Source organism: Cricetulus griseus, chromosome 2 (assembly GCF_003668045.3).
Source record: "Cricetulus griseus strain 17A/GY chromosome 2, alternate assembly CriGri-PICRH-1.0, whole genome shotgun sequence".
Classification (NCBI taxonomy): Eukaryota; Metazoa; Chordata; class Mammalia; order Rodentia; family Cricetidae; genus Cricetulus; species Cricetulus griseus.
In genome coordinates, this window is record NC_048595.1 from 182,263,927 (window position 1) to 182,390,846 (window position 126,920).

General features: G+C 42.8%; 4 protein-coding genes and 1 long non-coding RNA gene across 6 annotated transcripts; 2 read left to right on the forward strand and 3 right to left on the reverse strand.

The window, feature by feature from the left end:
- Positions 1-36,270: 36,270 nt before the first annotated feature.
- Tex43 (testis expressed 43) lies at positions 36,271-42,240 on the reverse strand. The gene is given in 3 exon segments (XM_027400929.2): positions 36,271-36,581; positions 39,003-39,111; positions 41,636-42,240. Coding segments are annotated over 3 exon segments (432 nt in total). The 5' UTR covers positions 41,749-42,240; the 3' UTR covers positions 36,271-36,371.
- A 617-nt stretch (positions 42,241-42,857) lies between these two features.
- On the reverse strand, positions 42,858-55,911 carry Phax (phosphorylated adaptor for RNA export). The gene is made up of 5 exons (XM_027400928.2): positions 55,757-55,911; positions 53,054-53,637; positions 49,388-49,508; positions 46,742-46,825; positions 42,858-43,714 (listed from the first exon to the last, which is right to left on the reverse strand). Exons 1-5 carry the CDS (start codon positions 55,850-55,852, stop codon positions 43,445-43,447), a joined length of 1,155 nt encoding a protein of 384 aa, XP_027256729.1. The 5' UTR covers positions 55,853-55,911; the 3' UTR covers positions 42,858-43,444.
- A 58-nt stretch (positions 55,912-55,969) lies between these two features.
- On the forward strand, positions 55,970-66,428 carry LOC103161361. 2 transcript variants are annotated; one of them, XR_004768336.1, is made up of 4 exons: positions 55,970-56,442; positions 62,761-62,861; positions 65,740-65,865; positions 66,244-66,428. It is a non-coding gene; the product is annotated as an uncharacterized LOC103161361 (long non-coding RNA). The 2 variants fall into 2 exon arrangements; XR_004768335.1 differs by lacking the exon at positions 62,761-62,861 and having other exon boundaries at positions 55,990-56,221; positions 56,373-56,442.
- A 203-nt stretch (positions 66,429-66,631) lies between these two features.
- On the forward strand, positions 66,632-100,779 carry Aldh7a1 (aldehyde dehydrogenase 7 family member A1). Its single transcript, XM_027400927.1, has 18 exons — positions 66,632-66,882; positions 67,834-67,887; positions 69,277-69,342; positions 77,231-77,311; positions 77,856-77,979; positions 79,669-79,801; positions 81,154-81,198; positions 83,424-83,501; positions 86,313-86,410; positions 90,768-90,809; positions 91,850-91,944; positions 92,240-92,324; positions 94,459-94,565; positions 96,154-96,270; positions 96,433-96,530; positions 96,675-96,748; positions 99,534-99,609; positions 100,529-100,779. Exons 1-18 carry the CDS (start codon positions 66,691-66,693, stop codon positions 100,581-100,583), a joined length of 1,620 nt encoding a protein of 539 aa, XP_027256728.1. The 5' UTR covers positions 66,632-66,690; the 3' UTR covers positions 100,584-100,779.
- Positions 100,780-114,318: 13,539 nt separating this feature from the next.
- On the reverse strand, positions 114,319-114,525 carry LOC100752390 (guanine nucleotide-binding protein G(I)/G(S)/G(O) subunit gamma-5-like). Its single transcript, XM_035439084.1, has one exon. It carries the CDS (start codon positions 114,523-114,525, stop codon positions 114,319-114,321), a length of 207 nt encoding a protein of 68 aa, XP_035294975.1.
- Between the last annotated feature and the right edge of the window lie 12,395 nt (positions 114,526-126,920).

Genomic DNA, 126,920 nt, shown 5'->3' on the forward strand with positions numbered 1-126,920 from the left:
CATAAAGGATTGACTATGTATTTTTTTTCTTTTTCTTGGTTTTCCTAGACAGGGTCTCACTACGTAGCTTTGGCTGTTCTGGATCTGGCTTTGTAGACCAGGCTGGCTTTGAACTCAGAGATCTGCCTGCCTCTGCCTCCCATGTGCTGGGTCTAAAGGCATCACCACTACCCCCTGAGTAACTGGGTATCTTTTAAACATCAGTGAAGATGCCTGATTCAGCAAATACCTGTTGCTGTCTAAATAAAAAAGCAGCACAAGGATTAAGAGCACATTTGGATTTTCACACAAGATTTTTCATTCAATTTCATAGTATCTTTACTGTTCCGGTTCTGAAAAATTAATATTGCAGTTTCTTAGGGGAAAAACAAAAAAACAAAAAAACAGTAGTAGAGCGTTTCATGGGAGTGTGCTGAGTTGAACCCATGGCCTCATGCATGTTAAGCATAATGAATCCTTTACTGAGTTATACCCTGGCCCTGGAGGCTTTTTAAAGCATCCTTTTGGAAGACTTGTCACTGAAATAACTGCATTTCTCACCATCAAGCCAAGGTCCACTCCTGGGAGCCAGTAGTAGTGTTGTATACCTCAAGACTTGGGAGGTGGGAGAAGGATCAGGCTAGTTAGCATGTCTGTGGTGTGTGTGTGTGTGTGTGTGTGTGTGTGTGTGTGTGTAATTCACTGTGAGAAAGAAAAGAATGAATTAAAATAAGTGACTTTTCAAAGCATCTGGCTGTTATTCTTTTGTCTTGGCTCAACTTAGTGGTGTGCTCCAAACCTCTGAAAGCAGCTTTGCACAAGGAAAGTAACACGGCCAAGTTTATAGAGCTTAGAAATGCAGTTCTTAGATACTTGGCACAGAGCAAGGAATCTGTCAGATTCTCAGGAATGTGAGATTCCAGGTTCATGGGTTGGTTTTTTATTTTATTTATCTTTTTCTTGGTTCTGGGGATTGAACCAGCAAGCCTATATTGAACCAGCCCATATTTGGGCCATTTAAAAAAACCTCATAAAAACTCAGCTGTAGCTAACTTAATAGCCCCAAACAAATGACTTCATGCTTCATGGTGTAAGTGACAGCATTTTAGATCACATCTGGACTTCCGCTGCTGTAACCTTACCTAGCACACATTGCTGAAGTGGGAGTGTGAACAATGCTGCCCGCTGCCAGTCTCAGTCCTTGAAATACTTTCCTTTTCCTGTAGGAACTACAGGGGTGCACCAGCAAGGCTGGCTGATATTTCACTCTCTAAAAGTGAAGCAACAAGATGAGTTTTTTAAGAAATAAATACTGAAGAATAGCCAAAAGCCACTGGTATTCATCCCCCTACACACCTCCGAGTATGCATGGACACAACTCCATTTAGGACTGGCCCTTCCTCTCCTTATCAGGAGGCCCATTCCTGGGTGGAATTTCTTCCTACAGGCAGAGTTGGCAGAGAAAGCAGTGTTGTGTGAAATGTGAGCTCAGAGGTTAAATCAGTTCCTCTCCATTGATTCCAGCCCTTCTGCCTACTGCTTGGGTCTAAGATCTGTTATGAATGTAAGGAAGGTGTTTTCCCACTGTTCTATTCCCTGGTGTGTCACACCTGCCTCTGTCTGATACAGTCTTTCTCGGGTGAGGGCTATCAGCCCAGGGAAAGGCCAGCTGAGTACCCAGGTTGAGAGTGGTGGTAGAGGAACAGGCTTTGTTGAGAAAAGGTCTTGTATTCCTCATAGACAAGCAGTGTCTGGTATGTGGACCATTTTGGGTGCTTGATAAGATGAGGACAGGTACCCTCACCAGACCAGGACAACTAGCAAGGCAACCCAGCAGGCTACGGACCACCACACACACTGGATGGCCTCTGCTTGTCGCTGACACTGGCTTCCATGCTCCTCAGAGCATCCAATTTGGTTTTTCCTCTTTCCTTCCTTTGCTCTAGCAGATTTTTTTTAAAAAAAATTGTTTTGTTTGTTTTTATGTGCATGCACGTGTGTGGCTTGCACGAGGTGATGTACTCAATGTGCATACAGTGTCCGAGGAAGCGAGGAGAATACACCAGATCCCTGCAACTGGAGTTACTACTGTTAGGAGCTGCCATATGGGTGCTGGGAACCAAACTCAGTTCCTCTGCAAGAGCAGTAAGTGCTGTTTAACTGCTGAGCCCTCTCAGACCATCTAGTGATTTCTTAATTTGGTCTGGGGGTGGGATAGGGTACTATAAATGTTTACCTGAATTTTTGTCTTTAGCTATGACACTGGGTTTGTAACTCCAGTGTGCAGGGAATGGAATGCTTGGCCTAAAGTCAAGAATGACTCAGATCTAGCTCATTGGCTGAGGCTTTCGAGGTACAAGGAAGATATTCAGTGAGCATGGTGTTGGCAAAGGCCTCTGAAGTATTCTGTAACTAAATGTCCTCAGAGAGAAGGGAACTGATAGCATATAGTTAATTAAAAAAAAAAACTATAAAGAGTTTTAGGAGTAGTGTCTCTAGATTCTATAGAGAAAATTAAGGAAAACTTGGAAAAACAAAGGTACTGCACTTAATGGAAACATGTGATTCCTAGGGGGAATAATAATAGTAGCATTAAAATTCCTGACTGTTTTCTTTTTTTCCAAGAATCATCATTGGGAAGCCAGGCGGTGGTGGCACACACCTTTGGTACCAGCACTCGGGAGGCAGAGGCAGATGGATCTTTGCCAGCCTAGTCTACAAAGCTACACAGAGAAACCCTGTCTCAAAAACAAAATAAAAAAAGAACCGTCACTGGGCCATTTGAGTTCTGTCCTTGAATGCCTCTTGACAACATTCGTTGAACGGGTCTTATAAGCAGTTCACCACAGGTGTTCTTATTCTTTGACAGTTCCACATACTCCTGATGGGGGAAGCCTTTTGTGCATATGTCTCTCTTATTGGTAGATGAGTAAAACACCGTTGGCCCATAGGGAAGCAAGGTAGGTAGGACTAGAAGACAAGGAGGATTCTGGGAAGGGTAATAAGGAGAAGTCACCATGTGATCCCACGAGGAGAGGACAGATGAGTCTGGCTTTCTTGGTAAGATAAGACCTTCTAGAAATACATATATTAGTAGTTATGGGTTAATACTTAAGACAGAGCTAGGCAATATTGGCCAACAGCATTATAACTAATAGAGTCTCTTTGTGTTATTTGGGGCTGATGAGGCACTAGGACCAGGCTGGCGGGAAGAGTTATAGTAACATATGTCTATTCTATATTTTTAAGATTGCTTATGGCTCAGCAGTTAAGGGTGATCTTCCAGAGGACCTGGGTTTGATTCTCAGCATCCACATGGCAGCTCATAACTGTATGTAACTTCAGGGGATCTGACATCCTCATATAGAAATACATGTATGCAAAACACCAATGCATATAAAATAATTTCTCAACAGGTTTTTTTTCTTTGAGACAATATTTCTCTCTGTAGCTTTTGGCTATCCTGGAAATCACTGTAGACCAGGCTGGCCTAGAACTCACAGAGATCCCCCTGTCTCTGCCTTCTGAGGTTTGGTATTAAAAGTGAGTGCCACCACTACCTACCAAAAAAAATCATTCCTTTTTGCACCTTTTTGTGCATTCTGGGGACCAAACCTAGATCTCCAAGCTATGCAAAATGTGCCTTTACCCTCTAAGCCTCCTCATCAGCCCAAGACATTTATAAAATCACTTATTTTCTCACTTTCATGAAATTTCTGGGAGTCAGAGCTTTGGCATATTAATTATAGAGACATATGCATTCAGCATTTAACATAAGCATTAAAAATTGAGATCATGAGGCTGGAGAGATGACTCAGAGGTTAAGAGCATTGGCTGCTCTTCCAAAGGTCCTGAGTTCAGCTCCCAGCAACCACATGGTGGCTCACAACCATTTATAATGGGATCTGGCACCCTCTTCTGGCATGTAGGCAGAACGCTGTATGCATAATAAATAATTCTCTTTTTTTAAAAGTTCATTTTGTGACCAAATACTGATGATGTTGATCATCTTTCTATGTTTACTTACGAATTTTCTTTGGAGAACTATTTATTCAAAACGTTTGGCCCCTTTTACATTAGTGCTTTTGTCTTTCCTTCCTTCCTTCCTTCCTTCCTTCCTTCCTTCCTTCCTTCCTTCCTTCATTCCTGAGACAGGGTTCCTCTCTGTAGCCCTGGCTGTCCTGGAACTCCCTCTGTAGACAGGCTGGCCTCAAACTCAAAGATCACCTGCCTCAACCACCAAGTGTTAGACCCCCTGAAAAACTCAGGTATCCGGGGTCTCAGCCCAGGACCGAGGTCACCCCAATCACCAGGCAGATTCGAGAGCTTAATGCAAACTGCATAAGGCTTTATTGTTTTTTAATGAGCTAACCCCATGTTAGCTAGGGTCTTTCACCCACCAGCCATGGCGGATGGCTAGAAAAGACACCTCGAACCGGCTGCCAAGCGTGTGATCTTGTAGGGCAGTGTAAGGGGAGTGTCTAGGGGTACGCACAGGCTCAGGATTGGTGTGCCTCCAGGCTTGGAGGGTTTGCCCTGTGTTGATTGGCCAATTGGTTGTTGTGGCCCATAGGCCCTCCCAGGGTGGTTGCTATGCTCTGCATGTCATTGCTGTGCACTTGTCTGTAAAGCACACCCAGAGCCATAAAGTATAGCTCCACCAGCTAACTTCTGATTGCTTCCTTGCCACGAAGCAGGCACCTAACCTCTTAGTGACCAAGTCAAGGTCATAGAGAGCACGTGTTACTGTCATGGCTGCCGAAATGGGGGGCCGATCCCTTCGCAAGTACTGGGATTAAAGATGTGTGTCACGACACCTGGTTGCTTTTGTTTTTTCTTACTGAATTGTCATTTATATATAGCAGATACAGTTCCCTTTGAGGAAACTGCCTGACTCCATTTTGAAGGCAGGAGCTATTATGCTGTATTCTTAAAAATAAGTTTCTATTTACTGAATTGCTCTGATTCCTGGAACTTACCTTCCCCAACCCATGCCCTTGACTTGTTTTTGAGAATACCCTCACCTGTCCCGACCCTCTCTGAACCCTCCCTAATCACATGAGCTTTTTGAGATCTTTTTCAGTATTTCTTTATTGCCTCATTGTCTCTCTTCTGTAAAACAACTCATGATTTTACTTCTTAAAGGATGGATTCCAGGATGCTCTCTTTAATCCTACTTAGGAGACAGTTGTTGGCCAGCTCCTGAGTGCACCCCCCAAAAAAATTAAGCTTTCTTCAAATTTGGCTCAAATTATGGTAGTGGTCTTTGTTCAGCTGGAACCTCCAGATCACCCCTGCTTGATCCAGAAAGCCCCATTCCACTCTCTCCAAACCCTGCCCTCCTAGAGAATCTCCAACAAAGAAGAGACACCATGGCAGCTTCTCCCCTGAAGCTGCCAGCAGCTCAAGACCCTGCCTAAAGTGGTTAACTTTTGACCATACTTGGGAACAAACCTAGCTTATGGCAGACACATCATCACCCCTTGCCTACAGGCTATATAAACTCCCTGCTTTAGTTCAGACATGTGACTTCTGTGCCCCAATCTCTGGAGCTGGAGGACTTACCTGGGAGTTGCTTTGCTCAAATAAACCTGTTCTTTTACATTTTCAATTTGGCTTGATCTGGCCTACTGCATCAGCAGAGAAACCTATTAGTCTCATTTTCAACATTGGGATCAACACCTTATCAGATACACAATTTGAGAAAAATACAAATTTTATAAAGAAAGAATTTGGGGGGTCTAGGGTATAGCTTGGTGTGCAGAATTCATGCCTGGTATGCATGAAGCTTTGCGTTTGAACCTCAGCACTACATAAAACTGATGTGGTGGCCCACATCTATAAATAAACACAGGACTTAGGTGGAGGCAGGAGGATGAGACTCAAGGTTACAAACTTCATTCAAGGGCAGCATGGGATACAAGATACCTTGAAAACCAAAACAAAATCGGGAAAGAAAGAAACCACTGGAATTGAATGCAGGGCCTTGCATATGCTGAGTACATGCCATACTTCACATCTGAGCTATACATCACATTCCAGAAAACCATTCTTAATCATAAAATTTACTACAAAGACAGACTTCCACAAATTTTAGAGTTATCAAAAGGACAAAGAAAACAAATTACACTGAAAAATATGAAATTATAAAGACAGGAAATAAAAAGGAAGTAACAGAACCAAGACCAGATGTGACTGTCATATGAGAAAAATGAAAATGTACTTGAAGTTCCATCTGGAAACAAAGAGATCTCCAGACTGGATCACAAAGCAACAATTCAAACTGTAATGTATGTGAAAGAAAAGCACTTTGGGTCACAAAGGGTGAAAATGAAAAGATGGGCAGGAGACATCCTAGTACCAGGCAAAAATGATTCAAGGGGAAAAGTATGAAAAGAGACCAAGGACAGGCACCATCCTTGTTAGTCTTTTGTTAGTTTGTTACAAGCTAGGGTCATCTGGGAAGAGTAACCTCAGTTGAGACAATGCCTCCACCAGCTTGACCTGCAGGCAAATTTGTAGGACATTTTCTTGATTAATGACTGACGTAGAAAGACCAAGCTCACTGTAGGCAGTGTCATCCATAGGCAGATGGTTCTGGGTTGTATAAGGAAACAGGCTGAGGAAGCCACAGAAAGCAAGCTGGTATGTTTCTCTTATTGGTTGATGAATAAAGCTGTTTTAGCCAATGGACAGTCAGGATTTACCCAGGCAGGAAATCCAGACAGAGGTAGAGAAAGGTAGTAGGCAGAGTCAAGAAGATGCCATGTAGCTGCCGAGGAAGCAAGAGGTACTGGCATCACTGGTAAGCCAAGACTGTGGAGAAATATAGATTAATAGAAATGGATTAATAATTAAGAGAGAGCTAGCCAATACGAAGCCTGAGCAATAGGCTAAACAGTTTATAATTAATATAAGCTTCTGTGTGTTTATTTGGGACTAAATGGATGTGGGACTGGGTGGGACAGAATTTCAGTCTACATGCTTGTGAACTTTACATTGTTTTCTAGGGTTTTTCATTTCAAAGCTATTATCAAAACATCTGATTTAACCTTAAGTTATTTTAAAGTTTTGTTTCAGCTAATGATGCACAATGAAACCTGTGACTGCATCTTTCTACATTAAGAGAATTAGAGCCAGCCTGGCTTCTGGGGACTCAATTGCTTTCCTTAACCAATAACTTGAGCTATGTAGGGTCTATACATCTCCTTAGATGAAACTCATAGGCCCTAGCTGTGTCACCTTTCCTTGTATTTATTTTTGTTCGTCAAAACTCTGAATAAGCTAACATTATTATTATCAATTAGATAGTACTGCTTAGGGAGAAATCGTCTTCATAATAATCCACAGGTAAAAATGCCCAGTAGAATGGGATATTTCCAAGAGATAAACACACTATATTACATCTCCCCATACCCATTCACTCCATACCAGATACCACAGAAAGATAGCAGCAGAAGCAAAAGACATTCCAGGGTCTGTGGTCTCTGGGGCCTGTCCGTCCAAAATTGACCCATCAGAGAGTTTCCTCCTGGTGGGCTGACACCTTGTGCTTCAATTGCCACCTGCTGCTCCTCTAACACAGCCAGCTACCAGCAGCTCTTAACCAATGAGATTATTCATTCTCCAGCCAATCTCTCTCTCTCTCTCTCTCTCTCTCTCTCTCCTCTCTCTCTCTCTCCCTTTTTTTTTTTTTGGTTTTTCGAGATAGGGTTTCTCTGTGTAGCATTGGAGCCTAGCTCTGGAGATCAGGCTGGCCTCGAACTCAGAGAGATCTGCCTGCCTCTGCCTCTGGAGTGTTGAGATTAAAGGTGTGCGCCACCAATGCCCTGCCCTCTCCCTTTTCTTTACTCCTCCTCCTCTTCTTTTTCTTTCTCCTCCTCCTTCTTTTCATCCTTCTTCTATTTATTTTGGTGACAGTGAAACTCTGCATGTCAACACGAGATGCTTTTAAAAAAATTACATCTATTCTTCATTCATTCATTCATTCATTCATTGTGTGTGTGTGTGTGTGTGTGTGTGTGTGTGTGTGTGCATGCTACACAGGTGGAGGTTAGAGGACAACTTTTAGAAGTTAGTATTCTTCTTCCACCATGTGGGTTCCAGGGACTGAACTCACATTGGGAAGATTGGCAGCAAGCTCCTCGACCTGATGAGCATATCATTGGTCTTACTTCACTGATTTTTAAGAATCTAAATGACTGTGTGGTACGCAGGCTGAGACCTCAGCCACTTAGAAAGTGAGGTAGCAGGATGGCAAATGCAAGCCTGTTTGTGCAACTAAGTGTGATCTCTCTCAAAGTTGGGGAGGGCTTGAGAAGCATGCCAGGAGTGGAAGTCATCTGCCTGTCATCCCATCACTCCAAAGACAGGCCGCATTACAAGTTCTAGGCCAGCCTGCAATACTCTGACTCAACACTGAACTAACTGAACCCAAACCCCACCCTAACAACAAAGTACCAAGGGTGGGATGTAACTCAATGGTAGAACATTTGCATAAGCATTCCCAAGGCCCCTGGGTTCAGTCTCCCATAACACATACAAAGGTTTGTGAGGTAAGATATACTAGTACAATCTATCTGCACTCAGGATGCATGGAGGGCTCACATGTGAACATGATTATTGTTAGAAGTTATTTAGAAATGAGTGTCAGAAGCAGGTTTGTTTTGATCGTAGGGAAAACAAATAATGAGAGTCCATTTCTCCATCTCCAACCTGAGCAGATGCTCAGTTAATTATAGGGTTATTCATTGGGGGTAAGTTTATATGATAATAAATAAGACTGTGCTACCAAAAAATAAAAAGAATGCACCATGTCCTCACTCTGAAACATACCAAGCTACTCTGAGCTTTCTTTTTCATAGCTGCAGTTAATAGTCTAGCCTGTCATCTATGAAATGCTATGCATGGGGAAATTACAAGGTAAAAGCATCAAATGATGTAATAATAATGTAGCCAATAAAAACATAAGAAAGTTGAGGCCTAGTGTTCCCACCAGTTATATAAATATAGAGGAGAATTGTAATGTGGCAGATGCTCGTTTTGTTTCTTTTTTAAAGATTTTATTTATTTATTATGTATACACATTATGCTTCCATGTATATCTACACACCAGAAGAGGGCACCAGATCTCATAAGGGATGGTTGTGAGCCACCATGTGGTTGCTGGGAATTGAACTCAGGACCTCTGGAAGAGCAGTCAGTGCTCTTAACCTCTGAGCCATCTCTCCAGCCCCAAGTTTTTTTTTTTTTTTTTTTTTTTTTTTTTTTTTGGTTTTGTTTGTTTTGTTTTTTGTGGGGTTTTTTTTTTTGGTTTTTCAAGACAGGGTTTCTCTGTGTAGCTTTGCAGCCTATCCTGGCACTCGCTCTGGAGACCAGGCTGTCCTCAAACTCACAGAGATCCTCCTACCTCTGCCTCCTGAGTGCTGGGATTAAAGGCGTGCACTACCAATGCCTGGCTTTGTTTCTTTCTTTAATTTTTTTTCCAGGATTTATTGTAAGTGTGTGTGTGTGTGTGTGTGTGTGTGTGTGAGAGAGAGAGAGAGAGAGAGAGAGAGAGAGAGAGAGAGAGAGAGAGAGAGACAGAGAGACAGAGAGAGACAGAGAGAGAGACAGATGTTGGATCCCTTGTTGCTGAAGTTACAGGCATTTGTGAGCCTCATGACGTGGGTGCTGGGATCTGAACTCAGGTCCTCTGACAAAGCAGTAAGCAATCTTAACTGCCAAGTCTCTTGTTTTCTAAACAGAATTGTATGGCTTAGGATTCAGTGAGATGGCTTAGCAGATCTTACAGGTGGGTAAATCAAACCGTTCTCATACCTCAGTATCCCAAGGGTCTGGGACCAAGGGTGCACACCACTGTGCCCAGTTTACTGGGGTTTTAAACAATTCCCCAACTTATTATTCCACTGATAAGTATTTTTTTATTTGTTTGTTTGGTTTTTTGTTTTTGTTTGTTTGTTTTTCGAGACAGGGTTTCTCTGTGGCTTTGGAGGCTGTCCTGCAACTAGCTCTGAGACCAGGCTGGCCTCGAACTCACAGAGATCTGCCTGCCTCTGCCTCCCGGGGTGCTGGGATCAAAGGCCTGTGCTACGACTTCCCAGCTTGGTAAGTATTTTAATGTGAGTTGATAGATATGGGTTTAAAATTATATATAATAAGTGGACAGTAATGTTTTGGTATCTGTGTTAATTTAGCTTGTTCTTACTATAACTGTGAGACAAATCAATTCATAAAGAGAACAGAATTATTGTTATTTTATATCTTATTTTATCTTGTTCTGTGTGTATGTGTGTTTTGCCTACATGTGTGTCTGTGGATTACATGTATGCCTGGTGCCTGAGGAAAACAGTAGAAGGTATCTGATCCCCTGGGACTGGGCTTACAGTTTCGAGGTCCCAGGTGGTTGCTGAGAATCAAACCCGGGTCCTCTGAAGAGCAGCCAGTGCTCTTGATTGCTGAGCCATCTTTCCAACCTCTCTAAGAACAGAATAGTTTTTTAAAGATTATTTTATTTGGGGGCTAGAGAGATGGTTCAATGATTAAGAGCACTGACTATTTTTCCAGAGGACCCAGATTTGAGTCCCAGCACCCACAGGGCAACTCACAACTGCAGTTCCAGGGGATATGATACCCCCTTTTCTGATCTCTGAGGGTACCAGGTATGAACATGGTACCCAGACAAAGGCAAAACACCGATACATATAAAATAAAATATAGAAATTTAAAAGGATTAACATTTAAATACACACACACAGACACACACTGGAGGGGACACAAAAAGGATGATACCAAACCCATCTTCCTCTCCCTCTCCCTCTCCCTCTCCCTCTCCCTATCTCATGCATCTTCTGTAGCCCTAGATTGGAACTGAGGGTGACCTTGAGCCTCTGATCTTCCTGACTCTGCCTCCATTGCCCTAGGATTACAGGCATCCACCACCATGGCCCACTCCTGTATTCGATACCATCGCTCTACCAGCTGAGCTACAATGCCATCCCTCAACCTACTTTTAAAATGTGATGGACTCAAATTAAATGTAGCTAAGAATATTCAGTTAAAATTAGATAAAGCAGAGCTTTTAAAATATGATACTGAGTTACTTGCTTAAGGACAGCGACTACACTTATTTATTCTCTTCCCCCCTCTGTGAGGGTGTGGGGGCAGGGGTGCTGAGGGAATTGAAGGATCTGTTAGATGAGACCAACCAGAGCATATGATCCTAAACAAGCACTGAACTCCTCAAAGGGCAGTTCCTAAGTGGGGAGGGGGGAATCCCCAGGGTTCACCTATGATTCCAGAGGAGAGTCCTGGCTCCTTACCCACTCCATCAAAGTTATTCTATTTTGTTATTTTCAACAAATGTAAAGGTACCTGCCCAGATCTTATTGAGGGCTCGGGAACCAATTCTAGGGGGAGTGTTAGTGAGAATTGTCATTTGCTGGGAGCTACAGCCTGCCCAGAGGTAGCCCCAGACCAATGGCTGACAGCCTGCAGGGATTGGGATAGCAAGTTCTACTCCCTTGTCTCAGTGAGGAACAATGCCGAACGGCTATCCTAACTTGAGGAGCACCACAGGACTGCAGAACAGACTGAGTTCTCAGATGCAGTGCCATCATGGATCAGCTTCCCTCCATGCCAAGATTCCCTCTCGCTTGTGTAGGCAAGTCTCCTGAGGTCACTTCTGGAGCTCAGTTTTTGGTTTGCTGAAATTTTCATCTGAAATTTTTGGTTAAAAAGAAAAAAAAAATGAAACGTAAGCTCGTCCCACATTTTTTCTCTAGTGCCCCCACCCCTAGTTTCTCCCTAGTGCCAGTCAGTTACCAGCCTGTGATATGCCCTTACCAAATGAATATAAACAGATGCATATATTCCACCTCTCTTAGTTTTTGCACAAATGATAGCTTGCAAACCATTCTGCATTTTGCTTTTTTCCCTTTGGATCATATACTTATCTCTTAATAATGTATTTCGCAAAGCCCATCTTATTATTTTTAATGGATGTTTACAGTGGTTATATTATGCTCTATCTAGCCATCACTCTATTATTATTGTATATATACATAAGCTGTTTCCATCTTTGGTATTACATACTACGATGCAATACACAGCGTTCTGTGTGTATTTGTCCTTTCAGACATATGTGATTATGTCTCCAGAGTACATATCTAGAAGTTGAATTGCTTGATCAAAGCGTGTGTGTACTATTATAATGGTAGAGGGGCTGGGGGTGGTGTGTGCTTAGAATGCAGGCTAGGACCTGGGTTCAATTTCCGGAGCCCAAATTAGTAATAGTGATGATGACAGATGCTGCCAAATTGCTCTCTATAGAAGGTGAAAAATGAGATTACCTCAGCGACTGCCCTGAGTGACTAATGTTTTTGATTTTTATCAATCCGATAAGGAAGCAGCTGCCTTATCTTAGCTTTAACTTACATTTGGGCAACATTGAATGTTTTATGTTTAAAAAGTATCATAATTGGGTGTTGGTGGCACATGCCTTTAATCCCAGCACTTGGGAGGCAGTGGGAGGCAGAGGCAGGCGAGTGCCAGGATAGGCTCCAAAGCTACACAGAGAAACCCTGTCTCGGAAAAACAAAAAAACAAAACAACAACAACAACAAAAATCTCTCTTTAAACTAGTAAACAAGGAGGACCATAAAAGAGACAAACTTTGTCCCCTGAAGAAGGGGAAAGGGTCACGATCTCCTGAGCAAATTGAGAGCATAGGAAGAGAGGGTTGGGAGCTAGGAGAATGAGAAGGGAAGAAGAGGAAGGATGCAGAGGTCATGAGGGAGCAGAAAGGTTGAGTCAGGTGTAGATTGGAAGAAAGGATATGCGATAGGTAGGGTTTTAGTTGGGGGGGTGATAGGGGAGGAAGGGAGGGAGAAGGGAACTGGGATTGCCATGTAATTCAATCTTGTTTGTAATTCAAATAAAAAATAATAAATAAATACATCTGACATGCAAGGCCAAAAAAAAAAAAAAGCATACACACACATTATTTCATGTATGTGTATGCATGTATGAGCTGTCTCTTCAAATCCATTACCTCTTTTTGCTATTGAGTTGATGCTATTGTTTATTTGTTCATAGTAACTATTTTATTAGAATCCTACATTTTAAACTGCAGTGCTTCTCACAGCTTGTGACCTGTATTTAGACATTGTTTGTGGAGGGTTTTGCTATGATTTATGTTTCTTATAATATGGATATTTTACTGAGAGGCCCACCCAGTGTTATCCAGACTGATCCTAAACTTAAGATCCTTGACCCATCTCTTGAGTAGCTGGGGTTACAAAGCATGTGCCACCATACCCCGAGATTTTGTTTGGTTTTCCTTTTTGAGATGAGGACTCATTGTATAGCTCATTCTGGCCTTGAACTTGAGATTCTCCTAATTCACCCTCTTGTGTAGCTGTAACTACAGGTGTGAGAATCCACAGCAAGCTTGTTACACTGATATTTAAAGTGCAGCTTCTCAATCCTTTGTGATTTCCGGGATTTGAGCTATAATGGTACAAAAGAAAACAGGGTTGAGATAAAATTTGAGATGTACTGGAAAGGACTGTGACAATTAAAATTTGTGGTAAGATCAGAGCTGTCTTATCATTGGCAGCCTAATTGAGGCCTGTCTTCCCTCCACCCCAATTTTTTCGTTTGTTTGTTTATTTTTAAGACTTACTTATTTATTATATATACAATGTTCTGCCTGCATGTATCCCTGCATGCCAGAGGAGGGCACCAGATCTCATTACAGATCATTGTGAGCCACTATGTGGTTGTTGGGAATTGAACTCAGGACCCCTGGAAAAACAGTCAGTGCTCTTAACCTCTCAGCTATCTCTCCAGCCTTCTGTACCGCTGACCGGCCCATTCCATCTTCTAAATCCTCCTCCTTTCCTAGCTTGCTTATGCTCTGCTCACTTTCACCATTCTTATACAGGCCAAGGCCTGGCTGGTGGAATGGTGCCACCCACATTCAGGATGGATCTGCCCCCCTCACAGGCATGCCCACAGTCCAACTCATCTCAGCAATTCCTCACTGAAACTCTCTTACCAAGAGACTCTAGACTGTGTCATGTTAATGATTAAAACAATCACAGTACACATGTATTAGAGCAGGTTTATGAAACTAACTTGAGAAAATTAATACTGGAAATGAAAATTTAGCTTAATTTACAGAGAGTTAAGAGTAATGTTATACTTAAATACATGTGCAATAAAGAAACAGAAGAAATGAGTGGAAATTAATATACTGGCAAATAGGTCTTCAATGGCTGTTGTCTACTATTATGTCAAGATACATGGGAGTTGTCTGCATCAAAGCCTGAGCTAAGTGGTGATGGCTTCAGAAAGGAACGACATGGAAAACCTGGTGTATGCTGAACAGACTCAAACTGGCAAGTGATTGGTTGCAGAAAATGAGAAAGAGAAGATGTTGGGGGTGGAGAGATATTTCAGAGGTTAAGAGCACTGGCTGTTCTCCCAGAGGTCCTGAATACAATTCCCTGCAAACACATGGTGGCTCACAACCATCTATAATGAGATCTGGTGCCCTCTTCTGGCCTGCAGGCAGAACACTGTATACATTACAAAAGAAAGAAAAGAGAGGGGGGGGAGAGGGAGGGAGGGAGGGAGGGAGAACACTGTATACATTACAAAAGAAAGAAAAGAGAGAGGGGGGAGGGAGGGAGGGAGGAAAAGAAGGAAGGAAAATGCTGTATTTAAAATGTGAGCCAAATAAACACATACGTTCCGTATACAGAATCTTATTCCTTAACAGTGTGGTATGGATGCTGTTGGTTCCTTATGGGGCAAATACTTCACCCTTAAAGGTCTCTTGTAGGTGTCTAGATATGTTCTGAGATGGTTCCTCAGCAGTGAAAGCCAGAGATGCCTTAGCTCTATGTTCTTCCCTTTATACTAGTGATAGGAGTATAAGGAAGAAACATCCCTGCAGTGGGGACCCAGGTCTGCAGCAAGTAGAGAAGATGTTTGACCAAGAGGCTGAAGAGGGCTTGAGATGTAGCTCAGTGATAAAGAGCTTGCATAGCGTGCCTGAAGCCCTGGTTTTGATGGACTGACCCACACCTGAGCATGTGTGCTCCGTGCGCACCAAGATTAAAGAAGCATCCGAGTTTTCTGTACCTTTAAGTACTTTATGAGTGGCCACTGCTCATGTGGCACATAACCTCTATAATTTGAGAAGAACTGGCATAGCTATTAAGCAAGGCTTGATTTGATAGCCTAGGCTGAATTCAGTAGCTCTTCACACTGTTGGAGACAGCTCAGCACCCTTCTCTGCGGGAAAGTCATCCCAGAGAAAGTACACATGGTATAGAATGGGTAATGCACAAGCAGCCAGGAAAAGAAAAACCTTTTTCTCATATGCATTTGACCTGTTTCTTATACAAACCACAGGCAACTGAAAGCCTTGCTGTGAACATAAAAAAAAAAAAAAAAAAAAACCTGTGATTCTGAGAAGCAGTTTATCTGTGACAGCGTGCAGGAATTTTTTTTTTTCCTGATTGTACACTTTCCCAAATAGTTTCTTTAGTTTGTTCATTTTTTTTTGGGTGGGGGGAGGCAGGTGATTACTGATACATGCAAATAAGATTTTGTTGGAACACAACCATGCCTGCTTGTTCATAAAGAAAACAAAACCTCACTCAGCTTGTACCTTAATGATGGATCCATTCTCAGCCTGGACTGTATGCTGGTGACATGGTCCTGGCCAGGTGCCTTGGCTGACTTTGGCATTGCCTAACAGCCATCTCCTGATGGGCTTTCTTGTCTCTCATTAAGACTTCTCTGAAGCATAAATCAGTCGCAATTACTACCTTAATTGAACAGAATATTGAAAATCTCAGTCCACTTAGCTTTCCTCTGGCACCAAAATCCATGATCACAGTCTCTTTGGCTCATCTCCTAATTTTAAAGTCCAGTCATAAAAGATACTTAGTGATCAAAAGGTTTATGTATTATAGGGTAAGTCTGTGCGCTATTTAGCATGTGTTCCCCATCCTCCTAGCTGTTGGGAACTGCTGCGACACATGAAAACAACTTTATTTTAATACAACACAGAGAGTCATGAACTACAGGCAAGGGATGGGAGGGGTGGAGAACAAAGCACTAGCCTTGCAAGCCACATGGCCTGAGTTTGATCCTGAACCCATGTACAAAGCCAGATGCAGTAGTGTACATCTTTAACCATAGCTTTCCTGAAGTGAGTGAGAGGCAAAACACAGGAAAACTGGCAAGAAGCTCATGGGTCAGCTAGCTTGGAGTACACAGCACAGGTACAGATGGGACAGCTAGCCTGGAGTGCACAACACAGGTACAGATGTGACAGCTAGCCTGGAGTGCATAGCATAAGCACAGAAACAAGAGACTGCTTCAACATGATTAAAAGCAAAACAGACTCCCAAAAGCTGTTGTTGAACCTACACACAATTTAAATACGTGTATATATGACAGACATTGGTGGTGCACACCTTTAATCCCAGCACCTGGGAGGCAGAGGCAGGTGGATCTCTGTGAGTTCAAGACCAGCCTGGCCTACAAGAGCTAGTTCCAGGACAGTCTCCAAAGCCACAGAGAAACCCTGTCTCAAAAAAACAACAACAAAAAAAGAGTATATACATATACAAACATACACGCACATTTATATTCTAGAAATGTCATATTGTCCCCTTTTACACGTAATTTTGCAACAGATGAGACTGAGGCCAAGCAGAATAATTTTTTAACATTCATTTATTTTGCATATTTCGGTATTTTGTTTGCATGCATGTCTACACACCACTGTGAAACTATGGTTATAAATCGTGATGAGCCACCATGTGAGTGTGGGGAGTTGATCTCAGGACCTCTGGAAAAACAGCCAGTGATTGTAAACACTGAGCCATCTCTCTAGCCCAAAGATAAAATTATTGAGACCAGGGGCTAGAGAGGTGGCTTGGTGGTTAAGAGCACAGACTGTTCTTCCAGAGGACCTGGATTCCATTCCCAGCAACCACATGGTAATTGACAACTATCCTTAACTTCAGTTCCAGGGAATTCAATGTCCTCTTCTGCCCTCCAAGGGTACCAAGTGTGTACATGTGCACATACACACATTCGAACAAAACACCCATACCCATACATTAAAATTATAATTTAAAAATTATTTAAACCAGACCTTATAGCGGGCTGGTAGAGAAACTAAGTTTGGAATCCAGTTCCTCTGACCCAGTGGCCTTTAGCATCTAAAATATATGCTATAGGGGAATAAAGAGACTAACAACGTAGCTTTCAAGCGAAATAACTCCTAAGCCAATCAGTGGCTTCTCAGAGGAAATGTGGCAGAGATTCTGTGTCAGAAGGGACCTAAGGAGCATCAGGCTGATTCCCCAGAACATCACTTCAGAGTTCACAGTGGAGTAGGACCCGCTACCATGACCTGAGCTAGGGGCTAAACTCCACACACGTTTATTTGCTACTGGATTACCAGCATGGATGCTCCTGGCTTATGACAGCCTTCTACATGGTGATTCAGGAACCTGAATCTCCCTCCTCCCGGCTTCCACTCCCTTTGCAGACGGGAAGAGGACAAGGAAAGAATCAGCACAGAAGATTTCTCAGTCCTCTTGACCTTGGGAAAATACAATCCATTTCACACATTACGCTGGTTAACACTCTTTGTGCGGCCTCATCTCACTGGGAGAGTCTGGGGGATACAGACTATAAATGACCACTGACTTTGTATACTTGGGAGCAGCGAGCACAAAAGTTTGGTGAGCCCTCCCAAAAGCAAGGAGTCTGGGCCTACACGCTTGCAAGAGTTACCAATCCCAGGGAATCTATGAGGCGGGGACTGCAGTAACTTTCCGGTTGTACCTGGTACAGACAGCATCCCTCAGCCCAATGCTAGCCCTGTGGAAGGAGTATCACATCCAGCACAAGCCAGTCTCGGGAGATGATTTAGCAGGGCCAAAGCAGCATCTGGAACAGTCAAACATTTGCACCACTCAGCTCCAATCATTTCTCACGGCAATGTCACTCCATCTGGTTTCTAATCGGCCAGGATTCTGACTGGTACAATTTCTGAGCGCTCATGAGAGGAGGGTTAGTGTAATAAACACCCTGAATGGTTTGTTGCAGCTGGCCCTGAGCTGACCATAAATACAATCATCCTTAGGATGAATGCCCACTTGTTGTCCCATGAAAGGCTCTGATGTCATCACTCAGCCTACACAAGTGGCTGGTTGATTTTCTCAAAGGACTGTCCTCCATGGAGGGCCCAGCACTGCTCTTCCTCACAGATGGTTACAAGTGCGGTAGCAGCAGTAACCCTGTCAGCTTTGCTGGGGGTATGTGCTGTTGAACTCATTAATAGCTCTGTTTGCTATTCTGTTCATAACACAACTGTGTAAGAACTGGAGTGGATGAGGCCGAAAGCTAGTTGAAACCTTCTAGGTGATACTCCTATAACTTTAATTTTAAAAATTATTTTATGTGTTTAGGTATTTTGGCTGCCTGTGTGTCTGTACACCAAATGCATGCCTGGTGCCCACGAGGCTGCAAAACAGCATGGGTTGCCTTGGGACTGGAGTTCCATAGAGGTGGTTTTGAGTTGCCATGTATGTTCTGGGGCTCAAACCCAGATCCTCTGGAAGAGCAGCCAGTGCTCTTAACCTCTGACTCTTGCTTATTGACTCTTCTACTGTGGTTTATTTTGGTGTGCATTAGTGATATTCTAAAAAAAATTACATTTATTTGTTTATTGGGGGAGGAGCTTGCCACAGCATGGGTGTGATGGAGGTCAGAGGACAACTTGTCCAACTCAGTCTTCTCTTTCCATTTTTTTTTTTTTTTGAGACAAGGTCTCACTATGTAGCTCTCTGGAACTCACAATGTAGACCAAGCTGGCCTCAAACCTATAGGGACCAACCTGCCTCTGCCTCCTGAGTGCTGGGACTAAAGGCATAAGCCACCATGCCCAGCTGAGGATGGAATTCTGATTGTCCGGTTTGGCAGCAAGCCCTTTTACCTGCCATGCCATCTTGCTGGCTCCATAACACTTGTGGCTCAGAATCACAGATCCTTCACATACTGGTTCTTCCAACCATGCATGATTCCTCCAAAGGTCTTCATGACCCTTTTATTGGAACAGTTTCCTCTCCACTCACAGTGAATAACAGGGAGCCCCCCCTTTCCCAAGTTCTAGCCCCAACACCACTGTCTTCCTTCCCTCTATCTTTTTTCTTTCAGTGTTGGAAGAAAAGTACTCCATCACTGAGCTACACACCTTCCCCCAGCCTTATGCTTTTCCCTTAGTGGCCGGAGAGGAGATGCCCTACCATGGCCCAGAACAATGGAACCTTGGAAACTTTGCCAGTATAGCAGGCTCCTTCATGTATTTTTAGGGGTTATCTTCCATTCGTACTTAGGCCACACAGACCAAAACTTGCTCACGATCACACTGAAATGAACATGCCAGGGCATTGCTGTCTACTGACTGTCTTTCCGCTTTGAACTGTTGCTTTTAAACCCTGAAGTAAGCATGTCTGTGAATGCACCCATCACCTTCAAAAAAACTTTTTATATTATGAATGTATTTTGTCTGCATGTGTATCTGTGTATCACAGTTATGCTGAGTGTACTTGGAGGCCATAAGAGAGAATCCCCTGGAATTACTGATAGTAGTGAGCTACCACGTGGATGCTGGGAACTGAACCCAGGTCCTTTGCAAGAGCAACAAGTGCTCTTAACTGCTGAGCCATCTCTCCTAATCTTTACCATTTAACCTATAATCTCAAATAGGTATCTTAAGTTGAGCATGCTCAGAAAGGTGCCCACCCCTAGCATGCTTTCCTACACCAAAATGTATAAATTCTTCAAATAAACTCCCATTATTCCTAATTTCAGGGAGAGCATTGCTCTGCAAAGAACCCCAACATGACTTAAATACAATAAATACCAATACAACCAAATGAAATAAAGACAACATGACTGCACCCATCAAGATGTGAACCACTGCATTCAGCATTCAGTCACACTGTGACTAAGCAGGGAGGAGAAGGTGTAACACAGTTCCAAGCTGCATTAAAAAACAGACTGAATGAAAAAAAGAACTAAGAGGAAAACACACGACTGCTCCTAGGTATGGTAGAGAAGAAAGTTTATTGTAGATAAAAGGGAGAACATAGTTAAGAGGCAGAGATATCTGGGAGAGTCCTGAGACATGACCCTGAGCCATGTGGGGAGAGAGGAGACCCAGGTGCAGCAGCCAAGAGGGCAAAGGTTCAAAAAGGGGCAGGTAACCAAAATGTCTGGATTATATAGGGAAGAGCTTCTGGGGGAAGGGCAGCCCAGCCCCTGGGCTTGTGGACTGAGAGATGCTGGGAGAACCTGGCAGCCATGTCCGGATTTGATATGCTATCTAGGCACTTCAGCCATTTGTTCCAGGGTTTGATACTTAGCACAGACAAGTATCCATTCCTTGTAAACACAACTATTGTTATCTATTTTTGTCTAACAGGAATGGAAAAGAACACACTTATAACAGAATTATCAGGCTAACGTGATGCATCTCTGTTGTAGTAAAGACGTTGCATCTAGCGCAGGAGCTCCAGTTAGACTGCTAGTCGTTCACTTCTGGTGCTCTGTGCTCTGCCACACTTCTCTTTCACCTTGTAGAAATCAAGGCTGTTTAGCTAAATGCAAATATGTGGGAATCACTGCCTCTATATTCCTTAGGCTTTGAGAGTTATATTAATATCTATCCTTCTACCCAGAGCTCAATACTGTTTTCAGTTGTTGCTATTTAGTTGTTTCTAGTGTCAAGTTTATGTTTGGAAATGAATAGAGATTCACAAGTAGTGGGAAACACCGAGCAAGCTGTCCTGTGGACCCAGCGTCTATAGTTCCCCATGTCTCCAATGCCTCAGCGAATGTACCCTCAAGATTAGATGAAGCTTCTGTCAATCATATTTCATCCCAGGGAACCACAGAGGAATTTGTTGCTTGCCTTGTTGCTGTGACAAAATACTTGAGAAGAACAACCTCATGATGGAAGGACTTACAATGGCTTGCAGTTCCAGGGGATACAGTCCATGACTACTGAAAAATAGTAAGACAGCAGGAGGCAGCTGCTCATGTTTCATCTGCTGTTGTGAAGTAGGGAGGCATGGAAGCTAGTTCTCAGCTCTACCCATTTTGTTTTGTTTTTTGAGACAGGGTTTCCCTGTGTAACAGCCCTGGATGTTCTGGAATGTGCTCTGTAGTCCAGGCTGGCCTTGAACTCACAGAGATCCACCTGCCTCTGCTTTCTAGTGCTGGGATTAAAGGCACTTTTTCCTTTTTATTACAGGGGAATGGTTGAAGTGGGTTTTAAAGTGGGTCTTCTCACCTCAGTCCACCTAATCTACATGGGCCCTCATAGACACGCTCAGAGGTTTATCCCTAGGTGATTATGGATTACCACATTTGACAATTAGCCATCACCAGTGAGCCAGCATCATAGCAATTACAGACTGATAGTTTACCCGCCGCAGATGACGGGGTTCTCATTGCCATCTAGTGGATGAATGATGCAATGTTCAAGAAGCACTTCTATCACCAAGGGTTCTGTGAAGAAGCTGAAGAGATGGCTCAATACTGCAAAGATTCCCAGTAATTACACAGAAACTCACAACCCTCTGTAACTCCAGTTCCAGGGGATGCTCTCTCCCGGCTTCCACAGTACCAAACATGCATGCGGCACACAGATATACATGCACCCAAAACACTGATACATATACAATAAAATAATTTAAATATCAGTAGGATGTGTTGGTGCACGCCTTTAACCCCAGCACTCAGGAGGCAGAGGCAGGTGGATCTCTGTGAATTTGAGGCTAACCAGGTCCACAAAGAGAGTTCCAGAACAGCCAGGGCTGTTACACAGAGCAACCCTGTCTCAAAAAACAAATAAACACAACAACAATAATAACACCCCCCACCCAAAACAAAACAAAAACCTTTACCAAAAAAAGGACTTGTGGTAGGAATTTTTACTGCTGTGATTCCAAAGGAGAAACTTTTCACTGAGGTAAAAGGTGAAGAAATCCAAACTCCTACTAACTAAGCCCAAGTCAATCTCAGAATACGAACTGCACTGAAGTATCCCCTCAAGAGGCTGCTGTCCTCCTTTATCAGTTGGTCTTTGCCGTGATCTCCTCTGGGAGTCAGACATAGCCTTTTAGACATTGTTTCCAGATGCACTTCCACGGAGGAGGCTTCTGTGAAGCAGTGACAGCCCTTCACACAGTGACAGAGGCCTGAGCCCTGGCAGTCATCAGTTCCACAACTGGATGATATGTAGAGTCTGATGAATGGGATATGGATAAAGCAGCCAACAACATCCACCCTGCCTCCCACAGAAGACAAAATGCAATATAAAAACTAAATGATAAGAAAGCAGCTATGTGTGGGGCTCAGGGTAGTGCTGAGATGGGGGACAATGTTAGCGCGTGTGACATCCAAAAAGAAAGACAACATGGGTGGAATGTGAAGGAGGTGGAGCCGGGCAAGGCTGGGCTTGCAAATGCCACAGTGTATGAGGTAAGAGTAGCTGGCTTTCCCTTGGGGCACATTGATAAAGTGATTTAGTTCCTATGTTAATGAATAATTTATACAGGGAACCACTTCTCTTTAATAATTGGAGGAACCAGAGTCATAGTATTAATTTGATGGGCACTAAGACACAGAGAAATTTAAGTTCGTGACCTGGTTGGATTTGTTGTTTCTGCTTTCATTAGAATTACTCGTCCACACATCAGCTCATAGCTCATTCCAAATGTATCAGATCTTAGCTATTGCTGCTCTCATGAATTTTTATGAGATTACAAAGCAAGTCCAGAGCTGACCTTGAGCGCCTTATCTATCTTCTCTTCATTAGGCTGTGCTCGAAGGCTATTCCCGAAAGAGAAAATGTATTAGTCATACTGAAACGCTCCAACACAAAAGGGCCCTGGACTTGTCACTTCTGACATGAACATCGACCTTCCCCTCTGTGTCACTGTCTGCCTTTGTAGTAGAAGCATTTTATTCCCACTTGAAGGATAAAGTGGTTCTCTGGTAGTGCTTTCCTGACCCCATTTATGAAGGTAAATGTCATGAGCAGTTCAGTAATTCTAGTGTGGCCCTCGCCAGTTTCCATATGCACCAGTCCCTGTGGTGTGTGCTTTATTCACACCATCAAACTCTTCTCCTTCCCTCGGCTCTGGTCTTCAGCAGAGACCATTACCTGGATTTTTTTCTATGCGAGCACTCATGTCTCTCACTCTGTAATTCATCCTTTGACCTATTTCCAGATTAATTTTTGTCAAACTAGCTCTGTTAATTAACAATGTCGTGTGGTTCACAGTAATCGGTTACAACCGCTTGTCTGTGAATTTAAATCTTTCTGAGAAGCCAGGCATGGTGGTACACACCAACAATCCTAGCACTTGGGAGGAAACAAGAGGGTCTTGACTTCAGGGCTACATACACATAAAATAAAAATTAAATACAAAAAAGGTGGGTGAAGCCGAGTGGTGGAGGTGAATGCCTTTAATCCCAGCACTCATGAGGCAGAGGCAGGTGGATCTCCATAAGTTAGAGGCCAGCCTGGTCTACAGAGTGAGTTCCAGGACAGTCAGAGCTACACAGAGAAACCCTGTCTTGAAAAGCAAAACAAACAAAAATATGTGGATGAGTCAGTTTAAGAATTATTTTTGCTTTTGGAACATTTTGTACTCCCTAAATTGGCCTTGAGCTGTGCTTGGTGTGTTTTCATGTGTGCATCAGCATGCATGCATGACACACAGAGGCTTTGCCCACCCGAGAGAAGAGCATGAGGAGTGGAGTCAGGAAACTTCCTTGTTAAATGTCTGTTCATCTTTTGTCTGTCTTAAAAGTAAAATTGTTTCTCTTCAGACTATTTCTTCCTTTTTTCTTTCTTTCTTTCTTTTTTCTTTTTTTGTTTTGTTTTGTTTTTCCAGACAGGGTTTCTCTGTGTAACAGTCCTGGCTGTCCTGGAACTCACTTTGTTAACCAGGCTGGTCTTGAACTCACAGAGATCCACCTGCCTCTGCCTCCCAAATGCCACCACCGCCCAGCAGACTGTTTCTTCCAAGTGGAATCTTTGGATTGATTTCTTTCACATGACATCACCTACTCCACAGATTTCTTTCACTTCGTGAGTGAGGTCTGAGGATGAAGATAAATTTTTAACAAAGTCAGAAATTTCAAATTTTTCTCTTATGGTTAGTGCTTTACACACTATGAAAAGGCATGTGGGGATACTGAAGATGTGACTCAGTCATAGGGCGCTTGCATACATGAGGTCCTGGATTCAATCCCCAGCACTGCAAAAAAAAAAGAAAAGCATGCACCATCACACCCATCAGAGAGAGAGAGAGAGAGAGAGAGAGAGAGAGAGAGAGAGAGAGAGAGAGAGAGAGAGAGAGAGAAATGGGTTTTCTGAGCAGCATTTTGAGATGTAGCTTGCACAAAATAGTATGTATGGATGTTTAGACAGTTAAGGGCTTCCTCTCACTTGAGGAGCCCACACACATGCAAGCATGTCTTAAGCTCCCTACTCTCTCTTGGGAAGCACACCCCCCAACCTGGGTGTGCCATGCTTCCTCCTGGGTGCCTTGTTTCTGACCATTGCACTTCCTCCTGTATTAAAACCATCCTAGCCAACTCCCAGTTATGCTCTGTAAGCTAGTCCTGAAATTCTTCTCAGCATTGAAGCCACAAACCCTGGTGTGACCTCAGGCTGGTGTGGGTGGCAGTGTGGAGATGTGTCTGTCCTCTCATCACTGACAAGTACAGGGATTAGGGGTAGCGATGAAAGCATTTGCTCTTGTTGTTTGAGACAGGGTCTCCCTATGTGGCTCCAGCTGTCCTGGAACTCACTGTGTAGACCAGGCTGGCCTCGAACTCACAGATCCTCCTGCCTTTGCCCCTGAGTCCTGGGATTAAAAGCCCACACCACCACTGCATGCACCACCACTATGTGAGGAAAGCTTTTTAACATGGCATCCCTGGTGGTGCTTGTGCAACACTGTAAATACACTAACTACCATTAAACTGTATGAGAAGAATGATCTTTCTTCAGACACGTGTCAATGCAAAAACACAATTCTCACTCCCAAAAAGGCAAGAGATAGCTAGCTTATTCTGGAGCCAACTCATGACCATGGCCAGGAACAGATTTAGGTCACATCAAATTACATGTTCCAACCTGGAAACAGCTTTATGAAGTTTTTATTGTAATGAAACAAAGGAAGTAATAACTCAGGGCACTTTTCAAATAAGTTGGTGGAGACATCAGAGAAGTGGGTTTCAGCTAAGTGGGGACGCATCTTCTGTAATCTCCGAGGCTGTCTGAGGACACTGTCAGCATTTGGGCTCGAGGAAGTCAGTGGTCTAAGTCAATACATTCCAAAGGAAATCTAGTCTCTGTTTGGGCATTCCAAGTGATTACCTACTGGTCACAAAGCTGTTCGGCCAAGAAGAAAGGAGGGCACTATATGGTTGCTAAGAGGGTTAACGATGGGGCTTAGAGAGTTGGCTTGGTGGCTAAGAGCACCGGTTGCTCTTCCAGAGGACCTAGGTTTCAATTCCCAGAACACACGGCAGCTCACAATCATCATCTCCTTGGGCACCAGGCACACACAGTACATGTACAAACATTCAGAGAAAACATAGACACATACAATAAAAATAATAAATAAACAGGAGGGGGACAAATCCACAAAAGATGGAACAAGATAATTAGGCTCTGGTTCTGCAACATTCCAACTCTCTACAACCATTGGCTGTCCTGTCAATTAATCAGGTGGCAGAGTCTCAGGTGAAGCTTCTTCCTGGGAACTTTTGTTTACATTCTTCCTGGTGGCTGAGCATCACATTTTGTGTATGTGGGGAGCCACATACTGATTATTAAATGTGATTAGTGTCCAGTGACACTCGGAAAGGCTTCGGATGTAAATGAGGCTGAGTAGCAGGCAGGAAAGCAGTCTTCAGGAAAGAGAATAGCTGCCAAAGCCATTAAAGAAGAAACCAGGTCACATTAAAATCTACCAGACCATAAGATCTGGATCTGATCTTTTAAAATTACTTAATCTTCTGTACTTGAGGGAACATGACATATATTAAGAGTAATATACCTAAAACTAGAACAATATCACAAACACTGAACAGATGAAAAGAATACACATTTTGTTTGTTTGTTTTTGCTTGTTTTTCCAGACAGGGCTTCTCTGTGGATCCCTGGCTATCCTGGAACTCTTTCCACACTGGACCACACTGGAATTGAACTCACAGAGATCCACCTGCCTCTGCCTCCCAAGTTCTGGGACTAAAGGTGTGTACCACCATCACCTGTCCAGGAATATACATCTTAAACAACCAAAACTTCCACAGTTTTTAAAACTTAGATTGAATATTTATTTGGATCTGAAACACAGGAAATATATGTAAGGTATCATAAGTGTCTAACACTTGTAAATACAAGTAAAACACATTAATAGCCTTGCGTTTTCTTAGCCAATTTAAACGAGTTCATTTGTTAAAAAATTAAGTCATTATATTGGCTACTTTGAAATAGTTTTTATCTTTTAAAAAGGCATTTACTTCTCATTAAAGTTTATGAGGCATTGAAAGTCGAATAAAGTTGGCATATTTTAATTTTATTCTTTTTGAGCTATTTGTTGACATTTGTGGTAAATACATTAACCCTTTAACAAGTGTTTTACCTAAACTATTTTATTTAAAACTAAAAGCACAGAGATGAATAATTGTCCCATGTATGTTATTGTGATTATGATTAATAAGATATGTTAACATGTAAAGCTTTATGTAATATGTAAAAATATGTAAATCTTAATTAAGATGTCTTTGTAAACCTTGATGCAGGTCTTTAAAACTGACATTTTTTTCCTCAGATTTTTTTTTTAATTTGAATTAGAAACAAGATTGTTTTACATGACAATCCCAGTTCCCTTCTCCCTCCTGTCCTCCCCTACCCGCCCCCCCCAACTAAAACCCTACATGTCCTTTCTGCTCCCCCTGGATGGTGAGGCCTTCCATAGGGTGTCATCACAGTCTATCCTATCCTTTGGGATAGGGCCTAGGCCCACCCCTGTGTGTCTTGGCTCAGGGAGTATTCCTCTATGTGGAGTGGGCTCCCAAAGAGCTCCCAAAGTACTAGGGATAAGTACTGAACTACTACAGCAGGTCCCATAGATTTCCGAGGTTTCCTCACTGAAACCCATGTTCCTGGGGTCTGGATCAGTCCCATGCTGGTATCCCAGCTATCAGTCTGGGGAGCAAGAGTTCCCTGATGTTCAGGTCAGCTATTTCTGTGGGTTTTGCAAGCCTGGTATGGACCCCTTTGCTCTTCACTTGTCCTTCTCTGCATCTGGATTCCAGTTCAGTTCAGTGATTAGTTGTGGGTGTCTGCTTCTACTTCCACCAGCTGCTGGATGAGGCTATCAGGTGGCATATAAGTCAGTCATCAATCTCATTATCAGGGGAGGGCATTTAAGGTAGCCTCTCCTCTGTTGCTTAGATTGTTGGCTGGGGTCATCTTTGTAGATCTCCAGACATTTCCCTAGTGTCTGATTTCTCTGTAAACCTAAAATCTCTCTCTCTATTATGGTATCTCCATTCTTGTTATCTTCTATTCTTCCCCTGACTCAAACTTTCTGCTCCCTCATGTCCTCTGCATCCCTCCTCTTCTCCCCTTTTCATTCTCCTAACTCCCTCTCCTCTCTTCCTGTGCTCCCAATTTGTTCAGGAGATCTTGACCCTTTCCCCTTCTCCAGGGGACCATGTATGTCTCTCTTAGGGACCTCCTTGTTTATTAGCTTCTCTGGCAATGTGGGTTGTAGGCTGGTAATCCTTTACACTATGTCTAAAATCTGCATATGAGTGAGTACATATCATGTTTTCTTTTTGTGATTGGGTTACCTTGCTCAGAATGGTTTCTTCTAGTTCCATCCATTTTCCTGCAAATTTCAAGATACCATTGTTGTTGTTGTTGTTGTTTTTCGCTGAGTAGCACTCCATTGTGTAAATGTACCACATTTTCTCTATCCATTCTTTGGTTGAGGGGCATCTAGGCTGCTTCCAGTTTCTGGCTATTACAAATAGTGCTGCTATGAACATCGTTGAACAGATGTCCTTGTTGTATGAATGTGCTTCTTTTGGGTATATGCCTAAGAGTGGAATTACTGGATCCTGTGGTAGACTGATTCCCATTTTCTTGAGGAGTCGCCATACTGATTTCCAAAGTGGCTGTACAAATTGGCACTCCCACCAGCAGTGGAGAAGTGTTCCTCTTTCTCCACATCCTCTCCAGCATAAACTGTCATTAGTGATTTTGATTTTAGCCATTCTGACAGGAGTAAGATGGTATCTCAGAGTTGTTTTGTTTGCATTTCCCTGAAGGCTAAGGATGTTGAACACTTTCTTATGTGTCCTTCAGCCATTTTAGATTCCTCTATTGAGAATTGTCTATTTAGTTCTGTACTCCACTTTTTAATTGGATTGTTTGGTGTTTTGGGGACTAGCTTCTTGAGTTCTTTGTATATTTTGGAGATCAGCCCTCTGCCAGATGTGGGGTTGGTGAATATCTTTTCCCAGTCTGTGGGCTGCCGTTTTGTCTTGCTGACTGTGTCCTTTGCCCTACAGAAGCTTCTCAGTTTCAGGAGGTCCCATTTATCAATTATTGATCTTAGTGTCTGTGCTACTGGTGTAATGCTCAGTCTGGTGTAATGCTCAGTACAGGAAGCGGTCTCCTGTACCAATTAATTCAAGGGTATTTCCCACTTTGTCTTCTAATAGGTTCAGTGTGGCGGGGTTTATGTTGAGGTCTTTGATCCATTTTGACTTAAGTTTTGTGCATGATGATAGGTTTGGGTCTGTCTGTAGTATTCTACATGTCCGCATCCAGTTATGCCAGCACCATTTGTTGAAGATGTTCTCTTTTTTCCATCGTATAAATTTGGATTGTTTGTCAAAAATCAGGTGTTCGTAGGTGTGTGGGTTAATACCAGGGTTTTCAACTCTATTCCATTGGTCTCCCTATCTATTTTTGTGCCAATACCACGCTATTTTCAGGACTATAGCTCTTTAGTAGAGCTTGAAGTCAGGGATGGTGATGCCTCCAGAAGTTCCTTTATTGTACAGGGTTGTTTTGGCTAGACTGAGTCTTTTGTTTTTCCATATAGAGTTGAGAATTGTTCTTTCAAGGTCTGTGAAGAATTGTGTTGGGATTTTGAGGGGAATTGCACTGAATCTGTAGATTGCTTTTGGCAAGATAGCCATTTTTTTTTTAAAGATTTTATTTATTTATTTATTTATTTATTTATTTATTTATTTATTTATTATGTATACAACATTCTGCTTCCATGTATATCTGCACACCAGAAAAGGGCACCAGATCTCATAACGGATGGTTGTGAGCCACCATGTGGTTGCTGGGAACTGAACTCAGGATCTTTGGAAGAGCAGTTGGTACTCTTAACCTCTGAGCCATCTCTCCAGCCCAAGATTGCCATTTTTTACTATGTTGATCCTACCTATCCAAGAGGATGGGAGATCTTTCCATTTTCTGGTATCTTCTTTAATTTCTTTCTTTAGAGACTCAAAATTCTTACAGTACACGTCTTTCACTTTTTTGTTAGTGTTACCCCAAGGTATTTTATGTTGTTTGTGGCAATTGTAAAGGGTGATGTTTCACTGATTTCTTTCTCCACCAATGTGTCATCGATACATAGTAGGGCTACAGATTTTTTTGAGTTAATCTTGTATCCTGCCACTTTGCTGAAGGTTAAAAATGACAATTTTAAAAAGAATATTTAGAGTAGTGTCTTCCCTGGGCTTAGTAAGACAGAATGTTGCAAATCCCATTTTGTTTTAAGATGAAATAGTGGTCAAAAATATGTTTAAATCCCTAAAATGCACACATGTGTATACACACACACACAAAATCTACAAGCACTAAGATCGGTCATATTTTAAAATCATTGGAATGAAGAGTGTAGCATTTTGGAGGAGGGCAAGTATCCCAAAGGAAAAAACTGCTTCTGGAACAGAAGTGATCACCTCTTGGAGCTAATTCATACCTCAAGCAATGGGGACCATGTTGCAGAACCAGAATTGAGGCAAGGATCAAAATAGATAACCTCTGCACCAGAACTCTGTGATGATATATATCTATTCTCTTTTAAAAAGGATTTTTACATTTAAACTTAGGAGTTTATGTTGTCCCAACAAAGTCGGATCTTGGACCATCAGCCACCTCAATTTGTTTCACCGACCTGATCACATTGACTGTCTTCTCTTAGTCCTTTGTTATTCTGCCCCTTCAATTGGCATCCTGGACAGGTGGCCAAACTTACTTAGCCTATCGGGGCAGTTGGAGTTAATACTTTTCCTCTTCAAGTTTTAGTTTCACTCTGACCCAAAAGAAAGCTGAGCCAATTTAACAGCTTCAGTTAGCATGAGCACCCACAAGTCAATTTGGTATTGAGTAAATGATATATGGAGACTGTACATACATAAATAACCCTATATCAGCTCTTTTAGGAAGCTAAATAGCTGGCGGGTGGACAGCTTCCGTTACTGATACAAATATTTTTTCAATGTTACTTTAGACCAAAGTTCTTTTTATTATTATCTTAATTATATTCACCATGCTTGCTTTTGTGTCTACAAGAAAGGGGGAAGGAAAGAAATAAAGGAAGTGTAGATTCTTGGATCAGGAATCATCTACTGGCCTAGATCAGGTGATGTTGGTCTGCCTCTGATCTGGGTCAGACATCACAGACCTGTCTCACACAGCCTTTACCCGGTACAGTGAAAGCAAGCGGGAATACCAAGGGGATTATGGGAAAGCCTCCATCTCAGGAGGAACGAATTATGATATAAAATACAACTGAAGCCAGACCCAGAGGCAGGAAGGATTGTTTCCAACACAAAAAAAGGAAGGCTTGAAGCACAGACTCCAGCTGAACTGGGCTCTGAGTGGTTAGAAGACCAGCAGATGATGGTTAGGCAAGTGGAGAAGAAGAGGAAAAGGCACAAGCTGTACCGGAAGTCTGCAGGGAAGTTGCTTCAGAGAAAGGGGCGAGAATGCATCCACAGTGGGAAGTATGAGAAGAACGTGCAATTAGACAGTCCTTCACTCATCCTTTCAGTGTGCCAGAAGCTGTGTGAATGGAGAATGATTGTGACTGAATGTTGATGGTCTTTCCAGAACACTATTCTGTAGTAAAACAAAGATAACACAGTCATGCGACGGTGGTGTATGAAGCCAGGTGTTAGTGGTGCACGCCTTTAATCCCAGCACTCGGGAGGCAAAGGCAGTCGGATCTCTGTGAGTTCGAGGCCAGCCTGGTCTACAGAGCAAGTTTCAGGACAGCTAGGGCTGTTACACAGAGAAATCCTGTCTCAAAAAACCAAAACTAACTAACTAAATAAAAATAAATAAATTTAAGACATGAATATAGTAGGGACTTTGGGAATAGGGGTTCCAAGGGGAGGGAATAAGAAAGGGTAATGGGGGAAGAATAGGATCAAAAACAGTATAAACGTGTGTAAAATTGCCAAAGAATTTTCTCAAAATGTAAAAACAAATTTCAAATTGCGTTTTTAAAATTTGTTAAAAATTTACATTTACCCAGTACTCAGGAGGCAGAGGCAGCCAGATCTCTGTGAGTTCGAGACCAGCCTGGTCTACAACAGCTAGTTCCAGGACAGCCTCCAAAGCTACAGAGAAACCCTGTCTCGAACTCCCCCCAAAATTTACATTTATTTTTAAATCCTTGATGATTTTATACATGTGTGCAATGCATGTTGGTCATACTCATCACCGCCTTCATCCCTCCATCATCCCTTTCCAACATAGTCCCCATCTTTCTCCAGCTTCATGCCTTTTTATCAATAGCCCGCTAAGTTCAATTAGTGCTGCCCATATAGGCACGGCACATGTGATTGTCCACTGGGACTTGGCCAACCTACCATCGCAAAAAAAATGACCCTCCCTCCCTCAGCAGTCACCAACTGCCATTAGCTTCTCAGGTAGGTAGCTTCTCTTTTCTCCATTATGCAAGGTTTTGTGTTCTTTTCCTTTAAAAGAATTGTTGTTTTTGAAAATAGATTTTTCTCTCATACAATACATCCTGAGCACACTCTCCTCTCCCTTCAGTCCTCCCAGCTACCTCCTCTCTCCCTCAGATCCACTCCCCCTGCATTCTCCCTTCAGAAATCAAATTGCAGTTTACATGATGCAACAGAGCCCTCTTCTGGTCCAGCTGATGAACTAAGAGCACAATGGTGGAACTTTGAGGTACGGAGAGTTGAACGTGGAGTTGAGTACGAAACAGCGGCCCAGAGGAGTTGGCATTTGTGCTGGTTTTGGAACTGTGATAACAAGACAGAGGGAAGAGTATGTCCCACCCAAGGAAGAGCTTCTGTTGGTGAAATACATGTTTGTACTTGCCTATACTCCCAGAACTCCGAGGTTCTAGGCTAGTCTAGTCTACAGAGATCAAAATCATCTTTTTGTGTCAGAAGACCAAAATTATCATCACCATCATCACCAGTGACATCATCACCACACCCAGAATACTAGCATTGGGACCATTTTGGTGTTCTGGCTTCTAGTATTGTTTTTAGTTGTATACATTGTTATTATTCACACATGCCGGAGTGTGCACACACATACACACGTACACTAACAACAACAAAACAGGTAAACTGGCCTCATCCTTCAGTGTTCTGGCACGTATATTCCCCACATTATTTGCAGAATACATGGACTCCCCTCTTGTCAGAGCCCAGAGAATGCAGAGAAGTGCAAACAAAACTATTTCAACTCAAGCCATTGCTCACCTTTCTGCCTACCATCTCCTGCTCTATGGACTATGCCTGCATAGCTGGTTCTCAAGGCCCCCCAGATGGACAGAAACTAGTCATTGCTGGTTAAATACAATCACCAGGGATTTTAGTATAGAAGATGTATACCCACAGGCAGTTTGGATCCCCACCCCCGGACTAAGATTCCTCATGTATTAGGGTTCTATTGGGAGGGAAATCACAAACTCAAACTAACCCATCATGGAGGAGGGAAGCACCAAAAGGAGTTGAGCATAAAATTAAGCAAGGGGCAGTCTGAAAGGGACACTCACTGGAAAATAACTCAGCATTCACAGAAACAGAAGGAAAACCAAGTGGGATGAAGAGTTCGTTACTCTTGTACAATTGTGACTAGACTAACATACCCGAGAGAACAGTTTAATGGACAAAGATGTATTTGGGCTCATGGTTTCAGAGAGTTTGGCCCATGTCTCTTAGCCCAGGAACTCTGGCAGAGCATCGTGGTAGCAAGAGGTGTGGAGGAACTAGAAAAAGAAGAAAGGACCGTGGCCCAGATAAAATTTTCACAGGTACATCCCCAGTGACCTACTTCCTCTAAGTCCTGCTCCTAAGGTTTCCAGAACTTCCAAAAATAGCTCCATCAACTGAGATCAAGTGTTTAAACATTTTTCCTGGGGAGAACTGTCTTAGTTTGGGTTTCTATTGCTGTGAAGAGACACCATGACCATGGCAGTTCTTACAAAGAAAATATTTGATTGGGGTGGCAGCTTATCATTTCAGAGGTTCAGTCCGTTATCAGCAGGATGGGGAGCATGGCATTGTGCAGGCAGGTGTGCTGCTGGAGCTGAGAGGGCTACATCTTGACTCAGGGGCAACAGGAAGTCATCTGATGGTCACACTGAGAGAAACTTGAGAGAGACCTCAAAGCCCGTCTGCCATAGTGACACTTCCTCCAACAAGACCACACCTCCTAATAGTGCCACTCTCTTTGGGGGTCATTTTCTTTCAAACCATAAGGGCATTTCAGATTCAAACCGTAACTGACAGAAAACTCGATGTCATAGAATCACTGTCTCCGAGTCAGACTTCACAGAGAGTAAGTAAGTTATTAGACTCTTCTGGTTACTATAGAGTATGTCTACAGATAGATACATTTATAAAGAAAGGGTTGAATCAGGTGTGATGGCACATACCTTTGATCCTAGCACTGGAGAGGCAGAGCTCTGTGAGAGGCCAGCTTGGTCTGTACAGTGAGACCGTGTCTTGGGGAAAGCAAAGCTTAGGCTGGGGTCATAGCTCAGTGGTTGAGCACTAGCCCAGCATTCCAACACTGAGGAAGAGGGAGAAAGAAAGAACTCTTTGGCGAAACTTGTCATTTGAAGGCTGAAAGTAAGACAGGGTAGACGAACTGGTTCAGCTTCAGGTAAGTGGCTTCATAATCTGAGCATGACCAAGAGTGAGATGATATCCAAAAACAGGCCTACCATGAGGAAGGCCCTAGAGTTTAGCCCTGATAGTGAAAGCAACAGCATCAACAACCAACCAGGGGACTGGAGTGATTCAAGGGTTCTTACCCTCATAAGAAACAGCTAAGGAGTCCCACAAGTGCTATCTTAGTCTCTTCCGAGGGTGCACACCCAACTACCCAAGACTCACATTATGCTTCATCACTTGCCACTGATGCTGTGGGGACCAGACTTCTACACAAACACATGAACCCTTGGGGGGATGAGAGGACCCAAACCACAGTATGTTAATACCTCCAGCTGTGAGCAATGTATTCAGAGGTCTCTGTGTGTCCACTGCTCATTTCAACTCAATAGTTTTTCCTCCCTAGTCCTAGAAATATATGAAGATTCTGACTCACATCGGCTCCCAGACTCAAGGTATCCCTTCACAGAGGTCTTGGGCTCCTTAAGATGTCCTATGGAGTTCCTTCCCATTCCTCACCCCTGTAAAATTATCTGGGCTTCATTTATTTCTGAAGTTTTGAACACTAGTTGAGTGGCATAAATGTAAAGGCTATCTCCAAAGTTGACACTGAGGCTTTGCTTTCCCTATTTCAGCTGAATTTGCTTTTGTAGTCAATGGCAGAGAGTACTGGATTGATTCTCAGCAGGGGCAGGAAAGCTTGCTCTAGAGAAGTGGGTTAATCAGTTCAGATCAGTTTTAAAGGCAAGGTAGTGATTATCAGTGAAAAATTTACTTAAAAAATCTAAACTCAGGGTCACTAACCTCTTCGTTTCTTAATGTAATTTATATAAATGTATAGACAGGCTATCAAGGGGATGTAGAAAGTAAGTCCTCTGTAGGGAATTCCAGATAACTTATTTTTTTCCCAACACAGGGCTTTCCTGTGTAGCCCTGGCCTGGAACTTGCTCTGTAGACCAGGCTGGCCTTGAACTCAAGAGATCTATCTCCCTCTGTCTCCCGAGTGCTGGAATTAAAGATGCACACCACCACCATCCAACTTCTCCAGCTACTTCTTTTTTCTTTTTTCTTTTTTCAGATTTATTTATTTACTATGTACACAGTGTTCTGCCTACATGTATCCCTGCAGGCCAGAAGATGGGACCAGATTTCATTACAGATGGTTGTGAGCCACCATGTGGTTGCTGCGAATTGAACTCAGAACCTTTGGAAGCACAGGCAGTGCTCTTAACCACTGAGCCATCTCTCCAGCCCCTCTCCAGCTATTTCTTAAGTTTTGGACTGAATTATGGGACAGAATGACAGTTATCACGAGTATGATGTTACAAACACAGACATGTCTGTGCTTTCCCACAATGTCAGAATTTATAAAACAACAAACTCTAAAGCCATGTTGGTTTCATCTGCTCTAGCTTGTCAAATAGTCCCAGCTTCCCTTGACAGCAGTGTTGGCAGACACAGGTTCTTTTATTCCAGTCTTAACAGCTAAGGTTAACTCTGGGTCACACAGCAGAAATCACACAGCAGATTCCCCCCTTCTCTCCCTGCCCCTCCCCGCTGTGTGTATGTGCACAAGTGTGTTATGGAATGGCCACAAGGAGTTAGAGGGACTGCAGCAGAATTAAGAGACCCAATGAGAGTCAAGCACAAAGCTGCCTCTGCTTCCCCAGTGCTGGGAGTAACAGAGTGCAGCCATCACCACCCGGACACAGCAATTTAGTTGAACCTATGGACTCACGGTAACTGGGACAGCAGGGCTGGATCTATCTATTGCTCTTTATCCACATATAAGTAGTTTTCTTCCTCTCCCACTCCACCTCAGATAGCCTACACACTGATGCCCTTTCTAAACCTTCAAAGATCTCTGTATTATGCTATTGACTTATAATCATAAAACAAACTTTTAAGCAAAATGCAATGAACTTAAGCACCCGAACTGAGACAGGGCAAGTGACTGAACTACTTTATTGTTTTATTCTTTTTAGTAGTAATGGGATTTTTACCCTAAGTCTGTTGTACATTAGGCAAGCACACCGCTACCCCCCAGGTTGATACATCAAATCAGTCGTCTCCTGAAGCCATGGGAGATCACAGTGCTCTGGTATTTGGAGAGAGGGGAATGCAAAGGAATGTCGGCAATCTTTATGTCCGGCAGGCCTTTCTTCAGGACGGCTTTCCGATCTTCCCCATGGCAAAGCCGCTCGCTGTAACCCCAGAACAGAGAATCTTCCAAGGGGCCAGCATAGATCCCACATGCTTCTGCTTGCTAAGAGAGAAAACACTGCTGAACAGCACCAGATGTCATTTTCATTTTGGGTTTAAAGACTTTTTTCTTTTCTTTTCTTTTCTTTTCTAGATTTATTTATTTACTTAAGCCAGGCAGTGGTGGCACATGCCTTTAATCCCAGCACTTGGGAGGCAGAGACAGGAGGAGCTTCCTGAGCTCCAGGCCAGCCTGAGCTAGTACCAGGAGAGGTTCCAAAGCTACAAAGAGAAACTCTGTCTCAAAAAACAAAACAAAAAACAAAAACAAAAACATTTATTTATTTAATGTACACTGGTGTTTTGCCTGTATATATTCTGTGTGAGGATGTTGGATGCCCTGGAACTGGAGTTACTGACAGTTGTGAGCTGCCATGTGGGTTCCGGGAATTGAACCCAGTTCCTCTAGAAGAGCAGCCAGTGCTCTTATCCTGTTGAGCCATCTCTCTAGCCCCTGCAATGCTATTTATTAAGCCATCAAATTCTATAAAATAGATCCCAATATTAAGATGGAAGAAAAGCTAGTTATGGTGGTACACACATTTAATCCCAGCATTTGGGAGGCAGAGTTAAGAGGATCTGAGTTCGAGGCCAGCCTTGTCTATAAGCAAATTCCAGGACAGCCAGGCATACATATACAATTCTCTCTCATCCTCTCTCTCTCTCTCTCTCTCTCCTCCTCTCTCCCTCTCTCTCTCTCTCTCTCTCTCTCACACACACACACAAAAAAAAAAAAACAAAATCGAAGAAAGTCAATAATAAGTGTATGTAGACTGGTATTTCATACCTGGGTTTTAATTTCTTTAGTGTTTTGTTTTGTATTAAGCAAAAACACATATCCCAGGCTGGGCAGTGGTGGTACATGCCTTTAATTCTAGCACTCAGGAGGCAGAGTTAGGCAGGATGGTTAGGGCTACACAGAGAAATGCTGTCTCAAAAATCAACAAACAAACCAAAGCAAAGCAAACAGCCCCCCAGTTTGTTTTGTTTTTTGAGACTGGTGTCTCTGTAGCTTTGGAGGTTGTCTTGAAATTCTCGAAGTAGACCAGACTGGCCTTGAACTCAGAGATCCACCTGTTTTTGCCTCCTAAGTGCTGGGATTAAAGGCGTGTGCCATCACCGCCCAGCAATTGAGCCATGTTTTAAAATTTATTTTACCCTATGTAAATATTTATAATTTCTAAGACTTCTTTTTGTCATGCCAAAACATTCTTATTCAATAGTAGCTATTTATTCTTTTGAAAATTTCAAATTATTATAATACATTCTAACTCTTCAAAGAAATAACTTACTAGATAGGTATGGTGGCTCCTGTCTTTAATCCTAGCACTGGGGAAACTGAAGCAGAAGGATAGCTGTTGTGATATTTTGTTTGTGTTCTGACAAAGCTTGCCTGGAGATCAGAGGGTGGAGCTAGAGTTAACCATAGAGTTGAGATCTGTACCGACAGACAGGAAATGATATGGCTGAGCAAAGAGAGGAAGTGATAAGGTGGGGCATAGACAGGAGCTTGGCCCTTTTTGGTCTGAGGAGTCGGAAAAGTAAGAGGTGACTGTGGCTGGCCTTTTACCTCTCTGATCTTTCGGCTTCTACCCTGCTATCTGACTCTAGGATTTCATATTAAGACTAACTAGGATCACACTTCAGATAGCCATGAGTTCAAAGCCAGCTTGGGCTATATAGTGAGTTCTAGGAGAATCTGGCTCCAGAGTTGAGAATTTGAGAGGGAGTGGTGAGAAGGAGGAGGAAGAGGAGGAGGGGAAGAGAGAAAGAAAGAGGGAGGGAAGAAAAGAGAGAGGAAAGAAGGAAGGAAAGAAGGAAGGAAGGAAGGAAGGAAGAGAGGGAGGGAGGGAGGGAGGGAGGAGAGGGAGGGGAGGGAGGGAGGGAGGGAGGGGAGGGCAGGGAAAAGAAGAGCCCTATAATGATCAATCTGAATTTGGAAAACGTTTTCAAATTGGCTAACAGCACTGAGTGGAGGAGTCTTACCTGTAGATCCAGCCCAGCTGTTTCCCTGGTTCTCTGAATATTTGTCACAATCTGAAAACGTAGCTCCTGTACTGCAGCTTTGCTAGTCATGACACCTGTGTTGAGTGTATGTGGCCTCAATTGCTATCATGTGGCCATTTTAAGTGGGTTATTTTTATGAGTATATGTGAAAATACATAGTTTTTTTTTTTTGCAGAGTTATATATGCCTTAGAGAGTATACTAAATTGGTTCTATTTTATTATCATGTTTAGATTATTTAGTGAGCATGTGTGGGCACATGTGAGCATGCGTGTGTGAGCAGGCCAAAGGGCCTCTTGCAGGAATCAGGTTTCTCCTTCCAGCCTGTGGGTCACAGGTCAGCCTCAGACTGTCATGAAAACACCTTCCTCTCTACCAGCCACAGGCAGCCTTTAACCTGAATATTTGTGAGAAAATACCTTCAGATTCACATTCCTGAATTTCATGTTTTCTTTCCAAGGCATAACGTAACGTGTTGGGATCATGCCTTGCTTTAGTGAGAACCGTGGTAAGTGAATTTCCTCACACCTGAAGATTAGGAAAGGAGAAAGGAGATTTTGTCAAGTTGTGTCCACATCATTCTACGACAACAGTTCTCAACCTGTGGGCCATGATGCTTTGGGGCGGGGCGGGGTGTGTGTGTGCAAACAACCCTTTCACAGGGGTCACTTACGACCATTGGAAAACACATTTATATCACGATTCGTAACAGTAGCAAAGTTATAGTTATGAAGTAGCAACAAAAATAACGTTATGGTTAGGGGTGACCACAACATGAGGAACTGTATTAAAGGATCGCAGCATTAGGAAGGTTGAGAATCACTGCTCTAAGAAATGGATGCAGTTGTGTTTATCACATCCTACAGCTGCAGGACAGAGAGCTATGCTACTGAGGTTCATCAAACAGCCAGCCAGCCAGCTGGGTGTGGTAGCTCAGGCCTTTAATCCCAGCAGTTGGGGAGCTAGAGGATTGCTGTGGAGACCATCCTACTCTACATATTGAATACTGGGCCAGCTAGGGCTAGGCGGAGACCCTTCCACAAAATAAACAAATCCAAGTATCACCAAGATCAAGTTAGGGCTAGGTATGAGTACTCCAACTACACATGTACATACCACCTGAATTTTTATTTTTATTTGGAGTGTGTGTGTATGTGTGTGCAAGGATGCCTTTCAAAGGCCAGAGTGGGCATTAGAGCCCCCTGGGCTGGAACTAGAGGCAGTTGTGAGCTCTCAATGTGGGTGCTAGGAACTGAACTCTGGTCCTTTGGAAGAACAAGCTGGTGCTCTGAACCACTGAGCTATCCCTCCAGCCCCTAGTCTGGTTTTAAGAGTGAACCTGTGGCTCAACAGTTAAGAGCACTGACTGTTCTTCCAGATGTCCTGAGTTCAATTCCCAGCAACCACATGGTGGCTCACAACCACCTTGAATGAGATCTGGTGCCCTCTGCTGGCGTGCAGGCAAAAGATTGTATACATAATAAATAAAATCTTTAAAAAAAAGTGAACCTGTGCTATGCTCTCCAACATGATCATGGACTAACCCTCTGACACCTTGAGCTTCTTATTAACTTTTCTATATGTTAATTGCCTTGACCATGGTGTCTCTTCACATGTAGCTAAGAAAGTAGCTAAGAAAAGTAGCTAAGACAAAACTCAAATTTACTGTACTCTTCTATGTCCTAGACTGAACAACACATGGGCAACAGAAAACCCAGGACTCACCAAGAGTTTGTGGTGGACATCTGTAATCCCAGCTATTTGGGAGGCAGAGACAGAGGCATCACAAACTCCACACCAGCACGGGGAATTTAAGCATACATACACTATCTCAGAAGCGGGAGGAAAGATTGAGTCAGAGGGCATGGAAAACACCACGTGAACGTGGCCCACCAACTCAACTAAGCAGGGCTCAGACTGAACTGGCAAGCACAAGGCCTACATGGTTCTACACCAGGTACTCTGTATATGTTATGGCTGTTAACTTGGTGTTTTTACGACTGCTAACAGTAAGAGCAGGTGTGTCTCTGACTATTTTGCCTGCTCTTGAGACTCTTTTCCTCCTATTGGGTTGCTTTGTTCAGCCTTGATATGAGAGTTTTGCCTTGTCTTACTGTATCATGTTTTGTCCTCTTAGGCTGTCCTCTCTTGGAGCCTTGCTCTTTTCTTAAGAGTAAATAGAGGAGTAAAAATAAAAAAAATCTGGGGGAGAGGGGAGGAAGGGGGCATTAGAAGTGGAGGGAAAGGAAACTGTGGTCAGAGTGTATTGTATGAGAGAAGAATCTACTTTCAATTTAAAAAAAAAAAAAAAAAAAACTTAGGCTGCAGCAGAGATGGCATGGCTGGGCAGTTAACAGCACTTGAGGACAGTCATGAGGACAGGGGTTCAGTTCCAGCACCCACATGGGGCTGCTCACAACTGCCTGTGGTTCCAGTTCCCTCCAAATCTGATACCCTTTCCTGGCCTCCAAGGACACAAACACACACCACATATATACACTGTGCTTGCCCATAAATCCATGCACACACACACATACATATAAGTAATGATTTTTTTAAATTAAAAAAACAAAAACAAAAACAAAAAACAAAACAGGGCTGGAGAGATGGTTCAGTGGTTAAGAGCACTGGTTGCTCTGCCGGAGGTCCTGAGTTCAATTCCCAGCAACCACACGGTGGCTCACAACCATCTGCATAATATGCATAATAAATACATAATACATATTCTAAAAAACAAACCCAGAAAAGTAACATTATGGGGCTGACAAGGACAGGGGATGCTGTTTAGGTGGTCTCTCTACCTTGCCTAGCATGGGTAAAACTTGGGTCCCATCTCTACCGCTTCTTAGTGGTGCATACCAGTATCCCTAGCACTCTGGAGGTAGCGGCAGATCAAGAGTCCAAGGTCATTCTCCGCTATATAAGTCAAAGCCAGCTTTGATTACATGAGACCATGTCTGGGGGTGTAATGGGGGAGGCTGGTGAAGCTCAATAGTAGATCACTTGCCTAGCTTGTGTGAGGCCCTGTACTGTCTAATACAACACAAGGAACCACTTGCCCAGACCCTGAGATTCTCACTTATTGGCAGGCTTAGATGTGTTCCCTGCTGCGCTGCTGTTGTCCAATTTCGGTAAAGCAGGACAGGCATCTTTTTCCAAAGCCATCACTGGCAGCAATGACAGAATTCTCACCTAGAACCTCATAAAGTCCAATTCTGAAACTGCAGCCGTTGATGTAACAATTGTCCTGCTAACACCACAGCAACCCTTAGAAGCTAAGAGTATGCAGCTCAGAGCTATTTTTAGTGTATGCCTCTGTGAAAAAAATTATCATCGATTAAAAAATGAGAACACGGGAGGGAGAGGGAGAAGGGACTTACATTTGAAACAAGTTTGTTCCCTAACTTGAACTAATAAAAAAAATAATAATAATAATAAAAAAATGAGAACACTTGGAGACATTTCCAATTTGACAAATATTGGACTAGAGCCTAAGGATATAGTTCAGTTGGTGGTATTTGCTTAGCATGACTGAACCTTAAGATTTATTTACTATGTATACAGTGTTCTTCTGACTGCATGTACACCTGCAGGCGGGAAGAGGGCACTAGATCTCATTACAGATGGTTGTGAGCCACCTTGTGGTTGCTGGGAATTAAACTCAGGACCTCTGGAAGAGCAGCAGTGCTCTTAAACTCTGAGCCATCTCTCCAGCCCTTAAATTCAATCTTGAACACTGTATAAACCAAGTGTGGTGGTGTATACCTGTAATCTCAGCATTTGGAAGAGGCTACATAGGGAATTTGAGGCCATCCTGGTCTACATAGTGAGTTCTAGGACAGCCAGAGGTACATATTGAGAATCTATCTCAAAAAAAGAAAAGCTGCTAATATTTGCTTTCAACAAATGGCAAGCAACTTCCATATAGAGTTAAGTTTCCAAGAGTGCTTGAAAGGGCTAGTGAGATATTTCAGCAAACAGAGATGTTTGAGGTGCAGGCCTTATAACCTTAGCCCACTTAAAAGGGGAAAAGATACCTGACTCCACAAAATTGCCCTTTGACCACCACATGCACACTGTGGTCACATGCATGGCCCCCACACCTCCATCCATCTCTCTCTCATGCACACAATAATAAATAGATTTTTAAAAATTGCCAAAAAGGAGTAAAAGCATGGTGGCATAAACTCATAATCTCAGCACTACTCAGGCAAGAGTAAGTCCATACCAAGATCCTGCCCACCCTATAGGAACAATTGGATATAAGAGCTTGAGCAATTTATGCATATTATGGCATATTTTAATGGAATGTGTTAAAACCAAAGCATAGTTCACCACAAAGACAAACCAGAAAATAAAAGCTTCTTAATGGCATGAAACAGTGAGCTGAACAGAGCAGGCGCAAGTAGAACTAGGCGTTAACAGTCACTACATGCAGCAGAATGAGCAATTAAAACTCATACTGGCCGGGCGTTGGTGGTGCACGCCTTTGATCCCAGCACTGGGGAGGCAGAGGCAGACGGATCTCTGTGAGTTCGAGGCCAGCCTGGTCTCCAGAGCGAGTGCCAGGATAGGCTCCAAAACTACACAGAGAAACCCTGTCTCCAAAAACCAAAAACCAAAAAAAAACAAAACAAAACAAAAACAAAACAAAACAAAACAAAAACAAAACCAAAAACCATGCTGTACACCTGTCAGACACTGCTGCCAGTGGCATCTGACTGCCCACATACAATTTTTACTTCAAACAAGAAACAAAAACAGCTTTCCTTTCTCCAGATTCAGTGCATACAGCAACCTCAGTAGAAACGGAAACTATTGTTTTTACAAAGGTCTATTCTTCAAAATGTTCAAAATATGCCTAAAAGATGTCCAAATCCTGAGGATGGTCCACCTCGATGGCTTCCTCAGCATCCAGCTTGGTTTCGCTAGGTCCTTCCTGGGCTTCATCAAGAGAGGCCAGGGCCTCATTAGTGTCACTTGCAAAAGTTTCTCGTGATGTATCATCATCTTCTTGAAAATTCAGACTTTTAATAGCTTGTTTCATTTTTTTCCCCAATAGCTGTGTTCTTCTTTTTCTAGCAGCTTTTTTATTTTCATATTCCTTTTGATTTTCAATGTAGAAAATGTCCTGAAATAAAAAGAACTTTGGCTAAAAATAACAAGCAAAAAAACCATTCCATATTATTTGTTATATAATGAGGGAGGCCTTTTATAATCATCTACTCACACACACACACACAAAAGAAGTACTAGTGATCCCATTACCAGAACAGAGTTCATGATATTAAGTGTCAACTACTATAGTCAAAACAATCTACTGTCAGATAGACCATGCTTATTCTACCCTAACACATCGGCCCACACATCCGTTTGCTAAAAGAGGAACTACCACAGGGAAATTTTGCTTAGAACTTAAACTATAACTGATAACACACACACACACACACACACACACACACACACACACACACACAAAAAAAAAAAAAAAAAAAAAAAAAAACCAGATTAAAGATGTACTAACTTTGAAACATCCTAACTATATATGACTACCTGTGCTACAAAATTAAACTGACCTATGTAAGAACATACCACTTGCAAAATGTAATAATTCCATCTCTTATAAAAAATATTATTGCAGGGGCTGGAAAGATGGCAGTTAAGAGTACTTGCTGCTTTTCTAGAGGACCTGGGTTCAGTTCCCAACACCACTAGTTGGCTTACAACTACCTGTAACTCCAGTTTCAGGAGATCTAACCCTCCCCCTAGGGCTGAGAGCACTGTACACAAATGGTATGTACATACATGCAGGCAAACACTCACACACATATAAAATAAAAACAAAACTGAGGAGCACAGTGCTTCTTAACACTGGCACTACTGAGTTCCTAGGCTGGGTATGTAGCCTTTACCCACTACAGGTAGTATATAGCTACCCCATCCCAAATTGTGAAGGGCCAAAATGATTTTTGAGGAGGAAAATCAATACAAATAAATATATGCTTGTTAGGAAACAGTCTCACTATACTGCCATGGCTAGCCTGGAACTCACTATGTAGATCAGGCTGGCCTCAGATTGTGAGGATCCTCCTGCCCCTGCCTCCCAAATGCTGAGATTGCAGGTATGTAATCCTGTAATCCTTAAAACTACATGGTGGTTTCCAGAGGTAAAATGCATTTTTACTTTAATTTATTAAACATCTGGATCTAAAAAACAAAACAAAAACAACAACAAAACACTAATGTTTGGCAATGCAGTAAATGGTTTTGAATTCCCTTTCCCAACAAACATTGCAAGTCTCATTATAAGGAAACTGTGGGTGGATCATTCAGCACCCAGGAAGCACAGGCCAGTCAAGGTTACACAGTGAGACCCCTGTCTCAAAAACAAACTATTACTTCCCCCCCACCCCAAACATGAACACATGCATGCACACTTATTCCTCTTTTACTTTTGAGATGGGATTTTACTATATAGTCCTAACAGCCTCAAATTCTCAGACATCTGCCTGCCTCTGACTCCTTTATATTTTCTATTTTCTACACTGAAGTATTAAAGGTTCCCAAATAAGGATAAGCAATAAGCAAAAACCCCAAAGAAAACAAAAGAGAAAGAAAAAGGGAGGGATGAAGGAAAAGAGGTAGAGGAAAGCAGGCTGGGGAGATACCTCAGTGGATACCAATCCCGATGAGCAATTCAATCACTCATACCTTTAATCCCAGCCCTAGAGAAGTATATAAAAGACAGGAGCCCAGTGTCTCAGGCTGCATCCTGAGATTTAATCTCTAGCCATGCTGAGGAAAGGCTTGGTGGAGAACTCATGGAGATAAGATCAGCCCTTTCTTTTCTTTTTTTTTGGTTTTTTGAGGCAGGGTTTCTCTGTGGCTTTGGAGACTGTCCTGGAACCAGCTCTTGTAGACCAGGCTGGTCTCGAACTCACAGAGATCCGCCTGCCTCTGCCTCCTGAGTGTTGGGATTAAAGGCGTGCGCCACCAACGCCCAGCAGATCAGCCCTTTCAACCTCAGGTAGAGGTCAGAGCTAATGGCTCAGCTGCTTTGCTTTCTGTAGGCTTAGTCAAGCTTTAATAAATAATAAATATCACCACACACCAGGACCAACGTGCTGGAAAGAAACTCCTCACACCAGCTGTCCTCTCATCTCCACACAAATGCTATGGCATACGTACACTCCCATCCACAATGTAAACCAAACCAAACTAACAAAAAGCCAAAACAAAACAGAAAGCCCTACTCAGCAAGCCTGGTTTTGGCTTCCAAATGACTCTCATCAATGTGGCAATTAAAGGAGTAGTTGCAGTATCATGTGGATAGCATATATGTGGAATGGCAAATGCTTTTACCATTGGAGACATCTAGTCAGCCTTACATTTGACATTTAAGAAATTCAATCTTTTCTTTATTGAACTTGGGTTTTTGTGCATACTAAGCACATGCTACACTACTATACCCTAGTTCTCAAATTCACTTCTATTGCACCTGTAAAATTTTTTCATTACATTTGTGTGTGTGCATGCTGTGCACATGTGTGCTGTGGTAGGTAGGTCAGTTCTGCAGTTCCACCATGTGTGTCCTAGGACTAAACTCAGGTTGTATGCCTTGCTGGCCAGCTCTTTTAGTCACTGAGCCCTCTTGTCAGCCCTACTCATGTTCTTAAAACTGATTCTCAAAAAGCTAGACTAGCCAGGCAGTGGTGGTACACGTCTTTAAACCCTGCACTTGGGCGACAGAGGCAGAGGAAGGCAGATCTCTGTGAGTATGAGGCCAGCCTGGTCTACAAATTGAGTTTCAGGACAGCCAAGACTATTACAGAGAAACCCTGTCTCAAAAACAAAACAAACAAAACAGAAAGAAAAGGAGGCTTAGTAGAGTTCAAAAAGAACTATGCATCTTTTTTTCTCCTCTTTCTGAGACAAGATCTTTATGTAGCTCTGTCTGGCTTCTCCTGCCTCTACCCAAGTGCTGGGATTAAAGGCATGTACTATCAAGCCTGGCTCTCCTTTATCTTTTGAAATAGGATCTTTCCTGGGATGCAGCAATTCTCCTGTCTCTGCTTCTGGGTGTTGGGATTACAAATGTGTGCCCAAAATCTGGCTTTTTGATGCATCATAAAGCCTGGGACACAGTCATTGTCATTACCTTAATTTGTTCTTCACTGATGCTAGGAGTGTTTTTCAGGAGATTCAGGAAAACCCCACCAGGTGTTCTTCTTCGACTACCATTCTACAAAAATAAATGAAAAAAAATTATTCTACAGACACTTCCATAGGCAATTTTTTTGATACTATTTCAAATTAATTCTTTGACAACTGCACATGTGAAGACTGACTACTTATTAACAGTGCTGAGACAGAAGTTAGGGCCTTTGTCACGCTAGGAAAGTACTTAGTCACTGACTACAATCCTGGCTCCCAGACCATGGCTCTACGAATGATCAGGACATATTTGAATAGAGGTATGATTATGGAGTCAGCCAGAACCAGATTTGAAACCCAGATCTGATTCTGGTTCTTTTTAAGAATCTTAGATTTAAATATGTACTCTAAGATTGATATATATATATATCTATATCTATACATATATATATATATCTCACTGCTTCCCAATGCTCATAATGAACTATTTCCCAATACTTTTAAAGCTGTCACAAACACTGAATTAACAAATAGGGCATATTTTGCACAAGACTGGGTTTTAATTAACCACTGAAGTGAAAACAACAAATCAAAAACCAAACAAACAAACAAAATGCATGCACACACATACAGATTCATTAATACTGGACTAATGGCCAAAAGCAGTATAAATCATTGTTAAATGAAGCTTAGCGAATCATTTTTTCCTTAAGGCATGCCACAGTCCTCCTGAATTTACAAGTGCTAGTCAGTACCCTCATACTACCCATGGAGGGCCAGCTAGCCACCAGAAAATAAAGCACAAAAATACGAAACACGTGGTACTATGTAAGAATACCTTGAGAAGGACACTAGCTCGCAGAGCAAGAGGCAAAACTCTGATTCATTGTATTAGCTCTGTCTGGCTAGAATGCAATGCGCACATTAAAGACCTCTAAGAACTATTTTATTAAAAGTAAAAAGTCAAATTTGAGCACAATTTATTGCCCATGAGAACTGCTCACAGTTCTTCTCTAGTCTTATGGTTTGAATGAGAATGGCCCCATAGGCTCATGTTTGAATGCTTGGTGCCAGCTAGTGGAATTGTTTGGGAAGAATTAGGAGAAATGGCGGGCCTTGTTGGAGGACACTGAGCACAGGCTCAGTGTCTCTCTCTGTCTCATGTCTATGTCTTAATATGTGAGCTCTTAGCTACTGCTTCAGTGCCTTACCCACCTGTGACTATACTCTCAGACTCTAACCTGAAATGCTAAGTCCCAATTTAAATGTTTTTTATAGGTTGCCTTGATCATGGTGTTTTAGCACAGCAATAGGAAAGTAACTATGTATGTATGTAACCGTATGTCCTAGTCTCTCATTGATTTTATTCAGTCACAAAGACCCCCTTGTACCTATCGGATACTCGACAGATTTTAGGTCAACTGTACAAGGTTGAAGCCCACCTTTTATTTAGTCCAATGTGGATTTTCTTACATTACGTTTTAATTTTGAGCCAGGTATGTGGGGCACAGCTTTGATTCCAGTACTCAGAGGCAGGTAGATCTCTGAGTTTGAGGCTACTTGGATCTACAGAGTGAGTTTAAAGGCAGCCAAGGATACTTAGCAAGAACCCCATCTCAAAAACAAAGAAAAATAATTTTTTAGTTTTGAAAAGATCACATTAAAAAATACCATGTACCTTGAGTATTCTTGGCATCCTGCCAAACTTGGAACCCAGGGCAAATTCTTGCTCACTTTGAGCATTTCTGGCCCTAACAGGTATCTCTCACATCTTCCATGCTGTAACACACCCTGCCTATTCTTGCAGTAGGTACTGCTTCACCTGTTGAGCCTGTTCAGATCTCCACCCTGACCACTTGTTTACACTTCTCTGCTTACACCTTCATTTGATCTATTTCTTTTCCCTTAGGGCATATACTTGCTAATACACTTTAGTTATTACTTACTCTTAAAATTTTTACATTAATTTTTTTCAAGAAATGCCACAGCATATATGTGGAGGTCAGTAGACAACTTGCAGAAGCTGACTGGCTGTTCCATGCCATGGCTCCACCATGAGTGGAACTAGGAATGAACTCAGATCATCAAGCTTGGCAGCAAATCCCTTTATCCACTAAGTCATTTCATTTTTTTTGAGAAAGGGTCTCATTATGTAGGCTGGTGAGTCTTAAACTTACTAGGTAGGCCAGCTCAGCAATCCTCCTGTCTCTGCCTCTCAAGTGCTGGGATTATAGGCATGTGTCACCATGGCTGGCTTTATAATTACTGCAATAAACTGAGTTTTTCTTGTCTTCAACCTCAATAGCTCTCAATACAAAGCAAGCTTTCAATAATTATTCAAAGAGGATATATCAAAAGTGCACTTGAATTCACATCTCCATATTCAGTAGAACAGTATTAACTCACTGGAACATAAAGTTTTCTTTAAAAAAAAAAAATACAGCTGGGTGATGGTGTCACATGCCTTTAATCCCAGCACTTGGGAGACAGAGGCAGGTGGATTTCTGTTAGTTGGAGGCCAGCCTGGTCTACAGGGAGAGTTCCTGACAGCCAGGGTTACACAGAGAAATGCTGTTTCAAAAAAACCAAAACCAAAATCAAACAAACAAAACCCCCCAAACCAAATCTAGAAACAGTAAAGCAGTCTTACCATTATAAAAAGACCACCATTCTGCTCAACTTCAGCAGTTTCCATCAAAAGTTCAATGGCTTTTTTGGTCCCAATTATCCTCACTACTCGGGCTATCAGGTCTTTCTTTGGTTCCTGTAACCTGTTGAGAACACAGAACAACTTAGTACTTGTTAAATCTACTTTAATCCCCAAGACTAGTTCTCAACTAGAACAGTCTTACTGACAACACCTGCTTTTTCTAAATCTGCATCCATTAACGGTGGAGTCACTAACATGGAACAACCTGCTCTTCAGTCACAAAAAAAGGATGTTAACCTCAAGTTCCACATCAACTCTTAAACTAAGGCTCTTCATTTGCCTTGCTGGATTATGGTAGTTCTCAAAATAATCGATGCAGAACAAGGTGAATGAATTCAACTCTAAATGTAAAGACAAATAACAAATAACAGACATATAGTATGTTTTCAGTTATTATGCTTCCAAATTAACCTTCCAACATCTATAAATGATTTCTTACAGTTCAATCCTAATGGCCTTACCTTATCTGCACACATCAATTCTTTCAAATGTTAGACACACTATTTTCATTCTACTTTTCAGAGTAGCCGGAAGTAGTGCTTCACAAGGAGTCCCAGCACTCAGGAGGCAGAAACAGGGAGATTTCTGTGAGTTGAGGCCAGCCTGGTCTACACATTGAGTTCCAGGACAGGCAAGACTACATAGTAATACCCTGTTTCAAAAAACAAAAAATAAAATACAGGGAGCTTGAGTAGCTCTTCTAACTGGGTCAGACAGGGTCCATGGCTCCCAGAAATAAGAAAAACAGTGCAGAAGCCTTTTCAGTTTCCAATCAGACTCAGACCTTGGTTTCTCCTCACAGGAGGCAATGTAATACTGTGGGAAAGGCACCTGAAAGGAGGAGCAAGTGACCAAGGTTCAGCTTCAGGTCCGACCTTCACAAAGTTGATAACCTTGTGCAAGCCAGGTAAGTGTACTGGGCCTGAGTTTCCTAGGGGGACTCTGATTCATAAATTCTACATTTCTTCAGAATATAAACTCCACACTTCTTATTAAATGTTTTCCATGTATAAGTGTACTGCTTGCATGTATGTCTCATTTGATACCCAGGAGGCCAGAAGAGGATGCTAGATCCCCTGTAATTAGACTTGAAGACCAGACTGATTTTTTACTTTTTAAAAAGATTCTATTTTTATTTTTTGTGTATGAGTGTTTTGCCTGTATGTGTGCATGTGCACCATGTGCACACAATGCCCACAGAAGCCAAAAGTGAGTGCTGGATTGCCTGTGACTCGAGTTACAGATGGCTGTGATCTGCCACGTGGGTACTGGGAATCGAATCTGGATCCTCTGGAAGAACAGCCAGTGCTCCTAATGCTCCTAACTAATGAGCCATCCCTCCAGCCCCCAAATATCTTCACTATTAAAAAGAAAAACAAACAAACAAAAACAACAAAAACAAAACAAAACCCAAAACTAACCAGTACTGGTGTTGCCTGAAACACTTGTTTCCCTAACGGCATACTATTTTCAAATACTAGTGACTTAGAGCTAATAAACATTAATTAGAATCTGAGCCTGTGAAAAAATGCATGAATTGTCAATTTAGTATCTGCCAAACAATTCTATTTACCCCAAAGAAATGAAAATATGGTCAAGGATTTGCAAGCAAAGGTTGTTAACAGCATTATTCATAATAAATAAATGTAGACTACCCATCCAGTCCAGAGATATGTAAGTCTCTACACATCCAATAAAACTGCAGTGTCAAGAATATGGTGGTTGAGTGCCTGTAATCCCAGCCCTTGGGAGGTAGAGGCAAGAGGATCAGAGTTTAAAACCCATCTTGTTACAAGGTAAATTTGAGGCTGGCCTGAGCTGTGGGAGACCAAACAAAACATCCAAATAAAAAAGCGACACTTTTCATTTACAAATTAAGAAAATAAATAGCTAGGCATAGCGAGTGGCGCATGCCTTTAATCCCAGCACCTGGGAGGCAGAAGCAAGCAGCTCTCTTGTAAATCTGAGACCAGTATGGTCTACACAGCAAGTTCCTAGGACTGGCTTTATCTCAGGGTTCCTTCATCAATGCAACAATTCAATCTCAGCCGAGTGTTGGTGGCGCACACCTTTAATCCCAGCACTCGGGAGGCAGAGGCAAGCAGATCTCTGTGAGTTCGAGACCAGCCTGGTCTACAAGAGCTAGTTCCAGGACAGCCTCCAAAGCCACAGAGAAACCCTGTCTTGAAAAACCCCCCAAAAAAATAAATAAATAAATAAATAAAAAAATTCAATCTCAAAAAAGAAAAAAAAAGGGGGGTGTAAAAGCATTAGTTTCTGCTACAACATAGTTCATAATAAAACTGAAGGCGGGCAGCAGTGACCCCTGTGGATCTCTGTGAGTCTGAGGGCAGCCTGTTCTACCCTACAACTCCTTCCAGGACAGTAGAGCTGCACAGTGAAACCCTGCCTCAAACAAACAAACAAACAAACAAACCAAAAAGAAAAGAGTAGCCAGGCATGGTGGCAAATGCCAGTACTCAGGAGGCAGAGGCAGGTGGATCTCTTGAGTTCAAGGCCAACTTGGTCTACAGAGCTACGGAGAGAAACACTATCTTGGGGGGGAAGGAAACTACAAATCAGATACTGCACGGCTGCATCTGTATGACAAATTTACTAGGGCAGAAAAGCATACTTGTCTGGGAAAGAGAATTAGGATATTAATAGTAAACGGACAAACCGATGAGGACACAAAAGATTTTACTGGGTGATGGAGAGAAAGATTTTAAAAGCAAAGGTTGTAATAAATAATAAAGTAATGGTCATAAAACTGGGCAATTTGTCTCCATAAAAAATCAACACCTGAAAATGAATGACTGTCATATTAACATAATAGCTATGTTATTTTTCAACTTAAGAGTAACATTAAAAATTTTACATCCATCTGTGTGGGTGTGTGTGTACCATGGCAGAAATGTGGAGGTCAGAGGACAACTTGCAGGAGTCAGTTCTCTACTTGTACCACATAGGACCGAGGATTAAACTGGCACCAGGCTTGATGACAAGAGCCTAAATCAGCTGAGCCATCTTGCCAGCCCCCTCTGGGTTTTTGTTTGTTTGTTTGTTTTTTCCTTTTGAGACTGTATCTCATCTAGCCCAGGCTGGCATCAAGCTCCCTATGTAGCTGAGAATGATTTTAAACTTCCATCTCATTAGTACTGTGATTACAGGCATGCAACACTCTGCCCAGTTTATGGGGTGTTAAGGATTGAACTTGGGATCTCATGCATGTTAGGCAAGCACTGTACCAACTGAGCTACGTGTCCAGCTCAACGTTATCTTTAAAAAGACACAAATTCGAGCGTAGTCAAATATGCTCTGGGTTAATTCCTTTAAGAAAAACAAAACAAAACCTCAGCCAGGTATAGCATACACCTTTAATCCCAGCTCTGAGAGGCAGAGGCAGAGGCAGAGGCAGGTCGATCTCTGTGAGTTTGAGGAGATCCTGGTCTACAAAGCAAGCTCCAGGCAGCTAAGACTATTGGGAGACCCTAAAACCAAACGAACAAATAATCAAAGAAAAAAAAAAAAAAAACAGTCAAAAAGGAATGCATTTAGCATCTACTTTGCTTCCTGTAAATACAAGATATGTGGACAAGTGCTTACCTGAAAGCAATTTCATCAGCCACTTTCTCTTGAGAGTCATCTTCGGTGATCTCATAGCGGCCTTTGTAGTTCATTTCTACTCTGTTGCCCAGTCTGTCTTTGACAGGCCGTTTCCGTTTGAGATGACCTTGCCCATTCTCTTCTTCCTTTGACCCCGGTTTTTTATCACCATGCATATATTCATCTAGATCTTTGTCTAATTCTTTTGTGGACTCTTGAGACTCCCGCTTAAGTTTCTTAGCAAGCAAATAATTGTAGGTCTCAGACTGCCTGCTTCTGTCAAGGGTACCTTCCATTCCCAGGATGCCAAGTTCAATGGCCACCGCATCTTGATTTTGTTCCTGGAGCACAGCACCCCAAATATTGTTCACCTTCCTCCCTCCATTGAGAGCTGTTTTCTGACTGCTCTGGCCAAACGGAAAAGGCTCTGGTTTGGGAGGAGGGTTAAGACATTTCTGTCGCTTCCGTTTCCAAAGAGAGCAGTCTTCATCTGAATCCACACTCTCCTCACTGGAATCCACATTTTTAACAGTCCGATAATGTGACACTGGTGCACAAGCAACACTGTCCCCACCTAGCACTTTCTGCAAGTGAAAGAAAGCAGAGTCATTTCCACAAAGCATTAATTCCACCTACCGTGGGCTATTTTTTACAGTGATGTAGGTATTACGAATGCCTGTCATCCCAGCATTCCAGAAGCAGGAGGACCGGAAGCTTAAGGACGACTTAGGTTACACAGTGGGTTCAGGCCTGTCTGAGGGGCATGCAGACTTTTATTAAGGAGAAAAGGTTGGAGGAGAAAGAGTGTACCGGAGATTCCACTGGAGCATCCAAAAACAATCTCTCTCCAAAGACAGCTGACACTAATAATCTAGTCTCTATTAAATTAACTTGGTGCTGGAAGATTGCCTCCTAAAAATTTACCAAAGCCTTTACTTCTCATCCTCAAAGACCACATCTGTGAGAATGACATACACAATAATTGTTACTGGCAGTTAGGACAAAGTTTGTTATCTTTCCCTCCAAAAATATATTTTCTAGTTGAATGTATCAACTTCCTTTATATGGTTCTGTGGCCATTCCTTTAAGACATGATGGTATCAATCCCAGCACTCTTGGGAGGCAGAGGCAGACAAATCTCTGTAAATTCAAGACCAGCCAGATCTACATAGCGAAGACCCTATGGGGGGGGGTGTAAAAAATTAATGGTAAGCTCCTATGGGAAGAATCCCAGAAGTATTACTTTTAACTGCAGGTTTCATCAGGTGTAGTAGTGCACACCTTTAATCACAAGGCTAAGGCAAGAGGATCCTGGTTTTGAGGACACTTTGGGCTATGAAAAGAGACCCTGTCCCCAAACAAACAAAAACAAAACTCCTCAAAATTCAGATTTCACAGCATTATGTTAACCAAATTATTAAGGCTTAAAAAAGAGGATTGAAAATAAGATCCTAGTATTAGTTTCCTAAAACAACTACATGTGAAGATTTAACCACCACATAATAACTACACAAATTTATGCGGTACAATATGATGCTTCAATATATGTATATATTTCATAATGATCAAATTAGGGTTGTTAGCTTATCTATCACTGAACATTTATCATTTCTTTATGGTGAAAAAGACTTTATGGTGAATAAAATCTTTTTATTGGGGGGGAGAGGATATATGTGAATTACACTTGACTTATGCCTCCTGCATGCTAGGCAAGCACTCTATAATTGAGATTTACCCCACTCCCTAGTTATTTAGAAATATATGCTACTGTTAACTAGTCACCCTACTATGCAAGAGAGTCCTGAGTTTATTTCTTCTAATTGTAATTTTACCCTCAATCTTGGCTTTCTTTCTATACTAAACACAAAACCAAGCATTTATTGAATTCCTCTTAGGCATTTAAAATGAGCGAGATGACTTAAGGCAGTAGATGAATAGTCTTCCAGCAATAGCCGCTGGCAACATTGGCCAAGCCTTACAGTGTGCAGCACTCGCATCACACCCTTACATTACACCCTGAGCAGTGAGTGCATCATGCCAGTCCCACCTGAAAACCAAAACGGCAGTTAAAACACTGCGGATAGCGGCGGTGGTAAGGATTGGGTGCGGGAAGCCGGGCTTTTTAAGGAGTAACAGAAGGTCCCAGAAAATTAGGAAGCTGCCTAGAGTGGTGGTGCACTGTGATCTCCGAGCACTTGTGGGGTATAAGGGGCAGGACGACAGTTTAAGGGCCCGATCAGCCGTAGGATACATATCGAGATGCCGTCTACAACCCTGAGCAGCTGAAACAAAGCCTGGTGCCTCCACACTGGTACGTGGAAGCTGACCAAACTCGGGGGTGGGGGGATGGTGGAGACAACACACACCGGGCCCCGGGTACGCAAGGAGCTCCCTGTCCGCCAGGAACAACAACAAAAAGAGCATCCGAGGCAGTCTCAGCTCTCTGTCCCCACGTTCCGTTTTGGGCGGAATCTGTGTCCAGGGGCGGCTGTGCAGGGCCGGGGAAGTGTGCAGAAGCAGGAGCCGCCAGCGAGGGGATGTTCGCCTGTTCGGGAGGCCGCGAGGCCGGCGGCTCCGCGGGGTCGAGTCTCCGCCGGGGCCCCACAGCCTCCGACTCGCCGCATCCCGAGGCCGCCCGCGCCCCTCCTGCCGGCCGCGCTCCCCCGGTGTCCGGCCCGGTCTCCCGCGCGCCCTCTCGCTCACCGCCATTTGCACCGGCCTGTCGCTGGGTACGACCGTCATGTCGGAATCCGAGTCGGAAAGCTGCCCGTCTTCCATGTCGCCAGCTTCCAGCGCCATCTTCCCGCGGCGCGCAGGGTCAGGAGAGCGCTTCCGGCGGACGGAGGGGAGGCCCGATGGCCGTGCTCCGGCGCCCCCGTGCGGGCGGCCCCCGAGAGCGTCACCATAGCGAAAGTCACCGCTGGGAGGCGAGGTCCGCGCTCCCCAGCGATTTCCCTGCGACGAGCTCAGGCGGCGCTCGGTGATTCCGCTCCGACCTCCGGCCTCTCACCCGGATGCTCCGGACAGGCCTTCCGGCTGCTCGCCTCCGCCTCAGCTCACCGCCTCACTCGGCTCGCCCTGCTCGCACGCGTGGCTGGCTGTGCGGGAGTCACTGCCCCACTTCTGTTCCTAGGCCGCCCTTGCTGCAGCTGCTTTTCCCAGTCACCCGTAGGCCATTCTCCCTGAGATGATAAAATGGCTCACCTCACCCCAGGGTGTTTGGCTAATCACGGCTAAATTATTTTTAAAGTGCTGTTAATGTTAATGATAGGCTTTAATAAGCACTCCTTTTAATGTTTATGTTTTTTTTTCCCTTTAGCCTAAGCTGGTGGAGGCCAGGGCTGTTTTGCAAGAAATAAATCGTGTTATATGCTGCCTTCTACATCATTGTGAGTTTTTTTTTTTTTTTTTTTTCGAGAACCATAAGACAAAGTAAGCTCTTCCTAACATTAAATGGCCCGGCGTTGGTGGTGCACGCCTTTAATCCCAGCATTAGGAGGCAGGAGGCAGAGACCTGTGGCTCTCTGTGAGTTCGAGGTCAGCCTGGTCTTCAGAGCGAGTTCCAGGACAGGCTCCAAAGCCACAGAGAAACTCTTTCTCGAACAACAACAACAAAAATGTAAATATTAAAGTCTTATTAAATATTAAAATAAACTATTATTAAATAATGGATAAATAAATTATGTTCGTGAGGTGGTTTAGCGTTCAATTACAGATAATCTGGAGGCGAAAGCCCACCCTTTACCACCACCGTCCCCAACCACACCCATCTCTTCCCTTAGTTGGTAACTGGTGCCTGCTTGTCTAGGCATTACAGTTTATCCTAGGGTTGAAAAGTTACAGGCACTCTGCCACGTGACTGAGCCAATGATGATCAGAAAAGGGTATCCAAGACCCATTATATATGGTGGATAAGGTTGTATATTCTGAGCCAATAGGATGGGGCGTTGAGGGTGCTTTGCTAGGCGAGAGCAAAGGTTGTATAGCTCTCTGGAGTACCAGCCTATGGGAAGAGGGTAGGATTTTTTTTTTTTTTCCAATTGGAAAAAACCACTGTTTCAGGCAGAGCCAGGCGGATCTCTGTGAGTTTAAAACCAGCCTGGTCTACAGAGCGAGTGCCAGGATAGTCTCCAAAGCTGCACAGAGAAACCCTGTCTCAAAAAACAAAGAAACTAAAACAAAACAAAACAAACAACAACCAAAAAACCACTGTTTCTCGAAAAGCCAAAACCAAAATAAATAAATAAATAAACAAATAAAAATCACTATTTCATGCCAACCTGGTACACCACTCCTTTTAGTAGGCCAGCATCCATGTCTACAGAATTGTAAAATAAAAACTTTAACTTTCCCTAGTCTCTTGAATTTGTTATTACAAAGTGAGGGTCTTGTTTCTCACATAACTGAGAGTTTTTAGTCCCTTCCTTGGTGACTTAAGCAAAGAACTGTAGGGGGCTGGAGAGATGGCTCAGAGGTTAAGAGCACTGACTGTTCTTTCAGAGGTCCTGAGTTCAATTCCCAGCAACCACATGGTGGCTCACAACCATCCATTATAAGATTTGGTGCCCTCTTCTGCTGTGCAGATATACATGGAAGCAGAATGTTGTATACATAATAAATAAATAATTAAAAAAAGCAAAGGACTGTCAGCCAAGCAACTGAACAGACTGCCCTCATGCCAGTCCAGTAATTTAAAACATTACATAGACATAATAGACACACAGCAGCATGGTGGGGGTGCTGTGTTTTGTTTTTGGACAATGCTAGATTCACAAATAGTAGGCAAGCGCTTTACAACTGAACTGTGCCCTCAGGGTCAAGCTTTGTGATCCTCATAACTACCTTCTTTAAGTCCCAGAACACTGTGCTCAGCCTCTTTGTTTTGTGTTACACACCTCACAGCCATGTAGCTGAGCATGTCTTTGAATTCCTGGTCCTCCCAAACACTGCGATTGTAGGCCTGTACCACCATACTTGGCACATTTTATCTTTTCTAGTATATTGCATACATGAGGTTATTTATGATGTATTATTTTATATCTGGCCTCTTATTACATGTAGTGCTTTTGGTATTTGTCTATGACTTTATGAGAATGGGGAGATTTTTTCCCCCCAAATGAATCTATCATTTTTACTTAACCACTAATTAATGAGCATTTTAGTTGAATCTAAGCCAGTCTTTGTGATTATAGTTAATATTGGTCTGAGTTCTACAGAGAAATGATAAACCACATTTACAGAGAGTTTTACAATATAGAATGAATTGGCTCATGTGACAATGGTGACAGAAAACTCACACAATCTTCCATCTGCAGACTGGAAACTGGGGAGGTTTATTGGTTTGAGTCTGGAGGCTTAAGGAAAAGGAAAACCTATGGTATAAATTCTAGTCCAAGTCTATTATAGTATGGATATTATCCTCCAAGGTGATTGTTTTGTTTTGTTTCGTTTTGTTTTTGAGAGGGTCTCACTGTGTAGCCTTGACTGACCTGGACCTCACTATGTAGAGCAGGCTACACTAGACTGAAACCCATAGGGATCCTCTGCCTCTGCCTCCCAGGTGCTGAGACTAAAGGCATGTGTCACCACACCAGGCAGGGTTCATGTTTTGAGGGGCTTGTTTCTGAGTATGTGAGGGATGCTGGGCTGGGGAGATGACGCATTAGGTAAAGTGCTTGCTATGCATATATGGGACCCGGGGTTCAGATCCTGAGCACTCACTTAGATGACAAGTGGGCATGGCAGCTCACATGCAATCCTAGCTCTTAGGAGGTGCAGGCAGGAGATTCCCAGAGGACATTGACTAACTCAACAAGCTGGATCAAGCTCTGGGTTCAAGTGAGAGATGCTTCAATATATAAGGGGGAAATGACAGAGGAGAATACCCGCTGCTCACATCTGTCTTACACGCATGCACGCACATGTGTGAACACATGAAATTTGGCCTGGCAGAAATGAGAATAAAGAGCTTTTTCTTTATCTAAATCTCTAAATCTATCAGATTGTTGAAGCAATAAACCCAAGAAACAAGAACTTCCCCAGGGATCTCATGCTTGAAAAAGGAAAAGGCACAAGGTGCGGAGGGACTGGGAAAAAAAATTTCCCACACTTCTAACTTGTCAGACTGTAGAATGAGAATGAAGCCCAGACAATGATGGGTAAATGAGCAGTGGGCAGGACCACACTTTGATCTGGACTCTTTAGAGTTCACATTCTTGGCCTTTATTTAAACTTTAATCTCATCTTGGGACCCAAAGATGGACTTTAGTGGGAGTCATGGATCTCTTTGTCCCTCTTCCCAATATGGCTGCATTGAATAAATTTCCTTTTTCTGATTTTTACTATTAATTTGACTATTTTAATTGACTTCTGGAGGAACTTGACTTCTTGGAGCATAGACTGTGACCTCCAAATTCGGTAAAAAAGAAAAGAAGAAATGCTATGGTTCCACAAGTCTGACTTTTAAAAAAAATAGTACCACATGCCTTTAATCCCAGCACTCTAAGGAGGCAGAGGCAGGCAGATCTCTATGAGTTCGAAGCCAGCCTGGTCTAGAAAGTGAGTTTCAGAACAGCCGGGGCTGGTACACAGAGAAACCCTGTCTTGAGAAACAAAAAACAAACAAACAAACAAATGTACCAATTTGACAGACTATTCTTGTAGGTGTTATTGTCTTTTGCCCCTATCCCATTTTCCCTCTTAGGACTATGGAACCAAGCATCAGCTGAAAAGAAAAAGGAGACTTATTTTTGGCTAAGAGCAAGAGAAATGGAAGATAAACTTTCAAGTCAGTTTAGCAATGCTTGGGCATTGAGAAATAACAGGTACAGAGTTAAGAAGTGAGGAAGAGGTAGGGGGGCTGGAGAGATGGCTCAGAGGTTAAGCGCACTGACTGCTCTTCCAGAGATCCTGAGTTCAATTCCCAGCAACCACATGGTGGCTCACAGCCATCCATTATGAGATCTGGTGCCCTCTTCTGGTGTGCAGATATACATGGAAGCAGAATATTGTATACATAATAAATAAATAAAATCTTTAAAAAAAAAAAGAAGTGAGGAAGAGGGGATAGGCTTTAAAAAGGGGGGATATTCAGATTTTTTTGTAGATTGGATAGTGAGCATTTTGGAATTCAGATGATACTTCTCCCTGCTCCCTTCCCCCTTTTTTTCCTTTTGATCACTGCCATGGTAATTGTTAAATGTCACCAGTCTGTAGTGGTGAGACATAGGCCAGCAGTGTTTCCCCTGTAGCCCGAGGAGTTCCTCACCTTGGGGTTATGGAATGGGGTAAAGTTAAACCTTTGACTACACAGCAGAAATAAATTCCAGAACCAGCCAGAGAGAAGCAAAGTTAGCAACCCTGCTAAGTAGAGATAAGGGATAGTGCATACTTCAGATTTAAGTGCTGGCTCTGAGAAAGGCGGGGAGAAGGCTATCCATACTCAAGATGGGTAAAGAGCTCAACAGAGAGTTGTGCTTAGTGGTTTCCATGGTAGATAAATGTGATTGCAACGTTCTGTTACATTGCTCCAAGAAAAGTAATCTACAGCAAGTTTTAAATATTCAACAAAGGTTAAGAATTAAGTAAAAACATATGGTCCAGTTTACTTTTTCTGTTTTTTTTTTTTTTCTGAGACAGAATTTTGCCACCATCACCAGCTCAGTTTTCTTCTCTTACACTCAAGAATTTCTTTTTACAAATAAAATTATAAAGTAATTTTTACAAAGTACATTATTTAAATTTAGATATTCGAGAAGCATCCTGACCCAGGAAAACCGAACACAAACATTCTGGCCCTGAGGTGTCTGTAGGAAAATCAGTATTATCACTGTAGGCCATCTTGTCTTGTTTGTTTTTTTTTCAATAATGTTGAAATTTTTTTTAGATTTTAGGGTGAGGGCCTAAATAACAAATGTTTAAAGTTATCTTTTGGGGAAAGTCTCAATTCTTTCACTAGATTTCTAACACTTTGCAACTAGTTTTCCTTTCTTCCCTTCCTCTTCTTTTTCTTTTTTCCCTTTGCTTGCCTGCTGAGTCATATTTCTAGCATTAAAGCTCCTTTCTTTGATTTTCATTATAACTTTCTTTTCTCCTCTCTCTCCCTCTCTCTCTCTCTCTCTCTCTCTCTCTCTTCCCCCCTCTCTCATTTGGCTTTTCAAGACAGGGTTTCTCTGTATAGCCCTGACCATCCTGGAACTCACACTGTGGACCAGGGCTGAACCAGAGATCCACTGCCTCTGCCTCCCAAATGCTGGAATTAAAGGCATGTGCCATCATCACCTGCCCTTTATTCTATCTCTTAATCTGTTTATCTCCTTGAACATGGGATGTAGCTCCATTCCACTCCCTGGTTCTCCTTTTAAAATTATGCATTTTCTATTTTTCCTTGCTCAGCTTGTGCCTTTTCAATATGTATCTTTCATTACACAACAGAGTCTATACTGGGCTGTTTTGAGATTTCCTCTACCAACAGAATTAATACAAATATCTTCTCTTTAGTCTCAGGCAGACTCTTTGGACAAGGCCAAATGCAGCCACATTCTTCACCAAAAATCACAAGAATGATATCTGGGCAACACACTAAAATTCTTCTCCTCTGAAACCTCTTGAGCCAGGTCCCCATAGTTCAAATCTTCTACGCTCCTAGTATGATCCATTAAAGCATTCCATTGTAAACCAAAATCCAAATTCTTACAAACAAAACAAGGTCCAACCTATCCACAGCAATACCCCACTCCTGGTACGAACTTTGTCTTAGTTAGGGTTTCTATTGCTGTGAAGAGACCCCCATAAGCATGAAACTCTTATAAAGGAAAACATTTAATGGGGCTGGTTTGCAGATTTAGAGGCTTAGTTTATTATCAGTATGGTGGGACATGGCGGCATGCAGGCAGACATGGTGCTGGAGAAGGAGCTGAGAGTTCTACATCTTGATTCACAGGCAACAGGAAGTAAACTGTGAGCCTGGGCATAGTTTGAGCATAGGAGACCTCAAAGCCCACTCCCACAGAGATACACTTCCTCCAACAAGACCACACCTATTCAAACCAGGCCACATCTAATAGTGCTAGTTCCTTTGGAGTGATTTTATGTCAAACCACAACACTAATAAACAGTGTTTACTTTTTAAAACCCAAACCAAAAAACAAAAACAAAAACAGAAACAGAAAAAAACCTATGCTGTAAGAATTTTTCTGAAAATTATATTATTTGGTTTTTCTATTTGTCTGAACTAAAGTCCATCACACACACACACACACACACACACACACACACACACACACACACACACCACACCACACCTTCATCTATTTGTTAGTGGATACTTAGGTTCTATAGTGATTCTATAGCTCAGATATTGTGAATAGTGCCATATTAAAAATGGATGGTAAGCCAGGAGGTGGTGGTGTATGTCTTTAATCCCAGCACTCAGGAGCAAAGGCAGGTGAGTCTCTGAGTTCGAGACCAGCCTGGTCCACACAGAGAGTTCCAGGACAGCCAGACTGTTACACAGAGAAGCCCTATCTCAAAAACAACAACAACAACAACAACAACAACAACAAACAAACAAACAAGGGTGTCATATGTCCCTGTTGCATGATGATATTCTTTGGGTATATAGTATATACCAAGGAGTAATCCACCTGGATGATGTGATGGTTATATTTTTAGATTTTTTTAACCCTCTATTCTAATTTCCCCAACAGCTGCACTAATTTACACTTCCGCCAACAGTGCACAAGTGTTCCCTGTCCTCCATCTTCTCCAGTGCTTCCTTGATTTCTTCCTTTAGGCCATTTTCACTAAGGTGAGATAGACTGTGCATTTGTGGTTTGCATTTCTTTAATGGCAAACAACATTTAACATTTTAAAACAAGTCATTAGCCATTTGTACTTCTTTTTGAGAACCATCTTTTTGATTCATTTGCTCATTTACTAATTGGATTATTATTTTTAATATTGTTTTTTTAATTATTTATTTTTATTTTATGTGCGTTGGTTTTTTTTTTTCAGACTTACTATGTATAGTGTTCTGACTGCATGTACACCTGCAGGCCAGAAGAGGGCATCAGACCTCATTACAGATGGTTGTGAGCCACCGTGTGGTTGCTGGAAATTGAACTCAGGACCTCTGGAATAGCAGCCAGTGCTCTTAACCTCTGAGCCATTTCTCCAGCCCTATTTTTAATATTGTGTAACTTTTAAAAATTCTTTATAGATTCTGGATATTAACACACTGTCAGATGAAGAGCTGGCAAAGATTTTTTTCTGTCCATGTTCTCCTTAACTCTGCAATAATCTCTTTATGTTCATTTATCATTTTAAAGTTATTTTACTTTTTTCTTTTCTTTTTCCTTTCCTTTTCTTTTTTATTTTTTTGAGTCAGGATCTTTCTATGCAGTTCTGGTTATGTTGGATATCATAATATAGATCAGGCTGGACTCAAATTCACAGAGATCCACCTGCCTCTGCACCTGGGATGAAAGGCATGCACCACCACCTGGCTTTGTTTTTCATTTATGAGTCTTTGCCTACATGTATGCCTGTGTATGCCTGGTTCCTGAGAAGGGCATCAGATTCCCTGGAACTAGAATTAGAGATAGTCATGAGGCACATGTTAGGAATGTCAGGAATAGAACCTGTGTCCTCTGTAAGAGTAACCAGTGTCTTAACCTCCAGCCCAGTCTCTTAATTTCATGGAATCCTACTTTTATTTTTTTCTCGAAGAAACAGGGTCTCATGTAGCCTGGGCTGGGACATATTGGGTTTTTTGGTTTATTTTTATTTATTTTTTGGGGGGATATTTTGTTTATGATTTAATAAAGCTTGCCTGGGAATCAGAATGCAAAGCCAGCTACACTAGTTAGCTATAGAAGCTGGGCAGTGGTGGCACACAACTTTAATCCCAGGACTCAGGAGACAGAGGCAGGTGGATCTCTGTGAGTTTAAGGCCAACCAGGGCTACACTAGAGTGAATTAGTCTAAAAGAGTAACAGAGCTCACAACTTTAATCCCAGCACTAGAGAGGTATATAAGAAGCAAAGGGTCTCAATAGAGATTTAGTTTCCAGTCACAGGGAAAACAGGATCTCCACTTCAGCCTTGGTAGAGGTAAGACCTACTGGCTGGTTGTTTTGCTTTTCTGATCTTCAGGCAAGCTTCATATCACCACAGAGGATGACTTTGAATGTCTGATCTTCCTGTCTCCCCCTGCCAAGTGCTTAGATTATTTACTCATGCTATCACCCTGGATGTACAGTAGTGGGTTAGACTCAAGGCCTCTGTCTGCTAGACAGTCACTCTATCTACTGATTTATACCCTCAAGTCACATTTGCAAACTCTTTTCTTTTTAAAGATTTATTATACTTTTAAAAATATGTACGTGTGTGTGTGTGTGTGTGTGTGTGTGTGTGTGTGTGTGTGTGTGTGTGTTGGTGCCTGCAGAGGTCAGAGGCATCAGAGTCCCTTGGAGCTCGAGTTACAGGTGGCTGTAAACCACCTGCCATGGGTGCTGGGAACTGGACTTCGGTCCTTTGGAGAGCAGTTATGTGCTCTTAACAGCTGAGTCATCTTTCTAGGCCCCATTGACAATTCTTGCTCTTAGCTCCTGGACTTCAGGAATACTGTTTAAAAAGCCTTTGTCTATATCTACATCTTGAAACTTGAGAAGTTTCAAAATTTTGGAGCAGACTCTTAGGCAGTCTGGGCTGGCCTTGAACTTTCTATGTAGCACCTTTTGCCTCCATTTCCCCTGTTCTTCATTACAGATGTGCACTACCATACCCAGCCTTGTTATGCCATGCTGGAGATGGAACCCAAGACTCCATGCATGCTAGGTTTATCAATGAGCTATACCCCCAGACCCCTCATCCCCTTTGTGAGACAGAGTTTCTCTGCATAGCCTGTTGTGGAGCTCAACCTATAGACCAGGCTGGCCTTGAACTCACAGAGATCCACCTGCCTCTGTCTTCTGAGTGCTGGGATTAATAGGCGATCGAGCACCACTACCATCTGGCCCCAGTTTCACAATAAAAATTGAGTTACTCTATGAGCATGGGAGGTCTTTTCATTTTCTAATGTCATTTTTCAATTCTTTATTCAGTAGGTCTGAAGTGTTTCAGAGTTTTTTATTGTAGGTCTTTTGCTACATTGGTAGACTGCCCATCATACATGACACCCTGGGTTTAGTTACTAGCACAGGTGTGCTTGCACATGCCTATAATCTCAGCACTCAGGTGGGTGATGCAGGCATTAAGGTCATCCTTAGTTGCATAGTGAGTAGGAGGCTAGTCTGGGCTACCTAAAACTTTGCCTAAAAATGGTCCATTAATTTTTGTATATTGATTTTTGTATCTAACTACTTTGTTGCCAAGTGTTACCAGATATTGAAATATCTGGTAATCATGGAGGTTTTTGTTTGTTTGTTTGTTTTTTGTTTTTTGTTTTTTTTTTTTGAGACAGGGTTTCTCTCTGGCTGCCCTGGAACTCACTTTGTAACTCTGTAGATCAGCTGGCCTCTAATTAACAGAGATTTGTCTATTTGTCTGCCTCTGCCTCCTGAGTGCTGGGATTAAAGGCTTGCACCACTACCAGATTTTTAAGTAAAGTGTCATATCATATGCAAATAAGAAGTTTGATTTTGATTCTTCCTTTCCTGTTTGTATTCTTTTTGACTTTACCTGCAGGGTAGAAAGCAATGGAAGAATACTGAAGATACAGGTGGGGGGATTCATTGAAAAACCCAACTTGACCTGGGAATCACAAAGGCAAGAAACAGGCTGGAATGACCGAGGCGCCTATTTAATTTGAATGTATGTGTCTAGAGCTGATGAGATGTTAGGATCTCCCTCATACAGAGAGGTCTGGTTATTGGGGAAAGACACAGGGTTATCTTAAGAGGATGAGGGGCAAGGACATTTCAGGAATACAGAAGAAATGGAGAGTGAAGGACATTGATCAAAATGGTTTTTTCTTCAAAAGTAAGAATATACTCACTCAGGCAGCGTATTTAGAAGATGATGCATTCATGCAATACTTCCCATTTATTAAGAAACGTTTGTAATTTACCAAAGCAGTGAAAATAACCCTGAAAAGGTCTCAACCCACTGAAAAAACACCCAGAGCTACAACAGAGACCAGTAACATTAAGGCTTCTTTGAGAGCCGATTAGAAATGCTGTGATTTTTCAGGTCCCAGCCCGGACCCACGGAATGAGCATGCCCAGAATACCCTGAACACTAGGGCCGAGGAGCATATTGTTTGAAAGCTTTGCTGTAACCCACCGGACTTCAGAACCAAAGGGTGGCGCGTTTCCCCGCCCCCTCCGCCCCGCCCGCGCCGTCTCCGCCCCCAGACCCTGAGGCAACCTTATTGTCCAGCGTGTAAGGTCAGGAAGACCCCCGGAGTGAATGGGGGACGGGCAGGGGGGCGTGTCGGCGGGGGGGTGGAGCGAGACTGTCCAATGGGTTCCCGGGGAGGGGTCTGCCCAATGAGCAGTCGCGGAAGTGGGTTGGGGGACGTTCTTCAATGGATTGGGCAGGGGGCGGGGCCTGCCCTGCGGACTCTCCAGGGCTGGGGGCGGGGCTGCATTTCCCGGACTCCCCTGCGGCAGGGGCTTCTGGCGTACTAAGCTCGGTATGTGGCGTGTGGCTCGCACTGTGTGCGAGCATACTGTGAAGAGCATCAGGCATTCCCGTTCTCCGTGCAGGCCTACCGCCCACATGTCCACTCTGCTGATCCATCATCCCGACTATGCTTGGCTGCAAGAGCTGGGGCTCCGCGAGGACAACGCGGGCGTGTATAATGGAAACTGGCGCGGCGGGGGACAGGTATGCGAGCACCCCAAAAGTTGCAGCCAGGGTTTGCCTGGGAGGCCGCGAAGCGGGCGCCCTCATTCCCACCTCCGGACTGCAACTGTGGGAGGACAGACCGGCTGGGAAGTTTTAAATTTGTACAGCAGAAGTTTTCTCACTAAGAAAGGCAAAAACAAGCGAACTTTAGAGTTTAGCGCTGTGAGGAATCGATCGGAGGTTTGGAGCCGCCAGGAAGGCTAAACCCCAGGATTTAAAACCGTATGGTAATTTTGCTTGGGTTCTGTCACAAGCTCGCCCTGGCTAAAATCTTGTGAACTTTTTCCCCTTGAAGACTTGATTTTCAGTATTTATTGCCCAAACTTGTCACCGTAATATAGTTTTCTAGAATGCAGTGGGCAGGTAAAGTTATAGTTGCCCAAAACTTGGGAGAGTGACGCATATTTTCAAGGGAAAGAAAGGAAGTTTTTTCAGAAACCTGACATTTAGCTGTACCAGAACCTGCTTTGGTACAGAAAACGCAACTTCTTTTAAAGGCTACTCTTAACCGTAGGAGAGCAGGTAATTTTAATTGTTATGAAATTGGGAGTTTCGCCCTGTTGTCTCTTAAAAAAAAAAAAATTGCCCTCATCCTGCTTTTTTTTTTTTTTGTGGCATTAGTCATTAATGTCTGATAAAATCTAGCCTTTTAGCTACGCTTTAGTTTTGTCTTTATTTGGAGACCCGATCAGTTTCATCAACAACAGGCTTTTTTGTAGTTTGTCTGGACTTAGGCATTCTGTTTCCAGACCAGAGGGTGCGAATGGATCTTACAGAAAGTTCCTAATGCATTGGTGAGAAAAACTGCTCTGAAGAGTGGGTTTGCCATAACAGAAGTTAGCTTGGAGGCTCCTATTTTGCTTTTATTTTTCTATTTGGCATCTCCTCAGTTTGGCAATAATTTTAATTTCTGTGTTTGTTTGTTTCAAGGTAATTACGTCCTATTGTCCTGCTAACAATGAGCCAATAGCAAGGATCCGACAGGTAAGTTGCTAAAACTCAAGCTGTTACAGGGAACTGTGTTAGCATTCTTTAGAGGCAAAGGTTAAGAGCCGAACAAGTGTACAGATGTAAAGAATCATGTACTTCCTCATCATTGTGAGACTGGGGATCAGCTAGAAAAGTTGAGTAAGAGAGAGAATTAGGCAGAGGGTCTTGTATAGTTTGGATACAAGATATGTAGCCTAGGCTAGCCCAGAGCAGACTTTGGACTTACCTATAGGCATGCAGCACTGTGCTAGGTTTTTGCTAGGACTTGAACCCAGAGCTTTGTGCATGCTAGGCAAGTTGAACTACATTCCTAGTTTCCCTCTGGGGTATTGCTTCTGAGTCATTCCAGAGTTGTCGTTGTTGTTAGACTGAAGGTTCTGATTCTTGAAATCTAGGTTGGAGCCCAAGATTGAACTTTCTAATATGGATCATGTGTGTCGTATCCAGATGAGGCTAGACCTTGATTTGAAAAATTTGAAAGTAAGGCTTTAAAGCACAGCTGGGTTATCTTTTCTTTTGTTAGATTCTAGCTGTTTTTTTCTATTGGTGCTCTAATAACTATCCCCACCATGCTGGGAATTGAACTCAGGGCTTCAACCATGCCAGTCAAGAGCTTTGCCCCCGAGCTATAACTCTAGTGTCATAAAGTCTTTTATAGGATTGTAGACTGTGAAGCCGTTATCATCTGTGAGTCGTAGGGGCACAGCCATTTCCCACTTCTTTTGCAGAGATGTGTATATATTTCAGAAGGGGAGTATCCTGTGGTCAATGGAAAAACTACGGCTCTCGCCTCAGATGGAATAGAAGATAGATTTTCCTGGAGCCAAATTTGAGTGACCACCATGCCCTGGGAAGCACAGCTAGGTTACCCCAGGTTGTTCCCTTGGGGAAGCTGTTCTTAGAGTTTTATATGTAGTTGCAGGAAAATGAAAGCCATAAACATTGGTGGTACCTCAGATCAGTGTTATCTGATGGCATTCTTTAGCTTTTGGAACTAATGGTCTGATAAATTGATAGATTGCAAACTATTTTTATTGGTTAGCCGAAGGATGTTCTGAGACACTGAGGTGGGCAATGAATTCAGGGGAGCTGAAACTAGCTCAGGGTAGGGTAATTAGGCTCTGGGTTTGCAGCTTTCCAGCCTCTCTGCCAGTTTGCTGTTTAGTTTTTGAGACAGGGTTTCTCTGTGTAGTCCTGGCTGTCCTGGAACTCACTCTGTAGACCAGGCTAACCTTGAACTCAGATCCACCTGCCCTGCCTTCCAAGTGCTGGGATTAAAAAGGCCTTTCACAGTTTTAATCAGTATCTGCAGACACAGCCTCTTCCTGGGAATTCTCACTACACTTTTTCATTCCTTTTCTCTCACCCCAATTCTTAACTTAGGCCAGTATGGAAGACTATGAAGAAACTATAAAGGAAGCCAAGGAAGCTTGGAAAATGTGGGCAGAGGTAAGTATGGTCCCCACTGCAGAACAGGTCACCTGCTGTAATTATGAAGATAGATAATCACGTGACAGTGTGATCTTGGGGACTGTGTTAATTTCTTCCCAGATATTCCTAAAGTAGTGTCCTTCCCACTTGGGATGGCAAGAATGGGTAACTTCAAAATAGATGAAAACTATTTCGATAACCGTGTAAACTAGAGCCATGAATACTCTCCCCCCAAACCTGTAATTGAACAAAAGCAGGGGAGCTCTTTGTTCTCTGTTCCTCCTGCCTCTCCTCCCAGATTGACCAGGGACAAGATGTCTTCACAGCAGGACTGGCTCCGGAGCAGCTACACCATTTTCTCAGGGCTAAGGAGTTCCTGTTGGCCATGAGGCAGAATCTGCCTCCTCCATCTCTAAACACCATCCATTATCAGTTGAAAGAGCCAAAGTACAGCTGGTCTGTGGTGGCTCACATAGTACTTGGGAGGCAGAGGCAAGTGGATCTCTGTGAGTTTGAGGCCAGCCTGGTGTACAAAACAAGTTCCAGGATGGCCAGGACTTTTACACAGAGAAACCCTGTCTGGAAAAACAAAAGAAACCAACCAAACAAACAAAGCCAAAATAAGAATTCCGAGGGCTGCTGGGCTGGGCCTCACTTATCTGCCGTTGTAGATGGAGAATCAAGGAGAGAAGAAGTCATTTGGATTTTTTCCAGCATCCCTCTGCCTCCATTAGAGTGTTTTCATAAAGAGGGGAGACCTAGCCGGGCATTGGTGGTGCACACCTTTAATCCCAGCACTCTGGAGGCAGAGGCAAGTGGATCTCTGTGAATTCGAGACCAGACAGGTCTACAAAAGCTAGTTCCAGGTCAGCCTCCAAAGCCACAGAGAAACCCTGTCTCAAAAAACAAACAAACAAAACAAAACAAAACAAAACAAAAAAAAAAAAAAAGAGGGGAGACCTGGGTGCTTGTCTTCTGGAGTTGTCATGAGGATCAAATCACTTAATCATGCGTTGTTTGTGGCAGAGCTGGCCCATGGCAAGCATCAGTACACCATAATGCCATGTGCTGGAGTCTGAACTTAGGTTATCAGGCTTGGTGGCAAGTGGCCTTACCCACTTAGCCATCTCAACACCTCCCTGGCTTTTTGGTTTTTCTTTTTGTTTGAAGGATGATGCAGTACGGAAATTAGATGTAGTCTTCTTAACCCCAACCTCTTCGGTACAGATGGTTGTCAGAGCTGCCTTTGGGTGTTTCTCTCCCAGTTCTCAGGTGTTTACTCCATAGCTGTGATTTTTCTGTGCATGTTACAGGATGTGTGCACAATTTTAGGATCACATTGTATGCAAACAAAGTTAATGCATACTTGAAGGAAATTGGTGTTTATTATTGTGTGTCTATGTGCACATGATGCATGTGTGATGACACATGTGTCACGGAGTGTGTGTGATGGTCAGAGGACAGCTTTGTGGAGTCCCTTCTCTTTGACTTCACATGGGAAATCAAACTCACATTGCCAGGGGCATCCTTCACTCACTGAGCCATTTCAGCGATTCAGTTGTTTTTTAAAAGGTGTTTGTTTAGTCATGTATGTGATGCACTTATGTGCCTGTGCATGCATGTAGAGAGGCCAGGAGAAGGCATTGGTATCCTCTTCCACCACTCTCTGTTCCTCCCTCTGAACCAGGGTTTTCACTAGGTTGGAAGCCGGCAAGAAAATCCCAGTAATCCTCCTGTCTCTGCCCCCTTCAGTGCCTTGAGGTTACTGGGATTTGCCCAGATTCCTGGCATGTTATGTGCATGCTGGGATTAGAACTCTGTTCCTTAAGATTCTGGAGCAAGTGCTCTTAACCACTGAGCGTCTCTCCAGCCACTTTAACTTGGTTTTTTGAGACAGGGTCTCTATTTGTCCTGGCTGCTTTAGAGCTTGTTATGTAGACCGGCCTCAAACTCACATAGATTCTCCTGCCTCTGTCTCCCGAATGCTGGGAATAGAGGCCAAACATTTAAAAAAGAGATTTATTTTATCCATGTGGGGGTTTTGCTTGAATGTATGTCTGTATATCACGTGCATGTCTTTAGAGGTCAGAAGACGGCACTGAATCCCCCAGAGCTGGAGTTACAGATGGCTGTAAGCTGTCACATAGGTACTGAGAACTGAATCTAGATCCTCCGCAAGAGCAACAAGTGCTCTTAATTGCTGAGCCATCCAACCCTGACCTACTTTTTTCCCCTTTTTTTTTTTGAGACACATTATATGTAGCTCAAGAAATACCTTCTTGCCTCAGTCTCTAAAATGCTGGAATCATTCACATGTCTTTTGTGCACATGTGTGTTTGTCTAGAATAAATACAAACATGTTTGAGAACAGTTTGGTTCCAGGGGATGTTTCCCTAAACTTGTGGTGGTGGTGATGTATATATATGCCATAAGGTGCATATGGAAATTAGTGGTCAACTTTGTGGAGTTGGTTCCCTCCTTCCCACTTATGTGGGTTCTGGGCATCGAACTTAGGTCACCAGGCTTGAGCTGCAAGCACCTTTACCTGCTGAGCCATCTCATCTCATCTCCTGTTAAGTCTGTCTCCCTTGCTGGGGTTGTTGCTGTCATGATAATCTTTCTGGAATGTTGTTCTATATTTTTTTGTTGCTATTTTCGAATTTAGGATCTCATTTGTTACTTCAGTGTCTTGTCCCTCATGGACAGATTGCATTCAGCATTCCTTCAGCAGCTTGTGCATTTTTGAGTTGAGAGGGAGTTGCTAGATAAGTTAGGCAAGCCACTCTTGGATGGGAGTAAACTGAACCAGTGGGGGATCTGTTTGTTGGAATCTGAGTTAAGCAACTGAGTTCAAAGTTCAGTGTAGAGACAAGCTTTTTCCAACAGTCCTCTTGGGCTCTGGTCAGTGTGGCAGTGACTTAGAAATGGCTGGGTCTCAGACAAAAACATCAGAGCAGGCTATCCTAGTCTGCAGCCTCCCTCCAGGATCCTTGGTGTGGAGCTGTCAGCTTTGCTTACATCCCAACAGAACATTGTTTTGTTTCATTCCAGTTAGGCTTTGAAGTTTCAAAGGGAACATTTTTCCTTAAGGGAAGTAAAAACAAAGCACAAATACAAAGGAAAAGTAATTTATAAAAGCTGCTTCATCCATCTATCTATTTAGTTGAGAGAGAGGGTTTAATGTAGTTTAGGGAGCCAAGGCTGGCCTTGACCTCCTGATGCCTCTGCCTTCCCCAGTTCTGGCTGGTGTTATAGGAGTACACCTTCATGCCTTCATTGAAAACAGGTTTCTTTCTTTCATTCGTTCTCTCTCTCTCCCTTTCTCCCTCTCTCTCTCTTTTATTTTTTTGAGACAGGGTTTCTCCGTGTAGCTTTGGAGCCAGTCCTGGAACTCACTCTGTAGACCAGGCTGGCTTTGAACTCACAGAGATCCACCTGCCTCTACCTCCTGAGTGCTGGGATTAAAGGCATGCACCACCACTGCCCACAGGTTTCTTAATTACAGTTACTACAGAGAACCTGGCTCTAGGACTGAGACTCATTGCTTCTCCTCAATGAATGAGCTTTACCGAGGGCTCTCCTTGTCTTGTTCCTCTGAGTCCCTTGTGTGTTCTCAGTTTTTCCTCTGTGGCTGGTGGGAAAGAGCCAGAGACTCTTCTGTCCCTTGAGGACAGAAATGGGTCATTTCTCCTAACTACAAAGAGAAGTAAATACCAGGTATCTGGTAGCTATGAGTGGGCCCACATGAGGTATCAGTGTTCCCATTTGGTTGTTTCTATATGAATGGGTCTCACCATGTTGTACAGGCTGGACTTGAAATCCTGGGCTCAAGGGATTCTCCTGTCTGAGCCTCCCAATGGCTGGAACTAAAGATGTGCACCACTGTGCCCTCAGCCTGTGTAGTTCCTTCCATGCACTGTCTTATGTATAGGTCACACTAATGGGTGGAGTTTACATCGGTGGGGACTTCTGATGTAAACCATAGGACAGGGCCCTGGAGGTTTTTCTTTTCCCAATTAAAAAAAGATTTATTTATTTATTTCATTTTCTATGTGTGTACTGTGTGCATGCCTGGTGCTCTTGGAAGAGTGACAGTTTCCAGGTGCCATGTGAATGGTAGGATAGAACCAGAATCCTTTCTCTGCAAGAGGATCACTTAACTATTGAGCCATTAGCGTCTGTCCTGGAGATACACTGCCAACCACGTCACTCTGTGCTATGTTATATATAGTATTGTAGTACATCTTTGTACTAGCTCTTGTCTGGTCCCATGCTCTTCCTGAGTTCTGTCTCTCCAGTCACTTTCTACAGTTGGAGCTAGAGCAATATTCTAAAGCGTACTTTGATCTTTTCCCTCCCTGTTTAAAACCTCTTTGTGATCCTTGCTACTTGCAGGATCTTCAGCCCTTGGCCATGTGACCCCTTCTTTTCTTGTCTTACTTGAGCTATTTTGCTTTTCAAAATGATTGTGTTCTCTCTGCCTTTTGGCCTTTGCATATGCCTTGCTCTTCGCTCTGATTTCTCTGCCTCTTTACCCTACTGATGACAGCAGTGCTTTTACCCTACTGATGACAGCTGTGCTTTAAGTCTTTGCTCTACACTTTCAAAGTCTTCCTCCCCTTTCCCTTAGCAACACTAGCACTGACCTGTCCTAGCTGCTTCAGCTGTTCAGCCTTGCCTCTCTTCAGTAGTCATCTACTTCTGATCTCTGTTACTTGGCTGGGTTTTCCTCTCTACTGGGCAAGAATTATAGCTACCTTCTTTACAGTGATATTCCCAGGAAGTTTTACAGTAACCAAAAGACTGATTGGAGTAAATTTAATGTGTGCCATATGGGACTGGAGAAATGATTCAGTGGTTAAGAGCACCTAACTGCTCTTGCAGAAGAGCTAGGTTCGGTTCCCAGCACCCACATGGCGGCTCTCAACTGTTTCCAGGAGATCAGATGACCTGTGCTGACCTCTGTGGGCTCCTGCACACATAGAGGCCATATATACTTTGTTCTCAGCTGATGTTCATCAACTTGGCTTCACTTGTAACCGTGTCAGCTAAATTTAGGAGAAACATCTGTGCCACAAGCTAGGCAATGCCAAGTATGGGATCTGTGCTAACTCAGTTAACATCACAAGGAGGGCATGTATCATAAAGATGACAAACTTGGCCTGGCAAAATGACCCAGGGGGTAAAGGCAAGATCTAGCCCCAAGACTCACATGGTGGGAGGAGAGAACTTATTACTACTGCAAGTTTGCAAGTTGTCCTCTGCACCCGTCTCCCATCTAAATAAATAAATATTTTAGAGACTAGAGAGATGGCTCAGCAGTTGGGTACTTGCTGCTCTGTCAGCAGACTAGATTTTGGTTCACAGCACCTATGTCAGGCAGCTCACAAGGCCTATAACTCTAGCTACAAGGGATCTGATGTCATCTTCTGGCTTCCACAGATACCCACATGTTTGAGTGCGCACAGACATACACATAAAAATAAAATTAAAAAAATTTTCAGAAAGGTAAACTTTGCAGTTGTATAAAATGTGGTGAACAAGGGTGGAGGGATGGCTCAGTGCTTAAGAGTAGTGGCTCTTCTACACAGTGGCTCATAACTGTCTATAAAGATCAGACACCCTCTTCTGGGTTCTGAGTGCACCAGGCACACTTGTGGTACACAGATGTACATGCAGTCTAAACACCCATACATGTAAAATAAATTCTAAAAGGTGTGAGTGAGCATCAGCAGTAATTCTAAGAGCTTGCCACTGTAGACATCTTGGTGTCATCTTGAAGCAAAGCATGCTTGCCATAGGCATACTGTCTTGTACTTTTCTGGTATACTACTAAAGCTCTTCTCTGCCTTTGTATGTGTGTGTGTGTGTGTGTGTGTGTGTGTGTGTGTGTGTGTGTCCATTCATTTTAGAGACTGTTCCTTTTATAGCTGTTGCATAATTAACACATTACATTCTGATGGATGTCTCTGTGCAGAAAAGTGTACGATGACTGTTGTTTTAACTGTTTGTTTCAACACACACATAAGTTCAGTGGCTAGATGTGGAACTGCCTACTTCAAGAATAAGAGTGTTTCCAGCATGATGCATTGCCATGCTGCCCTCCACATAAGCCATTGTAAGATGTGAGGATGCCCTGGGGAAGAAGACAGCAAAGTGGAGCCTTCCCCTTGCAGCTCAGTGTGGGGCTCTGAAAGATGGAGTGTGAGGCATGTTATGAGGAGGGGTGGGAAGTGGGGCTCCAGCCTACGATCTGTAGGTCTGTAGGAGGTGCTCCCTCTCTTTTATTTTTTTCTTTTGAGACAGATCTCTTGTAGCAGCCCAGGTTAACCTAGGGCTTAATATGGAACTAACTCCATAGCAGAGGGTGGCCTTGAATTCCTGATCCCCCTGCCTCTAGTTACTGAATACTGAGATTACAGGCATGTGAAGATCTTTTTAGCTGCCTTTGAAAGGGATATAGAGGAATAGCTAAAGGGGGTTTGTGGCCACTAATGGGGAAGTTGTGTCACTATTTTTGAGTCACAGATCAATCATTGCTCAAACCCTGCCCTTTTTACTCAGTTGTCTATGTACTTAGCTTTTCTAAAATATATATGTTAGTAACATATATACTTTTTGCTTTTTTAAAACAGGGCTTCACTGTGTAGCCCTGGCTATCCTGGAACTCACTCTGTAGACAAGGTTGACTTGAACTCACAGAGGTCCACCTGCCTTTGCTTCTCGAGTGCTGGGATTAAAGGTGTTCACCACCTTGGGAGGCAGAGGCATGCGGATCTCTGTGAGTTTGAGACCAGCCTGGTCTACAAGAGCTAGTTCCAGGACAGTCTTCAAAGCCACAGAGAAACCCTGTCTCGAAAAAAAAAAAAAAAAAAAAAAAAGTGTTTACTACCACTGTCTGGCCTGTTTTGTTTTGTTTTTTTTTAAAGGCAGTGTCTCATGTAGCCCTTACTGGCCTAGAATTGACTATGTAGCGAAGGGTTACCTTTAACTTCTGATCTTCCTGCTTCTGTTTCCCAAGTTCTGGGGTGACAGTTGTATGTCATCATGCCCACCTTTTGTAGTTCTGAGGGTGGAGCCAAGGGCTTGCAAATACTAGGCAACCACCCCACTCTGAACTGTTTTTCCAGGCTTCTCTGTTTTCAGCTGATATCCCTGGATCTACTCTTCTCCCTTCAGTTTATTTTCTATCCTGCAAAGAGTGGTGTTTAAAGACACAACAAAGCACTTTATCCTGAGCCTTAAGAGCATAGATGATTTCACATTGCCCTAGGATGAGATTTCTTCCCTCCCTCCCTCTCCCCCTCTCTCTCTGCCTGGGAGTGGGGCATCAGGGGCACAGAGTCTCAGTTACCTTGGCAGGCCTGGAACTGGCTCTGTACACCAGGTTGGCCTTGAACTCATAGGGATCAGTCCCCGATGCCCCACCTCCAAAGAGATTTGGGGGAAGGGAGCCCTGTTTGCTGCATAGAGAATAATACTGCCTCTGGAGTATTGGGATCAAAGACTTTCACTCCCATGCCCAGTTGAGATTCCTTCTCTTTAATGCCTCTAGCCTTCCCAACCCGCCCTTTATTCCCCATGATTCTTTCTGTATTTCAGGGCCAACTCTTTCCATCCTTCAGGATTCAGCACAGGTCTGAGCTTAGATTTCCCCGTGTCTCATCTCGCTGTTTGCTCTCTTTCAGTATTTGTCTTTAGACCATCAGCAATTGGTAATAGTTTGTTGCCTTTTCACTTGTGCCTCCCAGAAGAGATTAGCTCAAGGATGTTTAGCCCTATCGCAGTACCGCTGTCACCCAAAAGGCCTCTTTCGATGTTGCAGTTTGTTCTTCTGTGATGCACATCTGACAGTGTGCTAGACGTGGACATATACTTTGACACCAAAATTCCACTCTTTTCTTAGATTCCTGCCCCAAAGCGAGGAGAAATAGTAAGAAAGATTGGCCTGGCCTTGCGGGAGAAGATCCGAGTACTGGGAAAACTGGTAAAGTATTTTTGAAGTCTGTTTGTGGTCTCTTGAGTAGAGAGTAGGCTGTCATGAGTTTTCATATGTATGTTGTGTTTTGTTTGAAACTGAGGTTTTTGCTGTGCCCTCTGCTTTGGACTTTCAACTGCTGGAGTCTGTGTGTTTCTTTTTCCCTCCAGGTCGAATCAGATTTAAAAGGATCGGCCTAGTATATGTATCTTAAGATTGTGATTTTTAAGAAAAACAAATTTTGAAATTCATATTTTTTTAGAGGAAAGAGAGAAAAGTGAAAAAAATTATGTGGTTTAAAAATCCTTAAAACAAAATCCAATTTGCATAAAAGAAATTCTCAAAGAATTAATAAACAAAATTATATTAAGAAGTAAAATAAGAAACAAGTAAATAAAGAAGTAAAAAGAAAGATAAAGAGAAAAAGTCACGAGAAAAGAGCAGATTTCCTTAGTTTCTTACCTACATAAAATAACGATTTATTTTTGTCCTCAGCTCAATGTTAAATAGGGATTCTACTGGAGAAACTGTGCTTGGATTTTTATATTTCTAGGTGTCTTTGGAAATGGGGAAGATCTTAGTGGAAGGAATAGGAGAAGTTCAGGAGTTCGTGGACATTTGTGATTACGCTGCTGGCTTGTCGAGGATGATCGGGGGACCCGTCTTGCCTTCTGAAAGTAAGCCTGGCATCAGTTGACTAAGTGTTTGGTGCTGTGGCCTGGAGAGATGTCTTGACAGGACATCACTAACTTCAGTTCCATTCCCAAGACCCACAGAGTAGGAGAGAACTGAGTTTTGTTGTCCTCTGGCCTCCATATGTGTACGCACACAGACACATACTCCAAATATGTTTTAGAGCTGAGGGGAGTCAGGGAATTAGTAGCTGTGATAGAGCAAGTAAAGGTTAGGACCATAGGCATGTGGGGAACTCTACCCCAGCCTGGGCATGTTGATGAAAAGGCCTTTCTGGGAAGGTACCCTAAGGCCTTGAAGGAGATGGAACTGGGGGTGGAGTACTTCAGGTGGGGAAGAGGATTGTGTGAAGTCAAGGATGGAGGAACAGGTCCATGTGGGGACTGCCTTGCTTTGGCACAGCTGGAGGATGCAGTGCAACAACCTCTGTTGTGAGGAGTTTGGACTTTATCCTGAATAGCTACAGCATCTATACAGACAGTAGACACCTCTAAGCAATGCATCGATGGCAGTAGGGCCAAGAAGGAAGAGTAGGAGAGAAGGTTAGCCTTGCCAAGAAGGAGTGGGGGTGCTGGCCTGCAGGTTGGCCTCAGTATGAGGTTCCCAGCCCTATTTCCAGTGTGAATGATGACAAGAAGGGCCACTTTCCTCCTGTGTAGTAGTATGTAATTTTAACCAGGTCTGTCAGAGTTTCTTGGCTCAACCAGCTAGTGATTAAGCCTTTGTGGGATTAGCTTTAAAGTTTGCAATTAAAATGTGAGATGTGAGGGTTTTTTTTTTTTTTTTTTGAGAAAGGGTTTCTCTGTGTAGTTTTGGAGCCTATCCTGGCACTTGCTCTGTAGACCAGGCTGGCCTCGAACTCACAGAGATCCACCTGCCTCTGCCTCCGGAGTGCTGGGATTAAAGGCGTGCGCCACCAATGCCTGGCCCGAGTTTGGGTTTTTTATTTGTTTCTTTTTTATACAGTGTCTCATGTATTTCAGGCTGGGCTGGAACTTTCCATGTAGTGGAGAAAACTTTGAACTCATCTTTCTGCCCCCACATCCTGAATGCTGGGATTCAGGCATGAGCCACCACATCCAATCTGTGCTGTGCTGGGGCTCCAACCCAGGACTTTGTACATGCTAGGCAAGCAGTCTACCAAATGAACCACATATTCTGCCAAAATATAAACATTTCTATTCATACTTTTAATTTCCTTACAGTGCATAGAAAGTTTCTGTAATCCAACCAACATAAGCCTATAACACAAGCTTCCTCATCTTGAAGTTGGAGAGGTCAAGAGACAACGTAAAGAACATAGACCTGAGAATCACATGTTCTATGCTCTGTTTATATTTTATCCTTTGTGTTCGCATCTCTTGGGGGAACCTCCTACTACCTCGGTGACATGGCCCTATCTTCCACATGGGACCCATAATGCCCTTTCCTCTGTAGCTCCTGAGGTGTGAGGTGAAATGAACACCATTATAGCTGATAACGCAGTATAGTAATAAGCAGTTCTGTTTTATATTAAGTGATATGTCCATATCCTTTGGCTATGTGAAGTGATCCAAGAAGGCATCAGGAATCTTCTCTGGTCTGGTTCATGTACTTCTGACATGAAGAGGGATGATTCAGGATTTTATTCTTAATAAATTAATGTCCACTAAGTGAATGTTTACACACCTTAGGACCTGGCCATGCTCTCATCGAGCAGTGGAACCCGTTAGGCCTGGTGGGAATCATCACTGCCTTCAATTTCCCAGTGGCCGTGTTTGGCTGGAACAACGCCATAGCGCTGATCACAGGGAATGTCTGCATCTGGTAAGCCATGCTCATTTCCTGTCTCAGAATAAGTTGGTGATAAATAAAGGGTTTAGATGTATTAAAGTGTTTTCCAGCTTTCTCAGCTAATACATTAAATCATGCATGCTAATTTTCTTCATTCTTAATTTGCATTTTTCCATTGGCGACATATTTGGATGTTCTTACTCCAAGTGGAGGTATTGTTTCTCAGTTCTGATGCTAAATACCTGGAGTTAGGCTCCATGTGTTAATGGCTCAGTCTTCCATAGAACTGCCCCCAGTTCAGATGGATTGATTGATTGATTGATTTTTTTAAGCCTTTATTTATTTATTTATTTATTTATTTATTTATTTATTTATTTATTGAGAGGAAGACTCTGAACTCTTGTTTCTATCTTCTAAGTGCTGGGATTACAGGCATGGGCTACCTTGTCTAGGACTTTTTAAATTTTAATTTTTTTGAGATAAGATCTCACTATCTAGCCCAGGCAATCTTACTGCCTCAGGTCTGCCCCACCCCCTTTGCAGGGATTACAGGTGCGCAGCAATATGCCCAGCCAAATTTATTAGTGTTAAATAATGCCTTCAATAGAATATTCTCAATCTCTCATAAAACAAAGTGTAGTTTGAAGGCTTAATAATTTGTTACCATCTTTCCAAAGGAGCCTGTTTTCTGTTTGAGATTTGTCATTGCTGTGACCAACTGCTTGATAAGATGCAACTTAAGGGGGAAGTTTATTTTGGGCCACAGTTGGGAGGCAGGATAGAGTCCATCATGCAGAGATGGCATGGTGTGGGACCAATTTGCTCATATCCGTTCAGTCGGGAAGCAGAGAAAGGAGAATGCTAGTGTTCATCTGGCTTTCTATCTTTTTCCCTTTTATTCTGTCCTGGGGCCCAGTGATGAGTCGGTTGGTGCTCCCCATGTTTGGGTTGGGTCTTCCCCCTTCAGTTGATGTCCTCTGAAACACCTTTATAAGCACATCTGGTTTTCATGCTGTGTTTTAGAACTGGCCTAGGCAATGCTTAATCCAGTCAAATTGACAGTTCTAAGTAAGACTCATACAGTGTTGAAATCAGTATGCTATTATGTAGCTAGCTGGCAGTTACCATAACAGTTCCGATGGTTCTGCAGCATGTGGCCTCACATTTCTTTTTGCAGGGTTATGTTCATGAAGTTTCCTTATCCATTGTGCCCAGAGACACCACCTGCAGGATAGGTTTCCATTTCAGTTACTAGAGTTATTTGTTGTCTAATTGGACTACACCTTTTCTCCATAACTTTTTGAGTTTTTTTTTTTTTTTGTTCTAATGAAAGGTATGCCTCTCAAGTTAATTTTCTTTCTCTCTCTTTTAAAAAATGTCTCTAGGAAAGGAGCCCCAACAACTTCTCTCGTTACTATAGCTGTCACAAAGTAAGTATGTGTAGCTTTCTTTTTCCTGGATATGACATAATTTTGCAAAGGTGATTGACAGGTGCTATTTTTTTTTTGTTTGATTGTCTTTTGTTTGTTTTTTGAGACATGATTTCTCTGTGTGTATCCCTGGCTGTTATAGAACTCGCTGTGTATGTAGGCCATCCTGGCCTCGAACTCACAGGTCTGCCCCTGCCTCCCAAGCAAGTACTGGGATTAAAAGTGTGTGCTACCACTGCCTGGCTTGGCACTAGGTTTTTAAATGGTGGAAAGTATCCTGTTTGTTTTAGCATAGAGATCAGATAACTTTCTTCTTTGGTTGTAGTAACATTTTTATATCACTTTTCAGTTTATGTGACTGTTTCTGAGCCATGACCTAACATGCATGTTGAACTCTTCTAGATCTTCTAGACATTTTATCACTTGAAAAATAAAAACCTCTGCAGCAGAGAAGAAATACCCCAGCACTTTAGGGACTGTATTTATTCTATAACTATCCAACAGGTTTCTGGCTGAGAAGCCCTTGCCCTGGTTCTGGGAATTGAAATTAGGATCTTACATAGGCTAGGCAAGTGCTCTACCATTGAGATATATTTTCAGTCAATATATTGGTCAATCTATAGACCAATAACAAAACAGAGAGAACTAATTAGTATACTGTTTAACATTATTTAAAAGGAATTACATTTTTTTTGTTAAAAATTATAAGTACCTTATTTATATTTGAGACCTTACAGCTCTGAGGTCATAAAATCAATACTATCAATTTATGAATCTGGAATTTAGTGTGCACACACACTTCAGACATAGACATAAACACAAAATGAATAGATAAAAATGTAATTAAGGCTGAATGTGGTGATGCACACCTTTAATGCCAGCACTCAGGAGGCAGAGACAGGCAGATCTCTGTGACTGCTAGGTCAGCCTGGTCTAAATAGCAAGTTCTAGGCCAACCAGGACTATATAGTTGAGACCCTGTCTCAAACAAAACTTATCAACAAGAAAGTAATTAAAAAAAAAATCCCTCTACCACCGCAAAAACATTAAACAAAACAAAAAGAGGTAGGACATTATGTCTTAGTATTTAGTTAAAGTAATAATGTGGTAATGTCTTCTAAGGGTTTTCAAATTAATGTTAAAATTTCATGTCCACAAGCCTTTTGGGCATGAAGGATACTGCTGTTTTCTGACTGGAGGCAGCAGATGTAAGCCCTGTGCTACTTCAGGGTTACACAAGGCAGGCCCCATTCTCCAGTGTAGTTCTATGAAACTTCTAGGCTTCCGAGACTTCTTCCTTCCACATTCCATCCTTTTTTTATTTTAGTTTGTTTTTTGAGGCTGGTTCTCATGAAGTCAGACTGCCCTACATTCCTTACACAGCTGATATGAACTTGAACTCCCCATCCTCCTTCCTGCACCTCCGAAGTGCTGGGATGACAAGCAAGTACCACCATGTCTTGCTCTCCTTCTATCCTTCACTGCTTCTGTCTTTGGAGGGGAAGGTGAGAGAAGAGGGTCACTTATAGTCCAGGCTAGCTTGAGTTCCCTTGTAGCTATGATCCTCCTGCCTCTACCTCCCAAGTGCTGGGATTTCAGGCACATATTAGCATGCCTGGTTTATTCGGTGAGGAGATTGAGTCCAAGGTGTCATGCAAACTTGGCAAATGCTCTCAACTGGGCTAAGCATCCCGCTTCCCTTTACTGCTTCTGTGTGTGAGCAGATGCAGGGGTATGTTCAGATGTCTTATTTACTTACGGAGTCTTCATGTTCCTTCATGTTCCTGTACCTTATTCCTTTGTAATTTCCTTCCTGTTGTTTTAATGGATGTGTGGTTAGGAAGAAAAGAAGAAGCAAGGCTTCACCCTTGGACTTTTGTGCTGACTGCACCCCAGCCTTCAATCTGCCATATTGACTCAGATGTGTCTTCATAATTGGGCAGAGAATATTTGATGAAAATGTGTTTTTAACCACCTAGCCAATGCTTTCCATCTTCCTATTCGTGTTCTGTATATTTTTCCCTTTAATACTCTATTTTAAACCCAAACATCTGCTTGTGTTTGTAAACCTTAGCTATAAGCTGTAAGGAAAACCCAGGTCTGAGTGTTTGAAGAGTTGGAGGGAACACTAAAAGGGAGGTCATGTGAGAGGGATGTCTCTCTCAGTTATAAAACTGTTCCGAAGGAAATGGTTGACTGAGCAGTATCTGCCTTTTCCTTCCTAGGATCATAGCCAAGGTTTTGGAGGACAATGATCTGCCTGGTGCCATTTGTTCCATGACTTGTGGTGGAGCAGATATTGGGTAGGTGAATGGCTGAAGAGCATCCTTCTGTTGAAGGACCCTGGGTTGATTGCTGGGCATCTTCTACTATAATAACAAATTCCAGGGTGGGTAAAGAGGTGAGGCTACCTTCTATGGGCATTAAAATTATAGACCTGCTATGTTCTTGTTAGTGAGCAAACCTTCCCGAGAGATACTTGTTTTTTAGTTATTGACCAACTGATTTTCAGTGTTTATAGTTTGGACAGATATTAATTTCCTGATACTTGATTTAACTAGGGAATTTATAAAACAAAGCTGTGACATCAAAATCCCTGCCTGGAGACTTAGCCTAGTGTCATTTCCTTAGCTGACTATAAAAGGGGCAGGAGATGTAGCCTAGTGGGTAGAGTGTTTATTTAGCATTCAAGAAACTCTGGGGGCTGGAGAGGTGGTTCAGCCGTTAAGAGCAGTGGCTGCACTTCCAGAGGACCTGGGTTCAATTCTCAGCAACCACATGGCAGCTCACAACTGCCTGTGACTCCAGTTCCAGGGGATCCAACATCTTCACACAGAATATATCTGGCAAAACACCAGAGTATATTAAATAAATAAATCTTAAAAAAAAGAAACTCGGGCTGGAGAGATGGCTAAGGGGTTAAGAACACTGACTGTTCTTCCAGAAGCCCTGAGTTCAATTCCCAGCACCCACATAGTGACTCATAACCATCTGTAATGAGAGCTGGTGCCCTCTTCTGGCCTGCAGGCATACATGCAGGCAGAACACTGTATACATAATAAATCTTAAAAAAGAAAAAAAAAAAAACAAAAAAAAACAAAAAAACTCTGGGTTCAGTTCTTAGCACTGAATATACCAGGTGTGGTGACACATGCCTGTAATCTCTGGACCCTGAAGGTGGAGGCAGGAAGATCAAGAGTTCAAGGTCATCCTCAGCTATATGGCAAGTTTGAGATCCTATTTAGAAAAAAAAAAGAAAAAGGGCCTTTTGGGTTTTGTTTTAACTGCCGAAAGATTCATATACCATAAAACCCTCCCTGTGAAACTTGATGAGTTTTGTTTCTGTCTTGGGATGGGAGCCCAGGTACTCTGTGTGCAGCCCAGGCAAGGGCTCTCCCACTCTCAGCTCCTGCCAAGTAGCTTTTAAAACATTCATTGTTGTGCAACCATTGCTATCTTATTCCAGGATGTTTTCCACACTCACTTCTCACTGCCTTCCCCAAGTTTGTGACAAACACTGACAAACTTTTTGTCTCTGTGAATTTTTCTTTTGGTACCATTTTGTATAAATGGAATCATAGAATGTGAGCTTTTTTGTGATGCTCTCTTTTGTGACTCTTCTTTTACTTAGCACAAGGCCACAGCCTTTGAGTCTGGAATTGGCTAAAATTGCCCAGTGCCATCAGGAAAGCTGGGGTCACTTTTTTCCTAGTTTAGCCTATCTTATTGCCTCCCTACCTCCAACCCCCATTGTACCCAGTGAAATGTTTTTAAATGCCACTGAAACACGAATGTTGTATTCTTTGGCCTACTCTCTCTGTTATTGCACTCTGAACATCCTGTCCTTCTGTTGGCCTTGATGTAGCTCAATAGCATTACGTAGGACCTTACTGAGTGCAGCCACGTGGCCTTCAGGCACTCATGATTGCAGGTTGAACCTGGGGAGTCTTACCTGAGTAATTAGATCAAGCTGTCCAGTGTGCAGGCTGAAGCAAGGGATGTCCTGCATTGCTCACCCTGAATGGAAGTACGAACAACTGAACAAAGAAGTTCCAATCAGTAGTGTTTGAGCTACATTCCTGAGAAGAAACGGGAAATTCTAGAACAGCTTTTAGGTTTTTAATTGTGTATTTTGGGGGGCTGTTTTAACTGGGGGTGGAAAGGTGGTTAAGGGAGGGGCTGATTTTGGAAACTCAGGGCAGCTGCAGATGTCTTGAGCTTTTGGTCTTCTTGCCTTCACCTTTCAACTGCTGGGATTATAGGTATAGAGCACCCCATCCGGTTTTGTGTGGTGCCTCCTGAATGCTATGAAGCAAGCTGCATCCCTAACCCTAAGAGCAATGCATGATACCTGGGTCCTGGAGAGATCTGCAGTGTTAATCATGGGGACTTTTATTTTGAGGTAGTGCCTTACTGAGTGGTCCAGGATGGCTTTGAACTCATTCTAGCACAGGCAGGTCTTGAGTATGTGATCTTCCTACCTCACTCAGGCTCCCAAGTAGCTGAGATCACAGGCTTGTGCCATAGCTTTAGTGGTTGTTTTCTTTTAAATAAAAGGCTTATTGAGTTTTATGTATGTTGTGGATGTTTTGCCTGCACGTGTACCACATTCGTGCTTGGTGCCTGTAGAAACCAGAAGAGTATAGGGTCTTCCAGAGCTAGAGTTATGGACGGTCGTGAGCCACCATGTGAGTTCTGGAAATTGAACCTGGACCCTCTGGAAGAGCAGCTGGTCTTCTAACTGCTGAAACAGCTCTCCAGCCCCAAGGCTGGCTGATCTTAAAGTATTGCAGATTAGGAGCCGGAATGCACCTGATGCTCCTTGAAGAAGCACCAGGAACACATTGTCTCTGTTCCCTCTCAGTACAGGAAGAACTTTTTTCATGAGCTAGAAGGTTCCCCAAAGGGCTGCCACAGCTCACACAGCAGACCAGCTTGCTTTCCCTGTGCTTCTGCTGGTGAATAGTTTGTTTCACTACCTCATGCCCTTGGGATAGACTTCCTTGTAACCTTGACTGTTTTGCCAAGGGCCCATTCATGCTTCTTGCTGGGTACTGTCGGGTGCCATCATTTCTAGGTGTTTTTGCTTGGGTGACCCTCTCTGTTCCCTGCAGCACAGCAATGGCCAAAGATACACGTGTGAACCTGCTGTCCTTCACTGGAAGCACTCAGGTGGGGAAACAGGTGGCCCTGATGGTGCAGGAGAGGTTTGGTAAGTGGGGGCTTTGTGATGAGGATTTGAATCGGTGCTTGATATTTACAAGTTTTTTTGCTGGGTCTGGTGATGCATTCCTTTAATTCCAGCACTTGAGAGGCAGAGGTGGACCTCTGAATTCAAAACCAGTCTGGTCTATGTAGTGAGTTCCAGGCCAGCCAGGACTATATTGTGACCTTGTCTCCAAAAACCTAACAAACCAAGTAAAAAAACTCAACAAAATAAACAATAAGGTCAATAAGGTTGTATGATGCAAGATTAACTGTAAAAAATTATATTTCAATGTACTAACAATGAGTGACTTGAAAATGAAATTTAGAAAGCAGTTCTACTTATGGTGACATCAAAAAACCAAAACACTGACACAGAAATCTAAAGTAGTGCTAGCCTTTTGTTCAAAGTAGCTATTGAAAAACATTAAGAACAGAAAGACATCAAATTTTCATTTTTCATAGTGTTCAGGCTTGTTATGATACCAATTCTTCCCAAATGATCTGTGGGCTCAGTCTAGTTGCTGTCAACATCAGCTGTCTGTTTTGTGGCAAGTGACGATTGACACCAGAATTCCTGTGGCAATGCAAAGAACCCTGAATATCTGAAACAATTTTGAAAAAGATTGATGATAGAGATCTCCTACTTCTGATTTTACAACTTACAACAAAATTATTACATGAAGTCATAGATCAATGGGATAGGACCAAGAGCCCATACATTTATTTCTAATGGTGTTTTTTTCTCTCAACATGATTGCCAGACATTTTCAGTGGGGTAAGAATGGTCTCTTTTGACAGGTAGTGCTTGGAGAACTAGACAGCCTTATGAATTAGTATGAAATTTGTCCTTGTCTTACTCTAAACCCCAAACTTAACTAAAATTCTATGAAAGACCTAAATGTAAGAGCCAAGACTAAATTTTTGGAGACCTAGGAAATAAGCCTTTGTTACCCTGTTGTGCAGTGGTTTCTTAAATGACACCCAAGGCACAAATATCAGTAGTAGCAATAGTTAAATTAGACTTCATCAAAAACTTTCTGTGCTTCACTGTGTACCAGAGGAAGAAAGTGAGAAGGGCACAGAATATTCGTAAGTCATTTCTCCACTAAGAAACATGTGTCTAGAATATAGAAAGTGTTTTTTGTATTTTTTTTTTTTGACAGGATCACTGACATGGAACTTGCCATGTAGATCTTGTTGGCCTTGAACTCATAGAGATGTGTCTGCTCTGCCTCCTGAATACTAGGATTTTTTTTTGAATGTTTCAGTATTTTTTTTATTTGAATTACAAACAAGATTGAATTACATGACAATCTGAATACTAGGATTAAAGGTGGGTGTGAAAATAGAAACTCCTAAAGATCAATAGTATAAAAACAAATGCTATAATTTTTTTCTATAATGCTGGGTTTAGACCCAGGACCTTATCCATATGACATAAGTGCTCTACCACTGAGCTATATTTCCAACTACAAATAATACAATTATTGGGGGCTGGTAAGGTGGCTTAGTGGGTAAAAGCATTTGCTGTGTAACCTTAATAACTGAGTTTAATTCCTGGGACCCATGGAAAAAAGATGGATTCAGTGGCTTGCGTCTGTAGTCCCAGCACTCCCATTGTGAGATGGGAGACAGGAGAATCACCTGGAAGCTTACATACATAGCCCAGTGGTAGAAATAACAGGAGACACTGCCTCAAAAACAAGCTGGAGCCAGGTGGTGGTGGTGTGGTGGTGGTGTAAGCCTTTAATCCCAGCAGAGTATATCTGTGAGTTCGAGGCCAGCCTGGTCTTCAGAGTGAGTTCCAGGACAGACTCCAAAGCTACACAGAGAAACCCTGTCTAGAAAAACAAAAACAACTCTCTCTCTCTCTGCTCTCTCTACACTTTTCTCTAATATTCTCTACTACTTCTCTCTCTATTCTCTCTCTCTCTGCCTCTCTATGGTGACCGGCCATGGCAGTCAGCCATTAACCTGTTTCTCTTCTCTCTTAGTCTCCCTACTCTGCCAGGCCTATAATAAACTGGTTAATATGTCTAAAAAAAAAAAAAGAAAGAAAAACAAAAACAAAACAAAACAAAAAAAAAGAGAGAGAGAAAGAAATAAGGAAAGAAAGAAGAAGAAACAAAAACCAAAAAAACCCCAAAACAACAAGGTGGTAGAAAAGAGCAAACTCCCAAAAGTTATTCTCTGACATCCATAGGCGTGCTGTGATACCTGCGCTCTTGTGTGTGCTTGCTCTGTCTGTCTCTCCCACCCTCTCACATACACAAAATAAATAAAGAGAATAACTGAAAATGGGCAGTAGATATGAACAAACACCTTATGTGTGCAATGAGCAGGAAAAGATGCTCAGCTTCATTCTGTCTCTGTTCTCAGGAGCAGAGTCTTCACCTTCTCACCATTTCTTACACAAAGCAGTAGTTTGTTCTTGCTTAAGTAGTAGCGTAGTAGGATTGCATCCTCTTGAATGCTTTTGGCTATCTTAAGTGATAGGCACTTTTGTCTGGAAGGGGATTGGGGATTGGCAGTTAGGAGGGAGGTCAGAGAGCAGTTGATGGGAGTGAGCAGAAGAAGGCATGCGTCTTCACCTTTTGCCAGATATCCCTTGTAGCCAAGAAGGGGAAATTGCTGTACGGAAGAATCTTCTGTTTTCTTCTTAGCAGCTAGAATAGTGCTATACTGTTGGCAGTGAGCCTTCCTTAGATCAGTTCTTGCCCCAGAAGCTGGAACTGTTGTTGTCCTCAGAGGCTTTGCTGGCCGATAGTAGCCATAGCATTCATACTTAGTACCCACTGGATGCTTGCTGTTTCGGAGCCGTGGGGGTGACAGTCATACTCTCCTGCTACTTCAAATGAGATACTTTAGAGGAAACATATTCAAAAGAGTAGAGCAAAACACATCTATAAAATTGAGGCAGAACTCAAGTCTTTCTGCAGGGGAGAGTGAAAGGAGCCCAGGCATTCAGAGGGTTTTTTTTTTTTTTTTTCAAGACAGGGTTTCTCTGTGTAGCTTTGGAGCCTATGCTACACAGAGAAACCCTGTCTTGAAAAACAAAAAACAAAAAATAAAAAAAATGTCAAGAGTCCTAGGCAGTGACCTAAGTAGATAATGAAAAACACTGATAACAAACAACTAATATATTCAACATTGCATGATTAATTAAATAAAGTTTGGTGTGTCATCACAATGGAGTGACATGCATTGATTTCATTTTTCCCACTTCTGGGTATTACCTACCCTGCTATCTTTTGTTCCCCTCTCACATGTGCTTCGTTCACCTCCCAACTAGCCCGCTTCTGTTTTCATTTGTGTGTGTGTGTGTGTGTGTGTGTGTGTGTGTGTGTGTGTGTGTGTGTGTGTGTGTGTGTAAAAGCACAATTTGCAGGAGTCAGTTGTCTCCAATCATGTAGGTCTTGGGGATTGAACTCAGAGTTGGCTGCAGGCACCTTTATTTGTTGAGCCATCTTGTTAGCTCCTAGTGAATTTCATCAGGGTTGCTTCTTCAGGGTGAGGGTTTGTTTATAGGCTACACCACTGAAGCAGATATCTCTCCCTCCTCCATCAACCACTAACTATGTATAAGTCCCCAGGGAGTGTTGGGACTCTTATGAGTTCCTCCTTTTCCATAACAGGGTGTTGATAGGTCCCAACCTATTTGGGTAATAACACTGATACTTTGAGTTAATTGGCATAGCCACATCCTGCCTGGAAGTAACTGTTCCCCACTACTTCAGAGGCCATGATAGAGCTGTCCTATGCCATTCATGGTGGCATTCAGTTGTCATGAATTCTCAGTTCTCTGACTAATTTTGAATCAACACAGTCACTGCAGAGGGAAGCTTCTCTGACCAAAGTGGGCAGCAGCGGCAGCTATGTGCATGATGTTTTGTCATTTCCTCTCTCTAGAAACATACATACAGGGCTGGAGAGATGGCTCAGGTTAAGACCACTGGCTGCTCTTCCAGAGGTCCTGAGTTCAATTCCCAGGAACCACATGGTGGCTCACAACCATCCATTATGAGATCTGGTGCCCTCTTCTGGTGTGCAGATATACATGGAAGCAGAATGTTGTATACATAATAAATAAATAAATAAAATCTTTATATAAAAAAGACCATACATGCGTGGGCTCACACGCATGCAGTATGGGCATTTAATTCATATCCATTTTCAGGGTATTTCCCAAGAATGCAGTCTTGTACATAACTATTATACAATGCTGTAATTGTCATTAATATCATTGTTAAGCTGCCTCATTAATCAGAAAGTAAATGAAAAATAACTGGGATCACTCTAATGGGAGGCGGTGTCCATTGAGTACTGAAATAGGAAATAATTGTGACTGTTTTCTTTTAAAGGGAAAAGCTTGTTGGAGCTTGGTGGAAACAATGCCATTATAGGTAAGGCTGCCCCCTTTGCTTTGCTTTCTGTTCGGTTTGCTGTCTTCAGTCATCTTTAATATATGGAACTTGCACAGGAACTCATCCTTTCCATGCTCTGTGTGCTTGGGACTCAGTTCCCATCTTTAGGAATTTTCCTGAGTAGTCAGGACATGAACTTGGCTTAAAGGAAGAGGGAGCTAAGAAACAGGATAATGTTGGGAAAATGTTATCTGTTCTAATGTGGCATTACTTCTTCATGCTTTTTTTTTTTCTCTTGTTTTCTAGAAACTGGCTATGTGTTCTTCTAGAATAATCAGTTGTTTCCTGAGTGACTCGCTGATTTCTTTAGGTTTCAGACACACAAAGTTGACCTTTAGTGGAGTACTAGGGGCTTTCATGTTAGGAAGGAACACTTGCTTTTTTAAAGATTTTATTTTTACTTTTAAGTGTGTGTGTGTATGTGTGTGTGCTCGTGCACATGCCTGAGTACCCAAAAGAGCTACGGGCTTTCCAGTAGCTGGAGTTAATAGGTGATTGTGTGCTGCCTGACATGTGTGCTGGGAACCAAATTTGGGTCCTCTTCTAGAGTGGTATATGCTCTTACACTATCAAGCTAATCCCCCAACTGCTGTGCATCTTTTAAAGCCATAGTTTGCTCATCTTCAGGGGAAGCTGGAACAGGCTTTGATCTTCCCCTGTAGCAAGGAACAGGCTGTCTCATGTAGGAGCAGGAAGCTTTATGACAGTGGGGAGTGGACTGGGACAAATGAGCAGTAGTGAGGGGTCTCTGAAACAGAGATGAAAGGTGATGTGATCTAGCTGAGCCTCAGTTTAACTGTGTATTGGGGAAAAGTCATAGATCCTTTGCCTTGTCTATCATCATCAACAATTCCCTAGAGGAAAAGTACACCTTCCCCTTGGGTGTGTGTCTCTACCATGAATTGTCTGTTTTACAATGGTTACTTTGATGTTAGTGTATTTTCTGAAGGCATAGTTTTACACAGCTTAGCAAACACTCTGCCTACTGTGCACTGATGGCACACTTGTGCTTCTTTAAGCTTTCGAGGATGCAGACCTCAGCCTGGTTCTGCCATCAGCTCTGTTTGCTGCCGTGGGAACAGCTGGACAAAGGTGTACCTCTGTGAGGCGACTGGTGAGTGTGTCACAAACATGCTTGAGATTGCCCTTTTTCTTCCTGTGAATGTGTCTGTGTGTTGTGTGCAGGTGCCCTCAGGAGGCCAAAGAGAGGGATTTATTTTCATGTAGTTAATATTAAAACTATAAAATATATAATTAAAAGCATGGCTTCACTTTGTTTTTAGAGATTGTAGTATTTTAGTACTATCAGTACTGTTTAGTATTATCAGTACTGTTGAAGAACTTATTTTCTGTCTCAAGACTTGAATATTCATTGTGCTGTTTCCCCTGAATGCCGATTCTTTACATAGTTTTTGCACGAAAGTATCCATGAGGAGGTTGTACAAAGACTGAAAGGTGCCTACTCGCAGATCCGTGTTGGCAACCCCTGGGACCGTGAGTAGCTGGTTTTCTTCTTGAAAGTTGTCCTCTTTTGACAGCCGGTGTTACCTGTATTTCTGACCTTCTGAGTTGGAGGTGGTGGTGGGGTGCCCTTTCCTGAGAGGCCTGAGGGGTATTTGATGACATGTCTTCCTAGGTTAGGACCTCATATTTGACAGGTGTCAGAGTTGAGGTCCTGTTAGTTGGATGGAGTTCTTTTTACTGCTGTTATCCTTTCCAAGCATCACTGTCTGCAGGGAAAGTGTTCGAGTCCCCAGACTTGTCTTCTTCCACTGCTTCCTTCCATAGCAACCAGAGTGGTTGCTAAGATGTCATCCTGCTGGGCATGGTGGTATAAGCCTTTAAGTCCCTCAATCAGGAGGAAGAGGCAGAACTAGTTAATATCTGTGAGTTGGAGGCTAGCCTTGTCTGCATAGTAAGTTCCAGGTAGCTAGGACTACATAATGATATTCCATATTTTTAAAAAGGGGAGTAAGGGGAGGGAGGGGAGGTTTGGGCCTGGAACAATGGCTCAGGGTTAAGACAACACATACTGCTCTTGCAGAGAACCGCAGGGCTCAGTTCCCAGCACCCATATTAGGTGATTCACAACTGCTTTTTGGGGGTGGGGTTGATACAATGTCTCATGGTGTAGTCATGACTGGCCTTGACCTCATAGAGATTTACCTGCCTCTGCCTCTTAAGTGCTGGAATTAAAGACATTCACCACCATGTCCAGCTTTAAAACTGTCTAATAACTCCAGCTTCAGGGGTCTGATGCCTCTGGCCTCTGCAGGCACCTACACTCAGATGTCTCCACCTACACAAACATATATATTATATATATATTATATATATATATATATAATTAAAAATAAGTGAAAAAATATAGTTCAATATAGTTCACCCTTCTGCTTGGGACACTCAGGATTCCCTCTGTGGCAGATGCCCATACTTTTATGATATTGTTCCCTGCCTTCCTTGTTTACTGTCCACTAGACCCATGTCCACTTGGCCTGGGCTCCAGTCTGTCCACCTCTCCAGTGTTCCTGGCCCTTTGCTGTTATTTCTTGGCTAGAAATAATCTTTGCCAAGGTCTTCCATGGCCAACTGCTGCATCCTTGCAGAGGCCTAACTCTCCCAGTGGTTATTTCAGTGCTCTGATTTCTGGCCGGCTACCTGTTTGTTTCCGGCCGTCTACCCCATTGAACTACACACACTAGCCACAGAGATTATAATGGCCTTCAAGAGTGGGCACACTGTTATGAACATGTCACTCCTGCATTTTTAGGGCATCACTTTGATAGCTATTCCTCTAAGACAGGGGTTAGCAAACACATTTGGTTTGCTATCTGTTTCTGTCTGCCTCAAAGCCACCCCTGTTCATTTGCATATTGTGGGTGGTGCATTGGAACTATAAAGGCAGAGTTGAGTAGTTGTGTTGGAAACTACATACTTGATACAAAGCATAAGATATTAAGAATCTGGTCCTTCACAGAAAAAGTTGCTGATTTTTGCTTTTAACTAAGGATAAAGAGAGGATGCTGGGTCCTGCTTGCATCAGTCCCACGCTGCAGGGGCCATCTGTTCTGAACTGATGTCTTTGGGGCTGTGAATGGAACCGGCTGAACAGCCCTGGATCTGTCCCTGAGTGGAGGAATGTGGATGAGGGAAGGACGAGACAAAGACATCTGGTCATATCAGGAGGGCTCTCAGTCAATACTGGAGACCATGGTTTATTCAAGTATCATCTTAAGTAACTCTCCAAAATCAGGATCATGGCAGAAGACATCTATTATCATGTACAAAGGGCTGAATGTAAAATATTTCCTTTTTCTTTAATCCTAGGGATACTCCTAAGCAGCTTGTACTCAAGCCCTCAGACACTAGCCTTGAGGGTGGGTGTGGACTCACCCAGGCCTAGGTCTTTTGTTACACAAACTAGGAGTCTTTCCTCACTGTGGCTGGGGAATGTCTAAAAGATAATAGAAATTCTGAGCTCCTAGAATTTTGTGGCTGGGCAGAGCATCTTTCTGAAATATTGGGCCCCGACAGGAGGAGGGTTTGGCCGGTTAGTTTTAAAAACCACTAACATAATAAATTGATGCTATTGAGGGCAAAATGAAGAGCTTCCCTTTTCTTTCCCCAGGGAATATTCTCTATGGACCACTGCATACCAAACAGGCAGTGAGCATGTTTGTTAGAGCCGTGGAAGAAATAAAGAAACAAGGAGGCACAGTGGTCTATGGGGGCAAGGTAATGAGAATTATGGGTGGGTAGTGACAGCCTTGTTTCTTTTTTTCCCTTGAACACAGATTGCTGAGAAAAACTGGTGAAGGGTCCTTGATGGATGCTTTTCTTCTCCCCATTCCTATCACAAAAGGGAAAGAGTTTTGAGTAATGCAAGATGACAGAATAGGCCTGAAACACAGAAGAAACTCAGTCATGGTTGCATTTAAGTCAGTCCCTAGCATTCATATGGAAGGGGTCTGGTGGGCTGGAGAATAAGACAATATTCAGGGCAGTTAGAATTCATGTCTACTGGTTGTTTGAGAAAATTCAGGAAAGAAATCACAAACATACTGTTATTTTCAACACCTGAGAACTACATTTTGGTTGTAGTTTGAGACACCATTTTATCATGTAACTCTGGTGGCCTGGAATTCAATATTTACCTGCCTTTGCCTGTCTTGAGTGCTGGGATTAAAGGCAAGTGTCATTCTCCCCATTGAGAACTACATTCATTTTCAGTTCTCTTACTATATAGTCAAGGCCTTTGCTTCATGGATTTGTTGCCTCCATTTGTGCAAAAGGTGTATACCTCATTTATTGCTTGTTTAGTTTCGTTTAATTTAAAATTTATGGACACCCAGTCCTTGCAAGGCAATCTGAAAGCAGATTCCCCCAGATTGGAGACACTTATATTCTGTTGGACACCATGTAGGTGTATATTTGTGTGCTTTCTTTTTTTTATATTGAGCTTTCTATAAAGAATTTAACCTAATCATTACAGAAATTGGGTCTACCCTTGTGTGACACTTAAGTTCATGGTTCAGTCAGCCCATGGAGGAACAGAACAGTTAGAGTTGCATGCAAGCAGTTTAGAGTGCAGGGTTCATGCAGAACTTAGAGAGCTAGAGTGTTTCATGAGGAAAGACAGTCATCCACTAAGTGGATAGGTTGTGTGAAGACTGGTTTTTGGAGTTTTATGTAATGCATATGAATTTCCTAGGGCTTGCATAACAAAGTATCAGAAACTAGTTTGGAAGCATTGTAAATTGGATGTTGAAGACCAGTACCAGAGTGCTGATAGAGTTAGTTTTTGGTGACATCTCTCTGGGTTGTAGATAAGTCCTCACATGACCTTTCCCTAAAGGGCAAGGGATACTGGCCGCATTGGATTAGGCCTGTTCTGCTGACTTCATTTATTAATGACTGATGGCCTCCCTGGGGGTCCTGTGTCCAGATGCCATCACTCTGAGTATTGGTCATATTCAGTGTATGAATTGGTGCAGAACATTATTTAATAAGTAACACAATGGGTACAGATTGCCTATTTTAAATTAACTTAAAAAGCATTCCAGTAGTCTGCCTCACCAAATAACTTTAGTGTGGCACATGGCATGGTTTTCCTTTCCAAACACCTTTTTCTGTTTTCCTCTCTGACAGATAAGAACAGGAGGGCATTTTTCATTCCATACAGGATGCTGCTTTGGAGAAATAGTTTACCTATCAACGCTGTTTTGTTTTTCTCTTCGTAAATGCAGGAAGGATGATTTCCTCTGATCCCAAGTCCTGGAAAAGGAAATTCATCCATTCTTTTTATTTGATCTTTCTACTTAAGGTTATGGATCATCCTGGCAATTATGTAGAGCCCACCATTGTGACTGGTCTTGCCCATGATGCACCCATTGTGCATGAGGAGACTTTTGCCCCAATTCTCTACATCTTCAAATTCAAGGTAAAAAAAAAAGGAAAGATCCAAATCACAAAAGAAAACAGATATAGCAAAGCATTGACTCTTGGTTTTCTTTTGTGCACTAACACTGTATTTTATGAAATGAGCTTTGACTGAGCATAGTTAAACTGGTGACACTAACAGCTTTCAATCTTGTCCTTTTAGAATGAACAAGAGGTTTTTGCATGGAATAATGAAGTGAAACAAGGACTTTCAAGTAGTATTTTTACCAAGGATTTGGGCAGAATCTTCAGATGGATTGGGTATAACTTAGTCTGTTTTGAGCATTTATATAAGTTTGATGTGATGAGTGATTGTGTTCATGGTGAGAGCCTGAATGTCTGGGCTTTGTTCTGTTTTGTTTGATTTCCTATGTGTTCTCACTGTCTCTATCCTCACACACACAGACCCAAAGGTTCAGACTGTGGCATTGTGAACGTCAATATTCCTACCAGCGGGGCTGAGATTGGCGGTGCATTTGGTATGTAGAGATCTGTTTTTTCCTTTTTAAAAGATGCTTTTATTTTGCTACTGGAAGCTAAACCTAGGCTGTCATGATGCTAAGCCAACACTCTACACCAAGCTAAGAGCCTCTGCTCTCATTAATCCTTTTCACATTGAGTAGCAGAGGAACAGTAATGTTCACCTTTAGTTTGTCAAGAAATGGAAACACAAGCTGGGCCATCACAGCGTATACCTTTAATCCCAGAAAAGCATTTAGGAATAAGAGGAAGGTGGATCTCTTGAATTTGAGGCCAGCTGGTCTACAAAATGAGTTCTAAGACAACCAGGGCTATACAGAGAAACCCTGTCTTAAAACCAACAAAACAAAACAAGAAATGGAAATACAATTTATGTTCTGTAATAACCTGTGATCTAGCATGCCTGAAAAAGCATGCATTCCCACCCAGGTTCTTACCAGAGTCCTTATCTTCTACTTAGGTTGGAGCAGGGCCCTGAACTCAAGATACATGAGCCTTGAAATTCAGTGTTTTTTTTTTTTTTTTTGTTTTGTTTTTTGTTTTTTTTTTTCGAGACAGGGTTTCTCTGTGTAGCTTTGGAGCCTATCCTGGCACTCACTCTGGAGACCAGGCTGGCCTCGAACTCACAGAGATCCACCTGCCTCTGCCTCCCAAGTGCTGGGATTAAAAGTGTGCGCTGCGAAATTCAGTGTTTTTTCTAGGCAGCAGATCTTAGATCCAGAAAGGTTAAAAACTTCTGCTTCAAAGCTAAACTTAAAATACAATACAAATGCAAATACACATGCAAAGTGGGCTTAGAAATTCACTGAGTGATGAGGAATGAAGAAATGACAGACACACACAGAAAAGCTGAGTAAGGGTGGGTTCTGCAGTATGATGGAGACACAAGCAGCAGCCTAGGAACTCAGGGCATTTATTATCTAGAGTATGAACAGGAGAAGGAGGCAGATTCGCTATTGTCCACAGGAAGGCCTGTGGGGAACAATTCAAGTTGTAGTCCTTAGGATGAGAGAGCTGCATTTGAAATGTTCTGCACATACAGATTTTAGCTAAAGCTCAACTGTTGGTGGGCACCCATACTGTTGGTGGGACCTAGGGAAGGCCTTGCCATTCTTCTCATGGGTCTGAGGTATTGGGGTCCTTGGCATGGCTGTGTTCATGTCAACAGTATGCATTCACTCAAGACTTTATCTGATCCCTCCTTGTATTTTACTAGATGAAATACTAAGTCATTATTTTTCCTGGACTCTATGAGTTACTGATGTTTAGTTGTATGGTTTTTGTTTTTGTATATATTAAGTTTAACTTGTTAAAAATTATTCATAGTTGGGCCAGAAAGATGGCTTTGTGGGTAAGGTCATTTGCCATCATGCCTGAGACTCTTGAGTCCAGTCTCCGTAAGCTAGAAGGAAAGACATGACCCTGGAGGTTGTCTTCTGGTCTTTACACCCACACTGTGGTATGAACACTCATGAACACACACACATACACACACACACACACACACACACACACACTAAATCAATGTAATACAAAAATTAAAAACAAATTAGCCAAAATGACTGAGTGTGGTAGCCCATGCTTGTAATCCCAGCTCTCTGTAGGCTGAGGCAGAAGGATTGCCTTAATGAGGCCAGCCTGGACTGTGTACCAGGCCAGAAAGACCCAGCTTGAAAAAAGAAAAACAACAACAAAAAACTCAAAACAAAACACAAAGTATAGTAAAAATAAGTAGCCTCCCAGAACCTCCTCACCTTCTTCCCCTCTCTCTCTTTAAACATATGCACACAAAGCTCAAACAAGCAAAAGACCAATAAGACAAAAAAAGAAGTGCCAAAAATAAATTTAAAAATTTATTTTTTTAATAAAGGGAACCACGGAGTTCCCTTTGTTTTGGCTAACTACTCCTGAGCATGCCTTCCCCCATGTGAAATGTGGTTGATATGCACATTGAATGTTTTTCCTTTGCCATTGGGTATCACTTACAAATAGTTGCTTGGTTAGGGGTGTGGCCCAGTCTTCATTTCTCCCTTTTGGTGCTGGGATCCTATCTGGCTTGAACCTGTAAAGGTTTTGTGTGTGTTGCCACAGTCTCTCTGTTCATATTACATCAGTTCTGTGGTGTTTGGAAGACATTTCACTTGGGATCATCCACCACCGCTGGCTCTTGCAGTCTTTCTGCTTCCTTTTCCACATAGATCCCTGAGCCTTGAGGGAAGGGATCTGATGAGACTCTTTTAAGGCTGTGTGCTCCAAAGTCTCTCACGCTCTGCACATTGCTTAGCTGTTGGTCTCTGTGTTGATTTCCTTCTTCCTTTTTTCTAATTAATTTTTTTAAAAGATTTTTTATATGTATGAGTGTTTGCTTTCATGTATATGTGAGTACCACTTACATGCCTGGTACCTTCCTGCAGGGCTCCAAAAGAGGGTGCCAGGTACCCTGGAAGTGGAGTTACAGATGGTTGTGAGCTGCCATGTGGGTGCTGGGAACTGAACCTGGGCCCTATACAACAGTGTAGACAGTGCTCTTAACCACTGGGCCATCTCTCCAGCTGCTGCTGCCACCACCTCTTCCTTCTCTTCCATTTTCTTTTGGTTTTTTTTTGGTGGTAGAAGGGGAGCACTTCATATATCTTGAATTCAAAATCTCCCTGTCTCAGTCTCTGAGGGTTGGGATTATAGGTGTGTACTACCCAACACAGTGGTCTTGTCTTGATCTGATAGCTGTGGTGCCAAATGAGGGCCACAGGAGGAAAGGTGTGAGATGATTTTGTATTTCTGTAGGAGGAGAGAAGCACACTGGCGGTGGCAGGGAATCTGGCAGCGATGCCTGGAAGCAGTACATGCGAAGATCCACATGGTAAGGAAAGGCTCTGCAGGGGAGGGTTTGCGGTAAGGAAAGGCTCTGCAGGGGAGGGTTTGCGCTTGAAGCCTTTGGGAATGGGCTGTTGCTCTTCTGTCTTCCAGTTTTTTCTTTGCTCAAGTTCTCTTGGTTTTACTTTTCCAGACTCTGTAGCTGCCTTCTTTTTGAGTATGCATGCTCCACTCATGCTACACATTAGTTAAGCACCACTAATCCTAAATGCTCCCAAATCTGAACAGTTCTGCATTGGCATGCCATAACATGGGGAAACTTCTGCAGCCGGTCATATGATGGGTGCTAGTCATAACGTAGGTATCCTAGGAATGTATGAAATTACCTGGAGGCAGTGTGTACAGAGTTACATGAAACAGGAATGGACTTCAGGTTGAAACATGAGTCCCACCCTGAATACACAGATACTTCCCAAATCAGAAAAAGGTCGGAAAAAAGTGACTCCCACACATTTCTAGTGAAAGACACTCACCCTGGATTGTCCCTTCTAGCATCCTTGTCTAGCATAACAACTATGAAATTTCCATGTTGGATTCTACCCCAGAGGTGGAATAGGGAGGGCCAGAGTATTGGGTCACTCAGCATGAGGAGTTGGAAGGAGTTTTTTTGCATAGCGAAGTAGAGAGGACCATGGGGGTCTGGCCTGTAAGTTTAAGGGTGGGGAGATCAGCTTGGAAGTATGAGCAAGACTGGAGGGGGGCAAGTCGATAGTAACTGGTGATGTACATCTCCAGACTTCTGTGTTTCTTTTTCTTTTATGAGGAATCACACTGACATTGTTTTGTATACTTTTTTTTTTTTACCAACTTGTTAGTTGTTAATATAAATGGGCCTGTGTTGTTATGCTATGAAAGTGTTCTATATTACATATGCACTGCCATTCATTTAATTCTCTTCTCCCCAGTACCATCAACTACAGCACGGACCTTCCTCTGGCTCAAGGCATCAAGTTTGAGTGATGACACTTTATTTGACATCTCTTAGCCATTCCTGTGGCTACTCTGAAGAAGCTCAAGGAAACTTTGATTTTCCCTGATCGTTTTTTGTGTACAACAGTTTTCTGATCTCCAGTAATCCCCAAACCTGACTAAATCAAGATACTAATTTTTCAAAAATTCAAATTAAATATTCTCAACCTAGCCACATTTGGCAAAAGATGGGTTTGGTGAATTTGTGTCACTAGTTACCTTTTTTTTTTTATTACAGTTAATTATTTCTTGGTTAAGTATATGCCATCATAGGAGGCTGGGGACGTGGGAAATGGAATAGAGAGGAAGGAGGGTCCTTGCAGTAGAAAAAATGAAGGCTGTCTTCTGAGTAATATTCAATACTCACAGTCCCCTCCTCTGGCCAGGATTGAAGGGAAGTGGTACCCTCACATCCTGGGAACCACAGCACAGTTTCATGTGCATGACTTGCAGTGTTCCAAATGACAATGGGTCACTGTTGGGTAAGGTGAGGGGTTTAGCTCAGTTGTGAATGGTTGCCTAGCATGGTGTGAAGTCCTGGGTCAGTTCCCAGCACTGAAACAACAAAAAATGCTATAGTGATGAAGGGTGCTCACCCACGTGTGACTCCTGTTCATGACTATGTCAAACAGAGAAATGTGTGGGGTAGACAGACCTTCGTTCTTGTCCCAGAACTTGTCACCTGCTGGGAACCCTGGGACTGAAGTCACTCATGAAAGCACTCCTGGATGCCTTGAGTGACCTCAGACCGTAAGCCAGAGCCCAGGCTTGTGCAGATGCTCATGGGTTTCTTAGCCTGAATGCTCACAGTGTGTGTAGGGAAGGTCACTGCTGAGCATCTAAGGTCTCACCAGGAAGCTGTGGACAGGCCCAGCATGCCTGCTCTATGGTCCTGTCACTCTGTACTGCATAGCAGCTACCACTGGGCCTACTGTCACACTGAGCCCATGCAGAAGCCTAAGGAGAGTAGGACATTTGTAGGTAACTAGAGTCATGGTGTAGAGAGATTTGGATGACAGTAAAGAATTTGGGGGACTGATTGTAGTGTGGGGAAGTTGCAAATGTGTGTTCACACTGCTCTGTTGTCACCGGTGAGTAGCATTGAGTGGCATGTCCTTGCCATCACTGGATATGAACCAAGCTAAATACTGATGGCGCTACTGAGAAGCTTTTGTCAAGGATGAGGGTAAAGGAAAAAAGACAGTTCATTTCTTGAGGAAAAATTATTGACAGTGCCCCAAATTACTAAGTAAGAAACTGACATGGCTTGCTAAGATTTGGAGGTGGATTCTGAATCTTTGCTGTGGCCATCAGGACACAGGTTGCTCTTTTTCATAACACACCAGAATGCAGTGAACTGGCCCATTTCTACTGCCTATGTTAGAACTGTTTTCTTGAGACAGGCTTTTTCCCCCAGGCCTCTGTAGAGCTGGGATTATAGGTGTGTGTCACCACCCAGTTTGATTCTTCAAAGCAAGAGAATGAAGTTGGAGAATCAGGAACTTGGAATGTAGTCCCCACACCAGGTAAATGAGTGTGGCAGTGCACACCTGGAATCTCAGCATTCAAATGGAGACGAAGATCATGAATTCTAGGCCATCCTTCAAAATGAGACCATGTTATGATGAACAAAACAAAAATACAATCAGAATCAGTGTTGTAACTCTGAATGGCCTTGATCCCAGAGATCCACCTGCCTCTGCCTCCCAAGTGCTGGAATTAAAAGTCTGCCAGCACACTTGACCATAGTACTCATTTTGCTCAACACACACACACACACACACACACACACACACACACACTTACACTTCATTAAATGGTTAAGGAGCTGTGATGATATGGCCACACATGACAATGGCATTTATGCCCAGTGGGTAGAAGGTGATGGGGAGCTAGACTCTTGGCCAAAACTGATTCAGAGTTTCTTTTGAAACTTCATTTGTATGTTATTCTAGCACAAGGACTTTGTTTTTTTTTTTTTTTTTGTCATAATGTTTCTATTAAAACGTTGGCTTTTAAGTTGTCCTCTGTACTTTTTTTTTTTTTTACTGGTTTAAGAAATAAAGATGACTTATTTGTGTGTGTGCATGTGCATGTATGTGTGTACAGGTAAAGTGTTGATTCTCCACCTACATATTGAGGCTGATTCATCTAGTCTACATAGCCAACGGGAATCCCCTGTCTGTAATCCTTACAAACTGCTGGAATGGCAGGCAGGTCTGTACCCACCAGGAGTCTGTGTGAGTGCTGGGGCTCCAAACTCAGTCCTTCATGCTTGTGTGTCAAGTGCTTTTCCCACTGATCCATGCTCCCTGCCCTGCCTATTACTGTATTTATATGTATGGGTCTTTTGCGTAGATGTATGCCTGCACCAATCCTAAGAGTGTGATGGATCCCCAGGACTGGAGTTACAGTTGTGAGCTGATTTGTGGGTGCTGGAAATTGAACCTGGATCCTCTGAAAGATGCTGAGCCATCTCTCCACCCCTACCTCGCTCCCCACCCTTAGATGCAGGGTCCAGGCTGGCCTTGGACTCACTATGTAGCTGACAATGAGTGACCTTGAGTTCCTAATCATATTGCCATCTCTCCAATGCTGGGATTACAGGTGTGCATCACCATGCCAATTTAACATAGTGCTGGAGATGGAAACCCAGGCCTTGAGTGGCAATCTGCCCATAGAGCTAATTTCCATCCCCTTTATGTAGAGTCAAATCTATTAATATGTTGTTATACCAAATTTAGAGAATCAAGTTGGAAGTCTTTTCCTCTGCTTTTTTTAAAAAATGATCTGTTTATTTCATGTGCTTTGGTATTTTGCCTGCATGTATGTCTGCTAATGTCAGATCCCCGGAGGCAGAGATACAGGCAGATGAAAGCTGCCATGTGGATGCTGGGAATTGAACCCAGGTCCCATGGAAGAACAGCCAGTGCTCTTAACCGCTGAGCCATCTCTCCGCCCCTTCTTCTGCTTTCTATCTAAGAGAGTATTTTTAAAAATCATTGTAGAAAGTAAAATTTTAGGAAGGGTAAGAGTGTCATCATAGATGCCAATAGCTGTATTCCTTTCCCAATTCTCCAGAGTAACCGATACTCACCATTCCTAAAGCTCTTTGCTGCCGTGCTTTTAGATTTATTCTCTTCTAGATTTGTTTTGTTTCTGAGTGTTTGTTGCATTCATGTCTGTGCACCATGTGCCTGGAACTGGAGTTACAGATTCTTGTGAGCTTCCCTGTGGGAGCTTCAAATCAAAGCACCCTGTGTGTCCTCTGTGAAGGCAACAGGTATTCTTGACTGCTAACCCATCTCTCCAACCCTTTAGATTTAGTTAATTGATTTAATTTTCATTTTTCAAGATAGGGTCTTTCTTGTAACAGTATAACAGTCCTAGAACTTGCTTTATAGACCAAGCTGGCCTCAAACTCAGAGATCCACAGGCCACTGCTTCCTGAGTGCTGGGGGATTAAAGGCTTGTGTTTTTTTTTTCTTTTTATTATTCTCCCTCTTCTTGGATTTATTTTTAACATACAGAATGTTATGCTTTATTGTGTTTAAGATGTATTTATTATGTATACAGTGTTCTCCCTGCATGTATGCCTGCAGGCCAGGAGAGGGCACTAGATCTCATTACAGATGGCTGTGAGCCACCATGTGGCTCCTGGGAATTGAACTCAGAACCTCTGGAAGAGCAGCCAGTGCTCTTAACCTCTGAGCCACCTCTCCAGCCCCCAGAAAGTTTTTAAAATAATTGTACATTTGCTATTTGATACATGCATGCTTTGTTTAATGCTTAAATCAGGGCAAACATCTCAAATAGTTATCACTTCTTCATGGAGAAAATACTGAAGTTCTTTCTTCTAGCTTTTTGAAATCCACAGTATAGGAACTGGAGAGATGGCTCAGGGTTTAAGAGCACTAGCTGCTCTTCCAGAGGATCCGGGTTCAATTCCCAGAAACCACATGGCAATTCACAGTTGTCTGTAACTTCAGTTCCAGGAGATCTAACACCCTCATAGAGACATACACGCAGATAAAACGTAAGTGCTCATAAGGTAAACATCCACAGTACATCCGTGCCGTGTGTAATCACATGAGCTTATTCTAGCTGTAATTTAGTAGCCAGTGGCAACAGCCCACCTTTCTCTAGGGTAGTGGTTCTCAACCTTGCTAATGCTTTGGCCTTATAACGCAATTCCTCATGGTGTGGTGACCCCCCCATAGGATTATTTTCATTGCTACTTCATAACTATAATTTCGCTACTGTTAGGAATCACAATGTAAATATTTATAGAGATAGAAGTTTGCCAGAAGGGGTCATGACCTACAGAATGAGAGCCACTGCTCTAGATGTCCTCCTTCCTGTTCTCCCTAGCCTCTTAAAATCACCCTACTCCTGATTTCTAGGTGATTCACTTTTTTAGATTCCATAGGAGTGAGATCTTTTCTGTGCCTAGATTATTCACCAAATCTCGTTTCATCCATGTTGCCACAGATAACAGGAGTCTACCCATCTTTAATGGCTGAGTGGTATTTTCCATTGTGTATACGTACCAAATTTCATCTCATCAACTGGTGCACACTTAGGTTGTGCCCTTGGCCATGGTGATAGTGAATTACTAAACATGGGCATGCAGATGTCTTATAAATTAAGAAGAACTAGGAAGGCATGTTTTTAAAACTGCATACATGCATCTTGATGTATTAAAATTTTTAAGGTTCCTTGAAAATGTGTAGTTTTGTAGGGTTTTGTTTGTTTTATAGCCTGGGTTGGCCCACTCTAGTGAAAGCTGGCTTCACCCCTGATTCCTAGAATTACAGGTGAGTGCCACCATGCCCATCTCGATGTCTTAAATTTTAGCTTCATTACTACATATGAGATGATTTCAGTTACTGTACAATGGATTCCAACCACCTATGTGGCTGAGAGTGGGAGAGTCTCAATTGTAGTTATGGTGTTGACCCGTAGGTGTCACTGTTGTTCAGTGCCATGTTTGAGCAGGTGTGTTGAGCTCCCTGCCCCATTTTCATCAGTTTCCTTATCTTCCAGCACACTTCTGTTAGCCACACTGCTCACCTGAGCTCCCATGGGATAAGACCCAAAGGGAAACACAATGTTTGTAATTGTGGGTTCCTATCTTTTATGTTAAAAATATGATTATGGGGTCTGGATAGATGGCTCATCAGTTAAGAGCACTGGCTGTTCTTCCAGAGGTCCTGAGTTCAATTCCTGGCCTCCAAATGGTGGCTCACAACTGTCTAACTCTAGTTTCATTTGACTATAGTCCTATGGTAGTCAATGCCTTTTTCTGGTGTTTATGTATGCAGACAAAACACTCATATGCAAGCAGAGTGATGGCAGTACATGCCTTTAATTCCAGTACTCAGGAGGCAGAGGCATGAGGATCTCTGTGAGTTTGAGGCTATTCTGGTCTACAGAGTGAGTTCCAGGACAGTCAGGGCTACAGATAGAAACCCTGTCTTGAAAAACAAAACCAAATCAAAACAAAAACAACAAAACAAACACCCCCCAAACTCAGGTGGCTGGTACACCTGTGAGGGATTTCAATGTATATATGTATGGGTTCTTGGTCCTACAGCAACCAGAATCTGCATCTGCAATTGATACCCATGAGGACCCAAGTTGGATTCTTAGCACCCACATGGTTGTTCACGACTATCTGAACTCCAGTTCCAGGGAATCTGATGTCCTCTTCTGACCTCCACAGGCTCCTGAATACATATGGTACACATGAACTCATGCAGACATGCGTGTGCGTGCACGCGTGCACCCCCCCCACACATTTTGTTTTTTTTTTTTTTTAAGACAGGATTTCTCTATGTAGTCCTTGCTGTCTTGGAACTCCTTCTGTAGACCAGGCTACCCTTGAATTTAGAGATTCCCCTGCTTCTGCTTCCTGAGTTTTGGGATTAAAGGAGTTCACCATCACATAGGGCATATGAAGATTTTTTTTGAGTCAGAATCAAAACAGTATCAGATTGTCCCTTGTCTGCTATGACAGTGAGCAAGATGCTTGTAACTTCAGTCAGAAGAGGGGGGCCAGATGGTAGTGGGCACAAGTCCTTGAGATGGGACACCCATGTTCCAGGTACAGTTGCCTAAATAATTTCACTTTGTAGCCAGATATGGTAGCACTCTCCTCTAATTTTAGCACTTCAGAGGCAGAGGAAAGTGGATCTTTGTGAGTTCAAGGACAGTTCAGTCTATATAGTAACTTCCAGAACAGCCAGGGTTATGTAGAGACATCATCTCAAACAACAACAATCATGATTATGATTGTCTCAGGGTTTCTATTGCTATGACAAAACGACATGACCAAAAAGCAAGTTGGGGAGGAAAGGGTTTATTTGGCTAATTACTGAAGGAAGTCAAGACAGGAACTCCAAACAGGGCAGGAGCCTGGAGGCAGGAGCTGATGCAGTAGGGCATTGCTTACTGTCTTGTTTCCCATGGTTTGCTCAGCCAGCCCAGGACCACCAGCTCTAGGATGGCACCACCCAACATGGGCTGAGCCCTCCCCGATTGATCACTAATTGAGAAAATGCCTTACAGCTGGATCTCATGGAGGCATTTCCTCAACTGAGGTCTCTTCCTTTCTGATGACTAGATTGTGTCAAGTTGACACAAAAGTTGCCAATACACAGATTATCCTCATCATTATCTTACATTTTTCATTGTAATCCAGGTGAGCTGGACAAACCGTGAAGTCACAGTTGGGGTTGAACTCTGCCTTTGGGCAAGCACATGCCAAACAAGCCTGATGGCCTACACTTAGTCCCTGTAATCCATGTAAAGGTGGCAGGAGAGAACAACTCCATAAAGTTGTCTTTTCCCTGTCATACAATTGCCATAGCTTACTGTATCCCCTCTGATAGATCATACACACAATAATAAATGAATAAATAAATAAATAAATAAATAGTAAAAAGTCACACTTCAGTTTCTTTGGGTGGAGGCTGTTGTCCCTCCAGTTAGGCCTGGTAGGTCACAGCTCTGTTTACCTTTTCCAGTTGCACATATTTCTTTTATCCAGGCCAAGTGACATTTGAAGTCTCTTCCAGGCACAACAGTTCAATGGCTTTATTCTTCAGGTACTGATGAACCAGGCATGCCTCCAACCCCCCTTAGACAGCCACTTCATCTAGAAGAATGAATGAAACAGGCTGCACACTTCAAGGCAGAGCCTTTGTATTATAGAGATATACTTTAGCTGCTTCCACAGATTAGAGAAAATAAAGGGGAGACATGATTGTTCCCCATTAACTAGCCCAGGTAGAAACCATCCAGGGTGAGTGTGTACCAGGTCTCTGGCTTCTAGTTGCTGTCTTGCATAGCTGGGGATGGCTCACTGCCATGTCTGTGTTTCAGTGAGTGCACGGGGCAGAGCACAGCCTCTCTGTTTCAGGGTGTGATGAGAAGTGGACACGTGCCTTCCACACACTACATATGGGCAGAACTCAGTCACACATAGCACATGCAGTCTTATGAATCCAACTTTACTTATGGAAGCTGCTCATTAGTCAAGAACTCCATGTTGTATGTTGAGAGGGCAGAGTGAGAATGGGGGACGTAGCCTTCACTGTGGGCTAGAGTATCTTCCTCATGCAGTCTGCCTGCCTGCCAGTGAGATTCACTTTGATTTTTCTGTTATGTCCCAGGACAATCAGAGCCATGTGCTTCTAGAAGCAGCCTGTCATGGAAAATTCAAGGGTGATTAGGAAAGAGGGGGAAGGGAAGAAAGGATTGTGGACAAAGGGGACAGCTGAGGCTAGGGCTTGGCAGTGTTGGAAACCCTGTGGTGGCCACTGGGTAGACCAGAAGACCTGGATACCTGGAAAAGACTGGCTGATAAAAGAGAAGTGGATAACCAGCACAACAGGGTTGTGGTCAGTGCTGTTCCCAGCTGCCTCTGCTTCTTTTCTGTGATCAGTGTTTCTCCTTTTATGGCCCCTGGCATCTAGGGGCCCTGGATTTGTGCTATGATTCCTAACACCAGGCCATACATATAATACCTGGAAACTATCTCTTTAAAGACACAAACTATATCTCTACAAATGATAGTAGCCTACAGATATGGTAGTCTTATCTACCACACTTCTTCAACATGTTTGAGCAGAGCTGTGATACTGAGCATGGGAGCTTTATGTCTGAAGTGTAATAGGCAAACAGTAGGACTTGGGGACAGGCCTCCAGACCATTATGTGTGGATAGAGGCTTGGGCTAGAGCACCTGGGAGGAACTCATTCAATCAAAAAAGGCTCAGCAGTCTAGATAGATGGGGTCACCCCTGATTCAAGGATCTTTTGCTTTTGTTTTTTTTGAGACAGGGTTTCTCTATGTAGCCATGCTGTCCTGGAGCTTGCTCTTTAGACCAGGCTGGCTTCCAATTCACAGAGATCCTCCTGCCTCTGCTTCCCCAGTGCTGGGATTAAAGACGTGTGTCACCACTGCCTGACTCAAGGGTCATTTCTTAAACAATGGGTCTAGAGGAGACCTCATCATCTGGGGCTAGACCCCTTATACTGATCTGAGACCAGCAGAGTCACACTTATTTAAGAGAAAGGATGGGTGTGTTAAGTAGGAGGGCCATTGGAGTAACAGCAGGAGCCAGGAGGCTGCCTCTGATTACCTCTGCTTTATCTCTTCCAGGAAGTTCTGGGAGAGGAGACATTCTGTCTGCTGATGTCTCTCCAGGTTCTCTCACTGGGGCTCTTTAAATTCAATTAATCACAGACAGATTGACAGCAGAGAAAGAAGGCAGAATTTTCTCTTTTTTTTGCAGATTTTTTTAAATTTGAATTAGAAACAAGATTGTTTTACATGTCAATCCCAGTTTCCTCTCCCTCCCCTCCTCCCCTACCCCCCCCTACTAAAATCCTACTTATCATGTATCCTTTCTGCTCCCCCTGGAGGGTGAGGCCTTCCATAGGGTGTCATCAGAGTCTATCCTATCCTTAGGGACAAGGCCTAGGCCCACCCCTGTGTGTCTTGGCTCAGGGAGTATTCCTCTATGTGGAATGGGCTCCCAAAGTCCACACCTATACCAGGGATAAGTACTGATCTACTACAGGAGGCCCCATAGATTTCTGAGGTTTCCTCAATGAAACCCATGTTCCTGGGGTCTGGATCAGTCCCATGCTGGTATCCCAGCTATCAGTCTGGAGAGCAAGAGTTCCCCGATGTTCAGATCAGCTATTTCTGTGGGTTTCACCAGCCTGGACCAGACACCTTTGCTCTTCACTCTTCCTTCTCTGCAACTGGATTCCAGTTCAGTTCAGTGATAAGTTGTGGGTGTCTGCTTCTACTTCCACCAGCTGCTGAATGAGGGCTATCGGGTGGCATATAAGTCAGTCATCAATCTCATTATCAGGGGAGGGCATTTAAGGTAGCCTCTCCTCTGTTGCTTAGATTGTTAGCTGGTGTCATCTTTGTAGATCTCCAGACATTTCCCTAGTGCCTGATTTCTCTGTAAACCTAAAATGTCTCCCTCTATTATGGTATCTCTATTCTTGTTTTCTTCTATTCTTTCCCTGACTCAACCTTTCTGCTCCCTCATGTCCTCCTCACCCTTCCTCTTCTCCCCTTCTCATTCTCCTAGCTCCCCCCCCTCTTTCTGAGCTCCCAATTTGCTTAGGAGATCTTGTCCCTTTCCCCTTCTCCAGGGGACCATGTATGTCTCTCTTAGGGTCCTCCTTGTTTAATAGCTTTTCTGACAGTGTGGATTGTAGGCTGGTAATCCTTTGCTCTATGTCTAAAATCCAAATATGAGTGAGTACATACCATGTTTGTCTTTTTGTGATTGGGTTACCTTGCTCAGAATGATTTCTTCTAGTTCCATCTATTTTCCTGCAAATTTCAAGATTTCATTATTTTTTTTCTGCTGAGTAGTACTCCATTGTGTAAATGTACCACATTTTCTCTATCCATTCTTCAATTGAGAGGCATCTAGGCTGTTTCCAATTTCTGACTATTACAAATGGTGCTGCTATGAACATCATTGAACAGATGTCCTTGTTGTATGAATGTGCATCTTTTGGGTATATGTCTAGGAGTGGAATTGCTGGATCTTGTGGTAGACTGATTCCCATTTTTCTGAGGAGTCGCCATACTAATTTCCAAAGTGGCTGTACAAGTTGGCACTCCCACAAGCAGTGGAGGAGTGTTCCCCTTTCTCCACATCCTCTCCAGCATAAAATGTCATTGGTGTTTTTGATTTTAGCTATTTTGACAGGTTTAATATGTTATCTCAGAGTTGTTTTGATTTGCATTTCCCTGATGGCTAAGGATGTTGAACTTTCTTATGAGTCTTTCAGCCATTTTAGATTCTTCTATTGAGAATTGTCTATTTAATTCTGTACTCCACTTTTTAATTGGATTATTTTGTGTTTTGGAGACTAGCTTCTTGAGTTCTTTGTATATTTTGCAGATCAGCCCTCTGTCAGATGTGGGGTTGGTGAATATCTTTTTCCAGTCTGTGGGCTGCCGTTTTGTCTTGCTGACTGTGTCCTTTGCCTTACAGAAGTTTCTCAGTTTCAGGAGGTCCCATTTGTCAATTGTTGATCTCAGTGTCTGTGCTACTAGTGTAATGTTCAGGAAGCTGTCTCTTCTACCAATTAATTCAAGGGTATTTCCCACTTTGTCTTCTAATAGGTTCAGTGTGGCTGGATTTATGTTGAGGTCTTTGATCCATTTGGACTTAAGTTTTGTGCATAGCGATAGACATGGATTTATCTTCAGTCTTCTACATTCCAGCATCCAGTTATTCCAGCACCATTTGTTGAAGATGTTCTCTTTATTCCATTGTATAAATTTAGCTTGTTTGTCAAAAATCAGGTGTTCATAGGTGTGTGGGGTAATATCAGGGTTTTCAACTCTATTCCATTGGTCTACCTGTGTATTTTTGTGCCAATACCAAGCTATTTTCAGGACTATAGCTCTGTTATAGAGCTTGAAGTCAGGGATGGTGATGCCTCCAGAAGTTCCTCTATTGTACCAGGTTGTTTTAGATATCCTGGGACTTTTGTTTTTCCATATAAAGTTGAGAATTGTTCTTGCAAGGTCTGTGAAAAACTGTGTTGGGATTTTGATGGGGATTGCATTGAATCTGTAGATTGCTTTTGGCAAGATTGCCATTTTTACTATGTTGATCCTACCTATCCAAGAGCATGGGAGATCTTTCCATTTTCTGGTATCTTCTTTAATTTCTTTCTTTAGAGACTCAAAATTCTTATGGTACAGGTCTTTAACTTTTTTTGATTAGCATTACCCCAAGGTATTTTATGTTGTTTGTGGTAATTGTAAAGGGTGATGTTTCTCTGATTTCTTTCTCTACTAGTGTGTCATTGGTATATAGTAGGGTTACAGATTTTTTTGAGTTAATCTTGTATCCTGCCACTTTGCTGAAGGTGTTTATTAGCTGTAGGAGTTTTCTGGTAGAGTTTTTCGGGTCACTTATGTAGACTAACATATCATCTGCAAATAGTGCAAGTTTGACTTCTTCCTTTCTGATTTGTATTCCCTTGATCGCCTTTTGTTGTCTTATTGCTGTAGCTAGAACTTCAAGGACAATATTGAAGAGGCATGGAGAGAGTGGACAGCCTTGTCTTGTCCCAGATTTTAGAGGAATTGCATTGAGTTTCTTTCCATTTCATTTGATGTTGGCTGCCGGCTTGCTGTATATTGCTTTTATTATGTTGAGGTATGTTCCTGTTATCCCTGATTTCTCCAAGACCTTTATAGCGAAGGGGTGTTGGATTTTGTCAAAGGCTTTTTCGGCATCTAGTTTCTTTCTTTTTTTTTTTCTCAGTCTGTTTATATGGTGGATTACATTGAAGGATTTTCGTATATTGAACCATCCTTCATTCCTGGGATGAAGCCTACTTGATCATGGTGGATGATTTCTCTGATGTGTTCTTGGATTTGATTTGCCAGTATTTTATTGAGGATTTTTGCATCAATGTTCATGAGGGGTATTGGTCTGTAGTTCTCTTTCTTAGTTGTGTCTTTGTGTGGCTTGGGTATCAAGGTTATTGAAGCCTTGAAAAAGGATTTGGCAATGACCCTTCTGCTTCTATTGTGTGGAATACTTTGAGGAGAATTGGTATGAGCTGTTCCTTGAATTTCTGGTAGAATTCCGCACTGAAGCCATCTGGCCCTGGACTTTTTTTTTGGTTTGGAGACTTCTGATGACTACTGCTATTTCATTAGGGGTTATAGGTCTATTTAAGTTGCTTATCTGTTCTTGATTTAATTTTGGTAAGTGGAATCTGTCCAGGAAATTGTCCATTTCCTTTAGATTTTTGAATTTTGAGGAATATAGGGTTTCAAAGTATGTCCTGATGATTCTCTGGATTTCCTCTGTGTCTGTTGTTATGTCCCCCTTTTCATTCCTGATTTTATTGATTTGCATGTTCACTCTCTGCCCTTTGGTAAGTTTAGATAAAGGTTTGTCTATCTTGTTGATTTTCTCGAAGAACCAACTTTTCGTTATATTGATTCTTTGTATTGTTCTCCTAGTTTCCACTTTATTGATTTCAGCCCTCAATTTGATTATTTCCTGGCATCTGCTCCTCCGGGGTGTATTGGCTTCTTTGTTTTCTAAAGCTTTCAGTTGTGCTGTGAATTCTCTAGTGTGATTATTTTCCTGTTTCTTCATGTGGGCACTTAGCGCTATGAACTTTCCTTTTAGCACTGCTTTCAAAGTGTCCCATATGTTTGGGTATGTTGTGTCCGCATTCTCATTGAATTCTAGGAAATCTTTAATTCCTTTTTTTATTTCTTCCACCACCCCGGAATTGTGCAATTGGGTGTTACTTAATTTCCATAAGTTTGTAGTTTTTCTGCAATTCGTGTTGTTGTTGAATTCTAACTTTAAAGCATGGTGGTCTGATAAGATACAGGGGGTTATTTCAATTTTTTTGTTCCTGTTGAGGTTTGCTATGTTGCCAAGTATGTGGTTGATTTTGGAGAAGGTTCCATGTGGTGATGAGAAGAAGGTATATTGTTTTGTATTTGGATGAAATGTTCTATAGATATCTGTTAAGCCCAGTTGTGCTCTAACTTCTATTCCTTTGTTAAGTTTCTGTCTGGTGTTCCTGTCCAGTGGTGAGAGTGGGGTATTGAAATCTCCCACTATAAGTATGTGCGGTTTTATATGTGAGTTTTAGTAATGTTTCTTTTACAAATGCCTTTGTATTTGTGGCATAAATGTTCAGAATTGAGCCTTCATCCTGGTGGATTTCTCCTGTGATGAGTAGGAAGTGACCTCCTTCATCTCTTTTGATTGATTTTAGTTTAAAGTCCAATATTTGTTGGATATTAGGATTGCTACCCCAGCTTGTTTCTTGGGTCCATCTGATTGGAAAATCTTTTCCCAAACTTTAATTCTTAGGTACAGTCTGTCTTTGAAGTAGAGGTGTGTATTTTGTATGCAGCAGAAGGATGGATTCTGTCTTCTTATCCATTCTGCTAACCTGTGTCTTTTTTTTTTATGCTGTTTTATTGTATGCTACAGCCAGTGTATATAAAATAGTTCAACCTTGTGAGACAGAAATCCATGATGATTCAGAGAGGTAGATGTTAAGAACTGACAAGTAGAATATTGTGTGTTATGGCACATGTTACAGGCTTTTGAACAGGCTTCAGATGTAGTTCTCTTCAACAGTCACTGGTTCATGAAAAGTGGTTTGAGAAAACTTAAGGTACTTGACTACAAAAAGGAGCAGACTTTCTGGGGTCTGAAGGGATTTGTACTTGAAGACACTCTAGTCAGCAGAGGGTCATGTTGGGCATTCTGCAGACAGAACTGTTTCAAGTCTGCAGCTGCCTGGAAAACCTTCATGCGGTTGAGCCCGGCCTCCAGCCAGAGCTGCTGAACCACCTTCTTCATGGAGGCGATGATTGAGGAACCCGACATGGAGCTTGGGACAGCTGTGCCACTAACCTGTGTCTTTTTTGTAGGCGAGTTAAGATCATTAATATTGAGGGATATTAGTGTCCTTTGATTGTTCATTCTTGTTTGTTTTGGATTTTGTGGTGGTGGTGAAATTATGTGTGGGATTCCTCTTTTCTTTTGGCTGTTGGTAAAGTGGGATTATCTATTGCCTATATTTTTCTGGTTGTAATTAACTTCCTTGGATTGCAGTATTCCTTCCAGAACTTCCTGTAGGGCTGGATTGGTGGATATGTATTGTTCAAATCTGGTTTTGTCACGGAATATCTTGTTTTCTCCATCTATATTGATTGAAAGCTTTGCTGGGTATAGTAGTCTGGGCTGGCATCCATGGTCTCTTAGTATAAGTAGAATATCTATCTATCCAGGACCTTCTGGCTTTCAGTGTTTCCATGGAAAAATCAAGTTAATTCTGATAGGTTTGCCTTTATATGTTACTTGACTTTTTTCCTTTGCTGCTCTTAATATTTTCTCTTTTTCTGTATGTTTGGGGTTTTGATTATTATGTGGTGAGGAGACTTTTTTAATTAGTTCAGTCTATTTGGTGTTTTGTAGGCTTCTTGTATTTTCATTGGCATGTCTTTCATTATGTTGGGAAAGTTTTCTTCTATGATTTTGTTGAATATGTTTTCTGCACCTTTGAGGTGGATTTCTTCACCTTCTTATATATCTATTATTCTTAGGTTTGGTCTTTTCATGGTATTCCATATGTCCTGGATATTTTGTGTTAGGGATTTGTTGGACTTAAGATTTTCTTTGGTTGATGAGTCTATTTCTCCTAGTGTATCTTCAACTCCTGAGATTCTTTCTTCCATCTCTTGTAATATGTTGGTTATGTTTGCAACTGTAGTTCCTGATCATTTACCCAGCTTTTCTATTTCCAGCATTCTCTCAGATTGTGCTTTCTTTATTGTCTGTATTTCAGTTTTTAGGTCTTGAACTGTTTCCTTGAGAGATTTGTTTATATATTGTATTTTTTTTTTGGTTTGTTTTTTCTTCCATTTCTTTAAGGGATTTTCTCATGTCCTCTTTGAGGTCCTGTATAATTTTCATGAAGGTATTTTTAAGGTCATTCTCATCTGCTTCATCTGCATTATGATGTTCAGATCTTGCTGGTGTATGGTCCCTAGTCTCCGGTGGTGTCATATTGGTTTTTCTGTTGTTGAATGTGCTTTTACATTGTTCTCTTCTCATCTTGTCTTCTGGTGGGTTTAGCAGGGGTCTCTTCCTCTCCTGGTGGGTATGGTGCCAAGGTTCCCTTCTGGCAGATGCAAACAGATCCAATACTCTGATGTCTGTCCTCTTCTCGTGGATGGAGGCAGAACTGTTACAGGGTCTTGGCAGTTTCTGGGTGTGTTGGATCCCACTGCTGAGTTTGGATCCGGTGAGCAGACCCCCTCAAGGCAGAATTTTATTAGCGCACGTATGTCATCTTGATGACCCAAGGCAAGCTGTCATTAGTGAATGACTGCAGTATCATAGTCCAGCATCTTAATAAAGTAAACACTATTTTTATTTTTGAATGAAGAAGTCAAAGGACCTGGAGTCTCTCTCTGGGAGGGCATGCTTCGGGAAGTGATTAATAGGTTTTCTCTACCCTGATAATAGGTTTCTCCAAGGACACAGTAAGATTAAGCTGAATTAAAAAGCAAAAGACCAGGTTTATTTGGGCAAAGCAAGACCCAGATCCTCCAGCCCCCAGGGATGCAGGTAGAGGAATGGGGCAGGAGAAAAATCACATTGTCGATTTAAAGGGGGGAGCTTAAAAATCCCTGTAGGAGTGAGGGGTGTGGTGTAGAGGGAGTTGGGGGGGTGATGATGTGTCCCAGTTATAACGTTTTTAGCTGGGGATTGGGCAGCTGGCAGCTTCAGGGGAGGAGCCACCGAGCCGGTCAGGAATACTGAACTGGACTTTTTGGCTGTTTTTCTGAGAGGAAGGAAGGGGTTTGGAGAGAGAGGAATGACCGCATCAAGCAGGGGTGAACTGGAGATTCCAGCTGAACAGTGATTGGTAATAAAAACTAGTGAAGTTGTGATGTAGCATCTTGTGGGGTCTCTTGGCTGGGAAGGGTCATATTAACTTTTGTCCTTTCTGGTAGAGACAGAAGGAGGGAAATCTTTGGAACACTGTGTCCTGCTTGACTAAAAGACAGGAAAGGTAGACAATTTTTCTCCAGTCTGTTTCTTGACTGACTACATAATTCATAATAGCTCTCATGCCAGGGTGGTGAAATTGGAGGCTTTACCACGACATAGACATAAGAAACTGGGCTAGGACCAGATTGGTTTTGAATTACCATGAGCAAAGCAGCTGTACAGCAAACTCACAGTGCTCACTGAATGAATGGTTTAGTGTTCACAGGCAAAATTCAAGTGGAATGGAATTTGTGTCCCTTCCACCTCCATTTACTAAGTCCTCTGAGCCCGCTGCACCATGAACTATGCCAGAGAGCCTGTGACCTCAGATTGCACCGAGGGAAGCCTCACATGTATTTGCTTGTTTCTTCTCTCTCTTTCTCTCTCTCTCTCTCTCTCTCTCTCTCTCTCTCTCTCTCTCTCTCTCTCTCTCTCTGTGTGTGTGTGTGTGTGTGTCTGTCTGTCTGCCTGGCTGGCTTGCTGTCATCTGTGTGTCTGTGTGTGTCTGTGTGGCTTACCTACAACATGGAAGCCTACAGGAACTTTCTCACGACCATCTCCATGTTAAATTCAAACTCCCTCTTCTCACCCCGACAGCTCTGTAAACACTTACGTTTCACTTACTAAATGAGAACTCTACAGGGGCAGACCCTTGTCTAGCGTGTCCCCACTCTCTTCCTTGTGTTACATAAGGTGACTGGCACACATCGTGGAATTAGTTAACCTTTGTTGACTAGCAGAACAAATTGTGCTCTTTAGAGGCTGTAGACTATGTCCGTGGTGGAGACGGACCATTTTCTCCCTTGGCAGTCATCCTCCCTTCTCTTGTGGTGGGTGCATGGCTAGAAAAAAGCTAGCCCCTTAGGTTGAAAGGTGTAAGGGCGTGGCCATGTGTAAAAGCAGGGAGAACCCCTACTCTGAGGTGCCTGGGCATCAGCTCTGAACTGCCTACCCCAGACCCTTCTGACCTGAGAGATGACCTCCTGTCTTGTTTCTGTTGTGATTCTGGCGCTCTGCTTATTGCTTGCAGTGATATCTGAAGGTAGCAGATGTGTTGGTGGTTCATGCTGCATTCATTTGTTTGTTTTGAGACAGGGTTTTACTCTGTAGCCCTGGCTGGCCTGTAACTCTGTGTAGATTAAGTGAGCCTTCAATGCACAGAAGTCCACTGCCTTTGCCTTCCTTCCAAGGACAGGGATTCCAGACATGCACCACCAAACTCCAGCTCTTATTTACTTTTTTGAGACAGAATCTTATGCATCCCAGGCTGGTCTCAGCTTCACTATGTAGCTGAGGATGACCTGAATTGATCCTCCTGCCTCCACCTCCCGGGTGCTGGGATTCAGGTGTGTATCTATCACACTATACATAGTTCATGAGGTGCTGGGCATGGAAACCAGAGCCTAGCACACTCTACCAACTGAGTCACATCCTTTTTGAGGGGTGGTGTCTGTGAACAGGTGTGGGTGATGTGCAAACTGTGGGGAGGGCTTGGCCTGTGTGCTATCCCATAAATAAACAGATTGCTGAGCCTCAGCTTAATGGGAAAAGTCTTTGCTATAGGAATTCTCATTTAGTGCAATCATATAATTGCAAGTTTTATCAATCTCATTGTGGTTGTGGATCATTAAAATAGAAACATTTCCCCCTGAATGACCCTGAATCCTAGAGACAAAAGGTTGGGTTATTTGGAGTTAGACTTTGTATCCCAACCAACACACTACAAATTGGGAACAAGTTGCTGAGTGTTACAATACAGCTGGAGTTGGGATTGTGGCAGATTCCATGGTTGAGGGACAGACACGCCATCAGGCAGAAATAACATGAGGAGGAAGTTTTATTGAGGAAGGGAAGGGAGTGGGGTAAGGGGGAGAGAGAGAGAGAGAGAGAGAGAAGAGAGAGAGAGAGAGAGAGAGAGAGAGAGAGAGAAGAAGAAGAAGAAGAAGGAAGGGGAGGGAGGGAGAGCAGAAGAGAAAGGAAAAGTCCTGCCTGCCCCCTGCCCCTTCAGAGAAACAGTGAGAAAGAGAGTGGAAGCAGGCAGAGTTTGTCTCTTAAAGGGACCTTAGTACCTGAATGCGGACTAACTAGTGATGTAGCAGCTATAGGACCCTGGGATGGTCAGGGTACTGTCTGAGTGCATTCTGCCAGGTGACAGAGGGTAGGCCAGCATAATGCCTGAATCCTAACACCACATCCCTGAATGTTTGGAAGTAGTTCCTTTGGGATTGAGTAAGAGTCCATTAATAGGCCTTTTACTTATAGGAAATGATTCTTTTGTTGTTATTGTTCCTGGCTGTCCTGTTTAGAGTACTCACAGGAGACAAAATCTGTACCTAATGCTAACGCCATCAATTAAATTATGATACCTTAAAAGCATGATACTGACCTGTCCTTGTTTCCTTTAGAGTGTATATAACTTCACATTGACACAGAACAGTGGTCTAGTCGTCCATTTCTGTCTTGCACTTGTAGATGGGGATGTGTGGGACCTGCTTAGCCTCCCTTCCCAGGTGAGTGGTGCTTTCTTAGCCTCACATCACTGCTTTCCTTTGGTCACAGATTCCAATTGACCCCTGAATGACCTCAGGGCTACTGAAGGGGCCAGCCAGTGCTGGGATGTGGGCTTCTGTTTCCGTATTGAGACTCACAGCAGCAGACCTGCTGAGTCAGATTCCCTAGGCTCAAGAGAAAAAAAACAAACCAAAAAACAAAAAACAAACAAAGCCCACCACAATGTTTTGAGAGACAAGCTTGGCATATTTTAGTGGCAGGTTGTTACCTAAAACAAAACAAACCGTGGGTGGATTAACTCATGGTGTGTCACTTCCCAGAGATTGCAGAAATTTTAGAGAAGATAAATTATTATCAGGTTGGTTTACTGGAAGGCTTTGCAAGGTTGGGAGTGAAATGAGACCTCAGCCTTTTATCCCACTTAATCTGAGGGAAGTTTGGCTCTCAACTCCAGCCAGGCTGGAATTCCCCAGGCACTCACCTTGTTACAGCTAAGATCTCGGATGGACCTCTGGCTTCAGCTTCTGTACTATGAGCCTAGAATAACCATGAGATATGTATGTTCGTGTATCTGTGCACATGTGTGCTTTTGTGTGTGTACCTGATAGGATGGCTCAGTGAGGAAAGGCCTGAAAGCAAGCTGCAGCTAGCTTCAGTCTCTTCTCTTTCTGTGCCTGAGTCTCACTGTGTAGCCCTGGCTGGGACTCAGTGTAGACCAGGATAGCCTCAAACTTATAGAGCTCCACTAGGCTCTTCCTCCCCAAGCTCTGGGATTAAAGGTGTGTGCCACTACGCTGAGCAAGAAATGCTCTTTAAGAGGACTTAGTGTGGAACTTTCTAGTGGGTGAAGCTGGCTTCAAATTCCACAGTGCAGCAGCAACAGCAGCCTGGGGTTTGGTCCACCCAGTCTTACTGTGTCACTGTGCTCATTATCTTGTGGGATTTCCTTCAAGTCTTCCGAATTGTGTCATTGCCCCCCATTGCAGGGGTCATGATAGATAGATACTCAACAAGACAGAAAACCTCCAAAGCTCACCATTAGCAATTCACAGAAGAGAATTTTGAAGTTGGAGATGTACAGTCTGGAATCTCTGATCTTAGTTCCTGAGAAATTTGCCCTCTGGTTTTTCCATCACTGGGCTTGGGAATGACATTCTCTCTAGAGTCTCTCTTTCCCAGGGCTTCTGGTGATGTCAAGGTTCTGTGTTTGGTCCAGATTCAATCTAAATATACAACATATTTCTAAAATTTTCTAGTTTTGTGGTAATGGATAAATGACAAATTTCCTTGGGGAAGAAAAAATGTTTTCTACACTCCTAGTTTAGTAGTTTGATGTGAATTAAACTGAGAGAAAAAGGGAGACAGACTAATATGGGAAATTTTAAAGATATACTTTTATTATTGTGTATGTGTGTAAGTATGCACATATGAGTGCTGGTGCCTGTGGCGTGGGATAAGAGCAGGAATTACAGTGATTGTGGGCCACTCACTGTGGGTGCTGGGAATTGAATTTGGGTTCTTTGCAATTGCAAAGGGTGTTCTTAATCACTGAGACTTCTGCCCAGAGAAACCACCCAGAACAGTTAAAATTAAGCTGATGTCCTTTACTTGGTAGTGGAAAAATATGTATCACCACTTCCAGTTTATGTAGTTCTAAGGGTAGAAATGAGGGCTTTGACAATGCTAGGTAACCCCCATGGTGTTTTGAATGAAAATGGCCCAAATAGACTCATAGGGAGTGGCACTATTAGGAGGTGTAGCCTTGTTGGAGCAGGTGTGGCCTTGTTGGAGGAAGTGTATCACTGGGGGTGGGCTCTGAGGTTTCAGAAGCTCAAGCCACGAGCCGTACCCCTCCCTCCAAGGCCCCCCCCCCCCCCCGCCGGTCATCCTGCTGCTTGCAGATCCAGATGTAGAATTCTTCTCCAGAACTATGTCTGCCTGTACACTGTCATACTTCCCACCATGGTGATAATGGACTGAATCTCTGAACTGTAAGCTAGCCCCAATTAAATGTTTTCTTTTGTAAAGTTGCTGTGGTCATGGTATTTCTTCACAGCAATAGACACCCTAACTGAGACAACCTCTGATTGAGGCACATATCCAGCCCCAGATGGTAGCAAATTCACTGTGGTTAGGCAGAGCCTTTCCCAGGGCCTCAGGAAATCGGTGTGCCTGTGATAGTTAGAAAGACAACTGAAATGCAAGAAATGAGCTAGTTCCTGTGGCTTCAAGTACTCCAGCCCCAGAGAGAGCCGGCACTCTACCCGATCACCAGCAGTTGTTTGGAACTGTCTTAGATAATATTCTGTTGCTGTGAAGAGACACCATGACCAACACAATTTAGAAAAAAGAATTTAATTGGGGGTTTGCTTACAGTTCAGAGGGTGACTCCATGATTATCAAGGTGGAATGGTGGAGAGCATGGCACCAGGTAGGCTGGGGCTTTTGAAACTTCAAAGCCCATTCCCAATGACATACCTCCTCCAATAAGGCTTTACCTCCTAATGTTAGTATTCAGGCACCTGTAATGGTCTGTCCTTGGTGTTCTGACAGGATTTGCCCTCAGCTGCAGCTACTAAGAGCACCATCTGTGCACATTCACTATGTTCCTTTTTAAAAGGGCGCTGCACACCTCCCATCCTTCTCTCTTTCTTTCTTTCCCTCTGTTTGCTCCCCCCTCCCTTTCCTGATGCTCCTGTCCCTGGAGGCATCCCTTTCCCTCTTTTACGATCCTTTTCTTTTAATAAAAAAAACCCTTCTGCTTGAACCCTGTCCCATGACGTCTTTCTTTTCTTAAATTACAACACCTAATTCTTCCCAACCAGTTCCACCAACCATGGACTGAGCATTCAAATATCTGAGCCTATGGGGCTATTCTCATCCAAAGCACAGCAGGTAACATGTTTACGATTGGTACCCAATACCAAAAAAATTTAAAAATGATAATTATCAAACATTGAATAAAGGAATATTTTGGAGAACCATATAGTTCCTAAGAACCAAATTCATGATGAGATAGGCTATTTGAATCTAAATGTTCCTTCCCTACAGACTCAGCTGGTGGGGGTCATACACACTCCTGGATGGATGTATGCCTTTGGTTATACCTGGTTGACAGTCATTCCTTTCTCAGCCTCCAGCACACACTGTTAGTACCATGATGTTCTGTGTAAATGTGTGAGACCAAGAAACCATGGACTGGACCCAGGGAGATGGTGAACCAAAATGATTGTTCCTTATCTAAGCTGTCCTCTCAGGTTCTTTGTTCTGACACAGAAAAAAGAGACAAAGCTTGTGTTCTTGCATTTCCCCATAGCCAGGATTTAAACAGCATAGATACACATGAGGACAAACATCGATACCAGGAAAGGAAGCAGAATGGTTATTCTAGTGTTATCCTCATCAGCTGCTCCTGGCTGTTTGGTCACCTTTGCTAGCTCAGGCACTATTTTATTTATTTTTATTTTTTATTTTCATGTGTATGGGTGTTTTGCTTGGTGTATGTCTGTGCATGTGCATGCCTATTATTCAAGGAGGCCAGAAGAAGGCACTGGATTTCCACTGGAGTTTACAGACACTTGTGAACAGCTATATGGGTGCTAGGAATCAAATCCAGGTTCTCTGAAAGAACAGTCAGTGTTCTTAAACACCAAGCTAGCCCTCCAGCCCTCCAGCTGGAAGCAAAGGATGAGGGTGGCATAATTTGTCATTTATAAATGCCACGGCCTGATTCATTAAAGTTTACCCAAATGTCAGGAAGTGGCACATATATAGAAAGCCTGAAAGTGCCAGAACAAAAGACTATAAAAACATTGATTTAGAAATAGGAAACCTCGTATTTTTCCAGGAAGACCATGGATCTGGTTTTATGCAGCTACTTCAATGGCAGGAGTGGCCATGTGGAAATATTTACCTGGAGGAGAACCAAGAGGAAAGCAGAGAGCTTGTCAGCCATCCCTCTCAGAGAAGAATGTATGTGTGGCTTCCCCGCTTCCCCAGACCCTCCTCAGAGCAGTTTGGTGCCATGCTGTCACTTTGGTGTCTTCACAGTTATGCCTTCATTTTTAACACCTCTTTCCTGGACAGAATTTAGGACATGGAACTACTGCCATGTGCAAGTGGAAGGTTCTAGTTCTCCGGCCATGCTCTTCCCTTCTTTGACTAAATCAGGTTTGGGGATATTCCCAAGATCTTTATTCTTGAGGCCATAGTTGATGTAGAGGCGGGATTCCCACTGGCTATTACATGGCCCCTGGGAAGGGGAAATTAATTAGTTTCTCATGTGATTTGTCCCGAATGACTACCGAATTCTTATTTTCGAAACTCACTTTCATATTATTTGTTATTTTTTGTATGGGTTCATGAGTAACGTGTGTGTGTGTGTGTGTGTGTGTGTGTGTGTGTACAGGTATATATGTGTGTGCACCCGGGCGCTGGAGGTTATTAATATTGTGTGTCTTCCTTATTGAGATGGAGTCTCTCGCTGAGTCTGGAGCTCACTGATTCAGCTAGACTGGCTAGTTAGCAGGCATTAGAGAACCCCTCATTATGTCCCCCAGCGCCAGGATCAAAGGCATATGCCACTGAGCCCAGCTTTTTGTGTAGATGGGATCCAACTTAGGTCCTTATGTTGTGTAGCAACCACTTGCTGAATGGGCCATATATATATATATATTTTTTTCTTTTAGCAGGGTTTCTCTGTGTAGCTCTGTAGACCAGGCTAGCTTCAAACTCACAGAGATCCACCTGCCTCTACCTCCCGGGTGCTGGAATTAAAGGCATTTGCCACCACCACCCAGCTTGAAAGGGCCATTTTTAAATTAATGATTATTGCTGACACTGAAATCCAAGGAAGGTGAATAGTTGAGGAACTCAAGCCCCTTGAAATTGTCCTAAAACTATCATTCAAGGGGCTGGGAAAGGTGCTTGCAACAATAGCTGATGACCTGACCTGAGTTTAATCCAGGCACTCATATGGTACACACTGTAAAGAGAGAAATGACTCCCACATGTTCTCTGGCCTCCACACACTTGCCGTGGCACACGCACGTGCGCACACACATGCAGGTATACACTAAATAAATAGAATTTAAAAACCTCACACAGAGACTTTCACATGAAATAAATAAACTGTAGTTAAAAAAACTCCATTCAAAAACCCACTTAGGACCTAGGGATGTAGCACTCACAACATTAAATATACTGGATGTGGGAGTTACACACCTGTAATTCAGCTATCGATGGGTGGAAGCAGGAAATCAGGTGTTCGAGGTCATCTTTGGCAAAATATCAGGTTTGAAGCCAGCCTGAGTCACATGGGATTCTGTCTCAAAACCACAAATCCATGTGGGCAAAAGGAAAACCCGGCTGAGCTTACTGCCATGGTGCAGGGTGAGCGGAAGTGGAGCTAGAGGGAAACATGAGCATCCCGCCCGGCCTACTGATACACAAAAGGGTCTGAATCACCACTGACAGCAGCCTTTGAGGTTTCCCAAGAATCAAAAGGTTGTATTGCTGACCGGAAATGCATGCACTTCTCTGATCAGTGTGCTAATAGGATGCTGGTTGTGGGGTGACACCTGAGCACAGGCAGAGATCAAGTGACTGGACTTAACACACTAATTTAAGACTGCGTGTTTTGTGTGGGTGAAGATTAAATGAATTAGTTCATACCCTGATAATGGGAATGTATATTTAGGATATTAGGTTACAGTTTCATTCTTTTTTTTTTTTTTTTTTTTTTTTTTTTTACTTTTATTTTTTCCCCCAAGACGGGGTTTCTCTGTGTAGCTTTGGAGCCTATCCTGGCACTCGCTCTGGAGACCAGGCTGGCCTCGAACTCCCAGAGATCCGTCTGCCTCTGCCTCCCGAGTGCTGGGATTAAAAGCGTGCACCACCAACGCCCAGCCTCTTTTTGATTTTTTAAAAGATATTTAGTGTGTGTGTGTGTGTGTGTGTGTGTGTGTGTTTACACAGGTGCCTGAGACAGCCAGAGGGCACTGGATGCTCTGAAGTTATAGGTGGTTGTAAGCAGCTTGACATGGCTGCTGGGAACAGAACTCAAGTCCTCTGGAGGTGGGGGGTACAGAGTGACAGTATGTGTTCTTAAGCATGGGCACAACTCTCCAGTCCAATTCTTAGTTTCTTAAATAAAAAGTTAATCATATGCTTGCCATGAGATGCATCCTTTCAATTCTTAGCTGTTTCCCAAGAAATGAAAACATCTATCTATCTATCTATCTATCTATCTATCTATCTATCTACCTATCTATCTATCCATCTATCCATCTATCCATCTATCCATCCATCTATCAGTTTTTTGAGAGGGTTTCTCTGTGTAGCCCTGACTATCCTGGAACTCACCTTGTAGACCAGGCTGGCCTTGAACTCACATAGATCCATCTGCTTCTGCTTCCTGAGTTCTGGGACTAAATAGATGCACCACCATGACCAGCTTATTGATATTTTAAAAATGTTTATTTGCCTGCATGTATGTATGTATGTGCACCACATATGTGCAGTGCCTAAGGAGGCCAGAAGAGGGAGTTGTGATTTATATATACATAGGCAGGAAGGCATAGAGTTCACTGGCACAATGCTCAGATGAAGGGACAAAGGGGTCAGGGAATTCTTACATGGCCAGAGCCTGAGGATGCAGGAGGGAAGGAGCCTAAATATGCTTGGGGCCAAATCTTCTTCGTCATTCCATTGGCACATTGTAACAGGGAGCATGGAAATGAAAACAAAGGAAGCAGTGTTGCTGCACTGATTTATGCATGCACAGCTGAGGTATATTCAGAAACCAACAAAGCAACACTCTCAGCGAATATTTGTAGCTTTCTGGAGACAGGAGGAGGAATGCTTCTGCTATAATATACTCAAAACAGGTAGAGGAGGCTGGAGAGACAGCTCAGCAGGTAAGAACACTTGCTACTCTTGCAGAGGCCCTGTGTTTGGTTCCTGGTACCCACATGCTAGTTTACAATCATGTAATCACACTTCCAGGGAATCTGATGCCCTCTTTTGGTCTCCATGGGAACCAGGCATGCACAAGGTATACTTACGTACATACATATATGCAGGCAAAATAACTCACATACAAAATAAGATAAACAGATCTTTAAAAAATTAGAGTGATGGCAGGACAATAGATGCATACTTCTCCATGCTGCATTTTCTCAGTTTTATGTATTAATCTACTTTCAGAAAGAATTGTCAAAGTGAGGCTTTCTGGCCAGATTTTTTTTTTTTTTAAGATTTTATTTATTTATTATGTATACAACATTCTGCTTCCATGTATATCTGCACACCAGAAGAGGGCACCAGATCTCATAAGGGATGGTTGTGAGCCACCATGTGGTTGCTGGGAATTGAACTCAGGACCTCTGGAAGATCAATCTCTTAACCTTTGAGCCATCTCGCCAGCCCTGGCCAGATTCTTAAAAACCTAAAGAACAATGAGTTGTGTGATTCATAAAGACACATTTATACAGGGGCTTTATCTGCAGGCAAGTGCTATTTCATCCCCCATTTGTCATTAACCTATACAGATTATTGGTGTGGTGGAGTGTGTGTGTGTGTGTGTGTGTGTGTGTGTGTGTGTGTGTGTGTGTGTGTGTTCAGGGGTGAGGAGACTATATTAAGTGGTTAGAAACACAAAAGAAAAACCACAATAGAGAAAGTGGTTTTCAGTCTTTCTTCCCACACTAGAA

Bases quoted from the DNA above. Each gene is read 5' to 3' on its own strand.
- Phax (XM_027400928.2), bottom strand. From the start codon at position 55,852: ATGGCGCTGGAAGCTGGCGACATGGAAGACGGGCAGCTTTCCGACTCG. The intron at 46,826-49,387 runs GTAAGACTGCTT...TTATTTTTGTAG, and splicing joins ATGGTGGTCTTTTTATAATG to AATGGTAGTCGAAGAAGAAC. The intron at 43,715-46,741 runs GTAATGACAATG...TTTTTATTTCAG, and splicing joins TCAGTGAAGAACAAATTAAG to GACATTTTCTACATTGAAAA.
- Aldh7a1 (XM_027400927.1), top strand. From the start codon at position 66,691: ATGTGGCGTGTGGCTCGCACTGTGTGCGAGCATACTGTGAAGAGCATC. The intron at 69,343-77,230 runs GTAAGTATGGTC...CTCTTTTCTTAG, and splicing joins CTTGGAAAATGTGGGCAGAG to ATTCCTGCCCCAAAGCGAGG. The intron at 96,531-96,674 runs GTATAACTTAGT...TCACACACACAG, and splicing joins AGAATCTTCAGATGGATTGG to ACCCAAAGGTTCAGACTGTG.
- LOC100752390 (XM_035439084.1), bottom strand. From the start codon at position 114,525: ATGTCGGGTTCCTCAATCATCGCCTCCATGAAGAAGGTGGTTCAGCAG.